General features: G+C 38.9%; 3 protein-coding genes across 9 annotated transcripts in view; 1 reads left to right on the forward strand and 2 right to left on the reverse strand.

Annotated features, from left to right (window-relative positions):
* pitpnc1a (phosphatidylinositol transfer protein cytoplasmic 1a) overlaps positions 1 to 9,533 on the reverse strand; it is a 124,745-nt gene extending 115,212 nt beyond the window's left edge. For both annotated transcript variants that reach the window (XM_079833328.1, XM_079833327.1), the window contains exon 1: positions 8,871 to 9,533. In XM_079833328.1, the coding sequence (XP_079689454.1) occupies positions 8,871 to 8,918 (48 nt within the window). In that variant the 5' untranslated portion in view covers positions 8,919 to 9,533. The remainder of the gene's footprint in view (positions 1 to 8,870) is intronic.
* Positions 9,534 to 14,894: 5,361 nt separating this feature from the next.
* Positions 14,895 to 100,743, forward strand: helz (helicase with zinc finger). 6 transcript variants are annotated; one of them, XM_079832799.1, is made up of 32 exons: positions 14,905 to 14,955; positions 24,635 to 24,698; positions 27,118 to 27,324; positions 29,635 to 29,671; positions 29,921 to 30,045; positions 33,777 to 33,833; positions 34,064 to 34,112; positions 34,235 to 34,310; positions 34,569 to 34,767; positions 37,553 to 37,660; positions 38,892 to 39,192; positions 41,077 to 41,344; positions 44,018 to 44,357; positions 46,111 to 46,241; positions 47,152 to 47,433; positions 48,249 to 48,350; positions 53,558 to 53,736; positions 55,250 to 55,368; positions 58,426 to 58,571; positions 62,522 to 62,669; positions 62,830 to 63,013; positions 67,230 to 67,458; positions 79,512 to 79,716; positions 81,679 to 81,730; positions 92,001 to 92,179; positions 92,381 to 92,588; positions 92,943 to 93,025; positions 93,243 to 93,705; positions 95,053 to 95,284; positions 95,660 to 96,170; positions 98,157 to 98,385; positions 100,223 to 100,743. In XM_079832799.1, the coding sequence occupies exons 2-32, from the start codon at positions 24,696 to 24,698 to the stop codon at positions 100,591 to 100,593; spliced, it is 5,823 nt and encodes a 1,940-aa protein (XP_079688925.1). In that variant the 5' UTR covers positions 14,905 to 14,955; positions 24,635 to 24,695; the 3' UTR covers positions 100,594 to 100,743. The 6 variants fall into 6 exon arrangements, with proteins under 6 accessions (XP_079688927.1, XP_079688928.1, XP_079688930.1 ...); XM_079832800.1 differs by having other exon boundaries at positions 47,155 to 47,433; XM_079832803.1 differs by having other exon boundaries at positions 47,254 to 47,433.
* A 4,423-nt stretch (positions 100,744 to 105,166) lies between these two features.
* cacng1b (calcium channel, voltage-dependent, gamma subunit 1b) lies at positions 105,167 to 113,636 on the reverse strand (the record flags this gene model as incomplete). The annotated part of the gene is made up of 4 exons (XM_079833444.1): positions 105,167 to 105,399; positions 106,464 to 106,601; positions 108,459 to 108,533; positions 113,396 to 113,636. The coding sequence occupies 4 exons, from the start codon at positions 113,634 to 113,636 to the stop codon at positions 105,167 to 105,169; spliced, it is 687 nt and encodes a 228-aa protein (XP_079689570.1).
* Between the last annotated feature and the right edge of the window lie 15,413 nt (positions 113,637 to 129,049).

Below are 129,049 nucleotides of genomic sequence, written 5' to 3' on the forward strand. Positions count from 1 at the left end.
TTTAAGGGTTAATTATCGCAGGTTTGCGTAATATTCTGAGTGTGCATTTGACTGTTTTTATTCATTTTGAGGAATACTGAATCTGTTAGGTATATGAAAAACAAAACAAAAAAACATAGCAGCTGGGATGAACATTTAACACTGGAATTTTAAAGGGAAGCTCAGGAGAATCACTTCACCTTCTGCAAGTCATTTTTCCAGCATCCCTCCACAAATGTTTATCTATAATTAATTAAGTCGGGGGGGGGGGGGGGGGGGGGGGGGGGTTTATCACTCAAGATTAAGAATGTGCAAACTCAAGGACCTCTGGGATAAATGTTCGCCCTTTGCATGCATACAGAGAGGGTATCAACATACAACAAAAGTTAGAGTTTCATGTGTTTCCAAGAAGCAAGAAAATGTCTATGATGGCAGTCAACATGAGCTTGATGTTACAGTCATTTTAAAGACATCTGGGATGCCATGACCTGTAATCATGCTATCAGCTCAGTAACCTCTCGAGAGACCTTTAATTGATCAAACAGATTTTAACTAACAGTCTCAGCCGTTGCCAGGTAAAGCAATCATCCATACCGTTTGCAGATGGCTTTTCCCTCTTATTAAAACACACACCCATGTAACAAACACACCATAAAATGCTAATTGTTTTTTTGTTTTGTTTTTTCGCTCAGGGAAATAATTTGGGGTTTAGCTTCCTCTGTTTACAGCATGCAAAAAGACCTCGATTTATTAAGCACTGATACTAATGATAATGCAGTTTAACATGCTGCTTCCTTGAACACAAAACACATCTGTGGTGTCAGTCAGCAGATGGGCTGCAAAAGCACAAAGCCACATGACGGGAAGACAGCAGCCAATCTGGTATTGCACATAAGAAGCGCAGATAGATCTGATAGTCTCTGCTCATACTCATTCCATCCAATTACAGAGTTACATTCAGGCAGTCCATTTGAGATGCAGATTTATGCGCATATGCATCTGCTACTATATTGGTGTCATAGTTAGTGGGAACAGAAATTGTCTTGATATTAGTTCTCAATGCTTGGACCACATTACAAGCATTGAGATGTTGCTTCTAATATTTTACCATAATGAAGACATTATGGTCAGCACACTTACCTAATACACACACACACACACACACACACACACACACACAGACTTTTCATTCTATACTGAGCTAATGATATTGTAAATTGACATTCATTGAAATGAAATGACTGGGGGAAATGAATATTTCAGGACATCTTTTATGTAAATTTAAAGGCCCACAGAAGTGCTTTGAAACACGCAGCGTTATTCAATGTGTTGACAATGAAACAGGAAGACAGGGCATAGAGCAGCTCCTCCCCTTTTTAAAATAGCCAATAGCGTTTAGTTTATATCACAGCTCAGCTAGAGTCGTTGAGCTCGGTTAAGCCGCAGTTTCCTCCTAATCTCTAACGGTTTCTCCTCCTAACCTTCATATCGCTTTAAAATACAGCATTCTGTGCAGAATTCAAATGGGTCTGATATGTTTTTTGGTCTGTCCGATTCGATCGTAGCAGACTGTGTTCGTGCTGCGGCAGTGCACGTGAAACTAACGTGAAACCAGACTTAATTCGCCCCAAAAGACTTCATTCGGCCCAATGGAAAGCATAATTTACACTGTCTGAATCGTTCCCCATCCCCAATATAGTGCACTATGTCCAGAAAATAGTAAATGTGTGAACAAGTGACCAATTTCAGCCGCAGCTTTAGATTCTAGAGCATTTGATTGGACAGAAATCTGATGAGAAGCTAAAGTGCAGTGATGTCATCAAAATCATTGATCCATATTGGTGGAAGTGAGAGTTTTGAACACTTGTATCTTCTAAATGTGATTTTTGTCATTGGTTTGGAGCACACTAGCTTATTAATAACCTTAAAGGGTTTGTTCACCCAAAAATGAAAATTCTGTCATTAATGACTTACCCTCATATCGTTCGACACCCGTCAGACCTCCGTTCATCTTCAGAACACAAATGAAGATATTTTAGTTGAAATCTGATGGCTCAGAAAGGCCTCCATTGGCACAATGCACTTTACACTCTCAAGACCCATAAAAGCTACTAAAGACGTCCATCTCACTACAGTGGTTCTATAAAAACTTTATGAAGCGACAAGAAAAAATTTTGTGCGCAAAAAAACCCCCAAATAACGACTTATATAGTGATGACCGATTTCAAAACAATGCATCATGAAGCTTCGAAGCGTTATGAATCAGTGAGTCGAATCATGATTCGGATCGCGTGTCAAACCGCCAAACTGCTGAAATCACGTGACTTTGGCGATCCAAACCGCTGAATCGACTCACTGATTCATAACGCTTCGAAGCTTCAAAGTCGTTATTTAGGTTTCTTTGCGCACAAAAACTTCTCTCGTCGCTTCATAAAGTTATTGTAGAACCCCTGTAGTGAGATGGACGTCTTTAGTACCTTTTATGGGTCTTGAGAGTGTAAAGTGCATTGTGCCAATGGAGGCCTTTCAGAGCCATTGGATTTCAACTAAAATATCTTCATTTGTGTCCCGAAGATGAACGGAGGTCTTACGGGTGTCGAACGACATGAGGGTAAGTAATTAAAGGTAGGGTAGGTAGGATTTGGTTAAAAAACTTTTTTTCCAAATTTGTTTAAACTTTCTTTATATATCAATACATAATTAAAATGTAAGTACTCTGAAAAAGAAAGTATGAAAATTGAGTGTCTGTAGACTTCTCACGACTGTTTTAAAGACAGCTCATTATTTCCATTCACTCCACCTTCTCCCTTCTGGGCTCTTTCCAAAGCCACGCCCCCAAAACACATGAACGCGCCATGCCGACCACGATCAGGGGGGCGTTTCAGTAAGGAGGTTCAACCAACTCTGAGTTTAAACCTGAACTCTGAGTTGACTTACTCTGAGATGGGAAACTCTGAGTTTTGGGTTTCAGAACAGCTGAATTGAGGTAGTTCAATCAACTCTGAGTAGACTGACTCTGAGTTAAGCTCATGCACTCCAACTATGAAAAGCCGCGATCAATGGAGCTCCGAAATTATGATTCACCATGGCAACAGCACCCAACAAAAAGATGTTTGCATACTTCCGGGTCAATATGTAAGTTTAATTCTTAATTATTTTAATTAAGTTTAATTTTCATGGTATCCAAAAGGCAAAAAAAGAATGTGGCAGCAGCTAAAAATGAAAAATAAAAACATAATTCAATCAGGTAAAGCTTTAAGCATAAAATGTTAATGGGTGTAGGTTTAATGACTTTACAAACATTTGACATATTAATTAAATATCATTCAGTGTCCAATGTGCAGCGGCTTTTCCCAAATATACCCTTTTCACAGTGATGACGTGTTTTAATGGTCATCAATATCGTAAATGCATGTACATTTATAACACTAATACTTTGTATTATATTACTTTTGCATCATATTACAAAAAACAAGTTTCCGCTGCTGTGAGAGTGTTTCTAATACAGTGTGTATGGGAGTGATGGTGAAAATTAACATCTTTCTCTCTTTCCACTTCCGTTATCAAACTCACTCTATTTTTTCCCTCTTTTTGAAAGTTGTTAAATCACTATTGTGGAGTTTTTCTTTTGCTATTTGAGCAAATGGGGACACAAAAAATATATATTACATTTATTCTTTCATTCACTGCTATTAAAGTTAACCCTATGACGACTTCCGCTCTGAGAAACCCAGAAATGTGAAAAGGGTCTATGCTATTTTCACATAATGAAATGTTCTCTCCCACTTGTTACATTTATTAATTAGGGTAATGACATTATTGACTTCTACTCAGGCCAGCCAAACACCAGCACCACTGACAGATGAAGAGGAGATGTAGGAAGAAAATTAACATCCATCAGGAGAAAAAATAAAGTATTTGTAGGAAATAAAGATGACCATAAAAATTGTAAATAAATGTATTTAACAGCTGTGGTGGTGGTTATGGCATATATCTCGTACTATCATCTGGCAGCATCCTTCCATCCCATACAGTAATCCGTTTTCCGAAAGTGTGATGATGGGAATATGAGTGTCATCAATGCGTCCAATCACTGGATATCCTAAAGGAAATTCTAATTATCAGGGTTACTTCTAGAGGTTTATCAAGTTAACGTCAGGATCCTTCCTGTATAAAAGGACATGCCATTTTTGTCAGTTTGACAGTGTCCTCATGATGAAAATATGAGCAATGAATGAATGGACCTCCACTGCAAAGAATGCTTTTCTCACTATGTATTTTTGTCAAGTGGCAGATAATTGAATTTGTTTTAAGTAAACTTCGCTTACTTTAGATTTAGATTAAATTTATAATTTGTTGATATTTGTACTTGAAATACAACCAAAATACTCAGTAAGAAAAGCATTTGTGGCGTTTGAATGAATGAATTAATATTTAAACACTGCTGGTGCTTTAAAAAGGGGAGGAGACTGAAAGAAACTCTGGGTTTACCAAAGAAAACCTGCTCCTGACCAGGTTAGGTTCACAGAGTAAGTTACCCTGGTAACTGACTCTGAGTATAAGTTACCTCTCTTTCAGAAACGGGCTTGACTTACCCTGCTTTCTCGGGTTTGACATACCTCACATTCTGAAACAGAAAACCCAGAGTTTCCCTTATTTCAGGGTTAACATACTCAGAGTTTTCACCTAACCTCCTTTCTGAAACGGGCCCCAGCTCAGCTGAAAGACGCATTCTTTACCTGAGGCGGGCGGAGAAGAAGGAGCCAAGTGCATGTAGTGACATCATGTCAGAATCACATGTAATAAAAAAATCTAACTTTATCATTATGAATATAAACAAATAAGATGTCTTTTAGTACTCACTCTCAAGCTAGAATAACGATACTGGTAAAGTTTAAAATATACACACAACACAGTGTCTACGATACACACAGATACAAGATGTAAACATTGGTAGAGTATATAAAAACAAACCAAGGGCCGAAATAAACGTGCAGGTAAAGTTCCCGGTGAACATGGTAGAAGAGTTTAGACAGAGGGTAGTAGCTAAAGCTAACTTAGTTCTAAGAAAAAGTTCCTGGATGCGGTGTACTAGCTTTTACACATGCATTTTATTATCTAAAGTTACATTTTGCGAAATTCAACACGACAGCGATCAACTTGAGCTAAGCATATTGAGTATTTATCATCTCTACTAATGGTTCGCTAAGTGTATAACATTGTAACTTTATGCTAAGTAATGTTATGTTAGCTATATTAGGCAGCTACGTGTGCTAGTGAGACATGCTTCATGAAAACATAAACCAAAAAAAATGTATAATCAAAATGAAAGATTATCTGTCCAGCAGAAATTTCTCAGAGACTTCAGTTAGGTAAAGAATCCTAAAAAATGACCCCCACTAGATAAGAATCACAAGCTGAAGTGTTGTAAAATACATGAAGCCTGCTTTTTTATAGGCTTTATAGGTTTTATAGGTTTTATAGGTTGAGAGTGACTCTTGAAGGACCAGCACCACATCCTCTAGTACCACTGTTTGAAGAATTCATCTTCCAGAATCTGGCAGTACGTTTTGGGAGTTCATTTTAGTCCATCCTGAAGTCCGTTTTGCAGAGATGGACTAAAAATGAACTCCCAAAACGTACTGCCAGATTCTGGAAGATGAATTCTTCAAACAGTGGTACTAGAGGATGTGGTGCTGGTCCTTCAAGAGTCACTCTCAACCTATCTGTCCATAAAACCTATAAAAAAACCTTCTTCATGTATTTTACAACACTTCAGCTTGTGATTCTTATCTAGTGGGGGTCATTTTTTAGGATTCTTTACCTAACTGAAGTCTCTGAGATCCTGACACCTTGCACTTCTGGAGACTCCAGGTAGGTTGCAGCTTTGGAAAATGTTGGCGCTGGAGACTAAAGGGTTCCTGATGGTTTCACCCTTAATTCTTCACCTTAATTCTTAATTCTTTTGCAGTTAACAGGTGTCTTTTCTTCACCACCTGTTTTTGTCTGACCCTGCTGACCCAACGAGCATTTCACTGTCCAATGGTCATGCCTTAACTGCAATGTCTAGTATTGCATTAGTATTGCATCCTTCTCATGGGCATTTAATACTTTTTGACTTTTCAGTCTGAGTTAAATCTCTTTTTTGGCTCAATTTATCTGTAAAAGAAAACATGCCTAATAATTCTGCACACCTGAATATAAGGTGATTTTCATTTCCAGCCTTCATGAACAATTATATATCACTTATACATTATTAAATACTAAATCAATAGTAGTTATTAGGATTACTGTGGTTTGGAATTGGTCAAATGTGCCTGGAAAAAAAATATGATCAGAAAATCAACGTGCCTAATAATTCTGCACTCCCTGTACACACAAAAATCCAATATATATCGTCATATCACCCTTCCCTAAGTTATTTGGATTTAAGTTGGTATTAAAATTTATAATAAGCAACTTACATTTCTCTAGGTTTTCTTTGAACATGTCGGTAGAAAGTCGTGCCAGACACATCAGTTGATTTGCAATCCGCAAAGTGCTTCTTTTTACTGGATTTCTTGCAAATAAATTCTCTATGATTTTCAAAAGCAAAACAAATTATTGCTGACTTTGAAGACATTGTCCTAGCCACGCATTGCGATCCGTGTGACGTGTGTATTGTTTGCAAGCATACGATGATGCTACTGCTGCCTGCCGGTGTGGTGCATTAAAATCACAGGCGGGGAGATTAATTTCTTATTTTAGTTTTATGCCGGTTTTGTTGTAACACATGACGCGGACTCGACTGCACTCAGGATATTTTCAGAGTCCAAAATGTTCAAGTCCGTGTCAAGTCCGAGTACAAATTCACCCGAGTGCGTGACAAGTCCGAGTTCATTCAAAATGGGACTTGAGTCCGGACTCGAGTCCGAGTCCAAGTCCGAGTACCCCAACTCTAGTAGCCCGACTTGGCAACAGTGGGGTGCGCGCATGTGGGCAGATCCTGGAGCAAAAGCGGCGGTAGCCATGGTAGCGAGAGAGAGTGACAGTCGCCCAAGCCAATCACTCGTTTCAGCCCGAACGAAAATAATGAGCAGTGTTTATTGCAGATTAAAAGAGATGCACACATTTTGATATTTAATCAAATAAACTGTCAAATCATATGGAAATATGGATATGCATTATTTCACTAGGATACTGTTTGGGCTTTTACACAAAATAGTATGCTAGATTTAAATGCATCATTGCTGAACACTGATGAGAATATTGCTTGAGAATATATTTACAGAAATATTATTAGAGATTATATTTACGACAAATTATTATTATTTATGAGTTATGCGTTGCTATTGATGACGGCCATTGTAGGGAAGGAAATCCCACTGAATAGAACCTAGCTTAAAAAAGTGCATAGAGCTGCTTTAGTTATTTGTTTGTTGATTTTCAAATATATAAAACTTGTTGAAATGTTTTAAGTGTGTGCATCTGTTCTTTTTGACACTTTCATCTCGTTTGAACAAAACCGTGATAATATTGATAACCGTGATAATTTGGGTCACTATAATAGTGATGTTAAATTTCCATACCGTTTCATCCCTAGTTTAAAAAAATTTGGACAAAAGTGTTTTAGATCATACTTACCTACCCCACCTTTAAATGACAGAATTTTCATTTTTGGGTGAACTAACCCAAAAATGTAACCCTTTAAAGGTGCAGTTAGTGTGTGAATTTTAGCGGCATCTAGTAGTGAGATTGTGAATTGCAATCACCCACCGCTCACCCCTCCCTTTCGAAGCATATAGAGAACCTAAGGTGGCCGACACAGGACAAAGATGTTGTTGTCCGAGACAGCAGAGAGTAGCTAGCGCTCTGTAGAGAAGTTTGTCCGTTTAGGGCTACTGTAGAAACATGACGGCACAAAATGGCGACTTAAGGGGACCCGAGGTGTATGAAGATAGAAATGACTCTAATGTAATAAAAACATAACGGTTCATTATGAAAGGTCTTTATACACCCCTGAAAACATAGCTATGTATATTAATATTGCATTTCTGTCAACAGTCCTCATAAATACAACACACTGCATCTTTAAGGCTAACACATTCATAATTAAATGTATATGTAAAACTTTAAGTTTACATATATCCTACTGAAGGAGGTTTAGACATACCAAGGCTTTTATATTGCCAATAAGTAAACTTTTAGGAGTGCACTAGCAAATGTATTATCTCGGTTTTAACAGACTAAAATAACAAAGCTCAGAGTTTGATTTGTTCTTTGTTCTGAATTTCCTATTTCCCAAAAATACACGTCATTTTTGGTTATGATGTGTTTGCATAAGGATACAGCTACCGTGGATCCCAGCAAACCAATTTAATGCAGTCCAAACTGAGCTAATCTTTCATTTACGTTATAAAATAAAAGATCATGTCAGTCTGTATCAGTGAACAAGATGGGGTTTTCAATTATGATACTGGTCTGACAGCACGGGTCCATTGTGTGTAATTGACTACCATCCAAATGCCTGTAATGAACAGTTTATCAAAGTAATAATCGTGTTTTCCAATTAAAAAGTACATTGAAACAATGTCAAAACCAATAACAACAACAACTCCAAAGAGTGATGGGAATGGAAAGTTCCACAGCACCACCAAGCGGATCTAACTATGGATTTCTGCACTGGATCTCCGGAAGAGAGGGGAAAGTTGCAAACTATAAAACTGGTGTAAATTGAATTCAGGAAAACGAAAATGCCATTTGGAGGCAAATGAATTACAATAAAAGTCAATCGGGGTGAATTTGCAAATGAGTTACTGGGTATATTGAAGTAACTGTTTTTCATATATTTCCCAACATCACCTGGCGAAAAAACAGTGATCAATCGCTAAATATAAACTTAGTGCACTTACCTCTTCCACAGTTAGTGGCATGCATATTCGGTATTCTTTCATCAACATTGTCCTCTCCTTATGATTCCCCCGCTAGAACGAGTGCCAGTGATCATCTAAATCAATTCAGCCATCTGGTGATGCATGCAATCACGAGTTGTCATGTAGAAAGATGGAAAATGTCCGTGCACTTCAGTAGAAACGCTCTTGCTGTTGTGTTCGCGGTGAACGTTCGCGCGCCCGCGCCGCGCGGCTTGTGATGTTGTGATGAATTCACTCTTGGAATTTGCCGATGCTCGTGCGTTTTTACGCGCAGGGAAACACGCCAGAAACGCACAAGAAATCCAGTGGAGAAAACGATTGTCGCAGCGTCCCGGTGTTTTTAAACTTTCAAATGAAGGGGCTCTGTGCTCTCGTCTTCTTTAATGAGCCCCTGCTTCCCGTGCACCTGTCCCGTCCCGCTCCACACAGATGATTTGAGTAAATCTCAGAGTAAACACGGCGCTCCTGGAGTCAGTGGCATGGTCTTCCTCTTCTAGTCAAATGACAGATATTGTGCAGCTGTCGTTTACTTATCGGATCTGACGCGGGATGGTAAGTTTTCAAGGAGAAAGACACTCACTGTGGCTATGTGTGTGTGTGTCGTGTGTGGCGCAAGGCATCACAATGTTTTCAAAGGCCAATAACGCCTTCAACCGATTAGCGGCGCTAGTGACTGTAACATCACACACCAGCCGCAGCAATAAACCCAGCGAAAAAGAGATTGCATTTACAGTTTTCCCATTCAGTCGCTCTGGCTCAATTCACAAATGACTTTTTTTCCCTTCAAAACAAGTTCAGATCTCTGAACAATTAGTTTCTTGTTCACATCAGATTTGAATTTCTTATTGATTTATGCGATTTGTTTTGGCACGTGTGCAAAAGAGTTAGTACCTAATTAGTTAGTTAATGACTAAATGCACATGGCTTGTTGATCAAAACTGATGAGTTGAATTTCAGTGAAACTGTCAAACTCTTCACAACTTATAAACATTCTTTGATCGTGTGAGTATGCAAAATGATACATTCAGTGATCAAAATCTGCCAGGCATGTTATATTCCATACATATTTATAAGCTAAGACATGCAAGATACTGTGACAAATATTAAATAATTAACATCATGACCCATGACTCTGTTGCCGGTTCACCACTGTTCCTTCCTTGGAGCACTTTAGATAGATTCTGACCACTGCAGACCGGGAACACCCCACAAGAGCTGCAGTTTTGGAGATGCTCTGACCCTCTGTCGTCTAGCCATCACAGTCTGGCCCTTGTCAAACTCGCTCAAATCCTTACGCTTGCCCATTTCTCTTGCTTCTGTGTGTGTATGTATGTATATAATATACATAGAGAGGGAGTTTGCTGACAGCACAATCACTACCATTTTTGAAGGAGGAAAATTACAACTCTGAACAGCAGCAGCTACATCAGTAGTGCAATACATTTGTATTTTAACAATACATTTATTTGGAAATGTATTTTTGAAATGTTACATACTGTACAACTGAAAACTATTGTCACAGAAGAGCAATAGGGATATGTAGAAAGACATAAAGTGTGTAAAAATGAACAAGCAACTGAGAATTTTTTCTGCAAACAATAAATGTACTGTATAAATATAAATGTTCATTTTATTTTTGTGTACTACATTATTGGCTTTGTTTACCTGCCAATGTTTACCTGCTGTCTTAATCTGTATTTAAATTGCTCAGTGTAGATAGATACACATATACACAATCTGACATCATTTTATAATACAGAAAGCAGTTAGTGTAATAAAAACCAGCAGAGAAAAAAAACATGAAATTTGTATATAACAAATATTTCCATGGTGAAAAAACATCTACAAATTTTGACCAATGTGGCTCACACAATGACAAAAACACAATTACACTTACAGTTTAGAGAATGTTAAAATATTTTAAGTTCGAAAAATGTGCCAAAGTGAGTGAAAAAAACTGTGGATGGTTAAGAAAAAAACTGAGCTGTGTCACTTCTTTTTATAATAATATATAAGACATGCAAGATAGTGTGACAAATATTCACAAATGAACATCAATAGATCATTAGATCACAAGACCTACCAATACAAGATGGAGAAATCTGGACAAAGCATTTTGAAAAAATATATAAAGAAATCCCACCAAAACTCATTGACAATTATAATCAGATCAAACAAAGACTACAAATTTATAAAGACACAGTTAAATAGAATCAAAATCCACTTGACTTCCCAATTACACATGAAGAACTGACAAACAAAGAAATCTTGTGGTCCTGACAGCATTCTAGATGTTAATGCAGAAACACAGCACACCTGAGCTTAAATTATTCAACATTATTCTTAGTTCAGGCTGTTTTGACATCTGGAGCTTATTACCCCAATTCATTAGAGTGGAAATAAATTGGACCCTAATCATTTCAGAGGCAATTGTGTGAGCAGTAATCTGGGGTTATTTAGTAGTATTTTAAACAATAGAATTGTAAGCTTCCTTAACAAACAAAATGTCCTGAGCTTGAGTCAGATCGGCTTCCTTCCAAATCACAGAACTACTGACCACATTTACACCCTATACACCCTAATCAATAAACACGTAAAACAGACCAAAAACAGAAACATATTTGCATTCTTTTTTCATCTGGCACAACGGATTATATTAAACAATTTTACAAAGTGGTGTAGGGGGTAAAAATGGTTAAAATGGTTCTTTGTGTTACAGTTGTTTACTTTTTTCCCGCCTTTTTCGGTTTCAAATCTGTAACTGTCAATACCACCTCATTACTAATTTTCGATAGAACTACAGGCAACACACTCGACAGGTAAAGGATTTCTTTCTTGAAATATCTATACATTTTAACTTTCAAATTGTAACTGGTTTCCTACCAATCATGTAATTTTCTCTTTTTAGTTTAACAGAACATGTAAGTGTGCAGCTCTGTTCAGTTAAGGATTGGCTACTTCTCCAGTAAGTAGAGATATTGAAATTATGATGCGTATTGTTAGATTTTTTTTTAATTATTACTTTATGCATAAACATACCCAGTCACAAAAAAACATTAAAGCTATTCCATGACTTGTAAAGGGCTCACATACGGTCCCTTTTTGTTAATTTTGGCCTTCATCAACATAATTGTTTTTACATAAATAAATGGAAGGGACACATTGTCACTTTAAACTCAATTGTGCATCCACTGTTCCCTTAACGCCGGGTTATTTGGGAAGCTGAACAAGGTTATCTTTCCCTCGCAGCCAGAAACACACTTCTTTAGTGACATTGTTGATTTCATGGTCTAAAAACAAAACGAATGAAGCTCGTTGATGGGCACGCTCTCGCTCTGGTTAATGTGCATGCGCTCATCCAGGAGAAGTGTCCATACAAGGAATTCCACCCTTTATGACCAAAAATAATTGTAAGTAACACTTTACAATAAGGTTCATTAGTTAACATTAGTTAACTACATTAGTTAACATGAACTTATAATGAACCGCACGTATAAAGCAATTATTTATCTTTGTTAATGTTAATTTCAACATTTACTAATGCATTATTAAAATCGTGTTAACATTAGTTAATGCACTGTGAACTAACATGAACAAACCATGAACAACTGGATTTTTATGAACTAACGTTAACAAAGATTAACTAATGCTGAACAGAGGTGTTGTTCATGGTTAGTTCATGTTAGCTAATGCATTAGCTAATGCATTAACTAATGTTAACTAATACAACCTTATTGTAAAGTGTTACCAATAAGTCAGAATGCATGCAGCGTGGTGTGTGGTGGGCGTTCTGGCGCAATATGGCTGCCGTCGCATTATCATCCAAGTGGATACTGCACATTGGTGGTGGATGAGGAGAATTCCCCCTGCATGTAAAACGCTTTGAGTACCCAGAAAAGCGCTATATAACAAATTGTTATTATTATTATTATTAATCATTATTACATTTAATCACAAATAGGAGAAGTTTACATTCAATACTAAATTGGACTAGCCAGTAGAGAGCTTGCAAAATGTGAGTGGCATGATCAAATTTACGAAATTTGGCCGCAGCATTTTGAACCATCTGAAGACGAGCGACTTGGGACTTGGCGCAGTACTGAGAGTTGCAATAATCCAAGCGGGAGGTAATAAAAGCATGGATAGCTGTCTCAAGAGATTTTTCGGGCAATAAATGTTTCATTTTGGAAAGAAGGTGGAGCTGAAAGAAACTAGAGGCGACAACAGAGGACACCTGTCTATCTCAAGTTAATCGACTATATAGCAGAACTTCAAGGTTCCGTACACAACTGGTATTAAAAACAGACAAATTACCTAGAGTGGAGTTATTGAACTCAGTTTTGTCAGATGAGGCAAAAACTATAACCTCAGTCTTAGAATCATTCAAAGGTGGCCATTTTCAGGCGTGTAGGGACAGAACCGGTTAATAAACATTTGCTTAGAAAAGATAGCAGGCCTGTGCCCGTAAACTCTATTAAAGGGTTAGTTCACCCAAAAATGAAAATTCTGTCATTAATTACTTCCCCTCATGTCGTTCGACACCCGAGACCTCCGTTCATCTTCGGAACACAAATGAAGATATTTTAGTTGAAATCTGATGGCTCTGAAAGGCCTCCATTGACACAATGCAGGGTTCACTCTCAAGACCCTTAAAAGGTACTAAAGACGTCGTTACAAAGTCCATCTCACTACAGTGGTTCTAAAATAACTTTATGGAGTGACGAGAATAGTTTTTGTGCGCAAAAAAAACCTAAATAACGACTTATATAGTGATGACGATTTCAAAACAAGGCATCATGAAGCTTCAAAGCGTTATGAATCAATGAGCCGAATGAGCAGTTTGGATCGCCAAATTTCAGCAGTTTGGCGGTTTGACACGCGATCCGAATCTTGATTCGACTCACTGATTCATAACGCTTCGAAGCTTTTCAGAGCCTTTCAGAGCCATCAGATTTCAACTAAAATATCTTCATTTGTGTTCTGAAGATGAATGGAGGTCTTACGGGTGTTGAACGACATGAGGGTAAGTAATTAATGACAGAATTTTCATTTTTGGGTGAACTAACCCTTTAACAGTAGTTAATTCAGTAGTTAAAGCCCATAGCGCTGTATGGAAGTGAGGTTTGGGGTCCGCTCAGTGATCAGAGCTACACCAGATGGGACAGGCATCCAGCAGAAGCCTTACACACACATAATTCTGCAAAATTACAAAGAAAAACACCCAATAATGCATGTAGGGCAGAATTAGGCTGATTCCCATTGATTATTAATTTGCAAAAAAGATCCCTCAAATTCAAAGTCCCACAGAATTGCTACAATTTAAAGTGTTACAAACCCAAGAACTGAACCCCGAAAAAAAAGTCCCCTCAGTCAGCTGGTTCTGAGACTGACTAACCCGACTAACTCACTAACCAGTCTCAGACCAGCACTGCTTCTCCCCCAAACATCAAAATAAACCAAATTATCAAACAATCTACAAAATAGATATCAGGGACATTGGGATCAGGAAAACTAAAACAAAAAAGTAAATTACCATTCTATCGAACTCTAAAGTCAAATTATGAATTGGACGAATTTCTCCTGAGACACAAAGCAGAGACGGATCCTGAACAAGCGCAGTCTAGCCATCAAGAGTTGGTTACAAGAGTTGGTTCTCCTGTCCTGATCAAGACAGAGATGCACTTCCTTCTTCACCTATTTTATGTTCATTTATTCTAAGTATCAAAATTGTAGGCTATTGTTTACATCTATGCCAATAAAGCAATAATAGGCTGCTGAAAAACTGCTTTAGAATCATATTTACAAATGTATATTTACAAATAGTTTGAACAATTTGAATTTTGATTGAACAAGAATAAATCAAAAATGTAGTATCCAAAAGTTAGAACCCCCCACGAGTGTCCTGCAGTGTGTATGTGTGTGTGTGTGTGTGTGTGTGTGTGTGTGTGTGTGTTGCACTGGTAGGAGTGAGCGGTGGCAGGAAGCGGTGCGCAGAAATATTTTACCCATAATGCACTGCGACAGCTGACAAGTGGATCCAAGATGGCGTAGAAAGTAAAGCTAGGTAAGTGCAGACTTCCTCCAACACCTTCCTGCCGTGCGCCGTTCACCCTCCTCGGCTCTGTCCGCCGTCGATCCCGCCATCAACACGCGGCTGTCGGCTCGTGTGTCACGCGCGTCAGAACGCGAGGAATCGCGGCGCTCGTTCGCACGATTAATGTGATGATGACAAGGCCTGGTCGCAGCTGCGCTACTCTGACTAGCAGCTAAAGATGTTCGCGTGTAACTGCGATGTTCACTTGATCATCACACTCACTCACACGCACACACACACGGACAGACGCATCAGTGCAGGGTGTATATGAGCGAGATTCAGGGCTGATTGTTTTGTAAATGTTGCAGGTTAATGTGAATGTGTGTTTGTGTGTCCGGGGGCGGCTGTAACTCAAGGCCATGAGAGCAGCGATCATCGCAGACCACACACACACGTATTGTAATCTTTCTCTCTTATTTAGAAGTGACCAATAATGATCATCAGCGTCATTTGATCGCACATCGTACGCTCTGGCTGATTGCGCGTATTTGCGTTGATGTGGCGGCACACACGCAGTTGTTGTTGTTCTTTCTGGACGGACACAGTGGCTGTGTTTCAAAACCTAGCGCGCTGCCTTCCTAGACATCACGTTTTGGAATCGGAAACGAGATTTGAACGTTCGATTCGCGCGTTCTAATCGAACTGGTCAAACATATGGAACGAACGACGGAACGGTACGTCCAGAACGCGTCTGCGATGGCTCAGTGTTGTTGTCTTGGTAGGCAGCTCGATAGCTTTTGAGACGCGGCCACACACTCGCACTCAGACGGGACATCTATTATTAACTGACCCGGAATCCAAATATAGAGTGTTTATATATTTTACTGAGGCGCTGTTGCCTTGTTTGGTGTGCTCCTGCTTAATTAGATGTTGGTTTGCATATTGTGTGTGTGATATCTGACATTCCCATCCAAAATGTGTGAGTGAGTGTGTGTAAGTGAGAGACTCTGGACAGGGTGTGTTATACATGAAAATGGGACATTATGCAAATATCAACAATGCAGTTGTGTATATCATGTTACAGGGTAACTTACTGTATTCATATTTTCTTCAGTTTTGCTTTAAGCAGCCATGCCACAAAGCTTTTGGAGACATTTATGCTACATTAAAAATATATCTATATGTAATTTAATGTATAACACATTAGTTGCCTAATTCATAACTTGATATATCAATATTATATCATGTTTTCAATATATAAAATTGTCATCCTTCAATGGTTAAAGGATTAGTTCACTTCGAAATGAAATTTCCTGGTATTTTACTCACCCCCATCTCATCCAAGATGTTCATGTCTGTCTTTCTTCAGTCGAAAAGAAATTAAGTTTGAGGAAAACATTCCAGGATTTTTCTCCACATAATGGACTTCAATGGCAACCGACGGTTGAAGGTCCAAATCAATGCAGTTTCAAAGGAAGGGCTTCAGAGGCTCTGCCGAGGAAATAGGGTCTTATCTAACCAAACCATCGCTCATTTTGTTATACCTAAATTGCTCATCTTGTGTTGCTCTGCGAGGTGCTAAGGATGACGTAATCCTGTCGTAAAGGTCACGCTAGACGTGGGCTGAAGTTCCGCCCCTGTGTTTACAAAGTGCACATGCGAAGACTAATACAAATGTCCTTTAGCAAAAAAATAAAAAATGTTAAAACAACATTGTCGGGCGATTTTGAAGTTGGAGATGGAGTGTTTTTTGGTAAAGGGCGTTTGTTTTAGTCCTCGCACGTTCGCTTGGGGTGGTTTTTCCGCCTATGCCTAGTGTGACCGTTCCTATGTGATTACGCAATCCGTGGTGTGTCGCAGAGCAGCGCAAGATGAGCAATTTAGGTTAAAACGTATATACATTTAATTTATTTTTTTAATGACCAAAGGTTTGGCTAGATAAGACCTCATTCCTCGTCTGGGATCAGAGCCTCTGAAGCCCTTCCTTTGAAACTGCATTGATTTGGACCTTCAACCATTGGTTGCCATTGAAGTCCATTATGTGGAGAAAAATCCTGGAATGTTTTCCTCAAACTTAATTTCTTTTCGACTGAAGAAAGAAAGACATGAACATCTTGGATGAGATGGGGGTGAATAAAATATCATATTAGACACATTTTTTGAGTGTGTTGAAAGTTATGTTATAATGCTACTCCGTGCATTCGCTCGGCAGCTACTATGAGACACTTGTTCACACAGTCTACTAAAACACAATATATTAAAGCGTCTTTGGTGTTTCCATGGTTTCTACAAAATAAAACCAGAAATCTTGGGTAACGTGGGTATGATGTCATTGATAGGCGACACACGGACATCATACCCGTATCCTGGTTAAAATAGCAAATTTCTCTGGATTTAAACATTCTTGGAAACATTTGGGATAATGTAAGTACACAAGTCAACAAAATGTATAACATTGTTCTAGTGGTTTTTTGATAATTTAATCCAAAAATCCTACATATTATGCCGTTTATAAATTTGCAGTTTATTAGCAGCTCAGTCCCCAGCATACATTATTAAAAAAGAAAAGTACAATTATACGGACGCTTTATACGTTCAATGGTGTAAAGCTAAAATATAATTTTAGGGCAGTACAATAAAATTGTGTGTAGTAGTTTCCATTATATGAAGAAAAGAGAATTTTTGGTTGAAGGAGATGCCATTTTCCTAAATATGGTTTTACAGTGGTAACAATAAATAGTAGATTTGCAAAGCAGCCAGTTGCATTTCTGCTTATTACACTCTTACAGTATATGATATATATACTGATGATAAATAATGTTTGTTATTAGGGATGTCCTGACTCCTGATCAAGTTTTTTTGTGCCTCCGATCCGAGTCTGAATGGATATAATCTGCCGATACCGAGTCCTGATCCGATACTTGTATTTCTGTAATGTTTAGTGCATGAAAGGGTTAGTTCACCTAAAAATGTAAATTCTGTCATTAATTCCTCACCCTCATGTCGTTTCAAACCCGTTAGACCTTCGTTCATCTTCAGAACACTAATGAAGATATTTCTGATGAAATCTGAGACCGCTCTGACCCATAGACTGCAATTTAATGAACACTTTCAAGGTCCAGAAAGGTAGTAAAGACATTGTTAAAGCTACACTGTGTAACTTTTTTAGTTTATTCTTAGCTAAAAACACTTAGTTCTTTCAAAAATATATGTGCTCATTAATGTATATTTACTTCTTTCAAGTAATAAAGTATTCTCGTAAGTTTATAATATGCCATTGAAAATACATACGGGTGAGGGGTTCGAATGCGGGTCGCCCTGTTGCCCCTCCATCTTGAAAGGCTTCGCCTTTCGCGTTTTAACACTCGATGGCACCGTGTCGAATATGGACGAGGTCGAACTGGAAGCCATGTTAATCTTGGACTAAATCGGCCACCGTAGGAGTTAAAACGAAATCGGAATTGAGAGGAACAGAAACTAATATTCACTGGATGGTCATATACATTTTCACCGCTAGATCATAGATGGGGGAAAATATCACACAGTGTAGCTTTAAAATAGTCCATGTGACTCAATCTTAAAGGGATAGTTCACCCTCAAATGAAAATAAAATAATCTTTTACTCATCCTGCTGTTGTTCTAATGCCCTGTGTCCTTCTATCTTTTTCGGACCTCAAAAGCAGAAATTTAAGAAAATGTCCTGCACGTGCTCCTCCATATAATGGCAGTGAATGGCGATCAGCTAAAACATTACAAAAATTATTTAAAAGTATCACACAATGATACAGGGAGACGCGCGCTATATATGGCAAGTGTTCAGGAGGCATACTATAAGGTTTTGCGAGAAAGAAACCATATTATTCAGTCAAAACACTGAGCTCGGCCGTTACTCCGTGTGCGTTCCTGTGAGTCCCTTCCATTACCGGTGACCAGTATCGCTCCGGAGACCATAAACTGGATCACAAATGGTTGGTACTGATTCCTCCTTGAGCTTTAACTTTTTAGCAAAACCTGCCTTGAATTGTCCCTCATTCAGGCAATGAACCTGCATGGCTTTCAAGACATTGTTGTCTCTGTAGCTGCTGAAGCGCGGAGAAAAAGGTGGACAGTGTACAACTGGCTGAGGGCGGATTTTCGTTGACAGCTAAATAAATACTTTTTTTTTTTTTAATAGTAATGCTCTGGAAAAAACATAAAACACTGGGATTAATCAATGCATGCTGATGAATAGTTGTCTTAATCTGCATACCCAAGTTTTGCACTGATGTAAAAAGACTGACAGTGACACGAGATCTCATGTTGGCAAAATGTTTTAATCTTAAAGTCCCAGTGAACCGGAAGTTGCAATTGATTTTATTTCAGTGCTGTGACGAATTTCTAAGTGAAACAAAATATTGAATAGAGGGCAGGGTTTTACTTCAGCGCCCCTCCTCTCCATCTCTCGCTCATAGCAGACTAACGGTTGGAGGGGAGTGGTTTAGGATATTCAAACCCCTGCCGTCATCGGAAAGGGAAGGTCATTCCAGATCAGAAGTTTCTTTTCAGATTTTGATTGATTAAAGATTACCATGGCTAACAATTTTTTTCTGTGTATTAACTAGGGGTGTGAACCTACACTGGTCTCACGGTTCAGTTTGATTACAATTATCATGCCATTGATTGATTTGGTTCAATTCGATATCACAATGCATCGACGATGCACCGCATCCTCATGTATACAATTTTGTCAGTCAGTTATATGAACTGAACCTTTAATTTTACCTGCTCAAAGAAAACAAGTCTCAAGTCTGGGCACAGAAGACAACAGGAGCATTTAGAACAAATACACAAAATACTAAAAGCCACTTCAGGAGGTAGTCTGTGCTCAATACAGTCAAAACTAAAGTCTAAATGCATCTGGTTGTTGAAACCACATTAGGGCTGTAATCAACCAAAGAAAATCTTGGTCGACTTAAGTCCAAGTCCAAAAATCGACTAAAAATGACGTTAGGAAAAAAAACGTTAAATGAATTAGCTGCGCACTGTGCGCAGTACTTGGTAGCCTTGTTGTCTGCCTAAATTAATTATAAATAAACATAAACTAGTAGGCTATTTGCAGTATATTATATTGTTTTTGACCTGATTATTTTGCACTGAAATGAGTCTGACACGAGTCTGTCGGCTCTGACAGCATTGCATCACGTGCACCTGCGCAATATCATAGCCTATGATTTCCGAAAATTGTCAACTAGTGATATTATCACACAAACTTTTGTATGTATATATAACATATGTATTATAGCCTAATAACTGACAGACACTATCATTTCGCGGCTGAGACACGAATAGACTATTAACTTAAAGCTTTTACTCTTAAACACAAAAGGCACGTCCACTTGAATAAAAAAGGAATATTTATTAAACAAGCCAGATCAAGAGCAGAAACAAAATAATGCATAACTTAAAAAAAAAAGGAATATGCTCAAAACGTATACAAACAGTGGATCAGCGCATTAGGCTCCAAATAAAAAATAAAATAAGTGCCCAAATCCAATAAATAATACTAGAAATAAATTTGCAGTTGGCACAATAATAAAAGGGATGGGGCAACTCAAAACAGACGGGGCAATCTAACGCAGACAAGTTAGCTTACCGTTTTTAGGTGATATGACATGTTTGTCGTCGAGCTGTGATAAGCAAACTGTTGCTTGCAAAATTTGCATTCGACTTTTTTCCCATTTTCTATTTAAAAAAAAATGCTGCCACACTGCCGATGTCTTTGTTGACATGGTAGAAGAGGACTGACTAGGAAAACGCTCTCACAATTAAATAAATAATATACAGCAACGTCTACTTCAATCTGTCTCTCTTCTCCAGTTGGTTGGGCTAATCCAAAATAAGTGAAAACAAGGGGGATGTTCTGAAGACAGACTGTTACCTGTGCTCTGAAAACACCCCCATTAGCAATTAGTGCTTTCCACCTGATGAAATGAACACGGCAAAAATCGACCAATCAGAATTTTGGACGAGCCAGAACCTATCGACTAATAATCGACTAATCGACTGGGAGATTACAGCCCTAAACCACATACGTAATTTTTAGCATTGTTACGAGGAGTAAAATTTACATGTGAGCATGTTATGGACTATATGACATGTAATAGCCAGATATGACAGCGCTACTGAAGCATGCATCGCCGCAGATGAGCATCTCTTCATCAAGCCAGCGCACAAACTACAGAAAGTAAAGTCGTAGGTGCTCAACATACAATCACATTCATTAAAAGTAAAGAAGCTGAATGATCTTACCAGTGCTGTTGCCACACTCTCTCCTATTGCGTTCTTTGATTTTGAAATTAGCTGATGATCAATAAAGCACAGCTCATATCTGTTGTTTTCGGTGACGTGAACTCCTTTAAATCTGCATATAGTGCGGGAATTGGAGATCGGATTTACATCCGTTTTGCGGAGATACATTTATGTGCCCAAGTGTAAATGAAATCGTTTTGATAAATCATATAGCTTTTATTTACACACCGCGCGTTCTCCAGTTGGTGCTTACGAGGTTGATCATAAAAGCCGAAATGTGCCCAGATGTCTGTTTTTAAAGTAGTTGTAGCATTTTTAATTACTCGCACTCGCGTCTCACCTCCCTCTGTCATTTGTATGCTACCGCGACAAATAAAAGAATAAAACAAGTTAATTTTGAGTTTATCTCTCAGTTCTGACTTTTTTTCCCTCGCAAATCCAAGTTTTTATCTCAATTACTAGAAGGATTAAACTGAATTGTGAGATACTCGTTATTCTGTCTTTTTTCCTCAGAATTGAGTTTATATCCTGCAATTCTGACTTTTTCCCCCTCAGAATTGTGATATAAACTCACAATTGTGGGTTATAAAGTCCGAACAGGGAGATATAAACATGCATATGCAAGAAAGAGTCAAGAATAGTCAAACCAAAATTTATTAGGACGCCTTTAACATTTCTCACATTATCACAGTTTAATAGCTATAGTTTAGAAAATGGTAATAAAATATGACAAGAACTCAGAGTTAAACTGTCAGAATGAAATCATCTTGATAATTTCAAATAACTTTGATAGAAAGGTATGTAATGGATTACAATCAACCAATCAGCTGTTAAATTTAAGTACACAATTAGATAATACCAATTTAGGTCAACCGATGACCAAGCAATGCTTAATTTTGTTCAGTCTGTAGTGTAAAAGGTTGCATTAGCAATTATCGGTCTTAAAGTGACATCACCTCTAAGAGAGGGGAATGGAATATGTTGCGCATGTTGCTTGTCAATAAATAAAGAGTTGTCAATTCATGATACTCTCTGATCTTTTTTTTTTTTTTAATACTTAAAAATAGATTGTTGTTAAGAGTAGTATTATTTCTTTCTGTGATCGGTATCGGTGATTATGTCGGCCAATACTGCTTCCAGTGATTGTGATCGGCCCCCAAATCCTGATCGGAGCACCCTTATCTGGCATCATTGTGTGGTGTCAGATGGTAATACCATGCAGAATGGTTATAAAATCATTTACACTGGTACACTTAATGGTAAAAAAAAATATCCGACTATTGTACAACTAAAAAAAAAATCACAATGTACTGCTACCATAGTATTTTTAAGCTTTATATTATTTACTGTTATTTTATTTGATAGTGTAATGAAAGTTTGAGCCATAACTAAAGTATTATGGTGGCCGAACTGTTGCTGGCGTCTATTCAAAGGATGGTCATGGGATCCAGGACGTATGCCGTTTCACGAGTTTAGTTGGGATTTTGGTTTAGTTGCTTAGAATAAAAATTTTTTAAGCGTTCGCACAAACCCCACCCCTTAAAATGTGGGAAAAGCGTTCCCAGCAGCCTCCGCTAACTCAGCCCAGATGGACTTTACAGCTGTGACCTAATTATTACAGAAAAGGAAAAATGACTCCACACTACAATAGCATTAGCACAAACCAGCGCAACCGGTGTGGAAATGTGTATTTGAATGCAATTTTGTGCGTCTCTGCACATTTCTCAAGTTTCAGTTCTTCAGATAAACACACTTGCATGTGTCTCAACTGTTTTTATAGTCGTTTCTGCCGTGAACAGTAATCATCATTTTTTATAATCACAACTGACCACTTAACTCCAAAACTTTGTGGTTGTCAAACGTTGGTTGATCCAGATGTTGATATGTGTTAATGCGATTTTCTGTCCACTAAAAATCATCAAAACAGCTGATTCAGAGACGATGAGCAAAAAAAATTACGTCCAATGAAGTGAAAATGTAGATCCAGAAATGTGTGTGTGTGTATATATATATATGTATATGTATATGTATATGTATATATGTATGTTTGTCTATTCTGAGAAAATGGAAGTGTTTCAGATATTTCCGTATCGATGTACATTACCAGTCAAAAGTTTGAAAACTGAACTATTTTGATTGTTTTTGAAAGAAGTCTCTTCTGCTCACCAAGGCTGCATTTATTTGATCCTAAATACAGCAAAACAGTAATATTGTGAAATATTTTTACAATTTAAAATAGCTTTCTTCTATATGAATATATTTTAAAACATAATTTATTCCTGTGATAAAAGCTGTATTTCCAGCATCATTACTCCAGTCTTCAGTGTCACGTGATCCTTCAGAAATCACTCTAATATGACGATTTGATGCTCAAGAAACATCTATGATTATTATCAATGTTGAAAACAGTTGTGTACATTTTTTTTTTTCAGGATTTTTTAATGAATAGAAAGTTCAAAAGAACAGCATTTATCTAAAATGTAAAGCTTTTGCAGCATTATAAATGTCTATACTGTCACTTGATCAATTTAATGCATCCTTGCTCAATAAATGTATTAATTTCTTTTAGCCCCCCCCCAAAACAAAAAATTCTTACCGACCCAAAACTTTTGAACGGTAGTACAATGTTACAAAAGCTTTCTATTTAAGAGAAATACTGTTCTTTTGAACTTTCTATTCATCAAAGAATCCTAAAAATTTTTTACACAACAGCACATTTTTTTACTTGAGCAGCAAATCATCATATGAGAATGATTTCTGAAGGATCATGTGACACTGAAGACTGGAGTAATGATGATGAGGAAATCAGCTTTGATCACAGGAATAAATTACATTTTAAAATATATTCAAATAGAAAACAGTTATTTTACATTTTAATAATATTTCACAATATTACAGCTTTTTTTTGTATTTTTAATAACAAACGCAGCCTTGGTGAGCAGAAGAGATTTCTTTCAAAAACAATCAAAATAGTACAGTTTCCAAACGTTTGACTGGTAGTGTATATTGAAAAAATTATATTTTTGACAACACTACATCGCACTTAGTTTATTATTTCAGATGCCTTTTTAAAAGACTACAATTGAAAAATGTATATATTATATAAAATGAGTGTTGGGAAGGTTTCTTTGGAAATGTAAGGTTACAGATTACAAGTTACCCTATTTAAAATGTAATAAGTCTATTTCAACTACTTTATGTAACTGATTACATTTGATTACTTTTCGAAATTTCTAACGAATATTTTCATTTTCAAACATTTAACCTCTAAAAAACAGAGATGGTTATGTTTAGTTTTAATATTTAAGAGAAAACACACACTTCTAGATCATTATACTGTAGTAAAAACATGTACCACTATGTGTGTGTGAAGGGAAACCATTATACCATATAAAGCCTAATATTGATTTCTCACTAACAGAAGCAAGAATAGACTCACTGGCAACCCAAACAGACGCCCCAGTGTAGCTGTCATAACATGCATGGTATTGTATTTTTTTATTTTTATATATAGTTATATTCCACCTAAAATATTGTTTAGACTCTATAACCAATTGCTGTGTAGTTAAATAGCTCTACTTTGGAAGTTAAAACGGGACAAACAGATAGATATTTGTCCACTAGGTGGCGCTTAAGGTTAACATTTATCATAGGAGATGCTTCCTCAGGTTCGACATTGAAACAGTCAACTGTTATATTTGTGCCCTTGAAATTATTTTAAAATTTCATGCCATGGCGACTCTCAGGCAAGTTGTAGCCTAATGCTGGGTTCACACCGAACGCGAATTGAGCGTCAAATTTGCTTCTATCGGGTCTAGTTGGACGCATAAACATTTTGAATCCACTTTCAAGGTGAGCGTTTGAAGCGAAATAGACGCGTCTTTTCATTGACGTAACATGGAAATCACTCGCTCCAGACGCTCAATTCGCGTTCGCTGTGAACGCAGCATAAAGCTTTCAGCGGCGATGTGGATTGATCAGAATAGCTTACTAAATGGCAGGAGACATCGTGCACATCAAAAACAGGCAAAGCAACAAATTAATATTATTCAACATATCCTAGATTTGTACAGAAAAGTAACTCATTTAATTACACATTTTTTCTCAGTAACTGTAACAGTTACATTAATTTTGTAATTCAATTACGTCACTTGGTTACATGTAACGAGTTACTCCACAACACTATAAAATTCAACCCGCCAAAGTGGCTACTAGTAGGAGTAACTGCATTACACGCCACTGCTGAAATACACCCGCATTTGGCTGGTTGGTGGGTGTAAATGTCAAGCCCCGATAGTAATTATTACTAAAAGATAATACTAGTAATTCTACTACTAACAGCAATATACAATAGGGTTGTGCCGATGGACGATGGCTGACCAACATCACGATGGAAGCAACCATCGTGATGCCACGCCCCCCGTTGCGAGTCTTGCGTGTGTGACACACACTAATCCTAGTCTCTTCTATAGTTAACCTAAAAACTTTGCAGGGATTGCTCTGTAAATTAAATTGAGAATATAACTGATGCATATATGCTATTTCAAATACTGTAGACTATGCCGGAGACGTGACGTGTGTTAGTCTGTGAAAATACCGTGTCAGGCAGGCTACACAAATATTGATCTTGACATTGTTAGCCTCTTGTCTTTTTTCAGTGTCTTACACAGTACATTTAACTTAAAATATTTAATTTTGTTCAAGAAAATAGTCCTTATTAATTAATTATTAGTAGCCTATTGTAGCGTCTCAGGAAATCTTGCTCATTGTCACACAGCTCTTCTGTGCCTCCTGCACTGAAGCGGCAGTTTTGTCTGGTTAATACTTTTAAAGACAATTTGCCTTGGCCATAATGTCAAATCAAATGAAAGAATGAAGGAGATTCTGATAACACACATTTATTAAAACACAGAAAATCAACAAATCAAGAACAAGAAAACGGGAAAAACACTTTACATTTCACTTATAATTAGCAGCACAATTAACTTTTTATCGTGCATAGCATAGGCTACAAAATAAATTATGTTATTGAAATATTGTAAGGTGGTCATATGAACTACACGAATGAAAGTTTAAAAAACAATATGCAAAATCAAAATTGAATTGCTCCGTAACAAGTGCGTGTAAACTATTGGAAAGACCGGATGAGTTATTTGTTGGGTTAGTAAAGTAACAAAATTATAGTTTTTAAGTTAAAAATAATATTTATGTAAACAGATAGGCCTACAGTAAAATATATCCTTCAAAACCCCCCGCCCCGCCGATATCATCGTCCATCGCGATGTTTTACTGTAAACATCGTTAACTGCCAATTTAGTGGACATTGCCCAACCCTAATATACAATGCACTAAAGATTGATTAGCTTGCTGGGTTCATGAAAAATAATCATGTTGTCAGCGTTCGCTCAAACTGATTTGCTGAAATCAAAACAGGGGCGGTAATAGATGAACCCCAGCCAATGAGATAGCCGTTTGCGCATTAGTTCCGCCCACTACTGAAGAAACCAGCATATCTTCTGCTTGTTCTTAATCTGAATAGTGAGTGATTTACTCGCATTGTAGAAGGTTGCATTTTTAAAGTCAGCATGAAACAGAAGTTGCGATAGTCTTTTCTTTCCTAAAGTGACATAAATCCGAGAGAAACGGCTTCTTGAGCAAGAATAAATGTAGGGCGATGCTTGATTTGGTCCATGTGGAATTGATCGGATGTTTGTGGTTTGCTATTGGTGGATCTCATGTGAGTGACAGGATTTTGATTTCATAGGGGTTTTTCAGTATGACTTGTGTGTCCAGATGCTCTATGGTGCCGCTGTGTAACTGCAAAATCAAATGTTTAGGCACAGAGGTTTGCTGCTCACATATGGCAATTTTGAGGCGTTTAACCCCTTGTTTTTCTCATGACAGAAACTCTGTCCCAGAGTCATGGAGGACAGGAGGCCACAGAAGTCATGTGACGAGGCCATTGGATCATTAGCGAGGCAGGAGTATGAGGCGGCAGTGGCCCACAGCACAGAGGCCCTGCTGGCCATGGGGCCCCGGACCCCGACCCCCAGCACAGCCCTCCTCCGAAAGCGTGCCCTGCTCTACCGCATAGCAGCACGACTCCAGCTGGTGAGACTTCACGACACACAAGCACATCCATGTTGTTTTCCAATGTTTGTGTCTTGAAGTGGATTTATGACAGTGGGCTTGGCTTTGTATGGAAATGTGGTATTTATTAACCTAACAGGGTTTTTCCTGGGTCAAAAATGGTCTTCGGTGGTGGCTGACAGACATGGTCATCCATACACACACACACACGCACAGTAAAAAAGTACCCTACCCACGTGATCTGCAAGCGCAATACTGACAATACATTTTAAATAAATTCAAAGAAAGTTTGTAATTTTTGCTTATCTTATTTTGATACCTTGATGTTTGTTTTTGTTCCTCATTTTTACACTATTTACAGATAATTGTTTTGGTATATAATCATATCAATATAAAAAAAATGAACAAATAGCCTAATTTTCTGCCATACAATTTCATAAAATTATCAGCTAGCTAATAACAACTTTGTTCTGGGTTTACCTCACTCCAGTATAAACTAAATGATTTATGGGCTATTTATTTTACTACACATTATGATCATAAATAAGCTGAAAGACTGTGGATAATTAAAACTAACTCTTACACCCACTCTTGCTAAATGGGGTAAACACACTTTTGTTCTCATTTCAGATGTGTTCTAAGGGAATTATTAAACTGATTTGTGAGTTCAGTGTTGGACAGATCAGTTGTTCTAACCAGTCTTTAAAATGATTCGGTTCAAAGGAGTCATTAGGTCAAGAATCGGACATTAGCAGACGCGTTGTGTGCGAATCCTGTCTGTTAGAACATCGCGAAAGATTTGTCAACACACAGAAAACACTTCATAACTGGATAGGATTTGTTTCCTGTTTATTGAAAGTATGGTTTATGTCAACTGGTCAGAGAAGAGACAATTTTTTGAGCGCATTTCACACCCAGCGGTAATTAAAGGAAAACATCGTCTGATAGCGCCACGTGCAACATGGATTCGGTCTTCCGACCTTTTGATTTTGATTAACGTAATATGTGAAATAATGGAAAGCTTAGAATGCTTATTTTGAAGACAGAGAGTGCGAGCGGGGGAGGAGCTCTGATCGTTCTCTCTGTCACTCAGTTAACGCAAGCGCTGCAGTCATCTACTACATCAATCATAAATCACAATAGCTGATCAGATAAGGCTTTGGCGGGACAAAAATTGAAAAAAAAATTCAATTTAGGAAAAACCCTGCTTAAAACATAAAAATCGAATTGTGCTGTTTTTGAGAGTAATACCGTAATGCTTTGGTTTGGATCCATACTAGCATACAGGTTTGTAACGTACATTACTCACGTGTTTGGGGAAATTTTTAATACTTTGTTTTGTTTCTAAGGGGAAAAAATCCTACTTTTTATGTTTTGAGGCATCTATGACTATTCTGAGTGTGTAAGTGACATGGCGGCACTGAAGATCGGGACATACCCATACCCCCAATCACACTTGCTCAATAACAAAACCTGACCACTTTAAAATAATATCCCTGTTTGACTGGTGATGTGTGTTAATTTCCTGTCCGGTATCTTTGACATTTAGTGTGTTCTAAAGGTCTACATTGTCAAATCGTCAAGAACATTGTCATTGTCCCATCACAGTTAGTTCACTGAGAAAATCTTCAATGTCTATTGATTTTATCAGTCAATTTCAAAACCTTTAAATATTTAAAGGGATAGTTCACCCAAAAATAAAAATGACCCCATGATTTACTCACCCTCAAGTCATCCTAGGTGTATATGGCATTCTTCTTTCAGACAAATACAATCAGAGTTATATTAAAAAATGTCCTGGCTCTTCCAAGCTTTATAATGGCTGTGAATGGCAGCCCAAAAATTGAAGACCAAAAAAGTGGATTCATCCATTATAACGGCCTTCTGAATTGAATTGATGTTTTTTTTTTGTAAGAAAAAGATCCATATTTAACACGTTATAAAGTAAAATATCTAGCTTCTGGCGGACCGCCTTCCGTATTCAACTTATGATAATGGATGGATTTTTTTGGGGGGTTCAAATGTTGGGCTGCCATTATAAAGCTTGGAATTGCCAGGACATTTTTTTAATATAACCCCAATTGTATTCGTCTGAAAGAAGATAGTCATATACACCTAGGATAGCTTGAGGGTGAGTAAATCATGGGGTAATTTTCATTTTTGGGTGAACTATCCTATTTTTGGGTGAACTATAAATGAATGTGGAACTTTCACAGTACCCATACTTTTCACTATAATTTCTTATTTTTATTATTATTAGTTTTGCACCCCTGAGCATGTTTTGATTTGGAAGGAGTCAAAACAATTTGCTTTTTTTTTTTTATTCAACAGAAGGATTACGATCAGGCTGATGAAGACTGCAAGCACAGTAAGATACCAAAAAAACAAAATTATTGAAATATATTGAGTTGTAGAAGTGTTAATAAATAACATTTAAAACAAAAAGAAAACGCTACAAAACTGTAAAATAGTATGTAGTATCAAAGTTGTGGTACCTGTGAAATTTGATAAAAGGCTCTTATGTAGAACCATTCCTCTCACAAGACAGATCAGGATTATGGGATGTCGGGTTTGTGTGTGGGCTGGTTTGATCACTCGAGTGTGTTTGTTCACGCAGTGTTTGCTGAGGAGCTGGGGAAGGGAGATGGCAGTTTCAGGGCAGGGCTTCAGAGTATGCTGCTGGATGGAAGCTTACAGGAAGTGTGCAGCGTTCTCTCTAAAGCACTCTATGGAGAACCACTGGTAAACCAACCCAGAATTCCTTTCCAAATGTATTGTTGCAAATTGACATCATGGAATGTATTTCACATGTAAATCAGGCTTATAAATGCTTTTATTGTCTTTTAATTTGTGTAAAGTCAATTTGAATATATGAAATTTTATATTTTTCTATAAAATTCACAATTTTGTCCTCAACTTTAGTAGGGATGGGCAGTACTCGAGTACTCGGGGGCGGGGCATGTGCAGGGGGCGGGGCATGTCCGTCATTGAGATAATGAAAACTGTTATGAAAATGGTTGTTGACAAATACAAACGTGACATGAAAACAGGTATATGAAAACATGAACATATAAAACAAAAAATAACTGCTAGATTATGATGCATAAATGTCTTTGAAAAAGAAACATCTTTATAAAATGACCGTCTCAAATAACCAAGTCAGTAATATCGAGCATTGCCTTTAAGCTGAAACTGTGAAATAACACCACCCTGCAGAGCTTGCTAGCTGGTTAATAAACTCAACCAAACGCACCCTATATCAATATTAATATGAAGATTATTATGAACCTATTACGACATAAATCAACACAAAAGGACATGAATGCGCACGTGAACTTCAGCGTGCTAGATTTGACAGGCGAAGGGTTTGAAACGGAACATTTTGAATGCGCTCTTCCCTTAACAACGCTGATACACGGACAACGAAAGCACACAGAAAAAACATTTTATTAAAATCCTGTTCTCATTATAATGCTTTGACAGATTGACTCTGCACATCATGCACTTAATCGTATTATTCATGATCGAAGCGTTTACAGACATCACTGCGCGTTTTCGAACTCATAACGAAAAACTACTTTAAATAAACTTGGTCTACTGTTAAAAAAATACGAGAACAGTATAGCACTGCTGCATTACTAATGTCAATGATTCTGAGAAAGAAATAGCCTATCTGAAAAGAATATGACTGTCTCTAAACCATGTCGAGCTCGAGCATTAATGCATTTGAGCTGAAACTGAAGAGAATGAACAGCCGGTATAACGGCAGCGCTTTTCTAGCTTATTAAGCTCAACCAAATGCATTTTATATTAGATTAATCAGATAGACAACATAAAGGTAATCTTCTGCATCTGCAGAAAAGAATGCGAATGCGCACATGAACTTCACGTGCTAGTCTGAGTGTTCTCGCTAGTTTCTCTGTGGATACACGGGGAACTGAGCACAGATCATTTACAGCATTTTCCACGGTGTTCTCATTATAATGCTATGACAGATTGGCGCTGCACATCTTGCACTAACCATTTCAGTGTTGTGCGTGAACGAGTTCAAAAGAACGCGTTCATTGAACACGCTCATTTTTTCGTGAACGTTGAACTGAACGCAACACATTTTTTAATAAAGAACTTGAACGTGAATTAGTTCACATTATGTGTCATGAACGGCAGACATCACTGTAAATGAACGTTGGAATTTGTTTTCCATTGAAAACTGAGTGACATCTGTTTTCTCTTTTGAAACGCAACGAGAGAAAGTTCCTCCCTCCTGTATTCTCGCTGGTGCCGCTTAAATCATGCATCACCAGACAGAAATGGTTTTGACATTGTGTGCGCAATGCATTGCGGGCAACGTAGTGTCCGGCTGAGAATAGTTGAATAGCATACTGGCTTCCGCACAACGTTACCCGTGATGAATTGCAGCAGAGCGGGGTAGGCATAGCAACGCCGCGTAGCAGGCAACGACGAGAGCGCGGAGGGCTAGAGGAGCGAGAGAGAGAGAGAGGCAGACCAAAGACGAGAGTGAGAGAAAGCGCTGCAATTAAAAAAAAAAAGGCTAGTGGAAGTTTTTTGTGCCTTTGAGTTTTGCCTTCATTACCTTCATTCAAGAGTTTTGCTCATTTCATACACACACATATGTATATATAATATCATATATATCAAATAATATATACATATTTCATATTATATATTCTTTTTTTAATTAAATGCTGGTAGATTTCATTGCACTAAGTATAGAACTGGTCTACCTTGTCTGTACTGCTGCAAGTTTCATCACCTGGTAAGAAACCCACAATTGCAGTGTCATGAGCAAATGTCTACAATGAGCAGCTTCAAGGAACGTATAGTGATTTCTAGCTCGTAGTGTGAAAAAAAGTATTTATTTGAATATCTCACGAAAAAAGTAAAATGAACTGAACTTTGAACTAGTTCAGAATTAAAATTGTGAACTTTGAACGTGAACTGTTCACTTTGAGCATGTATGAACTGAACTTGAACTAGTTCAGAAAAGCTGTGAACTGGCACAACACTGAACCATTTAATGATCAGTGATTCCAGACATCACTGCAGTGCACGCCTTAGTTTCATTTTATTTCGCCGGTCTGGAGGCGTGCTGTATAACGCCAACCAATCAGACCTCCGGTACCGCGCAAAACGACGCAATAACCAATAAAAAAAGAGACAAATATTTTTTTTTTCAGGGCGATCATCGTTCTCATGATGGATGATCGCTGTCACGTTCGAGTACTCGATTACTCGACCACTGTTGCCCATCCCTAAACTTTAGTTGTAAACTTAACAATTGCACTGTAAATTACAATTTAGCTCTCAACTTTACAGTTGTGAATTTTATAATTTCACTGTAAACTACAATTTTGCTCAACTTTAGGTGCTCTGTAAACTTTACAGGTTGGCTCTAAAATGTAGAGTTGCACTGTAAACTTCAAATTTGCTCTCAGATTTACAGTTGTAAACTTTACAATTGCACCGTAAACTACGATTTTGCTCATCTTTAGGTGCTCTGTAAGCTTTACAGGTCTGCTCTAAAATGTACAGTTGCACTGTAAACTTCAAATATGCTCTTAACTTTAGGTGTTCTATAAGCTTTGCAATTTGATAATTGTGCGTGCTTTGCAAGTGCACTATAAACTGCAATTTTGTTTTAAACTTTACAATATTGTTCTCAACTCTAGGCGTTCTCAGGCTTTACAGTTTTGCAATTGTACTGTAAAATTCACAGTTTTGCTCTCAACTTTTGGTGCTCTGTAAGCTGGACAGCTTTTCCCCAAATTGTACCGTTGTGCTGTAAACTTTACCTTTGCACTGTAAACTACGATTTTGCTCAACTTTAGGTGCTCTGTAAATTTTACAGGTTGGCTCTAAAATGTACAGTTACACTGTACACTTCAGATTTGATCTAAATTTTACATCTGTAAACTTTACAATTGCACTGTAAACTTCAAATGTGCTCTTTACTTTAGGTGTTCTATAAGCTTTACAATTTTATAATTGTGCATGCTTGGCAAGTGCACTATAAACTGAAATTTTGCTCTAAACTTTACAATATTGTTCTCAACTTTAGGCGTTCTCTGGCTTTACAGTTTTGCAATTGTACAAGCTTTAAAATTGTACTGTAAAATTCAGTTTTGCTCTCAACTTTAGGTGCTCTGTAAGCTTTACAGTTTTACAATTTCACATGCTTTACAATTGTCGTCAACTTTACAGTTGCTTTGTAAAGTTTACAGTCGCACTGTAAACTTCAGTTTTGCTCTCAACTTTAGGTGCTCTGTACCGTTTTGATCTTAACTTGCTTTGAAACTTCAATTTCCCTCTAAACTTTACAATTCTGTTCTCAAATTTAAGAGTTCTGTAAGCTTGTTCAGAGTTGTACAGTTGTGATGTAAACTTCTCATTTACATTCTAAACTTTTTGCTTTTAAATTTCTGAAATTTACTAAAGCATTTTGTTTGTCATAGAACGGGATCATGACGAAAGACATGACAAGATTGAAGAGGCTCCTCTCAGAAATAGAGGTCAGTTTGTCTTACTATGATCGTCTTAAATTTCCCTTTTTGAAGGAATTACTTGCAGTCAGTCAGTGTCACTTTCATTTCTCTGTAAAAAGCACATGGGTCACCCTTGACTTCAAATGACTTTCATAATCCATAGTACTAGTACCTCTTACATGTGCATGACTAAGAGACATGTTATGTGATGGTGTGTGTTTTTTGCGCATGAATCACAAGCTCTGTCTCAATTGCAGGCTGTGAGGAGTAAAATGGTGCCAGAGTTGACTGAGGACAATGACGAGGGTGAGTTCCTCTTCAGTTTCACAATACATTCAGGATCCATTTAATCTCTGATATTCTAGCTCTTCTGTGAGTTTGTAGTTTGCACTGCCCATGCTATATATTGTCTTTCTATCTTTGAACAGATGTTCAGGAAGGCTGGCAGTTTCGTCCTCCGCCTCGTGGGGTCACTAGTAGTGAGGAATACACGTTGTGTAAAAGGTACACTAGTCCTGTCTGCAAATAGTACTGGTTTTAGTGTGGCTGACACCAAAAATAACAGTAGAGATTTTGTAAATCATGATTTCTTTGGATTATTACTAACATATTAATCTAGAAACTTGTATAGTACCATCATTTGTGTGATTTTATTGTATGACACTGTCAAAAATTGATTTTCGGTACAGCTTTCCTTGTCCAGGTGATCAGATCATGTGTTGTTGATTTGATTTATGTGGTGTTTTGTTGGTATTTTATCAGGTTTTTAGAGCAGGGTCTGTGTCGGTACGGAGCTCAATGCACCTCGGCTCACTCTCAGGAGGAGCTGACAGAATGGCAACAGCGCTACGCCTCTCGACTCATCCGCCTCAAACAGCAGCAGGAGGGCAAGCACTTCACCGAGAACTACATGGAGGCGCTCATCGAGAAATGGATCAACTCCCTCACGCCGGAGAGAGTGGTACAGTTCTCTTGACAAAATATCTCGACAGTTCTCTAGAGAGGGTTTTTTTTTAGTTCCCTTTAGTAAACTCTAACAACTACTCTGAAGTAGTGATGCACCGAAATTTCGGCAAATGAAAATATTTGAATGAATTTTTGATTTATTGATTTGTTGTTTTTAAATAGATGAATCAAGATTTTTCGCTTTCAGTTGATGCCTGAACAAAACTTCAGTAAACATTATTCATAGTGCGCCTACTATCTAGGGTTTGCACAGACTAATTGACTAATCTGGTCATGGCCTATAGAGGGCGCTACAGGATAAGCCATTTCCTGACACGCACACTCCGTTTCCACAAGACATGTTTGATTATGCTATCTGGATGCTCAAAATTGATCGGGAGAATGCATGTTTTAAACTGCTTATTGTACACACAAGTTAATCGCCATTCTAAACTATTGTGCACACTGATTTTAAAAAAGCTGTTATGTATGCCATAGCTGTCCTGTGCACAAGAAAACCTGTGTTCGCGTCTCAGCTCAAGGTTCAGGCTTATTTGTTCATCAATGACGTCATCAGCGACTAGTCGACTCGACTCTCATCACACACACAAGTCGTTCAACCACTACTACTATCCAGTATTCATAATAAGTATGACTGAAATGTATTATATGTCTGTAATCACTCAATCAGTGTTTCAACTGCAGAAAAAAAACTGCTTGTAAAGAATGTCTTGTTATATTACCTTTCATTAAATGTCACATTTACCTCTGGAAAGCCATTTAATGTCCATAAACTCGATAGTCAGCTAGAAAAAACTAACTATAGAGAAGAGCATTTTGCTAAATATATGCACTATATTATATTACATATTCATTATATTTTTACTTAGCCCGTTGTCTACATTATTTCATGTACATTTGAATAAATCTGTAATTTTTATTACAGCCACCATTTAAAGGTCCCATGGCATGAAATTTTCATTTTATGATGTTTTTCAACATTAATATGAGTTCCCCTAGCCTGAATATTGTCCCCAAGTGGCTAGAAATGTTGATCGGTGTAAACCGAGTTCTGGGTGTCTTTCTCTGCCTTTGAGAAAATGACAGCTCAGGCGAGCTGATCTTGAATTTTCCTGTTATGACTGTTTCCCACAGATTAGAAACCAATTTGTGGTGGTGGGCAAGTGGGCGGGGGTATTGGTGATTGCCACAAAGCGTGAGCGTATCCGGGCTAGGCTAGCCAGCTATCCCCACAATAAACTAGATTACGTTCGAAACTCGCGCTGAAAGCGCTCTCACAACTCAGTAGTTAAAATATATAACTTTGTTAGCAATCGCTCCGTCTCTGATCCATTGATGTCCGTTTCGCGAACGAATCATTCTTTTGAACCGGTTCTTTTTAGTGAACCAGTTCACCAAATCGGACTGAATCGTTCTAAACGGTTCGCGTCTCGAGTCAGCGCTGATCCATAATTTACTAAAGTTACTAACTTTCTGACATGAGTGACAGTCCCTCCGACTAGAGATAAACTAATAACCTGAAGTATATGCTGTAACTACAACAGTTCACTGAACTGAGACGTGCTGAGAGAACTGATGTGAAGTGAACTCAGGTCCATCCGTCTCTCTGGCAGCAGCTCGTGCGTCGTAGACCTCGTTAAACCACACACCCTTCGCTCATTTCAAATGCAAAGATGTCAGCCAATCACAACAGTGGGCGTTTTTACTGAAGTCTCACAGCAGACACGCCTCTTGAAACAAGGCATTCAGCCACAGGGCAAACATCAGTATACAAAAAAATGCCTTTTATTTCTAAATTATGACATTTTATGATGTAAAAATCATACCTACAATATAAGTACACCTCAGAATACATTATAAAATAAAATAAAAAATCCATGCCATGGGACCTTTTTAAAGGTTTATATTTTAACAATAAATTAAAATATTAAGAAGTTGCTATGATTAATTAAACAAATGTCCTTTTGTTGCTCTTTAATTTTGCATGACAGCGAAGAGAACCGTTCATCTCTTCCTCTTTACTAGTTATAGCGTAAAATAAACTTGAATAAACATCAGGTGTTGAAAGAAACAGAGCAACTTACTGAAATATATCATGTCTCATGTAATCACTCAGTCAGTGACGTAAATAAAACAGCTTCTAAACAATGTCACATAACATTACATTTATCTAAAAAAAGCCATTCAATGTATGTGTGTGTAATATTTATGAGGATCTATTGACAGAATGCAATATATTTTACATAACTATGTTTTCCTTACATAATGAACCGTTATGCTTTTATTACCTCAGAATGAGGCATTTCTATCTCCACACACCGCAAGTCCCTTTACAGGGAAGCCGCCATGTTGAGCCGTCATGTTTCTACAGTAGCCCTAAACGGACAAACTGCTCTACAGAGCGCTAGCTTTAATCACCATGAATTCTTTATTACAGTCACTGTTTAAATGTTTATATTTCAACAACTAATTCAACTCATTAATAAGTTGATGTGATTGAATTAATTAATTATTAATAAACTTTTATTTTTGCTTTCGGCTCTTGGTAAACTTTTATTTCAGTTTTGGTGTTTTTGTAAAAAAAAAATATTTTGGTGCATCACTGCTCTAAAGTTACTGAATTCCCATATATATGTATATATATGTGTGTGTGTGTGTGTATATGTATGTATTTACATACTGTGGCCCTATAAAGTCAATATAGTCAGAAGAGGTTATATGTGAGCCATCCCAGATGTTCATGCTTGCCTATTGATTTGATGGTTTGTGGTGTTGTGCAGATGAATGACTGTGTGGATGGAGTTACGATGGAGCACAGCTCCGATCTCTCAATTACCGTCAACAGCAAGATATCATCTCACTCCTGGACATTCACGCTCTTCTGCAAGGTTTGGACATTCTAGCACTCTTTTTTGTTTTTTTCACAAGCCACAGAGTGTGGAGTCAAGGCAAAATCGATTTACACTATTTACTATAGAAAAATGCTTGTTAATGTAATAAAGGTTTCAGCAATAATACAGGTCTTAAATTTAGCTTTATCGAATTTAAGGGTCATAAAAATCTTAAATATCTTAACTCTTTCCCTGCCTTTGACGGAATCTTTCCGTGTTTCCACTGTTGTATGGTAGGGGGCACTATTACGCATCTTCTGAAAGAGTACAGAATCTCCTGATCAAAACACAGGAATAAAAGAAGCAACAGAAATGCAATATCATATGTAAGCAGATGCACATGTAAAATAACGCGATCCTCAACATTAAACAGCATATAAATCAAAAGTGCCTGATGTTACTGAATGAAATGTCAACACAGGATGAGCTACAGGACTGTGAAGCTTTGGGGGTGTTGATGGACATCTACTCCATTTGTGTTTTGATCATCATTCTGAATCAGATCCAGGCATAGTCTTAGACAAAAACACGATTTTCTCAGCTTTTTGCTACAATGTTGCTTTTTTAATGAAACTTACCCACATTCAAGTGTTGATCAAAAAGTTAAAAGCAGGGGTTCCGTTCTTTCTTTTGATATGTTGCATGGTCAGATATTCTTACAACACCATATTCTGGGGGCCATGACATTTTTGTAAAAATAATCAAAAATGCTGGAGGTGGCTGGCAACTTTTTTCAAAACCGCTGATGGGGAAAGAGTAAACTGTTATAATAATGGTCTTAATTATTTCAAGAGGTCTTTTTTTCTTTCAAAATTTGAGAATGGAAAACCAGGAATCGTGTTATGGATTTAATAATGTGATAATTAAACTTAAAATACATTAAATACATTTGAGTGCTGCATGTTTAAATCATTTTATGGTTTAGGATGTTATCATAAACATTGACTTGCATCCTCCCCAATGAGGTATTAATAAAAAATTTTGTAGGTATTTAAAAAGGTTTTAAAAAGCCTTACATTTTTAAACCCTGCAGATACCCTGATAATGCCAAATAATGATAATGTTATCCCATCTTTTTTTTTCTTTGTTGAATTTCCCGTTTCCTGCATATGTAATTAAATGGATGCTGTATCATAACTTTAAAGCCATGAAATGTGTTTGGTGTTCTTGAATAAGGATTTGAATCTCTTGGCCGATGCAAACAGGCTTTTTTTTGTGTCCCAAACAGCCGGTCCGCACGCTACACCGCATCGCTTTGCTTTACGATGCCAACCGGCCACATTTCTCCATCACGGCGGTATCGGCCGGGGACGCGTCTGCCCAGGTGCCTCAGGAGGTGTCTGAGGGCGGCTGCCAGGAGTGGAGCGTAGCCGGCCTGGTGCAGAACGGCATGGACCACTGCCTTTACACTGTAGTGGTGTCCTTTAGTACAGAGATCTTCGGAACCTTCCGACAGACCGTGGTTTTTGACTTTGGATCTGAACCCGTGCTCATGCAGCGAGTGATGGTGGACGCCGCCTCCATCGAAGGTAGGACAGCGGGAAAATGCTTCAAAATGATTTGTTAAAGGCACAATATGTAAGAATTTTGGATTAAAATATCTAAAAACCACTAGAACATTGTTATATATTTTGTTGACCTGTGTACTTGCATGATCCCAAATGGTTCCAAGAATGTTTAAATCCAGAGAAATAAGCTTGTTTAACCAGGACACGTTCTGTGCATCGCCTGTCAATGACTTCATATCCGCGTTACACTCAATTTCCTGTTTACTTCTGTAGAAACCATGGAAACACCAAAGACGCTTTAATATATGATGTGTTTTATTAGACAGGTGAGAAACTGTTTGGACACATTAATCGTCAGAAAACAAATCATTGTTCTACAGCTCAACACAGTTAGTCTTATTGTTTAAATCTGGTTTTCTTGATTTACCGCGAGTACCATGTTTGTGCCTCAGAGACGACACTATTCTGTCAAGTGGCAAGAGTGGTTGAGGTGAAGATAAAAAATCCCATGATTCCACACTCATTCATGGCGTCATCAATCTACGCTTTTGCTATTGCTTTCAATAAGTGACCTGTAGTGCCGAATCTTGCATACTGTGCCTTTAAAGAATTGGGAAGGGAATGGAGAGATGTAGTTCCAAGCATGTATGACTTTTTTCTTCTTCTGTTGAACACTAAAGAAAATTTTAGAGAGGTTGTCCATGCTGCATACAGTAAAAGTCAATGGTATTTAACCCTTCAAAAATAACCCAAAAAGCACCAGGAAGGGGTTTTCCTGCAGAAATCTTGCAGAAATGTTTTTCAGCAAAGGAAAGAACCCTGAAACAAAACAATCCTATGCTAACTAACCAACCACAATATTTTGATATTTTTTGTATAATATATATAATTTATTTATCTAAAAAGGTACTTTGTAATTTGTGGTTTTTACAAAATAAATATTTATTAACATTTTAGTATACTGTGCACATTTATCTTGTTTGTCTATCTCTTAGATATCTCCTTTGAAATTAGTTTATTTACTTATTTTTCTTTAATTTGACTGATCTTGCCATGAAAATAACCTTAGATGCTGACAGGGCACAAAACAAACAAATACATTTACTTTGCAATAATATCTAAATCTAGACTACCATTCAAAAGTTTGAGGTGTGTGTGTGTGTGTGTGTGTGTGTGTGTGTGTGTGTGTGTGTGTGTGTGTTTTTAAGGAAGTAATACTCAGCAAGAGTGCATTAAATTGATCAAAAGTGACATTAAAGACTTTTACATTACCAAAAAAATATTTAAAAACAATGCTTTTCTTTTGAACTTTCTGTTTCCACAAAAAATATTGATAGCATTGATAATAATAAATTGTATAAATGTTTGCGCATCAAATCAGCATATTAGCATGATATCTGAAGGGTTGTGTGAGTAGTGATGCAAAAATTTCAGCTTTGATCACAGGAATAAATTACAGTTTACAATATATTCACATAGAAAAGTTATTTTAAATTGCAATAATACTTCACAATATAACAGTTCTAACTGTATTTTTGATTTAAAAACATGCAGTCTTGGAGAGCACATTACAAATCTTACTGACCCCAGACTTTACAATTATATTATATTCAACTATAATGTAACTTAATTGACGCTATACAGAAAGTAAATTATTTTTGCTAATATTCTTTCTACTAATTATCTCCTCTCCTGGGATATTTAGACTTGAGGATGTGTAAATAATGACAGACTTTTGTTCTATCCCTCTAACAATATACATTATCATTCTAGAGTATTTTGCATCTTGGTTTTGAAATGGACATCGTCCTAAAGAAAATATCCTAACTGCATACATGTCAATATATATCTAACCCTAGCCCTAGATCAGTAATTTATCATTATCTACTACCCATAATCCCACAGATCTGGAGCACTTGATGCAGGCTCGACAGCAGCTCCTGATGACGGCTAAACGCTGGGATTCGTCATGCAAAACCATCGTGGAGTTTGTCCCCAATGAGAACATGGATCTAGAGCGCAGTCTACTGACCCGCTATCAGATCCCCCTCTCTGCCGACCAGCTCTTCACCCAGTCCGTGCTGGACAAAACCCTCACCAGAGACAATTACCAGCCCCGCCTGCACGACCTGCTCTACATCGAGGAGATCGCTCAGTACAAAGAAGTCAGCAAGTGAGTAGGCCATCAGGTCTGGTCCACAGGAACTGCCTGCTTAGACAGAAAGTGGCTCTCTGACTGACATCAACCAGTCATTGTTCGTTTTTATAATGTAAAAATGTTGGGGTGGGTAAAATGAAGTTGATAATAGCACAATAATAGACCTGCATGCATCTTTGTGGTTCGAAATGAATATGAAAGCATTCAAAAGTACCCGTTATTTAATGAAACTATGAAAAATGAGTGGTATATAGATGCCATAATGTTCCCAGAGAGTTCCTTTTAAGTTTTTTCTTTTTTTCTTTTTTTTTTTGGTTGGTTGGTTAGCCAGGAAAGTTTTCTTAACAGAAATAGAATGTTAGATTTTGGTTTGTAGAACATTATTCTTGTTTTTCCAATTTTTATTTTTGTAAAGCAATAAGAAACAGAACAGTGAACGACAATCTAGGTCTAATTCTATTTGGGAAATAATCATTTGGGACTATTTGCATTAATTTGCGTCAAATATCATTAGTCTCGAGATTCTTCCCGTTAGTGAATAAATACATAAATCCACTACTTTCACTTAAGTTCCTTAGTGGTCTGGTGGTAGAGTTTTTGTAAACTGAGTCGAAGGTTACAGGTTCTAATCCGCCCTCATATAGTTTTTTTTTCTTCATTAAAATCAAAGATGTTCAATGATTGTATATTAAGAGCAGGGATATGTTTGTGTGCATTTTGTTTTGTGATTTCACCGGAAAGAATCGAGTCCCTGCAACAGCATTAAGCGATAGATTGACGCGCTTGTCTGTGTGAATACTGTGCACGAGCCAAAAGAAACCGCAAACCCCGCCTACCTTGATTTGATTGGCCATCTCAATCATTTTGACATTGACGAGCGCCAATAGACCTGAGGCAAACCAGACTAAAAATTTAACTTTTAAACCTTTTTGTCATCCTAACAACAACGTACAGAGCGCTGCATAATGAAGTGCAGCAGAGCAGTGCAAGAATTTCAGTTTGGCCATTTCTAATTATTGGGGAGACTTGTCAACAATGGGTTGTCTCAGTTCATTTTTAACACTAACGATCGCAGAGATATTCAAGCAGTTTAGCACTATAGATTTTGTGTTCTAGTTTTTTGATCACCTTTCTTTGAAAAGAAGTCAGTTACCAATTGTTTCCCCTCATTTTGTTTTCTGTCCTTCTCCTGTCTTTCCTTTCTTTTTTGGTGGCCTGATTTGGCTTTATTTGAGAGACATTTCTACAGCAGAAGTTTGCACTCCACCAGATGCTCAACTAACTAGCATAAACAAAATGTGTGCAGATGGACTAAACCATTTGGCGCATTAGCAAGGGGTGGGACCGTGAAACCTTAGATAGTCTTTACTTTTTTGTAGTCTGTCAATCAACCAAGTTATTCAGCGCAATACACTTTACATTTCATCTGACATTCAGTATAAAATAAAAAAATAAAATATTTCCCAGACTTTTCAAGGGCCCTCTCTCCCCTTGGGTCCCTGGTAATCAGTACTGGTTTTACCCCCAGTCCTATGCCCCTGCATTCCTCTAATGTTATTCTAACCTTCCCATAACATTCTTTTTTTTAAGGTTTGTTTTTGGTTCCCAGTATGTTCTTTTTTTTAAGATTGGTTTTTGGTTAGCCAGGAAAGTTTTGTAACAGAAATTGAATGTTAGTTTTTGGTTTGTAGAACATTATTCTAATGTTATTTTAGTAGTCCCATAACGTTATTTTCATGTTATACTAACATTCCCCTAACATTATTCTAACGTTCCCAGAACCTCTTTTCTCCGATATCATTGTAATGTGAAATGTTGGGGTGGGTAAATATGAAATTGATAGACCTGCATGCATCTTTGTGGTTTGACATGGATACAAAAGCATCCAAAAATGATTTAACGAAACTCAGAAATAAATAGTGGTATATACATGAGATGCCATAATGTTAGTTTTTGGTTCCCAGAATGTTCTTGTTAAGGTTTGTTTTTGGTCAGCCAGGAAAGTTTTATTAACGTAATTAGAATGTTAGTTTTTGGTTTGTAGAACGTTATTCTAATGATCCCAGAACGTTCCCCGGACCTCTTTACTCCAATATCATTATCATTATAATGTGTATTGTTGGTGTGGCTAAATATGATATTGATAATGGCACAATAATAGACCAGCATTCATTAATGAAGCATTTAAAGAAAAGAAATTGTGGTATATCATTGTTCTGAAGGACATTTTTATTTTAAAGATTTCATGCAATAAACCTTTCAAGCTTTGTCAGATCTACAAGTGGGTAATTTGTGAATGCTTTGTTTCCTGAAGGGGTGATAAAAGCTTTGCACACTTGAAATTTGCATCAAATTGTTTATTTAGGGCAGAATTTCTGAAATGTTATTCAATAGTCTTTATGGTAATTCCAATGTGTTACCACTAGAGGTCATTGGTGGTCTTGTTTGTAAAAGCAAGTGAGCATTGTTTGTGGAAGTTAAATGGAAGATGGAACGTGTAGGGGGTTTTACATCAGATTTTGTTAAATATTGATTAATTATTGATGTATTATTCTTCCTTATAGCTCTTGACATGTAAGGTCAGTAGTTGGACTCTATAAGTGCTGCACAGTGATACACAGTAACTGACGAACGGTTATCCCAAGTTACGAAATGGTGCTTTCCTAAATGTGCTGCTTTTCTTCATAGGTTCAACATCAAGGTTAACCTGCAGCTGGTCACAAGCTTTATGTTGACTGGCATTTCTGGCGGCGCTAAGTATGCTCAGAACGGACAGCTGTTTGCACGCTTCAAGCTGACCGAGACGCTGTCTGAAGATACGCTAGCTGGGCGGCTAGTCATGACAAAGGTCAACTCTGTGCTGCTGCTGCCTGTCTTCAAGGAGCGGATGGGTCAGAACCAGACAGCTGGAGCCAAGGAGCGTGTCTACGAGGCCCTGATTGAAGAAAAAACGAAAGACTACATCTTCCTGCGGATCTGTAAAGACTGCTGTGATGAGCTGGGACTGGTGGCGGATCAGGAGCTACAGGTATATTATAGCATCATTCAATTAGGACCAGTAACTTATAGGAAAAGATGATTTTTGTCATTGCTGTGAACTGCCCAACACACAGAATATGAGGAATATCAAACTTTAGGAGTCAGCTGGCCACGGCAGTCCTAAACCTGCCAAGGTACCAGCACAATAAACACACAGCAAAATATCGCCTAATTGTCAGTATAGATACAATCCTAGAAAACATTGAGATATCCTTTTTTTGTCAATGTCGCTCACCCTAGTCTCAGTTATCATGTCATAGAGAGATGTGCCAGAGATGCATTATATTGTCAAAAGTTTTGGGACGCCTGCCTTTACATGCACATGAACTTTAATGACATCCCATTCTTAATTCGTAGGGTTTAATATGGAGTTGACCCATAGAGTTGATAACCGCTTCAACTCGTCTGGGAAGGCTTTCCACAAGGTTTAGGAGTGTGTTTATGGGGATTTTTGACCATTCTTCTAGAAGCACATTTGTAAGGTCAGGCACTGATGTTGGTCTCCGCTCTAATTCATCCCAAAGGTGTTTTATCGGGTTGAGGTCAGGACTCTGTTCAGGCCAGTCCCGCCACACCAAACTTGCTCATCCATGTCTAATGGACCTTGCTTTGTGCACTGGTGCGCAGTCATGTTGGAACAGGAAGGGGCCATCCCCAAACTGTTCCCACAACTTTGGGAGCATGAAATTGTCCAAAATGTCTTGGTATGCTGAAGCATTAAGAGTTCCTTTCACTGGAACTAAGGGGCCAAGCCCAACCCCTGAAAAACAACCCCACACCATAATCACCCCTACACCAAACTTTACACTTGGCACAATGCAGTCAGACAAGTACCGTTCTCATGGCAACCGCCTGACCCCGCTCTGTGATTTGACGTGGCCAACCACTTCGTGGCTGAGTTGCTGTTGTTCCCAATTGCTTCCACTTGGTTATAATACCTCTAACAGTTGCCTGTGGAATATTTAGTAGTGAGGAAATTTCACGGATGGACTTATTGCACAGGTGGCAACCTATCACAGTACCACACTTGAATTCACTGAGCTCCTGAGAGCGACCCATTCTTTCACAAATGTTTGTAGAAGCGTCTGCAAGCCTAGTGCTTGATTTTATACACCTGTGGCCATGGAAGTGATTGGAACACATGAATTCATTGATTTTCAGGGGTGTCCCCATACTATTGTCAATAAAGTGTATGTAAGGGAATAGTTTAAGCAGCGTTTATGCCATTCACTATTGTAAATTGAGTTGAGATGGCAGAAACCCCAGAGACGCTGTCACCAAGCAGCAGGCTGCCCTACAAAGAGCTGGATTTGGCCTAATTTACCCTTTTTACTCCATCTAACAGATCCCATTTATCACTGTTCCCTCCAGCATTACACACATTTAGTATTGAATCCTTTTGTCTCGTGGAATCCCTGTGTGGGCTGGGCTTTTGTTGCCATGTATGATCATTTGACACTGTTCCTTAAATGAGTGTAAAATTGTCCCAGAACGTTACATTGGTTTTGAAACAAGCCAAGTCAAGTGCAATGATAATTGATTATAATTATAATTGCTGTGTATGGCCAAAAAGTCCTATAAGGGTTCATTTCTGTAAAAGGCATTTTCAGTCGTCTGTTTGAGGTGTGTTGTCTGTAGCACATGGCAGGCGCTGCTAAAAAAAAAAAAGTGCAAATAAATACAGAACGTCTCGGCAGAGTCTGTTTGAACAGCAGGTGTGTTTGTGTGTGTTTGGATGCAAGGTGGAGCTGCAGTTTCAGTTGAACAGACTTCCTCTGTGTGAGATGCACTACGCTCTGGATCGCATCAGAGATAACAGTATCCTGTTTCCAGATGTCAGCCTCACTCCCACAATACCCTGGAGTCCCAACAGGTATGAGCACACGCAAAGACCCAAATGAGTGACTTTACACTCTCACACACACACACACACCCCCCTCCTAGTTCCTCATCCAACTAAAACTCCATTGCCTTTATAAGTGGAATGATTTACACACTTTTATATGGAAGTTTGTGTCTGCCACTGAATAAAAAAAATATATATATATGATATAACGCAATTCTGATGTTATATCTTGCAATTCTGACTTTTTTCTTATAGTTCATATCTCGCCATTCTGAATTTACATATCGCAATTCTGACTTTTTTTCACATAATTCAGAATTCTTGCAATTTTGAGTTTATATCTCGCAAGTCTGACTTCTTTCCCATAACCCTGCCCCCAATTCCTAAATTGGTATTGCTCCATTTATTTTAATATTATTTCTCCCGATTCTGATTCATATCTTGCATTTCTAACTTTTTTCCTCATAATTCTGAGTTTATTTCTTACAATTCTAACTTTTTTTTTCCTTCATTTTCTTTTTGGTTATTGCCAACGTTTTTTTCTTGCAAGTCTGAGGTTCTCACAATTTTATCCTTTTTTTCATAATTCTGAGTTTTTCTTCCAATGCCGAGTTCATTTCTTGCAATTCCAAGTTAATTTCTTGTAATTCTTAGTATTTCTTGCAATTCTGAGTTTAGCCTATTTAGCACAATTCTGAGTTTATTTTTCACAATAGCAAGTTAACATCTTGTAATTCTTAGTTAATTTCTCACTATAGCGAGTTAACAATTTGTAATTCAGATTTTTTTTTTCTTGCAATAGAGAGTACACTGAATTTTATTTCTTGCAACAGTTAACATTTATATCATGCAATTGTCAGAATTTGCTTGAGTTGTGAGATAAAAAGTCTTTTGTTCCTAAAATGACACAGGACATGAATAATATCTGCTTGTCCAGCAGCTCTAGTTCACTCACAGACATCTCTGTGAGTGGCAGCTGCATTGGCAGGGCGCATTCGTGCGTTTGTAGCCCGTGTAAGTTCTTCCTCCGGTGCCACAGGCAGTGGGATGAGCAGCTGGATCCCCGTCTGAATGCCAAGCAGAAGGAGGCTATTCTGGCAATCACCACCCCCCTCTCCATCAACCTTCCGCCGGTGCTCATCATCGGACCCTACGGCACGGGCAAGACCTTCACGCTGGCCCAGGCTGTCAAACACATCCTCAAGCAGCCTGATTCACGGTGAGCAGGAAAACGCATTTTGCTGGGTCAGCCTTACACAAATTTACCTCAGGGAATCATTTCCACTTATCCCAGGGTAAAAACAAAGCAAGAAACAATGGAAATCTATACAAATAAATAATGCTCAACTGAGACATTAACATTGTTAGAAAAAAAAAAACAGTTGGAAGGTAATGTTATTTGCAGTCCAGTGATCCTGTTTCTCTCTTCTCTCCTCGTCATCTCACTAACACGCCAGTAGGCGGGGCCAAAGTTGCAATGATGAATTAGTCGTTGATTTTCTTCTGCAGGGGCGGTCTTTCACCAATCTATTATAGGCACATTCCACAACAAGTCATTCGCTGGGCTTGGTTACAATAAATGCTGTTTTTGGACTAACAATGAAGTTTACACTTGCAGGATATTCTTATAGTATGATTACCTCTTGTATGTTAAAAGCTCAAGGAAAATTTGTTTTCTCAGTTCATGTCCCCTTTAATACTTGTTAACACGAGACTAGTGTGATAGAATTGCTTACTCACTTTGTCTGTGGACATTTTTTACTTCCTCCAGAATGTCTTGCCCCATAGACTTCCATTGTAAGTGGAAACCATTTTTGTGTTTGTTTATAGAGTGACGACTCGAAATTTCCTGTGGTGAAAACAGCACTGCACAGATGTTGTCAATAAAGCTTAACTTGTATCGATCCTGAAACATTCCTTGCTAATCATGAGAAAAGAGTCTGGAAGAACAGAGACATTTAGCTGGGTTTTGTACTGATTAAAGCAGCTTTGTCTCAAAGAGTGCTAATGATGGTTGTTTTCTCTTTCTTCCAGGGTTCTGATCTGTACACATTCAAACAGCGCCGCAGATCTGTACATTAAAGATTACCTTCATCCATACGTGGAGGCTGGCAATCCACACGCACGACCTCTCAGGTAACACTCACCACTCATCTGGAGTGGTGTAAGATTATCACAATACCAACTTTTCATTATAAATATCACACCTGCAAACTTGTCGCTTTTCGGCGACAATCGCCGTTTTCTTGGTCAATTGGGTCATTTACGTGAATCGCGTAGAACCGGAGAGTTTTTGTTTTGGGGGGGGGGGGGGGGGTAGGTTCAGTGCACGCGTATAACGTTACCGAATGGTCCGGTACCGAATCTTTAACAGTTCACAGTCGGCTTGTTTGAAGCGCGGAACACACTTCAATCCAAGTTCCCACACGAACATATTAAGTATTCAGTCCATTTTATCACGAGATTCAAACGATAAATGCCGTTTTGACGCTCTATATATGGCGTGACTGGTCACTTCATGATCACAGTTCAAGCAGCCGCGCGTGAATGCGATCATCTGTGAAGGCGATCGATCATCTCTTACTAAAGAATAAACATGAATGAAGGTATGCTGAGGATACATTACAACTTACTGTCATGTATATATGTGGTGTAATCGCCAAATCAGTGTTTCAATGACGTCAATATAACTGCTTGTAAACTAAACCATAACGTTAGCATCACATAATTACCTCAGGCAGTCATTCAGTGTGCACAGAATTTTATACACTAGAGAAATCAACTCTTTCACTAAATCCAAGCTCTATATTAGCCTATATATTCATTACATTTTACTTAACCTGTTAGTGATGTCTTGATTATTTCATGCATGTTAAATAAACCTGTCATGAAAATGACAGACACTGTGTATAAATTATTATACTTTAACAACAAATTGGAGAAGAAAACTATTTTATAATTAGATTTAGAAGTTAATGCAAAAACTGCCTTATGTGAAGTTTACATGTTTGCATACAATGTGTTATTTGAGTGTTGATTATTATACCTAAAAATAAATAGCAACTGAATAGTTTGGGCTCTATTTTGTTAACCTTTAATATTAATGTGCAAGTAAGGGCTCCCTATATAGTTTACAGCAATATCTTCAATACACTTTTAGATATAATTTAATTAATTCAAGGACAGACACTTTTTTTCTTCTTCAGTAAACAACTGTTAAATCTAAAAAGCAATTTTGTAAAACTGCTGTACCGAACTCCATGATTTCAAAACTGAGGTACGTACCGAACCGTCAGTTTTGTGTAACACCTCTGCTGTCAGTCTTTTATTTTTTGTCATGCGTCACAACACTTCCTTGAGTTCCAGGTGTTTCCGTGTTGTAAATAAAATCATTTTTTAAATATTAAATGTGTCACTCTCTTTAAAGCTACACTGTGTGATATTTTCCCCCATCTAGTGGTGAAAAGGTATATGACCATCCAGTGAATTTTAGTTTCTGTTCCTCTCAATTCCGATTTCGTTTCAACTCCTACGGTGGCCGATTTAGTCCAAGATTAACATGGCTTCCAGTTCGACCTCGTCCACATTCGACACGGTGCCTGTGGGATATTCTGTGCGCAGTGGGATGGTTGGAACTCATCTGGCCTAATTATTCGGCTAGAAAGAACTGCAGCTAATCCAGAGTGAACTTTGATGATAGTAATGTTTATTCAGTCATCCAATTGCAAGGCATAAACAGGTTTGCGTGGGTATGTACATAAATGTGGTTTCTGTGAGAGAACAAATAAGGATGGTAAATATACATACACAGTTAAGAACTGAATAACTATACTTATACGTTACATTTGTATAATGTAACCGTAAACCAGAGCTTATTGTACCATATATAGGCGCTAAATGCAGCTGCATTAAAAGGAGCTGAGCTGCCGCTGCTGCTAACAAGCGGTGTCCGGTTACAAAAGTGTGTGCGCCGCTTTAACGTTAGCACTGCAGTGCGCTCTGTATAACAATTGTTAATATGCCGATCAGACCTGATACATATTTCCATCAACATACATTACAAGCAAATATTTTCTAAAAACGAATAAACATTGTTGATAACAAAATAACTGAATGATTATTCAAATAGGTGAGCGTTATGCTATTGTATGTTGACACAAAAATACTTCTGAGGTGACATCAACTGAATTGATGACACACTCTGAAACACATCTACAATGACAATAACTATTATTACTTACGGAATTATTAACGCACAGAAATACCACACAAGGAAAAACAGACTTTTGAGGAATAAACAAGCCAGGAAAACTCCGTATAACTCTGTTACTGGACGCTGCTGAGATGAAAACTCTCTGCACATGCACCAGACAAGTCTGAACAAGTTGACGCGCACATGCGCGAGGCAGAGAATTTTGTACAGTGCCATAAAACCAGTTAAAACGCGAAAAGCGAAGCTTGAATTTACGGGTATGTCCCTCTTTGGCTAATGTACTTTCAAGATGGAGGGGCAACATGGCGACCACCGTTAGATCCCATTACCTTATGTATTTTCAATGGCATATTATAAACTTACGAGAATACTTTATTACTTGAAAGAAGTAAATATACATTAATGAGCACATATATTTTTGAAAGAACTTAAGTGTTTTTAGCTAAGAATAGACTAAAAAAGTTACACAGTGTAGCTTTAAGTCACGCTCAGAAATGTGTCATTTGCATACATCCCCCCCTTAACCCCCCCCCCCCCCCCCCCCCCCCCGGGCTCGCGACACTGTCACCTTTTTTATTTTGAGGAGTTTGCAGGTCTGAAATATAGTATACATTTCAAGTTAAATATTTAAAGTTTAAATCTGTGAAAAAACACTGTCTTTCTGAACAGTGTCTTGTAATTTTCACAATAGCCACACACCAATATTTCAGGCACAGTTAGTTTGACTGTGGAACGCACTGTAGAAAAGCCAGTGTTCTTGTTAATGGGGACCTTTTATGCAAAATTGACTTTTATAAGGTTACAGTGTGTGTAAACAACCAGCCTATAATGGTAAAAATCCACCCACTCCTTTTTTTTATAATCACCATAAATCATAAACCGTCTCCAAAAGAGCGGTTCCAGGTTTACCTTTACACTTGCATACGAGGAGGGGGAAGCCCATATTTGCCTCGCTCCCGCCCTGAGTGAGCCGCAACAGTCCGTCATTTCTGTTTCCTGTACCAACAAACATAAGAGTCTCCATTGACTCCCGGCATCTGAGCCACTGAGGACACACTGATTGAATTTCATTTATGAAGGAAATGTGCCGAAGAAATTTGTTAAAGTGTTATATAGTTGCGCATATCATTTTACACCAGACTGCTTCATGGTCAGTTCTACGCTGGATTTGCACAAAAGTTGTTTCTGAAAGATTTTTAGATTACCGTGACATGCTAGTTCAACTTAACTCTACAACAACTACATAAATTCATCCACTAACCATTCAGAAATGTCCAGTTGCATTCTAAAAGATGTAACCTCCATCAGCGTCCGAATATGGTTCCAACATGTAAGGTCGATCACCGCTACTGACAATTTCTGACATTCTGGCTGCGTGACATTCTCCAGATTCTGTTGTTGCTGGAGTATCCGAAGCACGAGCTGGAAAGGGGGCGGGGAGCAGGAACTCATTTGCATAAATTCAGAACTTGTCATTTCACAAGTTGGGGACCCCAGATACTTAAATTACATCTTGTGAAAAGGGTCATAATAGGACCCCTTTAACTAAAACTAAAAGTATTACATTAATTAATTGAAATAAAGCTGAAATAATTATTTTTTTTTTACTAAAATTACTACAATGGAAATAAAAATAAAGAAAAGTGAAAATATATAAAAAAGACAAAAGCACAACAAAAATACCTTTTAAACAAAAATGAAAACTGAAGATATAAAAATAAAAATGAATATTAATGAATACTCTAGTCGTATAAATAATACTAAAATAACAATGAGGATATTACATTGGTATTGATACATTATTTATTTATTTATTTATTTATTTATTAAAAATCTTATTGACTTGGCACTGAATAATGTGTGACTAGCTAAAGAATGAGGTACAGGGATGACTTTCTAAATGGTGATTGGACGCAATACTTGGCATCTAGGTTTCACTTGAAAAATTTGAAAACTGCATGTCATGGAAGGAAATGTGTTATGCAATTTTGATGACGTTAGTCATCCAGATTATTTTAAAATCTTGTTTTTCTCAAAGTTCAAGGTTCCTTTGGCACACCACCCACACGAGTCTGTTACGCCGTTGTCTCTGATTTGGGATCTTGCATTTTGGCCTGTATAGACAAAATGATATGAATTTGTCGATGAATCACCCTGGCATTATTGTGCACAGTTTATCAGTGCATGCTGTTTTAATAAAAATGTTTGGTTTCTTTATCTTTCATCAAAATGTAATAACTTTCTTCGCCTCGGAAACAACTTTTTTGCTGAGGTAACCAGGGCTGCATGGATGGGAAATATATTAACTGCTAGATGTTTGCTTTTTATAAAGATCATACAAGTTGTGCTTTCTGTACAAACTTGCCGCTGTGGTGGTGTGGGTGGTTGCCAGGGCATTGCTATGCAGTTGCTATGGCGTTTTGGGTTGTTGCCAGTTTCACTTCAAGTATGTTTGAGCTTCCGTTTACCATATTTGATGTGCTCTATGTGTGAGTGTCGTTCATCGTTTATATGTCAAATTTGTTAAAATAAATTCATCATATAAAGCGATCAAGTCTCTTCAGAAGATTGAAGATTCAAATGGATTCCTTTTTACAATAAGTTTTGGTAGAATGGACTTTCAATGTATGGACCGAAATCTCTCTATGGACCGAATGTTCATTTTGGGGGGAGCTATCCCTTTAAAGAGAACCTATTCTACTTTTTTACATGTTCGACTGTCTTTAGTGTGTAATGTTGATGTTTGAGCATAAAAAAGGTCTGCAAAGTGACAAAGGGAGTTGTTCTTTGTGTCAGTGTCAATATTTCTGAACTCCTTAAAACACATTTTAGTCTTGTTTTCTTCCGGGAACAAACACGTCACAATATTCCTCATTTAAATAAATGAGCGTGACCAGGTTGAGTTAGTTAGTTAGTAGTGTGTTGAAACTCGCGTTAGAGGCGGGACATTTTCCAAGCACACTCAAAGTGCTTGATCAAAGCGTTACTGACAGACTAGGAAAAGTGCTGCAGCAAGGACAAATATGGGAAAGTAGTGTGTTTTTTGCAAGACAACCTATTCTAGTAGAGCCCAGAATCAGAATCAAGAAATAATGGGTCGTCTTTAATGTTGGACTTTGTGTTTGTTCAGGATTTACTTCAGGAACCGCTGGGTGAAGACGGTCCACCCAGTGGTGCAGCAGTACTGCCTGATCTCCGGAGCATACTTCACCTTCCAGATGCCCACGCGACAGGATGTTGAGCGCCACCGTGTGGTTGTGGTCACACTCAGCACATCCCAGTACCTCTGTCAGCTTGACCTGGAGCCAGGTGAGAACACACACACATTCTCTCACACACAATGCAAAACTTCAGTTTCTTGCTTTCGTCCCTCATACTCTCGGCATGCTAAAGATATCGCTTGCAGCTAGTTTTCAGATCTGTACACATTCGATTAAAACAGAAAGACATAACAGAAGCGCGTCACAGCTGGATATGGCTGCATTAAACCCCTCCTGCAGGAGCGATGCAGCGGGGTCCGCAACAGTTTATTAGGAAAGGCTAATTTCCTCCTATATGTCTGCGGCGCACAGGATCATCTGTTGCTAAGAGACCCGGCTCGCCTGTCTGACACACTCAGCATCATTAACACCCAATGCTGTAGTCTTTTTTTTCTGTTTTTTTTTCCCGTTCGTCTCCCCTCTTTTCTTATCTGTTCATTTGAAGTCATTACTGCTGATTTCTGGCATTGTGCTTATGTGTTTTGAGAGTTGGAAGCTTATTCCCTCCAGTGACACAAACATTTTGTGTTTTGTATCTTATAGTCCAAATAAGCCTATTGAGGGAGGTTGATTTCAGAGGAGAACCATCATTTCAGCCAAACAGCCTTTGGGGCCAATTAGATTGTCTTATACATCAACTAATTTTCCACAATTTGTCGTTAAATTAACTCTCTGAACTATATTTAATCTCCATTATATAGTAAAACGTATAAATATTTACCAATATATTTTCTTTTGCTTCTCTGATATCTGCAGGGCAAATATAATGCTGATATTTACACTACAATCCAAAAGTTTGGGTTCAGTAAGAATGTTTTGGAAAGAAATTAGTAGTTTTCTTCAGCAAGCAAACATTAGATGAAAAAGTGACAGTAAATACGTTTATAATATCACAGATGATTTCCATTTCAAATAAATACTGTTTGTTTTTCTTTCTACTCATCAAAGAAACTTGAAAATATTGCTGAAAAACATATGAATCAATTCATCATATCAGAATGATTTCTGAAGGATCATGTGACACTGGGGACTGGAGTAGTCATGCTGAAAATACAGCTTTGATCACAGGAACAAACTGCATTTTAAAATATATTCACATAGATATTTTATATTGTTTTAATATCTCACAATATTACTGTTTGTACTCTATTTCTGATCAAATAAATGCATCTTTGGTGAGCTTAAAGACTTTGTCTTTATGGCCGAATAAGTTGCATTAATATCAATATATTAGTGTAAACATAAAGTTGTTTAGTTTTGTATCATGGAAATTAACAGAGAATATAATGTAAAGGTTTGATGCATCAGCCTGACAGATCTGAGAGTTATCCATCAATCACACACACGCGCATGTCTGCACTAAAAAAACTATACATCTGTTCCCATGAGTTAATGGCTGCGTGTGTGTGTGTGTGTGTGTGTGTGTGTGTGTGTGTGTGTGTGTGTGTGTGTGTGTGTGTGTGTGTGTGTGTGTGTGTGTGTGTGTGTTATCTATTATTAATGCCTTCTCCTGTGAAGCTCCATGTAATTAATATTTCATTCCCAAATGCGTGTTTCCAAAGGGATCTTCACACACATCCTGTTGGACGAGGCAGCCCAAGCCATGGAGTGCGAGACCATCATGCCATTGGCGTTGGCCGCTAATAGCACCCGAGTCGTACTGGCAGGAGACCATATGCAGGTATCTGAGTGATGACATCAGCACTGAGAATGACAACATTGCAAAGGCTCTTTATGTGACTTAAAAACAGGAAACCAGAGAATTAGTTTTGCTAAAGTCTATGTTAAATTAAAAGTGACTCTGTTTGCTCCAGTAATACATCACTTGCAAACAACTCTCCTTTTTCTTTTCTTTTTTTCAAAAACGCTGGTGGAAAAGGAGTTTAATAAAAATTTGGGGAAAAAATGACAAATTTCATAAGGGCCTTAAAAATAAAATTTTTGTCAAAATTATAAGTTGTTGTTAAATCGGGTACATTTTATAATTTAAATTAATTTGACTTTTTGATTACTAAAAAAAAAATTTGCGCTTTAAATCATAATCCAGAAAAAAAAATTAAATGGGGGAAAAAAATCCACAAAAATTTAAGTGGAAAGAACATAATCCAGAAATATATCATCAGTAAGAAAAGAATTTGGAAACAAATAAAAAAATTCTAAGGGCCCTACAATTGCCAAACAGACTGTAAGAATTTTGACTAAACTAACTACAACACCACAACTTAAAATATTAAAATATTTCTGCTTATTAACGCTGAGCCGAAGTCCCTTTACATTAAGTGATTTCACTTGGCGGCCATCTTTTGGCAGCTATTTCAGTCATGCAAGTGCAGCTCCTATCACTTTGAATGGGAAAACATCAAATTCTCCAAAGCTGTTCGCCCAAGTTTAAGATTACATTTCATATTTGAAATCATCTTACAACAACTATCTCCATTAATATTTTTTTAACACTCAAATCATGACAAAAAAATGAATTTTTCAGGTTGGACCAGCCAATGTGCAGTCATAAGCACGTGTGCGTGTCAGACAGACTGTATAAAACAATGGGCGTAGCGTCCGTGACGACACCCGTGGGATTCTGAAGAGCATTTTTGAAGCCCAAAGTAGGCCAAGCTGGCCATCGCCATCATGGCAGTGCGTCACTCCCGGATAACCGAAAATAGGCATTATAGACAAACGGCTAGTAGTGACAGCAACGGCAATCCACCTGTCACTCAAGTGGCCACTCCCTTAATTACGTAGAACTTCAAGGCTTAATGTATTTTAAACGGGTGACTTGTAAAAAAAAAAAAAAAAAAAACCCTTACAGTTGTCATGAAGGGCAAAATTAGCTGTGTAGACCAAAACCACTTTTTGTACCAGGCTGTAAAGTTGGGCATTTTAACATGGATTTAACACCCTTTTGGAGCCTGTCTCTAGCGGCCAGTCAATGAATTGCAGTTTAAGTCACTTCCGTGTTGTCTTCAAGAGAGAGAAAGGAAGGTTGCCGCTTGGTCTGACTGTTTCTAGCTGCAGTCATGTGATGACTTTACCAATTGGTGATTTGCTCTTTTATTAAGAAGTGGGAAATTATTCCGCCACTTTTTATTAATTGCACTTTCTCCCCTTCATAAATAATAGCAGTGCACCGTCTTGGTGTATAAAAAGGCTTTGACTGAGCTCAAAGCAGAGATCAGGTCAGCAGGCTCTCAGTGCTGCTGTCACATCCTGTCTCTCCTCGCTGCTCTCATTCTGCAGACAGTGTCACGTCAGTATCTGACTCCGGCGCGGCCGGTGCCCATGAAGAACCGCCTCAGCCTGAGTGGAACCAATGGGCCTCTAATTAAATGCCACTTACATAGAAACCTCATCAGCCACCCTCACTTCCTGCTGCATTAAAAATTAATCTCATACCCCACCTGTACCTCCTCTCATATGGCCTCAAATCTTTTGGTTAGCAATGGTTATAGTCATGGACAGTCATTTCTCTAGTAGTTGTTAACCAGTAAGGGTTGCTGATATCTGTGATCGATAGCAGAATAGATGAACACAAAACAGAATAAGTTAATTTTTTGCTAAATATTTCCTAAAACCAAAAATATTTTATCTAAAGTATTGTTGTGGTTCGCTAAAACTATTAAAAATATAGCTGGAAAAAATATGTAATACAATTAAAAACATTTTTTAAACATGATAAAAAAATACTACTACTAATAATAATAATAATAATAATAATACATAGAATATAACAAAATAAAATAAAGGAAAATGTACTTGAAAAAAATGAAAATTAGAAATGTTTAAAAAAGTTTAAGTACTAAAATTGCTAAATCTAAAACGGAAATAAAAATTAATCAAAGCCATATAGCAATATTTTAAACAAGAAAAACAAATTAAAAGGACAACCCTAGCCCGAAGCACATAAAATTACTAAAACAACATAAAATTAGGGCTGTCAAAATTAACGTGTTAGCGTATTACTTAAGCTAACGTTACATTATATGATCACGCTCTTATTCATCCAAATGCATTTAAATAATTGAAGTGCAACAAGACACCGGCGCACAAATGTGAATCTCCGGAGTCCTGTGACACACACAGGAAGCCGCTGCAGACGTACGCCAGCACCGCATTCTTTAGCACTTCAACAGACAAAAACCTATATAAAAAAAACCCAATAATGCCAAAAGTTAAGTGCCCTCGTATGCACAGTCTTAAATTAGTTAAATAAAGTCTTAAATAAATGTAATGAGTTGTGAGAAAATAGGATGCGTGTCAGATCCGGGTCGTGTGCGTCAGCTTTTAAAGTGACAGCAGCCTAATAAACCTGCTGCCGTCTGTCATTAATGTTATTCAAAGAATAAAAGACAAAGAGGAAATCACTCACTGCTCTTAACTGGATAACTTTTGTAGCTTTAATAAAAATGCATCTATATTTAATTTATAAATTATGCAGTAAAGACTATGAAGTGTTTGATTCAATTTCTGGATATTTCCTACCTGCAAATATTACAAATTTGTACACATCAAGATCGCAAGAAAAGCCTTTTTTATCAGTTGATGCCAACCATGTCAAAATGCTAAATACTCGCCAATACATCAGTCAACGACTAGATTCAAGAAATCGTTAATCCAGAAATGAAAACATTTACATCTGGCTTGAGGTTAGTGAACCCAAAGGCCGCTGATCTTGTGTGTGTGTGTGTGTAGTGTAACGCATGTAAGCGTGACTCTGAGGTGTCCTGTCCCCTTGCAGCTCAGTCCGTTTGTGTACAGCGAGTTTGCGCGGGAGAGGAATCTGCACGTGTCTCTGCTGGACCGGCTGTACGAGCATTACCCATCCGAGTACCCCTGCAGGATCATGCTGTGCGAAAACTACCGCTCCCATGAGGCAATCATCAAGTAGGTGTGAACTTTTTCACACCACTCTTCCTGAGGAGAGGCAGACATGCAAACACACAAAACATTAGGGCTGTGTTGTTGCCGAGATAATTACATATCGGTCAACAAATTCTCTCTCTCGCACAGTCTCTCACTGTTACATTTGTTTCTCTCCAGTTCTGCTTCTGTCTTTCTCCATTTAACGTTTGGTTGGTTTCTATTTAGATATATACACTGATCAGGTATAACATTATGACCACTGACAGGTGAACTGAATAACACTGATTATTATATTAGGCAGCAAGTGAACATTTTGTCCTCAAAGTTGATTAGAAGCAGGAAAGAGGGCAAGCGTAAGGATTTGATCGAGTTTGACAAGGGCCAAATTGTGATGGCTAGATGACTGGGACAGAGCATCTCCAAAACTGCAGCTCTTGTGGGGTGTTCCCAGTCTGCAGTGGTCAGTATCTATCAAAAGTGCTCCAAGGAAGGAACAGTGGTGAACTGGCGACAGGGTCATTGGAGGCCAAGACTCATTGTCTTGGCTGACCCGAAGGCTGAAGGCTGGCCCATGTGGTCCGATCAAACAGATGAACTACTGTAGCTCAAATTGCTCAAGAAGTTAATGCTGGTTCTGATAGAAAGGTGTGAGAATTCACAGTGCATCGCAGTTTGTTGCGTATGGGGCTGCATAGCAGCAGACAAGTCAGGGTGCCCATGCTGACCCCTGTCCACCTCCCAAAGCAAACCTAAGCATTGTTGCAAACGCTTGGAAACGGTATTCACTGGTGCCTGTGGCCTCTTCCAGTAGGATAATTTTTGCCACAAAGCAAAAAATGGTTAGAGGAGCACAACGAGTTTGAGGTGTTGACTTGGCCTCCAAATTCCCCAGATCTCAATCCAGTCGAGCATCTGTGGGATGTGCTGAACAGACAAGTCCGATCCATGGAGGCCCCAACTCACAACTTACAGGACTTAAAGGATCTGCTGCTAACATATTGGTGCCAGATACCACAGCACACCTTCAGGAGTCTAGTGGAGTCCATGCTTCAACGTGTCAGGGCTGTTTTGACAAAAGGGGGACAAACAAAAACACAATGTTATGCCTGATTGGTGTATTATATGTATGATATGAATCAGAGGTTCTAATCTACTAGGACGTAAGCTCATGTCAATTCTCATAAGGTCAGAGACTGCAGGTATAAAGAAATGCTAAATTTAGATGTTAAAAAGCAACCAACCAAATAGTGGCGCATGGTTGGGAGAGCAAAATATATAGACTCATCTACTTTTAAAATGGAGAAAATATTTTTCCCATGTTTCTTGATGTCCAAGGCCGTACATTTGAATTTGTCATCATTTAATGTGTTGAATCTAGACCAAGAATACATTAGATTAGCAAATTTGGTAATACCAAAATTTCATCATACCAAAATAACACCAGAAATACTAAATTGCCCTTTTAAATATATATTCCACCCTGTCTCACAGGTTGAAGTATAGTGGAAATTTAAGGCTAAATTAGCTGGATTTTCTTGGTGATGTTATCAGGGGCTTTTGCACCGGGTAGTTATAAGAACTTACTTATAGGAACTAGCCACCAGGGCAGTTCCCCGAAATCTAAAAGTTCCCCTTGGGCCATTTTCTTGAGCCACGTTTCCACCCCAGGAACTAGGGACTTTGGTGTTTTTTTACCGCAGGGACCAGGGTCTAAATGAAGTTCTGGGTAAACATTTCCCCCTCAAAAAGTCCCTTCTCGCTAGGTAGTACTTTTTCAAAGTTCAAGAACGTTTGGGGGTGGGACTTGGGTGCTGAACATGACTGATTGACCGACGAGGTTCAGGCTTCATTAACCTTTAATGCAGAGGACAAGATTTGTCCTTAGACAAATTGTTCCCAGGTAATTTCGGTGGAACGGGGCTCTGGTTGCATTTTCACCAGTAGGAAATCAAAAGTGATGTAAGCCACGCTTGTAGTTGTGACTTTTATTTTGACGTGGCAGCGGACATTTATTTTGAATGCTCTGAGAACGCCAGAGCACACAGTGCTCACATTCTCCGTCTTCATTAGTTTATCTGTTTACTAGTCTTACCCTATACGATAGAACTGTTATGCAAAGGAAGGAGACAGTATATGAAAAAATATTAGCGTTTGCTGTGTTTTTTTTTTGTCCAATGTCGCTAGCTAGCTTAGCAGAAATACATAATCATGTTTAGCTTGGTCCCCTCAAAGTCGCGTAGGATTTTCTCCTTGGCGTAAAGGTAGTAGAGTTAGTTTCTGGAGTAAATATATAGGCTATATATGATCTGTGTACACACAGCTTTTTAAAAATGGCGGGTGCTGGTGTTTCGTGTGCGTTGAGCCAATGAGTGTACACTTACATCACTGGTAGTTCCTATTGTGCAATAGACTGCTCTGAAGTAGAAGCTAATTTAATTCCCCCAAAAGGAGTTCCTAGAACTAAAATCGTTCCTAGTTCCTGCGGTGCGAACACGCCAAAATCCGGGTACTTCCACCATTAGTTCTAGGAACTATGAAAAGGTTCCTCAGGTGCGACAGCCCCTATTGTCAATAGCAAATCTGTATTTTAGTAGTTTTTAAAATTGGTTGACCATGAAAATTCACCAAAAAGGGCTGAATAATGTTGCCCATATGATATGATGATAAAACATCATAAACTTGACAAATCTAAAAGATTTCCCAGTTTAATTTCCCTTGTTAAAATGAGTACTTTTGACATTTATGACTGAATATTCATTAAAGCAACAAATATCTGGGGACATGGGAAAAACACACACCTTCTCTTATAGCAAAGCAATTAAAATGCCTTAAAATACAAAAGTAAAATGCAATGGAATCTAGTCCACTAGTTAAATTGCTTCTATTTATGCATTTTTTTCTCCCTTTTTTTGAAAATCACAAATTACATCAACATAATAATAGTGAAGTGTTTAATGAATTTTAGTTTTCTTTTTTTTATGACAGCAGTACTCAAGCTTCATGAACTATGAAAATTTGCAAACAAGAACATCCATTATCATGTCAACAATGTGCTTATTTAAATAATGCACTAGAAATAGTGCAGAATCATATTTCTTATTCATTTCACGTAACTTTTATTGGTTTTACTTTTTCTTTTGAAGTGCTAAGCTGTATTTCCATGTTTAAAATATATATTGAAATACAGATTTTCAGTGTGGACTTTGAATCCCACTGCTATATTCTTTTATGTAAATGTATCCAAACATAAAACACAACCGTCCTTGGGATAAGTTTCAATCCATGTTTTAAATATAATATGAGACAATTTTTCTCATGGACAGACAAGGCATTGCATGCATAAATTGAGGTCTATAGCCACATACACACAATCAGACGGTGCAGTCAATGGCAAAAGTAACACGCGTGCTGTTAAGTCACAGCTGTGTGTTTTGAGATTGAAATCTGACAAAACAGAAAAAGATGGTAGGCAAAGATGGAACACCATGCGGGAGCCATTTTGGCACCAGCGCTGAGGCTTTGTAAATTGAGTGCCTGTCTGTTGTGGATGTGTTCAGCCATTCGCCGATCGCTTGTTCCCGATGCCTCCCAGTGCTCTTCACTTTTGAGAAGTCAGAAATAATGACTAAAACGTCCTTGATTGGAGAGCTTTGGTGTCAGATTGTTCATTTAAAATGGATACGAGTGTCTTCAAATTTGCATGATTTTATCGAATCATTTTGCATATAATCTGCATATATATTGTGCTGTTGAACGTTTGAGTGAGTAATATCCAATTCAACCAATGCGTAATTGTGGCATATATACAGAGTGTTAATAAACCCATTGCAATGATAAATACATTTATCAGCATTTGAAATCATCTAGTGTTTTTGCTTCACATTTGGAGTTTGAGGTCTTTATAGTTTAATGTGGAGCTGGTGGCTTTTTTAGCGTAGTCTGTGCTGACTGTGTATTCTGGCTGACTGCAGCTATACGTCTGAGCTCTTCTACGAGGGCAAACTGATGGCCAGCGGGAAGCAGCCGCCCCATAAGGACTTCTACCCTTTGACCTTCTTCACTGCCCGTGGCGAAGACGTTCAAGAGAAGAACAGCACGGCTTACTACAACAACGCTGAGGTAACCCCGACATTACCTTTGACGAGTTGTTGTTGTTTTATCTGTTACATATAGTTTTGACTGTGCCAGATTTGGTGCGAACAGGCCTAATATCAGATTGACTAGATGTATGGGTGTATTGGACCATTATCATTGAGAATGCTCTGTCGTCCCTGTGCAGGTGTTTGAGATAGTTGAGCGGGTGGAGGAGATGAGGAAGAAGTGGCCGGTGGCCTGGGGGAAGCTGGACGAGGGGAGTATCGGTGTGGTCTCGCCCTACGCCGACCAGGTCTTCCGAATCAGAGCTGAACTCCGCAAAAAGAGGATGCCAGAGGTCAGCGTGGAGAGAGTGCTCAATGTCCAGGGTGAGTGAAAGATGCTCATACCAGATCTAAAGTGTATTTTAATGTTCAAATGGCCCAAATTACATTGTTTCTTGCAGAAAATCATGGTAGCATGCAAGATTTGCGACCAAAACGAGCTACTTTTCATGCTATTGCAGGCTTTAATAGTTTACATGGTGATAGGGCATTAAGAGGATTGGTAAAACCTTAAAGTTCACCTAATATGCTTTTTTGATTGCACCTTTCCTTTGGTGTATAATGTAGCTATTTGTGCATGTAAGCAATCTGCAAAGTTACAAAGCACAAAGTTCACGCCAAATGGATTCGAGTGTGAACCTACACTGGTCTCACGGTTCGGTTTGAATACGATTATCATGCCATCGATTTGGTTCAATTCAATATCACGATGCATTGACGATGCACTGCATCCTCATGTATACAATTTTGTCTGTCAGTTATATGAACGGAACCTTTCATTTTACCTGCTCAAAGAAAACACGCTTCTTGAATGTATGAAACAACACTTTCCTGAAACGCCTGGTTTGTAGTCCTGTAATTATATCCATGAAAAGCTGCTTTGGCTCAACCTCAAACAAAGGTAGTTGTAAGGCCAGGAAGAGTTTCACTATGTTGAAGGGCAAAACAATGCAAGGGCAAAACATGATTACACAGACTTGAACTGCTACGGCAAAATGGACACCAAAGTGTAGTTACAGTAGTATTTAAAGTGCCTCCAAAAAGCCTTTAATTAGGGTAAGGGCTGTTACATTTCTGACACGCTCCAAGCCGTTGACAATCACAACGGGTGGGGGAAGGCTGTTAAATCAGAACAGACAGTCCTTTTTGGAAGACCCAAAGAAACTCAGGGGCCATTTACATGGCACCATTTTTAACTAAAAACGGAAATCTTTTTGTGTTTTGGCCCTTTATTTACACAATAATGCCGTTTTGGGGGCCACAATTTTGAAAACAATGCCGTTATCTCGGTTTGTCTCCATGTAAACAACAAAAATGCGAAACCGTGATAACCGTGACATCATGCGCATGCATATTTAAGCCGCGGTCATACTAGACTTTGAGTAATTTTGGCCGTGATATGACGTCATGCTCTGCGGTCTTTTTTGTTGTAATAGTGTCTCAATTGTAATACACTCAAAATGGCTGACGTATCGATTGGCCGACATATCGGTTATCACATCGGTTATCACACATCTTCACATGATGCGAATTTGCAGCTCAAAGTTCACCAAACTTGAACTTTGAACTCAGCGATGAGCATTGTAGGTGATCACAGACATGTTGAGCGCATGAATGCAGTGATCTTGTCATTGCAACTCAATTTCTGCACACTAACGAATGCTTTCATCATAACTAACAGTGCCAACACAATATAAATAAGAGATTTGTTGAGCCCAGAACTCAGTCACTGATAAACTTGTGCTTTTTGATTGATAGCTCCAGCGATTGCAAAGAGAGCGTTCTTTGATCGCTTTCTATGTTTAATTTAATCACAGTTTAAATAACAGATTATTTTCATCCTACTAAGAGAAACGATGTGAAGTTGACCATTTGGTCACTGGTTTGATTTACTGACACATGGACAAAGAACATCTGACTGGACATGAATCATTACTTATCAGAAATCACTGGTCACTGATCAGGCATTAGAAATAACACGGTTACTTGCACGTTGTGGCATTACTGTCGAGTTAATATAATAAAAGTCTGTTAGCAAAGCCTGCACGGAAATTGCGACTAATTGTGAATTACCAAAGAATCCACAGTGACATTCACATTTTTGAAAATAAATAACCACAATCTTAGCATTAGGAGCATAGGATGTTATTTTTTAGTCCAGTGATCCTGTTTTGCTCTTCTCTCTTCGTCATCTCACTAACACGCCAGTGGGCGGGGACAAAGTCGCACTGATAAAGTAGATGTTGATTTTCTTTCACGTCATAGATGGGCACATTCCACAACAAGTCGTTAGCTGGGCTTGGTTACAATAAAAAAAGCTGCAATAAAAGTGGTTTATTCAGCAACCACAATTGCAAACAATGTAGTCGAGATTCTTGTTTTGATTTATTACAGTTCGTCACTAGAAGGTTTACTTGCAGATTTGGTCACAATACAAGCACAAGCGGCCTCGTGAAGGAACATAGACTGACTGAATTACTCTTTCATATGAGCAGAATATTGCAGTGGAGATTGTTAAACTCCAGCATACATTTTGGGAAGATTAAGTAAAACACTGGGCAGAAAATGTACTATTTTAAGAGAAAAGCTTGGGGGATTTAAACTCTTGGCAACCACAATCATTCAAAGCTGTTGCCAATGCAAGATAATGAAAATGTCAAATGGAGAAAAAAAAAACATTTTCAGGATAAATAAACAGCAGATGATTATGCTTAATTAATCGAGAGAAGCTGAAATCATGATTAAAAATACGATTAGTCATGGGGCCCTGATAGTTCACCATCTTGGATTTATGTTTTCACAGACCAGTGAAAAAGATTGCTTTCCTAGGGAAGGAAATAGTTGATGCTACCTCACAAATGGTGAAAAGTGAGGTGTTTTCAGCATAATTAAAGTACCCAACTATTGGAACATCTTTTGCCTGTGCTGCTTTCAAATGCTGCCCCCGGAAGAAGATCACTAGGTTTTAAACCAGACCCCATGTGTCAGCCCAGAAGGGTGGTAGAGAGAGAGAACGTTTTCAAGACAGCAATTTAGCCTGCCAAATGTGTGTTTGGTGTCTGGGAAAAGAGCTGGTGTCCTGCAGGTTTCATTTGAAAATCCAGATTGGTTTGTGCATAATTGATGCCGTTTGATTCAGCCTGTTGCGTTGAAATCACCTTTTAAATGGATGAAGAAATTCCTGCAACTCCGGTGCTTGTTTGGTACAGAGATTCATCTTAAGTTATCATTAGCCGATTCATGTTCTGCCTGGCTGCCAATCTGAGCTAGGCACCAAAAAGGAGAAGTCAAGTTCTGCATTTGTCATAATTCATAGGTTGCTATAAGAGATCTTCTGTTATTATAGTGACATTCATTTCCTCTGAATGCCTCTATTGTGGCAGTTTTCGAGTTTTCCAGGGTCAACATGAAATCTAATTTAAACCTATTTTCTTAAAGCACCTTCGTTCCAAGTCTTACTGTTGTAAGTTGTTCATTGGTGTACAACAGGGTTTCCCAAATGGTGGTTTGTGAGGGAGCTACAGTGGCTGACTCTCACTGGATTAGCGACTTTCTGGATTGCTGGTTAACGTGTACATGTAGATTTAGTCATATATCATATAGTCATTATATCATACTCATAAAATTTTTTAACAGAAAATATGGAAACTGAGAACAGCTGTATTGGGTATTCTGCTATATATTATATTAAAATACAGTATACAAGCACGGATTAGGAGAGAAAACGGATGTAAAGTGCCAACAGTTGCCGCATCTACCAACATTTAGGCTTTGTTTACACCTGGTGTTAAGTTTTGGTTGAGCGGATAACAAGTTGACGACGCTAAATACAGGTGTAAACAGGGTCTAATGCGTTTTGAGCTTGTCCACTTTCGACCACTTCCAGAGGTAGTCAAAAACACATTAGACCGGATTGCTTTCGTAGTGTAGGCGCTCATGTTGTCAAATGCTTTCGAACAGCCACAAAAGACCGCCTACTCTACACCTACTGACCTAATGTGTGAACAATATGGGAAGCGCGCTAACCAGACGGGATTTAAACTTTGTCGGCTGAAGACCCAAGTTTAGTTTGAAGATGAAAAACGTACCAAGCACAATGTTTTCTCACCATTCCTGATTTCTAACACGCACTCGCAGCATTCGCCTGGTCTTGTGGCCGTCAGAACAGAAACTAAAGCTGATGCTCTTGGTGTGTTTTTCTGTGGTCTTCGGTCCGTTCATATGTAAATTGCGTGAGCTTATTTTGTCCATTAGATTGAAAGATCTGAAATAACCCATGCGTTTACTCTCCCCCTCGAAGAAATCCGGACACAAGTGGTTGAAAGTGGACAAAAGAGATGGATTAAAACACCAGGTGTAAACGAGGATGTCTCCCTCGTCTACTTGTGATCTGATCGACCAAAGCGTCCGATTGACCAAAATGGCTGTATTCCGTTCAATCAGCTTGGTTTCATGTTGACTTGTGATTGAATGTCTTAAGCTAGCTTGATTAGCAACAGTATTGTTAAAGTATGCTATATGTATCTCCTCCTCTCCATAGGTAAGCAGTTCCGGGTGCTGTTCCTGAGCACCGTCCGCACCCGCCACACCTGTAAACACAAGCAGACGGCCATCAAGAGGAAGGAGCAGCTGGTGGAGGACTCGACTGAAGACCTGGACTACGGCTTCCTGTCCAACTACAAGCTGCTGAACACCGCCATCACTCGAGCGCAGTCCCTGGTGGCCGTGGTGGGAGACCCCATCGCGCTCTGCTCAGTGGGACGCTGCAGGTAATCGGACGCTTTTTAAATGGCGTAATCACTTAACCACTAGCCTGTTTGTTTATATATTTATTCTATTTACATTCCTGGGGTCCGTTCTTCGTACCTCGCTTAATACATCTGTCAAAAGATGATTTGACAGATCCCTTTTAAACGTGATAACTGATCTCTGGCTAATTTGGTTCTTCAAATTAATTTGTGGATTGGATTAAAATATCTGGATGAAGTTGTCTTAGATCACTGCGCATTCTTGTGTTCCCTGAAGAGGGCAGATGTATCGATACTCGAAACCACAATCAGAAATGTAGCGATTGGCTGGCTGCAAGACAGCAAAGTAATGACATCATATAATTAAAAAAGCCACCTGGCAAAAAAAACACAAAAAAAAATTATGAATTTCTGAACCTTTTATAGGGAAAAAGCCAAGCAACCTAAACAACATAAAAGTTATAATAGATCAATGAAATGTGCATAGTTTTTTTTTTTTACAAGATTCCCAATTATTTATATTCACGATTTTATAGTATTTGTACACCCTTTACATTTTTATTTCAATGTTGTAATTAGCAATTTGTTTAATTTTTATTTCAATTTGAAGCAGATTTGTTACGTGACAGCATTAATTCAAGTTTCTTAAGGGTCAAGATCAAGATCTCCTGCTCTGCATCAAGCCATCCCATAATATCTGTCACCACTCAAATTAATGCACGGCTCAGAGTAACTGTACAGCATGTGTGTAAGACTACAATAACATTATAAAGTAATTATTCTATCACAAATAAATCTCTCAATCAAGTGGCTGTCTCCATATTATTGTACACAACAGTATAATATATTATTTTCAAATACATTTTTATATCATTATTATTATTTAAAATTATTAGTATTGCCCCTGGTTCAGTAATGAACTCTTGTAATAAAGTAGCAGTGGCTGGGACAGATTTGAAGTATCGCCTCAAGATGCAATCTAATCCTGTTTATATGAAATAAGCTGCTCGCGAGCAGGTTTAATCTTACGGACCTGTTGCTATGACAGCAAGTCCAGGATGAGCGTCGAAGAACCAAACAATCCAAGATCATGCCAAAATCGTCAACAATCAAATCCAGCTAACTGAGTTAGCCACGTACGAAGAACAGACCCCAGGTCAAAAGTTTGGAATCATTTTGAAAAATTGTTGTGTTTGTATGTTTTTGAAAGAAGTCTTATGATGATCACTAGTCTGACTTCAGTCTTCAGTGTCACATGATCCTTCAGAAATCCAAATATTTATAATGGTTCTTGTTACAAGAGTTTTAGTTTTTGCTGCTTAATATTTTTGTGGAAATATTTTTTTTCTTGCTTTGCTGTACTGAAAGTTCAAAATAGAAATACAATTTTTTATAACATAAATGTCTCTACTGTCACTTTTTTGCATTTTTGCACCATTTAATGCATCCTCTTCTCTCTGTATAAAAGTATGAATTTTTTAGTGTTAATGTTTGCTCAAAAATATAAGCTACACGACTGTTTTCAACATTGATAATAATCAGAAATGTTTCTTTGAGCATTAAATCATCGTATCAGAATGATTTCTGAAGGATCATGTGACACTGAAGACTGGAGTAATGATGCTGTAAATTCAGCTTTTGTTTTCTATTTTGATACATTTTAAAATGCAATTTATTCTTGTGATCAGTTATTTTGTCTTGGTGCGCATAAGAGACTTACATATCTTATTAATTCCAAACTTTTGACCAATAGTGCAATTTGTGAATGGTCGATAGGGTTTGTTTCTACAATAATAGAATTGTCCCATCCTCTGGGGGGAAATAAAAAAGATGAATTGCACAATCATCTGAATGTTTTGGGACTTTGTGATGTGAATGGGGCGTTGTGTTTTGTGGGTAAGCCTGTTTGGATGTGTAAGCAGGGCAGACAGTGGCTCACTGCTGTCTGGTTATGGTGAGTACCTGTGTAGTCAGAGTCCTCAAAGGAGGAGCTGTCCCTCTGCCTTCCCATCATGCTCTTCACTGTTGTCAGCTTGACGCTCTGTACGCACGGACGCTTCAGACAGTGCATCTACAGAAGGGATATCAAATCACTTGACACCTCTTTTCTGGGTTCTGTTAGGAGGACAGTGTGAAGCCGTGTTTGCCGTCCCAGCTTCAGTGCACTGTTGTTTGAGTGTATGCGTGTAGAGCTGCAACAGCTAATCGATAATGATAATCAACAACGAATTTGACTATCAATTATTCATATTTGCGTTCTGTGTACAGAAATGATCTACCAGTCTCGGCACTTTACAGTAGTGGATAACGCATTTCAGTGGACAAAAGGTCACAGAGCCCAATCCAAATTATGATTATGGCCCTATGATTTCTGTGTGACGGAATCGCAGAATCCAGTCATAATACTCTGATTGGTCAGATGGTCTAGTTTGTTGTGATTGGTCTACTCTGCTGTGATTGGACAGATAGTCCAGTCTGTTGTGATTGTTGGCGGCAGTGGCTCAGTGGTTCATGTAGGTTGTCTACAAACTGGAAGGTTGGTGGTTCGATCCCCGGTTCCACCTGACCAAGTGTCGAGGTGTCCATGAGCAAGACACCTAACCCCAGCTGATCCCGACGAGCTGGATGGCGCCTTGCACTGCTGACACCGCCATCGGTGTATGAATGGGTGAATGTGAGGCAATGTGTAAAGCGCTTTGGATGGCCATGGGTCTGTTAAAAGCGCTATATAAATGCAGTCCATTTACCATTTACCATTGGTCTACTCTGCTCTGATTGGTCAGATGGCCCAGTCTGTTGTGATTTGGTGTACTCTGCTCTGATTGGTCAGATCATCAGAATAATTTGTATTTTTTTATTTTTATTTATTTAAATCTAGCCCTAATAGCAAAGGAACAGCTAGTGGGAAAGTAACAATCCCCTGTGCCTGTGACCTTTTGACCTCTTGTGTTTTGGCTCTTGTGACATGAATATGACTGTGTATTGCTATCAGTCAGGGTTAGGCTGTGTGTGTGTGTGTGTGTGTGTGTGTGTGTGTGTGTGTGTGTGTGTGTGTGTGTGTGTGTGTGTGTGTGTGTGTGTGTGTGTGTGTGTGTGTGTGTGTGTGTGTGTGTGTGTGTGTGTGTGTGTGTGTGTGTGTGTGTGTGTGTGTGTGTGTGTGTGTGTGTGTGTGTGTGTGTGTGTGTGTGTGTGTGTGTGTGTGTGTGTGTGTGTGTGTGTGTTTTCGTGAAATATCAGGACACAAATGTGTATAATGACATGGGTATGACATAGGTATTACAAAAAGAGGGTGAAATATGAGGACGTTCCCCATGTCCTCACTTTTCAAAATGCTTATAAATCACATAGAACAAGTTTTTTTTCACAGAAAGTGAACTGCACAGTCTCCTGTGAGGGCTAGGTTTAGGGGCAGGGGCAGTGTAAGGGGATAGAAAATACGGTTTGTACGGTATAAAAACCATTACGCCTATGGAATGTCCTCACATTTCACAAAAACAAACAATGTGTGTGTGTGTGTGTGTGTGTGTGTGTGTGTGTGTGTGTTTATATGGGTGTGTTGACACTCCCTCAGAGATCTGTCACTTCGCTGGCAAACCTCGGCTCCTCTGGCTCTATCCTCCCTAGTTGCAGCTCCACTGTCGCTATGGAGACAGGCTCACATGAACCAATCGGTAGAGACCGGCCACAGTAAATGTCAAGCCGAAAGGCCTGGCAATTAAATCTGTGTCTGTGGTGAAGACTCTGTGCTGTCCATTCAGCAAGCTCAGAGCAGAGTTTAACAGACTGACTTCAATAATCGAAGCTTTAACCTCGTGACATGACCTGTGATGACCAATCCAGCTAAAGTGCTATGATAGTTTCAAAGAATCTTTATTTTTCCCATCTGAAATGGATCAGTATATGGATCTATTGGCAGAAATGCAATATAATATACATAACTATGTTTTCAGTGGTGTATAAAAACTTTACATAATGAACCGTTATGTTTTTATTACCTTAGAATGAGCCATTTCTATCTCCACATGCCGCGCGTCCCCTTACAGTGAAGTCGCCATTTTGCGCCGCCATGTTTCTACAGTAGCTCTAAACGGACAAACTGCTCTACAGAGCGCTAGCTACTCTCTGCTTTCTCAGACAACGACATCTTTGTCCTATGTCAGCCACTGTAGCTTCTCTGTGTGCTTCGTAAGGGAGGGGTGAGCGGTGGGCGGTTGCAATTTGCAACATCGCCACTAGATGCCGCTAAAATTCACAGTGCACCTTTGGAAAACAAAACGGTAGCACTTGACAATAACAATTGATTTAAAGAATGTATTAAATGTCCAAAATAACATTTAACAAAGATAATTAATTGCTGTAGAAGTATTGTTCAGTTAGTTCACCTTAACTAATGTTGTTCATGCTGACAAATGAAACCTTAATGTAAAGTGATCCCAAAAACGCAAAAATTCATCACAGGAATGAAAACTGCAAAAAAAAAAAAATCATTATGATAATGAGAATTTGGTGGTCAAATGTACTTAATTCTCGTGAAAATGTCACAATAGGAAAATCTTTATAGTTGAAAAATATATATGCTTAATTTTATTTAGCAAAATATTGTTTCTTCTTCGATTTATTTATTTTCTGTCCCAAACAGTTTCTTGACATGTGAGATTCCCTTATACACCTATGACAGATAAATATTTGTTTGCTGCAGTTCTAGCTGGCTGTTGTATAACAAATCCACTGTCTACAAGCTGTTTTGCATCTAATTCAGTCTGTCACTGTACGTTCAACTTGTCAACTCCTCATCAAGCTCCTGATTAGTTCAATCAGTTCCGCTTCCTCAAGGCCTCATCATATTATCTGAAATGAGTTCTGCTGTCGGTGCGGGAGGGGGCACAAACTATTGCTTGCGGAGTTGCCTTGTATTGCAAACACTAATTTAACTTGAAGTCTCAAACTGTCTGGTGCTGATATTGCCTGTGTTGTTGTGTGTGACATTGGAAGATGTGAAAATGTGTAGCACTGCTGAGATCAAGAGCGGTTTCCCATCAGGGGTGGTGAAGTATTTTCTGATTATTACATCTCTGTTTGGATTGTTGGCTTCATTTCACTTCAAAATTCCAAAAATGTTTTCCAAAATCCATCTTTTGGTTAAATTGATGAAATATCATGAAAGGTGCATATCATAGACTGTCCTTAAAGGAACTGTATGTAAGAAATGTATTTCAATTAATCATAAAATGGCCCTGATATGTCACTAGACATTAAGAAATCATGTTAATTTCAAATATTTATATCACTGACAACGGTTGTCCGGCCAAGATATTGTCATTTTAAAAGTGAAGTTGCAGCCCTCAACTGATGTTGATGTTGTCATGTTGTGTCATGCCTGAAGCGTCACCCTCCACCTGTCGACCAATCACGAAGTCAGTAGTGTTTCTGCATTCGGGTTGCCAGCTCTGCTCTAGTTACCACAGCTGCAGCTACAAACTTTTTGGATAAACAATGTCTAACTTTACGAAACCTAAACGACCTCGTTATGAATCAGAAAAACGTCGTGACAGTGTCCGAAATAAAAAAAGGATTTGTATAGGAGATGCCTTTGAAAGATAGAGACGGCTGAAAACTGAGAATAATTTGAAGACTGATGCCAACGTTGCTAATTTTCTCCTGGACAGGTAACGTTAAGGTTCATCTATGTTTGGCTAACTTGTACTTAATGTAAATGGACATTTCAAATATTCATGACAGTCGAACAAAGATATGCATGTTTGTGCAAAGTAACGTTAGGTTAGCGCAGATGGAGGAGGTGGGTCATTGAATTGAAAAGGTAACGTTAAGGAATTGTTTGGTAAATAAAAACGGCGAGTCGTCATTGCTAACATTAGTAATGCATTATCAGAGCCCGTTTCTCTGTCATTATGCTGGGACGCTGAGGAAAACAACATTAGCACGCCTATTATGGCAATGTGAAAACGTATTTGAGACTGTAGCCTAACGTTACCTCGGTAAAAATTATTCCTCATTCGTTCTTCGCATATATAGTGGACAAAACATGCTGCAAGTTGACCTGTTTGACCATTGCTAATGTTATTTAGCTTTGCTGTAATTTTACTATAGTATTTTTTCATGTGGGAATGTACTGTCACATACGAGCGTTCATATTTACGATTATATTTGGCTAATCGCCATTAGCATATTTTTGCGATTCATAATTACTTCACAAAACATCGCTCTTGAAGCATAAACATAATTAACAGAAAGAAAAAAATCTTACTGTGTACGACTCGTCACTTGCCATTGAAAGCTCCTTGTAGCAGCCTACGTTCCTGCTGGATCCTGCAGCCTATCTGGCAGCCTCGAGTCAGGGGAGGGGGAGAGGGGATACACCGCTCTACAGTCATTTGAAAGTGATTGCAGTACCAGTTTTGGCCACAGTCCTACATACGGCTCCTTTAAATTGTTTTATTTATATTATGCGCCATTGTTATATTGGCTCCAGCTAAATCTGATGGTGTTTAGATAGGCATGGACAAAGTGACCATTCAGGTCATTTTTGTTTCTGTCTTAAACTTGACAGCTTGAGGTCTTGAATCCACATTTCAGACATGTTGAATCATATTCACAGGCAATACATTTTTCCTCCTCACGGCTCCCTCTTAAAAAAAAAAACACTAGAATTTCCACGACCTTACATTCAAATCGGTTGACCACTATCTGTCTTTGCCGTGACACAAGCAGCCCAACCTGTGCTTTATCTCTAAGCATCTTTTCAACCTTAAACTGACCAAATTCTTACAGCTTAAAATATATCAAGATCTCACATCTGCCGCTTTCAGAGGCAGGAGTGACCAGCCGCAAAATGACACGGTGACGCATCGAATTTCTCCAGCTCTGAGTCACAGTGGAGGTCTGAGATTGCTTGACATTATTGTCGCTGGAGACAGGATTGTGAATTCCCCTGTCTGAGTTGAAATATGGCTATTAGAGAGAGAATCAGTCATATTTCCACCTTTATGTGCCAGTGTGGCTTTACCAGTCACCCGTAAGATCAGATTTGGTTCTTACATTGTGCATTACCCTGCTTGTGTGATTTTGATTCATTTGTAACTAGGGTTGGGAACCGAGAACCGGTTCTTATACAGAACCGAAACTGATTTTTGAAAAATACCAGAACCGCGCGAAATTCCTAAGTCTCGGTTCCGAAAACGGTTCTGGTGCAATGTGTGTGCGAAGCGCTGGAAGCGTATCCTTTCATAGCGAGTGACAGCCAGTGTTGCCAAGTCCGTGGTTTTCCCGCTTTCCCGTTTTCCACTGTTGCCGCGGGCTGTGTTTCATGTCCGCGGGTAGAAACGATTGTGCAATTGTGCGGGTTTTGTTGTGAAAACCTGGCAACCCTGGCTCACCTCATCATGAATATTAATTACGTTGCCTGCCGCTTCCAGGAGGGCAACGCAGTTCAGCAAAGCCCTCGCGCTACACATTTACGGTTTTGCGTCAGATATTTTCTCGTTGACCACCAGCATGGCGAAGAGAAAGTCACAAGTATGGATTCATTTCCAAAGAATGAATGATAATGAAGCAAAATGTAACACGTGAAAAGATAATAACATGCAAAGGAGGCTGCACTAGCAATTTGACAAAACATTTGCTACAGCACAGAGAGTGCCTCAGGGCTTATACCAGATTTATAGTGAAAGACCTATATATATATATATATATATATATATATATATTTGTCAACCGTTGAGTCACCATGGTTTAGGTAAGCGTTTAGGCACAATTACCTTTGTAATGCTGAATTGCAATTTATTATTTACAAGTTCACTGAATAACTGAATTACTATTAAATTAATATATAACTAATTAATAAATATAACTAATAAATATAATTTATAACTTGGTTTTATTCAGAGACAGAGAGATAAAATGTAATAAGACAATTTCAGAGGTGTTCATTTGAAAAAAAATGTGTTGCAAGAATGGCTTAATTAATACTGTAATATATGTACAGTACAGGACTTTTTTGACATTGCCAACCTGTAAATACATTTTAGAGCAAGTAATAAACACAAAATGGATTGTTTGAGTTGCGTATTGTGCCTTTTTCCTTTACCACTATTTGTTTAATAATTTTAATGGAACCGGAATCGGAACCGGAATCGTTAGGCGGAACCGGAACCGGAACCGGAACCGGAAAATTTCTCACGATTCCCAACCCTATTTGTAACTCAATAAGTTGATGTGCAGTGGTGCACAAACTCTATTGTTTTCACTCTTGGTCGAGTCACTAACTCCAGTCTGAATATGAGCACGGTCTCATTTTGTTTTCCAAGAGTTCCAGTCGTGTGCCTTGTTTTACATACTGGATTACTAATGAATCTTTTCACCCCTTGGGGACTCTCAGATTGGAGGGAAATCTGTACTGGAGAGTAACTAGTAGAGATGATTTTCTTGATCCTTTGGTACTGTACGCGTGTCGGTCAAAAATGAAAGGAATTCTATTTTTATTTCAATGAAAAAATGACTGTTCTAGGTTTTAGTTTGATAATATTTACTATTTAATATTTTGTATTTTTAGGAGATTTATGGTACTATTATTCTTCTGTCCATCATATTAACTTATGGAATGGCTTCAGATTACTTTGAATATGTTGGTTCTTGTCTATTTCTTTTGGTCTATGACCGAATAAAAGCGACCAGACGGTTATTTAATTATCGCGACAGACCTAGTCTTAAAACGGAGTGAGCTTAAGAAATAATCAAATTCTCTTTCTCGTTCTCTTTCTCTTTATTTCTGTGAAATTGGAAAATCCAATTCATTCTAGTGATTGAGTTTTCAGACAATTGATGTAAATGAACCCATTAAAAAAAAAAGATTTTCAGCATAGCCATCCCTGCGTGGGGTCATAATTGTTTTTGTTTTTTTAATTAGTGACATTTATTAAAAACTGCTTATTGTTACTATTTCTTAGACTCATAATAAATAAAATATTAAGTATATAGTGCAAGTTAGCTGTTCAAATGTCCTTATTGAGATGTTCATCCATTGCTAGAACACAAAATGTGGCTCTGATTGTTTAATATATTATCATAAGATATTGCCTCCTAATATAGCTTCAATGTATTAAACTACATTTGCTTGTAGTATGGATAACTACTTTGTAACTGCAGTTTAACTACTTTAAATGATGAGTAACTTGTAGTATCTCAAACACTTGGGTAATGCTGTAATTAAAACCCACTGAAAATCTCCCCGTTTCCCCTCATGCTCTTCATCCCACTTCATATAATCATTCTCCACTGACAGCCATTGGGCATAACTAATGTAGTTATGGGCGGCTGTGTTGGTGTTAGAAAGTGTTGTATGTTTATGAGTGTTTCTGATTCACTGTATTTGTCACAGGCAGTATTGTTTTTGGATTGTTATTTTGAAGCTTGAATGGGGTTTAATTTAGATTTTGTTTGTTCTATACTAAATAGTCACGAATAATGTGAAAAGGTTATGGCTATGCAGAAGCAGAGATTTGTCATGACACTCAGAATGTCTTCAATGTAGATGGATGTGCACTAGGGCTGCACAATATTGGAAACAAACTGACATTGCGATATTTAGTTTTTCTGTGATGTATATTGCAATGTGAAAACAATTTCAACAGGTGATTTGAATAGCTCTATTTGTAAAGAATTAATCATTCTATTATGATTGGGGTGATTTTGTAGGGCAGTGCATCTGCACAGAAAATAATAAACAAATTAAAAGCATAGGTAAATGCAATAGAACAAAGATACAAATGAAATGAACAGTGTTTTATGTATATCAGGTACAGAAATTGAATAATCAGATGTAAAATAGCACTGCATATTCTTCACTATATAAATTAAATATAATTAATCTTTGTTAAAGCAACAAAAGTGATTTTCTATTTGTATTTTGTTGTTTGATTAACATTGAGGACAAAAACTTTAAGAAAATATAATGATACACATCCATTTTCTTTCTCAATTGTTTACGTTCACGTAAGCCATAAGTGACTATGTTTACGAGGATACTCACCGAGAATAATTTTGTGTGTATGTGTCCGTTCAAGCACAAATAGATGCAGAAGAGAACTGAATTCAGTGTCCGTGTGCTGTCTGCGTGCACAAAAAACTGTGTGCGAGGTCCGAATTGATTGATTGACAGATTGATCAGGACCCCGATGTGAAGTGGAGGCACGAAATATTGTCTCGAGTTTAGCAAACCTTCCGCGAAGAAAACATTTTTTCAAACTGCTTTAAGCCTTTATCTATTGCTGAAAAGATTTGTTTTTACCATATATGTTGAAATTGATGCTGAAAGGGATAGTTCACCCAAAAATTAAAAGTAGCCCATGATTTACTCACCCTCAAGTCATCCTAGGTGTATATGACATTCTTCTTTCAGACGAATAAAATCTCAGTTATATTTAAAAAAAGTCCTGACTAATCCAAGCTTTATAATAGCAGTAGTTGTAGCTCTGTTTTTGAAGTCCATAAAAAATGCAGCTGTCCGTCAAATAACGTGCTCCACATGGCTCTGAGGGGTTAATAAAGGCCTTCTGAAGCGAATCGATGCGTTTGTGTAAGAAAATATCCATATTTAAAATTTTATAACGTAAGTAACGTTCCGGCAGATCACAATGCGATACAGTCTTTCTTTAGTAAATGCTGTTTTTGATTAAATATGTGCAAGGGGAACCAATCACAATTCAGTGTGTAAATAATATAATGGCCTCGTCAGCGGGATTTTGTGTAAACCTTCTAGTAATGAATGTCAATAGGGAAATTATCATTTTAAATGTATTGAATTAATTTCACCTTTGAACCATTGTTTATCTACAGAGATTCCTACATTTCACAGGAATTGATTTTGAAATTGAATTTAAATAATGTTGCAGTTTAAATACGTTTAACACATGCAATTTATTCTGGGAAATTAAATGTTCTTCCACCCTGGTCAACAAGATACTTTATTTTATATAAAGAAAAATATATAAACCATGTATAAATTCTGTAGGTGCCATTTTATGTTTTTTGTTTTTTTTTTATGGTCCACTTTAGACATTTTACTAACTTCAACTAGCTATTATTAGACTGTCTTAGGCTGGCTTAAAGGTGCTATATATATTTTTAAACTGTACTAAAGCATAAAAATACCATAATATGTTTGCAGAAATTTAGGAAACATGCCAAGTTCACATACTCGTTTCTCAGAAAAACAATGCTACAGCCCGTTATTCTACTTTGAAATATGCATTCCGTGTCGGTATGTCTGTTTTTCTATTAATTTGTGTGATCCTTCCCACTGCCAGTTTACCCTATAGTATTTCGACAACCTGGGTTGCCAGTTGGTGGAAAACACAGCATATTGCAGCTACAGAAGTCAGCAAACAAACTGGGTTAGAGATCACAGATTCTACCCGTCCTTAAAAGCCTCGGCATCCATCTAACAATCTTTATGAATGGGAGTATATTAAAACGTAGATAAATCAACTCACGAGTCTCCTCGTCTTCCATTGTCAATTGCACGTGCTCCTGTTTCGTGTCCTCAATCTGGCAACCTGTGTGAGTGTCGAGTCTGTGGTGTGGGGCGTGGGAAACTACTCTCCAATCTTTTGAATTTGGACTGCAGTACCAATTTCAAACACTAGCTGTCAATATTACATACAGCACCTTTAAGATCTGCTAACACTTTATTTTGATGCTCCCCAACAGACATTCTACTGACTATTAGTGACTTTGTAACTACATGTCAACGTATTCTTCTAACTCTAACACCTAACCCAGCAGTCTACTAATAGAAGTTAGTTGACATGTCAATGCATTAGTACTTCAATGTCAGTACTTCAAGTATCATTTTATTCATATTTTAACCTTAAAAAATATGTTGTTCTTGAGGTGGTTCCTAGCAGAAAGTTTGGGAACTTCTGCTGTAGCTTGAACCATCTTGTTTTGTCTTTTGTGTTGTTGGTGCATGTACAGCGAGGGACATCAGATCTCAGTCCTGTTTAATGATGTATGGCTGACTTCACTCTAAATCTCTGCATCTGTTTGGTCCTTCACAGAAAGTTCTGGGAGACCTTCATCTCCATCTGTCATGAGAACCACAGTCTCCACGGCATCAGCTTCGAACAGATTAAGATCCAGCTGGAGGCCCTGGAGCTGAAAAAGACCTATGTGCTCAACCCGCTGGCCCCAGAGTTCATCCCTCGTGCCCTGCGCTCGCAACATCCCCAGGGTCCCGGCAAGCACCAGCACTCCCCACCCAAGGTACAGGACAATCCAGACTCTCATCAGGAAAAAAAAAGATGCAGACATTTTAAACAGTAGTTGTTTTGCCTTTTATTTGATTTCGCTCCTCTTCCATTTCACACAATGGATGCCACAATTGGACTTTTGAAAGCTATTTCAGGCCTCCTCACAATACAATAAATTCTTGCCAAATGGGCCAATTTTATAACTCCGTTCATCTCTCGTGAATAGAAAGAAGGACGTGACAGTCACAACGTCTGCTCTGATACGGTCAGTGGCGTCCACGGCGGAGCGTTTGATATGACGTGCTGTGATGTGGAGTCATTCACAATATCCCCCGCTGACATTAATAAAAGGGTTTGGTTCTGCCGAGCATCCGTCTAAATGCAAGTGAGCTCTCGCACCCTCAAAATGAATAATATGCCAATCAATCCCCAGCTCTAAGGGGAGGAAGGTAAACATGCCAGAATAGATGTTTGAGGAGACTTCCTCTTCCCCCTTTTTTCCTGTAGCCCAAATTTGTGTCTGTTTCTCCTCACCTCCTTCGTTTTTCATTTGCTCCATCATTCCGACTAGTTAAAGAGTTTTTGTTCTGCGCGACTTACTGGCTTCAGATTGGGAGCGTCCTATTGGTGAATCTCATGAAACCTGTCCAATCAACACATATATATATATGTGTGTGTGTGTGTGTGTGTAATGGCTACGTTTGAAGTTTTAAGCGTCAATGGAGAGAAACAGTGAGCTAAAGGGTTCGTCTTGACCAACCAATTTCTGACCACCAGAATTGTCTGATCGATGGCGAATGTGGGAGTGTTCAACCACCACTGCCGCTATTACTATTACTTACTCACAAAATATACAATCTTGTTGTTTTTGCTTACTAATTTCCTAGTTTCCCAGCCTGTATCCTTATCACAGTAATAACGATGTCACCAGATCATAGTCAAGACCAATTGGTCATATTTACAGAAAGCACAGATGATCATGGAGTTCTTACTAGCAGAGCATTGAAGTTGTTTGATGATCAGCCCCACTTTGCCATGGTGACGGCCTGTTTTGAACTAAAAAGCTTGAATGGAAAAGGTGGGTAAGAGAAACCAATATAAATCTCAGTTCAGAATAAGCCCATGCGTGGGACCGGGAACCCCATTTTTAACCAAATATCCACCATGTTGTGGTCATCTCTGATGTATCTTGATTGGAGTGTGGAAATTATAGACATCACCATTGATTTCGTCCATCTCTTGACAGGTGCGTCCCCATTTCGGTGCTGTAATTTCACAGGCTTTGTACGGAGAGCATCTCATCACATGCTATTGAAATGGCTAGCGTGATTTGGTGGTTCCTGCAAACGTGATGAACCCAGAACTAGGGCCAGCACAACGTTTGAATCGCCCATTGATGCTGTCAGTACGCCATTCTGTATGCACTCAACGACATTGATCTGTTTTGAAAAGGCATGCTTTCCCAACGAATCACACCAATGGACTCATTGGCAGCACAATTACAAGCGAGGGTTTTTTTCTTGAACATTGCGGTGCTGTAACTCAGGCTCCAAGAACAAGAGTTTGTTCCACTCAATTCGCTGATTATCTTTCCAGTTAGTGCTCTGTTTTTCTTGGAAATCATCTGTGTGTGCTCCAATCCGCCCCCTCAAACCGCCCTCTGCCCTCATTTTACTGAAACTCCACCCACGTGGAACCAACTCCCCACGACTCTTGTATCAAGAACATCTCAGACGAGATTTGCCTGACCATGTGGAAGTAAAACGGTGTAAGCGTTTTGACAAATCAGTGCCGCCTCACGGCAATGCTCGGGTGCAGGGTGACAGTCGGCACAGAAAGGGGAAGCACGGCCCCTTGACCCTGTGACTATTGTAAGCACACGGGATAAGACCCCTTCCCCCTCACTTTCCCCACACATCCTCCTTCATCCTCTAGCACTGAATCACTCAAACCCTCCTCTTCCTCTTCTCCACAGGCGAAAGGACAGCTGGCCAATCACACTGAACCCTTCCCCCCTGAAGGCTTTGGTAAGTCTCTCTCTTTGGCCTCTTGTTCTTGAAGGTTTGAACATTTTCACACATTTTCAAGGCACCAATTAATTGGGTGAATGTGTTCTCATTACATGATCTCTAGCTCTGGAGTGCTACAGCGTACGGTTGTCACAGTGCCATATCAATCATATCAATGCACGTCAATTTGTGTGCAATTCTATATTTTTTGCAAACACATTTATTGTTGGTAACAAAAAAACCACACTCAAAGGGACAAAGCAAGCATTGTTCTCCATTATTACATAAATACAACCAAGATTCAATACATCTTGTTATAATTATATTAAAGATAGTTCACATAATAGTTGTAGTGAGAATTTGAATAAATACATATTTTAAATTGTGTGTGTGTATTCTAGGGGTGTCCCCAACTAAGAATTTACATAGTCGAATCAGAATTGTCAAGTCTTGCCTATAGTCGAATCGTGTGTGTGTGGGGGGGGGATAAACATTCGTAAAACGATTCCTCATAACATTTAAAAGCCACGATTTACAGAACATCACACAATCAATAAACCTAAAAAATAATAAATAAATAACTGTTATTGCCTACAGGCTATATTGCCTGTGCGAGCACACTCTAAGTACAGCGCAACATCGACAAAAACAATCAAACATTAATGTACAGAATAAATTCGATCAGAATATAGCTTTCTAATAAATATAAATAAAACACAAAAAATGAAATAAGTCAGAATCAAGTCACGAGGTGCAGGACAAATGTGTGCAAAATGCTTAAAGTGCAGGGGAGCGTATATTCATAACACAAGCCACAAATAGTTACATTAGATAACCCTCAGTGATCAATAAATAAAGAAATTATTAAAATAACGAAAGTATATCCAGAATTGTCAACTTTGTCTTTTTAACTGCAGAACTGCAACAATAAATGCTAAACTGAAGTGGAAGTCTTTTTGCTTAACATTTCCACAGCATCCAAAAATCACATTAGAACCGGCTGAGTTTTTTTAAATCACTTGTACCCTTCCTAATCTGAAAAAAAAAACAGTCTTTCCCTCTGCCTGTGTCCGTTTGAGTCTTTTACAATTGTGTGCGAGGAAAACCTGTAGTTCTATGCGAAATCAGACATCAGCCCATTTCACACAACAATCCCAGGAAATTTCTAGAATGACTTTACCGGTAAATACACAAATGTGCTGTTCACACAAGCAATGGACCTTTTTACCGGTAAGAGACCGTTCACACATCAGCACCAAAATAAATGCTGTGATGTCAGTCATCTTTAAACTCTGCGCGCTGTCTTCATTCGCCCGCATGAGAAGTGCGTTAATTTCACCATCTGTTCAATTTGACAGCATATGTTGACGTCTGAGTGAAAGGCATCAAACAGAACACGTTTTTGCTCTTAAAAACACGAGACGCGTGTAATAGTATCAACTGCAGAGCCGCTGCGCTGATAAATGGAAAAGAAGGCTCGGCCTCGAGCGGGACACGCTGAAAAAGCTGCGATATGTGCCGCAACAGTGAAAAATGTTCATTTAGTGCATATTTAAATAGAAAAACTATTAAAAAGCTTTCTGTAATAATATCTTCATAAGAACTTATGATTGGCCCAAAGCAGCCTTCTTACGTCAGCGTGTTCTGACTTCGTACGCGCTCATACCAGTAATCTTCACACAGCTCACATTACCGTAATGTTATAACTTTACCGTACTGGTAAATTGCTGGAACTGATTTACCGGTGTTTTTGTTCACACATGATCTCTTACCGGTAATTTACCAGTAAAGACTGAATGTGTTAAAGGGGCTATTGAGCATATAGCCAAAATATAGCATGATCCTCGTTTCATAACACCTCTGTGAAGATTCAACTGTGAGATTGGTAGTCAAATCAGGCTCCTCCTATAATTTTTTTATGTTTGGCAACAGTTCTTTTAACCCTAATTGATGGAGTGTGTAGCTTATCATTTCTTAAACGACCATGTAGGAAGACACATCATGGCCATATTCCAGAATGACAATGTCAAGATTCATCAGCTCAAACTGTGAAAAAAATGACGAATCATTTCCACACATGAATTGGCACTAGGGCTGGGCGATATGACGATATTATGGTATATCGACGATGTCTCGCAAATATGTCGATATCGATAACAGTCAGTGTTATCAGACGATAATCGACAGTATCGTAAAAATGACGCCTGATAAACTCACAGGACATTGCGTTGCCAAATACATTATAAATAGCTTAGTAGTTACCATACACTTACCTTTTTAGTGTTTTTGATGCATAGCTACAGTAGCTTTTATGTGTTAAAGCAAAACATTGAAGTATATGGATAAGACGTTGGTTGTGTCTGTTCTTATTATACATGCGCAAAGAGAAGCACGTTACAAATTAACGAGACATAGGTTGGCTTGGCTAAATGTTTTAAACAGCTCTAAAAATATTATTGGCTATTAAATTATAAATAGAATCGCCTATTAATAATACAAATATTAATCAAACATGTAAACCTGGAAAACATTTAAAATACTAACGCTAAGAATAAAACGAGAGAGAAACCTTTGAAAAAAAAAATATTTTGTTCAGGACACAATGCGAACGATATTCAATAATTTAGACAAATTGCTTTTATCAGTAACATATTCAAACCGTTTTTTTTTTTTTTTTAATCAAAATATGGGTAAACAAACATCAATAACTTTATGCAGGTGATCTGTAAAACACCGTAAATGTGGTTTACCCAGCATGTTGCATGTCTTAACAGTTGCGTATGAAAATCATAAATGCATTTTTTAAAATCATCAGTAAAATCTTCAAAAAACTAAATCATCATTCAAAATTAAAACAATTGATTTTATTTTTTTTAATTAGACACCTTAAAAATAAAATATAATCCAAACACCTCGTTATTTAATTGAACCTATAAAACGTAGGCTAACTGTGGTTTGCATGCATGTCTTAGCAGTTGCCATGCATTTTTTTTTAAATCATTAAAATCATCAAAAATCTAAATTATCATTCAAAATTAAAACAAATATAATTTCATTTTTTAAAAATACATTAGGCTAGTTCTCAGAAATAAAACATAATCTAAACACCACGTTATTTAATTGAACCTATGCATTTATAAAACATTGACGCAACAATCTAACGCAGGTTTCTAGACACAAAATTTTGCATGATTTTGCTTATAAAGCATTTCTTTAATGTGAATTTCGTTTTGTATAAATTGTATCTTAATTTTAATCAACGTTTAATCAGATAATTGCCTGGATTTAATAAATAAGAAGCAAATTGTCTATAGCAGACAATAATTGCGGGAGCGATCACATGCTTTGCACATGAACTTGAGCGTGTCTCAAATAAACCCAAACTCAGCAGCTACTCGTCTCACAAACATGAGAAATATGTGTATATAAAGCTTGAAATGTCCACTTTTAAACGTAACGAAAAGAAAATAGTCCAGCAATGCGCACCTTTCAATAGTGGCAACGATATGCGCCCGTTCATTCATTCTTGTCAAAGACGCTGACGCTTACAAACCAATCAATGTCCAGATGCCGCACACATAGATGAAGACGAGTGGACGTAAGTGTGTCATGTAAAGTTTTTTAGTCCGCTCGCATGATGGCTATGTGAAACCAAACCAAAACTAACCGAATGTATAAAATGTATCAAAACATGAACTTCGGTTCGGACCTTGGTGCGGACTTACAGGTGTGAAAACACCCTACACTCTCCAAGAGACTATCTGCCAAATAATCTGCTGTGTGGCTCTCAGGCACATAAATCATTCCGAGGCAGTTTGATTGTAGTACCCAGTTTTTGTCTATGTAATGAGCAGTAATTGACATGTAAGGTGTCATCGTATTGCTGCTCGACCACATATCCGTCGTAAGAGCGACGTAATCCGCGCTACTGATGTTAGTCATAACCTCAGTTTTCTCTGTATTATACAGCTCTGGAATAGCTGTTCTTGAGAAATAATTCCGACTGGGTACTTCATACTGCCGGTCAAAAGTTTGAAGCATGGACCGGAATTCTGCCTGGTCCACAAGACTAAGAGGCATCATCTCTTTAACCAGAAAACGGGTCACAGCTAGAGTGCACTGTCTCCATTTTAAACTGGATTTATCGTACTTCTTTCCACAAGCGAACGCAGAAGCAATCTGAGTTAAACAAGAACTTTTCCTGCTTTGAGAAGCGGCTGCAGAGCGGGGCTCAAATGAGGCCGCTACACTGGATGGTGTAGCCTATGTGGATATGGCAGCGGAGATTAGTGGGCTGCGCATCTTTAACCTTTACTTTTTTTTTTGCACAGCCTGCAGATAGCCTCTGTTGGATCCGCTGGTTCACCATTTGCATTTGGTTTTAAATCCATAATACTGCCAAATTACCGGTGTGCATCTTTTCTTGGATATTAAGCCGTTGTCCTCCATTTTATGTCTGGAAAATGTTGACACAGACATGAGCAATGGCGCGAGTGGGCGTGGTCAGTGCGGAGTAGACGATATTATCAGATATCGCGATATTTTTGAAGGCGATTATCCCTCCCAAAAAATTCACATATCGCCCAGCCCTAATTGGCACCTCTGAGTCCAGAGCTTAAATTCATTGATAGTCTTTGGGATGTGCTGGAGGAGACTTTACAGAGGGCTGGACTCTTGCATTGTCAATACAAGATCTTGACCAAAAATGTATACGCCTCTTGATGGAATTGATGTTATTTCTAGGGCTGGTCCGAATACCATTTTTTGAGCTTCGAAGCTTTGGTAGTAATCAACATCGAATATTCGAAGCTTCGGAGGGAAGGAGCTGAGCATATCCTTCTCTCTAATAAAGGCTGGAATCTGGAGAAGCGGCGCGTCTCACACGGGCAGGGCTTTTATTCTCCGCGAACGGGCAATGAACTAGTGATACAAAACACACAGATCTGTTACGTCCCAGTTTTGATATATTATAGTAGCTAGTAAAAATAATTCTGTTCAGTTATAGAACAGACTAAGAGCCCCTATTTCTGCCCCTGGGGCCGGGCTTCGGGCCAATTTTCACGTCATACCTCAAACGCAGGCTTTTTCCTTCATTTTATATTTTAGACATTCATTAATTAAAAGAAACAATGAGGTGTGCAGCGCTGGTGGAAACAACATGAGACTATGACAACACGACTGTCAAGACGGCTCGCAGTGTTTAGAGTATCGCCGCAAATGAGTAAAGCCAGCCAACACGCAAACTGCCGAACCTCTTAGATGCTCAAAAACACAATCATCTTCATTAATGAGACTCAATGCTCTTACAGTGCTTAGGTCACTCGTTCTGATATTACGGTCTTTGATCTTGAAATGAGCTGATGAATAGCCTATAATGCAGCTCATATCTGTTGCTTTCGTTGACATGAACTCCGTTAAATGTGCATATAGCGCAAGAATTGAAGATCGGATTTATATTAATTTTGCGGAGAGGTGTAAGTTAAGACAACCTGCCTAATTTTTATTTATTTCTTTTTGAACACGTTTCCTCAAAAAAAAAAAAAAGTATTATAAGCAAGACAAGTTAAGTGTTGATTTAAGAGGATAAATGGATCATGTGTTGTTAACTCACTCAGTTCGCTTGGTTGTTACTTAAAAAAAAGAAAACTTTAATTTAACAATCAAAAAAATGCTTTAAACATTTTTCTAAATTAACTTAATAAAGAAACAAAACGAAATATAACTACTTTGACATTAAAAACAAAACTGAAATATTTTAATGGCTGCAACAATGTGTAATAGGGAGGAATGTTTAATAAAAAAAAAGGTTCTATATGGCACTAAAATAAAAAAACAAATTAAATAAAAAATTAATTAATTAATTAAAAAAACACGTCACGTCACTTCATTTTATTTGTTTCATTTGCGCCGTTGCGAGCAGCATCAGCCTCAGCTTGTCAAAAATGCCTTTTTACTGTGGTGGTGGTGGTGATAGTAGGCTTAATGTTTAAACCAACATTGTGATGCTTGAAGTGTTTTATATCTATGGATTTCATTACAAGTAAGACAAGTCCAGTGTTGATTTGAGAGGCTAAATTGATCCAACATGCGGTTAACTCACTGTCAGCTGCTGGCCGCTTGGTCATTACTTTAAAACAACTAAAACTTTAATTTAACAAACAAAAAAATGCTTTAAACATTTTTCTAAATTAACTTAATAAAGAAACTATACGAAATATAACTACTTTGACATTAAAAACAAAACTGAACTATTTTAATGGCTGCAACGATGTGTAGGCCTAAAGGCCAATTTATACTTCTGCGTCGAGTGCACGCAGAGGGTACGGCGTACCCTACGCATAGACGCGTTGGATACGCCGTACCCTACGCCGTAGCCTGACGCGCACCTCTCCAAAAATGTAACAACGCGTCAATTCTACGCGGACCGCAAGCGCTGTGATTGGTCTGCCAGAACCCTTCCCTCAGGTCAATAAATAAATAAAAAATCTGCGATAGGAGTGTGTGTGTGTCCAGAAATTGGATGATAGTTCCTTACGTCTGCTATAACACACTATTTTGCAGTCCAGCGATTCTTTATGGTAGTAAATAAATACATAGATCCGCTGAATATAGTTTATTTATTTTCTCATTAAAACCAAAGATGTTAATCAGTAATTGTATATCAAGAACAGGGACACATTAGGGTATATTTCGTGAATGAAGTCTCCGCAACAACAATCGCTTGCTGAGCCACCGCTGCTGAAAACAGCGGCCACGAGCTCCGCATGGTTTCACAAATGCATTCCAGCGCCAGATCGCCTTATTTAACTTTACTAATCAACTAGAGGTGCTTAATTTGTATTAGATACAACAACTCAAGCTGCAAGAAAAGCCGCTCTCTCACTGCTGCTGATATTCCGACATGAATGTACAGATTCTACACATCAAGCTGCTTCTTCTTCGGCCGTTCTCTTGATTACACCAACATGCCCGAGGACACTGCCTTCTAGTGTCTGCATGTGGAATTGCACATTGACGCAGACAACAGCGCAGAAGTATAAATGCTCACGACGGCGTCGGCTACGCGCGTAGCCTACGGCGTACACTACGGCGTACACTCGACGCAGAAGTATAAATGGGCCTTAATAGGGAGGATAAAAAAAAAATAAAAAAATAAAAAAAAAATTCACGGGACTCGGGCCGATAGTTTTGGTAAGCTGTAGGACACGGCCAGGCTCGGGTCTAAGACTAACTACAATTAAACAACTGAACGTGCCACTCGAGCCAAACTAACGGCCGTCTCAGCACATCAGCAGCAGCAGCAGCAGTCAGATAATATTCTACACAAGAGCGAGGAGCTAAATTACAAGATGATCGCGGAATATTTGGTTGTAAAGCGTAATGTAAAAGCGCCTACTTAAGGGAGTTTGTCATTGTACTGTTTTGTTGCTATGTTTTTCATTATAGAATAATAGCTAATGAACCCACAATTCAAGCAACCCGCCCCTGAATTGGCAAACCGAAAGTAAACGCGGCGCAGGGCTGCATGCGTTCAGCCGCTCAGCGCACAAGCACAGCATTGAGGGAAACGCTGAGGGAACATTTTTTCACCGTCACATCCCTAACGTATAAAAAGGATAATACATTTTGATTATATTATTCTATTTTCCACAATGTCAAACGAACGCAGTTTAACCCAAAATGCAAGCTCAGACATGGCTTCTGCCACATAAGCTTGTGCAGTTGTGCGCTCTGGTGCACTGAACACTAAGAAGAAGCAAATATATTTATTAAGTATAACGAGGCTATTAAAATGGCTTGGCTATAAGATAATTGAAAAAAAGTATTGTATTTTATAGTGATTTTATAGTGTAAACATATGCAAGCGCGAATGAGAGCCGTTTTGAGCGGGATGCCAGGTGTTCACGAAAAAACAACAACAACGAATATTCGAATCAGAAATTTGAAAATCGAATACCAACCCATCGAACGAATATTCGAATATTCGAATATTCTGGTCCAGCCCTAGTTATTTCCATCAAGAGGTGCATACATTTTTGGTCAAGATCTTGACCAAAAGAGTAGAGCACTATTCTTAACGAAACCTGAGAGATTTCTGTCTCTCCATTGAAAGTTAATTTCAACTTTCAAGCTTTAAAAATGTCATAAAAAGATCTCTGAAGAAATCTGTATGAATTAAGCAGCTTTTTACAAATATGGTAAACTGAAGCTGGAAAGTGAGTTGCCGTTTATGATATTTGATGTGCTCCGTGTATGTGCGTTCATACATGTGAATAAAAACCTAAATTAAATCTGTTCATCATATAAAGTTATCATGTCTCTTCAGAGAAGTTGGATTAAACTGCTCGATTCATTCAATGTCTTTCAACGTACTATAGTGGTGTTAAACCTGTGTTTCGGTACTCACTTCAGTTTACCCCTTTAAAATTCACATTGAGTAGTTACCTGGAGAATGTGACGGAGAGGTCAGGAGCTTTCAGCCCCTCATGAAGGAGATATTTCCACGGTTTTTGACCTCTGGTTGGAGAGTTTGAGGATATTATTTGTGTGATATGACAGTGCTGTCAGTACGAATCAAGGCCATTAGTTTGTAGAGTGCCGCTTTAGTGAGTGTCGAGGCAGAGAGAGAGAGAGTGAGCAAGAATGAGAACAGAGGAGTCAGAGAGACGAGATCAGTGAAGTGGATCCAGCTTCCTTCCAGCCTCACTTCTTGCCCAATCAAAACACAGATAATGTGTGGCGGCAGGGCCAATTCTCTCTGAATTACTCCCTTGGATTGCCGTGTGTGTCTGGGCAAATGACTTGAGCCAGGTCGCTCATGAGGACATTTCGGGGTGGTTGTAGCGTAATGATTCTGGAGCTTTTAACACACTGGTTCTATCTGAAGCAGGCATGACCCTGAAATTGGGACAGATTAGGGTGTATCAGGGCGTAAAGTTTCACACTAGAGATTTTAGATCACACCACAAATCATTATTGGGTAAATCTCACAAAAACATGTCAAGAACATTCATCCATCCATCCATTTTTCAAACCGATTGTCCGATGTAGGGTTGCAGTGATCCTGGAGCCTTTTAAAAAAGGAGCCTTTTTCTCTCTCTCACACTCTTTTTTTTCTGATATTGGGGATGCAATTTGACCTGGGCATTTTCTTTTTTTTGATTTAGTGAGATTCTACCAATTAAAATTTATTTAAACTTCATTTACAAACTTTCCATCTGGAAATGCACAAAATGTATGTTTTATGGGAATGCTGTACATTCATCTCTTATCAAAAATGAGTGCTAAAAGATTGCTGTGAACGATAGATATAGCGATTTTGAATAAAAATCACTGAACTAATGAGACTTGGAGCAGTGTTTACTAGAATTATTAAATAGTGCTGTCACACATTTGCAAGTATTTTTTGCCAAGACAATTGGTTTTGACAACATAAACAACCATAGCCATTTTCTGTTATTACAATTTTCTTTTAGTGTAGGGGACAGTAAAATATGGGTTTAGGGTCTAGCAAATGTGTGAATTGGAGGGAAAATATTTAGGTATTTTATTTCCTCATTAGTGTTCTCCAGGTTGCTAAGTTGCAATTCCTGCTCTACTAAGGTTGGGTGTAACAAACTACATCATGATACAATAGAATTCACACTACACATACTTTGCTCAATAATCAAAAACATTTTTGAGCAAAAGAGCAGTTAGAAGTGTTGTCAGAGATGAGTCAGGCTCCAGTTCTTTGCCATTCTAGCCTGACAAGCCAGACCCACATCAAGGGTCTGGGAGCACCATTGGCAGGGCTCAATCCGAGGGGTGGGATAATCGGTTGTCTTTCAGATTCCCTCTGCGCGCAATAGGATAGCGCTACAACCAACCAGAGTGCTATCAGTGGTGAGACAATGCGGTCCCATGCGTTTTTCCACCAGCGAAGCTAGTTTATAGATAAAACTTTTGCTATCTGGTCGGCAAAACTCAGAACACATCATTATTTTTTAAGAATGACTTCAGTGCCGTTCTTTCACGCGGAACCGTCACAATTCTGCCATCATTATGTTAACCCCGCCCACCAACTCTATACACGATGTGATTTGCCAGACTAGAGTTTGGTTTTTCAAGCTTGCAAGCCAACAGAGAATTGCTAGACGACCCTGGCTGCAAATTACATTTGCTGCCGCTAGGGTGCGTCTAGATTTCTAGGCTATTGCCATCCAAGAGTGTTAATGTAATATTGTAAAGTATGATATAGCATTTGATTTCTTTAAGTCTCAGTTTTGGTTGATTTTTGTATCTTTAGTTCAGCCCAGTGCCGCTGTGTTGATGGGGAACCCGATTCAGGCCTTTACTCCACCAGGAGCAGGAGCTCCAGCCTCCGGGAAATCACCAAGCCCTGTTCAAAGAATCGACCCCGCAGCCAGCATCCTTTATGTGCCCGCTGTCTATGGGGGCAATATGGTGATGCCTATGCCTCTTCCGGTACGTACTGGGCGTACTTTACTTACTCTTCAACATGGGTCATAATCTGTCTTAATCATGATTTGAGGCCAGACATTTCCGCCTATTCTCATGTTCTTTTTACTGTTGGTTGAAATTACTGTTGGTTCACATCCATCCACCATAAATGTGTTTCCTTGAACATCCTGTACACTTGTATCAACCTCACCTTCTCTTCACCAGTTGCCCTGGCCCGGCTATCAGAGTCGTTTCGCTATGGATCCTCGCATCATGAGTCATCAGGCTGCCATGGCTGCATACAACCTCAACCTGCGGCCAGCAGCCAGTCGTGCCTCACCTGTGCTGTATGGGTTCAGTCACCCATCTCCTTTGGGCCTGAACCAGCAGCCCACCTCTGAGAAAGATCTCCTTCAAGAGCCCAGTGGGAATGGTATAACTCACAACACTAGTCTCTTTCATTTTAACAGGACTGGTAGCTCAACTGCTGCATGCCAATAGCAACACCAAGGTCATGGGTTAGAAATGCACTTGCACTGTGGGTGGGAATCAAATCAGAATATTCCTTTAAAATGATATATTTCATGTCAGATGTCTTTGCTTTGGCTGACAGTTCACATTGTACCTTTACACTTGCCTTGACACACTACATTGAGAAAGTTTTTTTTAGCTTGGTAAACTCTCAGGTTTGAACTTGGTAAACTCTCAGGTTTGAACTATCTTATATGGCTGTTGGTGAGTCTCTGCTTTTTGGGTTGTATTGTGCTGATTTGTTGCTATTCTTTAGGGAAAGTCGACATTAATGGAAAAACAGAGCATTGTAGGCTGCTGACACCCGAGAGGAAAGGCCCCGAGCTGAAGGAAAAACAGGTACCATCCATCCGCCCGTTTCCTTTTCGTATATATCAAACCCAGTTTAATCTGAAATAAATCAAAGGAGCCACCCACTATGCCTTCCCACAAGAACACTTGTAAAATGGACCATCTATCTTCACTCGTCCCCTGCATGCTCAAAACACTTCAGTTCTCCTACTCTTTTACACCCTCCATTAGAGTCGCATTTTGGTAATGATTGTACTTTCTACAGGGGGAGCCAGAATCGGTGCATGACAAGAGTCCAGAGCCCCAGTCCAACTTGGGTTTCCCCAGCAGCCGCCTCATACGCAAAGACCCACAGGCCCAGAGGGCCCTCAACTTCCATATGGGCCCCCCGCATCCCGGCTTCCCCCCTCACCACGGAAATAGCCAGTTTCCACAGCAGTATGGGCTCTCCCGACCTCCCCTCCGAATGCAGGCCCCCATCCACCCTCAGGCCTCCTCCTTCCCCCCGTCGTTCTTTAGTGGGCCTCCAATGGCACACCGTGGACTGCAGTCTCCAGTCATGGAGGGCCTGGAGGGTGGGGATGGCTCGATGGGAGCAGTTCCAGGTGGGGTGGCTGAGGATATGAAGGGTGTGGCGAGAGGCCTGCCCCCACAGATGCACCAGCAGCCCCTGCGCCTCAACAGCTTTGGAGAAGAGAGTTTGGACTCTCTGTTGGGCGATACTCTGGGTAAGACTGCTTCAAAAAGATGTATTATTTTCTTTGATTTATTGTGCTCTACTGTCTGTTCCCACTGCTTTCTGTGTCACAGTTTTGAGTTTTCTCTGCCAACAACTTTGACAGTTTAAGTTTGGTCCATGTTCCAATCTTTCAGGCCTCTCATGAATTCCACAGTATTGTGCCCAAAACATTTTTTTATGAAAAACTTTAAGAGAAATCTGAGCTCCTTTACACAGCCAACCAGAACAGAAAAGCAACACACTCAAAACTACTCGGAACACATTATAAACCGCATAGTCTACATTTACATGCAACCAAATAATCCGTTACTAATCAGATTGACAGCTCAATCGGACTGAAAAGCCTTCATGTAAACACCTTAATCGAGCCGATTAAGCTCGGTCCGAATTAAATTTCGATCGGATTGGAAGGGGTGGTGTAGAACTTTCCTAATCCGATTGAAAGGACATGTATACACTTGATCGGATTGAAAACCGAATCTAGAAAGTACAGCACGTGCAATGACGTAGAAATGGCATAATGGCTTTTTTAACAAGCTGTCGTTATGAATGAAGTGTCATAAATGACTGTCTTGATATTTATGTGCCCATCGTCTCCTAATTAGGACCCAAATTGGAGTTAAGTATTAAGTCTGCTCTTTAAAACAAAGACGGGATGCGATGGTTGGAGAATAGTATGAGTAAACAGCGGGAAACTCTGTATATTCATGCAGTGTGAGCATGTCAACAAACCAGTTCCGATTTGAAGCTTGTGACATAAACGTGCACATCAACCCGATCACTTTATTTAGTGTTCACGTAAGCACTATTATCTGATTCGTAAGTCAGAATGAATTAATTCTGATTGAAACAAGGTGACCATGTGATCGTAGCCATAGTAATGTCCATAGAAAGTTTCCAGAACATCATAGTGGCCACGCCCTTGGAATTACCTTGAACACCTTAGCCACTGCACACCAGCGTACTAAAAAACACTCAACACTTTAGCAACCGCATAGCAACACCCTGGCAAACATCTAGCAACAACCTGGAAAGGTTGTAGTACATCTAAGAGTGACGGACCTTGAACATCCATAGCAGCTAAACACCAACATACTAAAGACATCTCAAAACACTGCACAGCAACACCCTGTCAACCATACAAAACATCCTTGCATTAGATAATTATTGGCATAGTGAACAGTTTTGTGTTGTTTAGACTTGGCGTCATCAGAATCCCTGGTTAACCTCCTCTTGTATGCGTCAATCTGCTGAAATGGTCATGGTGGGGTTTGGTAAACAGACCTTTTGTGTTATCGCAGCATGTCACAGGGCTTTCTCTGTTGTGTTGTCACAGATGGTCAGGCTTCCTCAGGGTTGGATGCTCTGAGCCAGCAGCAGCAGCAGGCTCGTGTGGGACAGTGGGGTGAACATGCTCCCTTCCTGCAGACTGGTGTGGCCCCCTTCCCCCTGGCGCAGCAGTTGGCCCATCTCAGCCAACCGGGTCTGCGGCTCCCCCAGCAGCTGCTCCGAGCAGGCTGGGGCCTAGGCCCCGCAGCAGAAGAGGAGCCGAGACCTGCCGTGCCCAGGTTAGAAGACTCTTCATTCTGCTTTGTCCATAAAATTTCATATGAGAATTTGAGATGGGAAGAAAACGGTATCAATGTTGATCCCCTGTGTTCCCCTGAAAAAGGCGCTTGCTCGCAAAGCAAGGTTTTTCAGGGGGACGCTGAAGTTTTGCGAGCAAACACAAACGTTCCTCTGGAATACAAAAGTTTAGCTAGTGAATGCAATTGTTGTTATATATGTATATGTGTGTATGTATGCGTGTGTGTGTGTTAAAAAAAAAAAGTACTTGAACTTGAGTACAGAATTTTGTATATTCTACCCACCTCTGACTATGCTGTAAATAGTAAGCTAGTATTCCATTCTGACCATGTGAGTTTTATCTTCCCTCTTTCCAGATATCCCGGTCTGTTGCGCGAAATGCTCCCTCAAGAGCAGTATGAGCAGCGGGAGCCGGCTGAAATGCCCCCTCCTCAATCTCGCCTCCTTCAGTACCGTCAAGTCCAGCCCCGAAGCCCCGGAGACCTGCCATCTCTCTCTTCCTCTGCTCAAAATCACACCTCCGGACCCAGTCCCTTCCCAGCTCCGGCTCCACCCTCCTACCCCGACACCAGCCGAGAGCTGCCCATGGGCGCCCAGCCCTTCCAACAGCACCAAGCCTTCAATCAGGCCTCCTTCTCCCTGCCGCCCGAGCACACAGCGGGGCCTCTTCCGGTCAAGTACCTCCTTCAGGAGGCCCACTGGCCCCACCCTGGCCTACCCCAGAGCCACGTGCTGGGCCACGGCATGCCCTTTGGCCTGCAGGCGATGGCGCACAGGCAAGAGCAGGGCCCCCTCACGCAGCTGCAGCACCAGCAGCAGAAACAGCAGCTCCAGGCCCCACAGAACACCCTGCACAGCGTAGAAGAGGTGAGGGCTGTCTTTGGTCTGTTAAATTGTCCTCACACTTCACTCACTGCTTTGCTGTCTGCGGGATGCTGTTTAACTTCCTTGGGAAGTTGGTGCACATTTGCATGAAGTTGAACTCAAATTCTCTTTGTAAATGAACAAATATCCAAAAACCACTAGAACAATGTTATATATTTTGTTGACTTGCGTATTTACATTATCATAAATGTTTCCAAGAATGTTTAAATCCAGATTAATAAGCAATTTTAACCAAGGCACAGACCGTGTCCGTGCGTCACCTATCAATGACGTCATACCAGCATGACCCTCGAATTCTGGTTTTATTTTGTAGAAACCATGGAAACACCAAAGACGCTTTAATATATGATGTGTTTTATTAGACAGTGTGAGAAACTGTTAGGACACATTCATCAACAGAAAACGAGTCATTGTTCTATAGCTCAACACAGTCAGTCTTATTGTTTAAATCTGTTTTTCTTGATTTACTACGAGTACCATGTGTTACCATGCCTAATATCCATCTAGCTACTGCAGTGCAACAAGTGTCTCATAGTAGCCGCTGAACGAATGTACAGAGTAACATTATAACAACTTTAAACACTAAAATGTGTCTAATATGATAAAACAGCGCTGTGTTACCCCACATACACATGAGCGTAAGAAGCGGAAGCATCATCTGTGGCTTAATAAAAGCTCTGAGAAATCAAGGTGTCTGTCATTAACCTATGCCTTTGTTTTGAATAAGTGACCTCTAGCAGTGAAAAATGACATACTGTGGCTTTAAGTCAGAGTTTTTTTAATGGGTATTTGGTTAAATGTCTGAAATAAGGTCTGTGGTGAACACTAGCTCAATATATTTTCATATATTACTATACAACATAAAATACATCAGTAAATGCCCTCATGTGATCGTTACTTGTCTTTGTAAAAGGCGGTTTACATCAAGTATAAGTGAAATTTAAATTCAAGACACTAAAATCAGATCAGACTGACTAGAGTTGATTGGAAATGTATATTGTGAGCGTTATTTGTGATTGTAAGTGAATTTGCTCGTATGTACTTGATCTTATGACACTTATTAACTTAATCGTTAAAAGATTGCGATCTTGATTCAAACTCCCACACAATCTTATTCCTAAATGACAAAAATGTACCTGTGTTTATTAAACCTTTGACAAGTACAATCACTGCAAACATTAAATGACTGAACATTAAAACTGCTCTCTCTGGATCAGAAAGCAGATCATTTGAATATATGAAACCGCTTCACAAACAGTCTTTCCAACCACACAGTATCATCATTTCTGGGTTGCGAATATTCAAATTACCACAGAAGTACTGGGATAAATGTTTATATTTCGGATAAAACACTGATGCCTACAGCAGCGATCAAAATACAGTAAAATCACCTTTTGAAAGTAACTTGGCACTTCAAATAAAGACTACACCAGTAGGTGGCGACAAGTGACTGTTAAAAAATGTATTTTTAATTGAATCATTCATTCAAGAGATTCATTCAGAAACGCTGATTCGTCCAGTCATGAAACTAGTGAGTCATTGGATTATTCAAACTGTTTTGTTTTTTTAAATGTCCAATTTGAATGAATAATTTTAAATAGACCACAGCGATTAACGTTTTATCAGAAATGTTTACTCTAAAATCGTAATTTTCTCTAGTAAATTACTGTGTACATCATGTAGAAAAAAGCTTAGAATATTGCTTTAAAATGACAATAGTTACACTTCTGTTATTTTTGGGACTTCTGCTGGTACTTGTGTGATTTGACATATAGAAAAATAGGCTGAAAATCGACAACAAATAATAAAAACCATGCCTGAATTGGACTGCATATTTCTGGCATTCAAATGAACTCATACTGTTTTTGATGTTTCAATCAAATGTTTTGACGCAAATGCACCAAAAATTACTATCTCTTTGATTGCATTAGTTTCTGCCTATTCCCACGCTCATTTTCTGTCTCTTAGTATGAACCACGGGGCCCTGGGCGGCCTCTGTACCAGAGGAGGATCTCCTCCAGCTCCCCCCAGCCGTATCCAGACAGCCTGGATCCTCAGGACCACCCCACACCCTCCTACAGATACCCCTCAGCAGACCTATGGCTAGGCAGCAGCGGGCCTGGCCCGAGCCCAGCTCCTCTCCACAACATTCCATGTAACGGAGCGAGCCACCTCGTCCCTCACAGGGAGGTTTTAGGTGCGTTTCAGTGACCTCTGCATGTGTATAGGATACATAGTTGTGTGATGTGTGTAATGTAAAATTTGTGTGGTTTGTGTAAGTGCAGTTACTCGTTTAACCAATAATATTGGATAATGAGGAAATTCTCATCATCCAACCCACCTTATTTTTAACGCAAGAGACATTTGTAACTTAGGCTGTGTTCACAATTGGCATGTTTGATTCGATAATGAACAAAGAAACCCTGGTGCGATTGCTAGTGTTAGTGCGGTTCATTTGAATAAGTGTGAACGCATCCGAACGCTGGTGCGCATCAAACAAGAGAAAAGATGGGTCCCGGCCTGCTTCCAGACGAACTCTAGTGTGGTTCGACCAAAATATGAACGCAACCCAGAGCAAAGACATGTAAACTAACCAAAAACAGGACATGATGTCACAAGATGTGACCCTAAAAAGAGAGAATGCTCATACACACCTCTTTTTTCTCATCATAGTCGCGAGTTTGCCTATCACAGTTCGGTATAGATCTCCTCACAGCAGATCTTGGTTTGTGTGTGACGGAGGGATTCCTGACACTGTTTGACTCCTTTACACATTTTATAAGCTCTTCATTCTCAGCTGGTCAGAATACCATCATATGTTGCTAGGCACATACAACTAGCGCATTTAGCCCAGAATGGAAGTTTGGTAAGTTCAGATGCTAAATATGTCATAAAAGCCGAACAATCAGGAGAACACTAGGGCTAGTCCGAATACCATTTTTTGAGCTTCGAAGCTTTGGTAGTAATCAACATCGAATATTCGAAGCTTCGTAGGGAAGGAGCTGAACATATCCTTCTCTCTAATAAAGGCTGGAATCTGGAGAAGCGAAACAAAATATAACTACTTTGACATTAAAAACAAAACTGAACTATTTTAATGGCTGATTTTATTGTGTAAACATATGCAAGCGCGAAAGAGCCGTTTAGCTGGATGCCAGGTGTTCGTGAAAAAAAACAACAACGAATATTCGAATCACAAATTTGAAAATCGAATACCAACCCATCGAACGAATATTCGAATATTCTGGTCCAGCCCTAGTGAACACATCCCTATGCCTTTATGCTTGGTGTTAAAATGCCAATGTGAACGCTAAGCAGACCAGGACTAAATGTATTTTTTGGTCTGGACCAAAGGAACCAAGTGAACTACAAGTGTGAACACACCCTTAAATGTACGAGGCTTCTAGTGTTCGCTTCCAGTTATTTTAGGTGTTCAAAAACAGTCCATTATGTTGCAAAAGGGTATTCGTTATCATGATATTTTCTTACCAAAATCATAAACTGGTTTGTGGCACAAAAGTTTTATCGTTTACTGCACTTTTTTTATCCTTCATCATTTACCTATATTTTAAATAAATGTATAGTTTTGTTAAAAAATATTAATAAATGCTATAATATTATATAACTAGCACTAAAATAACACTGGTTGTGCTGATATATTCATATACAGTATGTAGCAAAATATTGTTCATTCTTTTTCTTACAACATTGCAAACTAGTTTCAAATTATGCCTTATGTCTTATTTTACCGAGCTTCCTAAAGATCGGCGTGTCATTCACACAACCCACCATTGAGTTTATGATGTAGTTTTGCATATTCCATAGAATCCACCTTAAAAACAGCATTTAGCCACTTGAGAAATGTCTGTACCAAGCCAAATGCAAGAAAACTCGTTTAATAATGAGCAGTAATGTTATATGTCTGTATCTGTGATCCCATTAACCCCTGTACTCATCATATGAAATGAATGTTATAATCCACACTTGACATTGTGGTGTTGAAGTAATAACGTTGTGCACTAAATGTTCCTCAGTTTCAAAGGCGATGAGTGTCGTGGATGAGCACGCCAAGGCCGAGTGTCTCCAGCAGTCTCCTCACCCCGCGAGCGCCGCGTCTCTCCAGCACCACGGACAGTTCCCACCCCTCATGCCCAGCAAGCAAACCCCACCGGACCCGGGAGGAGGAGGAGGAGGAGGAGGGGGCAACACCAGCCCAGGGGGTCCCCAGGGGCCCGGCAACTCCAAGCCCCCAACCATGTCCTACGCCAGCGCCCTCCGAGCCCCTCCAAAGCCCCGCCCGCTGCCTGAGCAGGTCAAGAAGAACAGTGACCCCATCTCTCTGTTACAGGAACTTAGCATAGGCAGTTCAAACAGTAGCAATGGCTATTACACGTATTTTAAGTAAGTCAATATATATATGAACTATATACACCTGTTAAAAAGGAAAACGGTTTAAAAAAAATAGAATAACAATCTTAAAAAAACTATAAAAATGTCTTTTGATTTTGTGGAATAGTTAGACATTTTGCGTTTTATTATTTTTTACTTGCTTTAGTACTAGTTGGTTCTTTTACAGTTTGGCATCTGTGATTTTACAAACCGAATCAGCATATATATATATATATATATATATATATATATATATATATATATATATATATATATATATATATATATATATATATCATGATATATATCATGAAACACCAAAACATTTGGGGGAAAAACGTTTAAAAAAATCAATAACAAAAAAAAAAAAGAAAAAAAGATTTATGGAAAAAAAGATTTTTAAAAACACCATGAATTGGCTGACCACTCAGCTGCCTGTCTTTCCTGTAATTATGTCCGCTCTCTTCGCATCCACTCCCAGAAGTAAAACTTGTTAAAGTGATTTTTTTCCCCAGCTGGCATTTTTTTATGATGTTCAGTTTCTTGGTGTTTTCTTGTGCTTGCAGCTGAGTGGTGAACCGACTCGGATAAAAAAATATTATAAAAAGTTGTATAGATGTAGACAGACTTTTCTCAAACCTGTACATATGAATAAATGAATACATGAGATGACGATTGTGTGCTGCTTTATTCTACTACCACCACTTTCACATGTAGAATGTAAAAGGCAAATATCAAACCTTTTTATTATCGATGAAATGGGGCATCAGAACATTTTTTATTATTGTTGTTTGCAAATACATGGAAAGATGCCAAATGAGCGAATTTTCAAGGAGTCTGCTTGTTATTTGATGATGCGGTGGAAATCAAAATGCAATTTTATTAAAGGTGCTGTCGTTAAAATTCTTACACATCTAGCGGTGAGGTTGTGAATTGCATCACCCACCGCTCACCCCTCCCTTACGAAGCACATAGAGAAGAGCATTGTAGAGCAGTTTGTCCGTTTAGGGCTACTGTAGAAACATGATGGTGCAAAATGGCGACATCACTGTGTAAGGGGACCCGCGGTGTGTGGAGATAGAAATGGCTCATTCTAAGGTAATAAAAACATAATGTAAGGTATTTATACACCACTGAAAACATAGATATGTATATTATATTGCATTTCTGTCAATAAATCCTCATAAATAGCCTACTACACACTGCACCTTTAAGCAACACCTGATCTGCATACTTTAAAAAATAATCATTATGCAAGCTTTTTAATGTTATTGGTACTGGAACAATGTAGAAAGCAAACAAACGGGTAATTTTATTGAAGCTATCAACAGTGAAGCATACTAATTTATTTGTATTATGGAAGTAAATTAGCAGTAAACATACAGAAAATCAACATTTATTATTCTGTTCATTATTTGGCCACAGCACAAAGGCCTTCTGATTATTTTTTAAAAAGCTCTTTGTTTTGACTACTGCAGCCTCAAATTGTAAGTTGTAGTTCCCCAATTTGGCTTTTTGAAATTTCACCTTACATGCAGAGTGTATTACGGCTGTTTGTGAATGTAAAATGTCTGCGAAGGTAAGATCAAAGTGTACAACAAATAATTATTTCGATTCTGTAAACGATATATGCAACGTTTTTAGGAACTTCCGTGATAATTTAAACCCACAGGAAAACGTCTGGAAATGCCACTTGGTGTGCCTGTATCTTCAATTTTCTGAGGTAGCTGTAATAGTGTAATACTTCGTTTATAATCAGAAAATAGTCTGGCCTAGCATTAGTTTAGTTATTCAAAGATAAAACGAGATGAAATTGACATTTTAAATTTGAGCGTCGTGAAAAGAACAGCTGAGTTTTCACACTTTCCCTCTCCGATTACCGACAACGAAAGCAATGAATCGTCTGTTTATGTTAAGGTATGTTTTTTTTTCTTTTTTTTCTGTTTAAAAGGTGTGACTCTCCACTATAAAATGTGATTGCCTATCTTCCAAATATTCTTTCTTTATTAATAATTAATGATTAATAATAATTTATTAATGCTGGTTCTCTTTGCCCAACGTGATACAGCAACCGCTTTAATACGTAAAGTTTAATAAAACATTGAACAAGTAAAGTTCAGCCTTTTTAACACTGATTGTAATTACACGAGACATGCTCTACATATTTCATACCTTTCTGATGTTCATTCATATTTAATGCTGTAACTAGTAGTAAAAAGGAAGATAATTGTTTGGTGTGTATATTTTTACTTTAGTAATACATTGACAGATTGTTTAAGCTGAGCCTTTTTCATATCAAAAGTACGGAGCTCCTTAAGGGACATCGTGGTGGAAGTAAATGAGAAACTTTGCCTTCGATAGCACGTTTTACAATACCTCAAGAAACTTTGCGTTCACACTCAAAGCATTCCGTTTTGCATTCGGATAACTTGAAAAACTTTGCGTTCACTTGCAAAACATTTGCGTTCCCTCGAGAAACTCTTTGCTTGCAAACCTATGTAACTGTTTGCATAATGCCAGCCTATAGTCTTCATTGGCTGCCTGCAAGCGATGTCTACAGGCCTGGAAGAGTTTGGTTTGTGTCGTTGACATGCTGCGTAGATGCTGTTTTCTCAAAAAAAAATCCACTTTGATGCACTTCCAAAGGATGAGTGCTTGAATTGATATGATAAAACCGATGCCATTGTTACTGTTTGTATCACTGTGTATTAAGCACTGAGGAAGATGAAAACCGAAATGCAGGTGGCAGTGTTATTTTAAACTGTGGTTCACAGTATTTCTACAAATTCAATATACTCAAGTACAACACTAAATCACAAAGATGTATAACAAAAAACGCTCACTGAGTACCCATGTATATGAATTTATGTATGAACATTTTGTGGATTTCAGTCCATCTATTAGTCCTTGATAACATAAAGCAGATACATACACATTTCAAATCCTCCCTCATCTTGGAAAATGGACCAAACATACAATCAAATGAGATTGAAAATGTCTCACCCTTTAAATTATGCCTCAAACTAGCAATAGCAAGTAGTAAATCATGGTTTGAAAGGCTATTGGCTATTTTAAAAAAGGACAAACTCCAGCATGTCCTGCCCCGACTTCCTGTTTCAATAAAACATCAACAGATAAAAATGTTAGTGGGGGTTTAACAGTCTTTCTTGAGGCAGATCATTGAGATTCAATCACTCAAGAGCAGGAGGTTCAAGTGTGACACAAGTAAAGGAATATATCACAGCTCAAATTAACCTGTACTAGTGACATAATTGGATTACCTCACTTTAAAGTGCAATCTCTATTGCTGAAACTGATCATACATCACTGGATATCATTGCTGATCCAATATCAGCACATTTAATGTCACCGTTTCAGGAATGACAGATTGAAAACTTGTAAAAGTCCCTAAATATACATTCTAAGCTGTCTCATCTATTGCATATAAGCATTAATGCAGCACATAAATATTTTCAGATTACTGAATACAATAAAACATACAAAAATCATGTTAGATATTTCATATAGAACTTAAAGGTATTGTTCACCCAAAAATGAAAACTAGCCCATGATTTACTCACCCTCAAGTCGTATATGACATTCTTCTTTCAGACGAATACAATCAGAGTTATATTTAAAATTTCCTGGCTCTTCCAAGCTTTATATTGGCAGTGACTTTTTGGGTCGTTTTTGAAGTCCATAAAAGAGCATCTATCCATTATAAAAGTAATCCACACGGCTCCGGGGGGGTTAATAAAGGCCTTCTGAAGCGAATCCATGGGTTAAAAGAGCGATGTATAGGAGCATGGCATGCTTTGACGCCTCTCATGGACTGGGCAACAAACTCAAGCCCTTTTTGTCTTAAATCATAATCCTTCGCCATTTCGCCTTAAAAATTCTTGTTTTAGACTCTAATTCATGACCAGTGTTTTGTTTTGCTCTATCCTCTGTGCTTCTGCGTTCTTCAGTATGCATGCGTTAAGGGTCAAGGGTTACTCTTTTAGTGCAAGTCGACTTGTGTACCGCTGGCCACCGGAAGCTAGTTATTTTAGTCTATAAAGTTTCAGATATGGATATTTTTCTTACACAAACGCGCCACTTCGCTTCAGAAGGCCTTTATATACTCCCATTATAAAGCTTGGAAGAGCCAGGACATTAATATAACTCTGATTGTGTTCGTCTGAAAGAAGAATGTCATATACACCTAGGATGACTTGAGAGTAAATCATGGTCTAATTTTCATTTTTGGGTGAACTAACTTTTAATGGGATAGTTCACCCAAAAATTTCAATTCCAAAATCATTTACTCACCTACCTTCAAGTCTTTTCAAACTTGTATAATTTTTTCTGCGGAACACAAAAGGGGAAATTTTGAAGAATCTTTACAAACGTTCGTGTTCCACAACATTTTTGGATAACCTATCCCTTTAAATAATTAGACGTCTGCGTCAATGCTTAGTTCAAAATATCAATGCATCACTATCATCATCTATAAATGCAATGCATCAGTGCATCTCATTGTCATTCACGCGGCTAATATGTCTCCTGTGTCAGTTGAGTTGCGCTCTAACTCTGCAGCGGACGCTATACTAGTCTATGGAGTCTGGGTCGGCATCCATGCAGGTCTCCCAGGGGTTTCTGGGCATTTGTGGCATGGAGATGATGAGGAGGCTGAGGCCACTGAGGAAGAGGAGGGTGAAGGCGGCGCAGGCGCAAGCGAAGGACCACGAATAGTGGTACTCGATCCATATGGTCTCGTCGCTGTCAATCATGCGTTTTACCGACTGCCTCATGACCTCCACAGAGATGACGATACACAGGCCTGTGAGGGTGAGCAAGGTCACAGAGGTTAAACGGGGAATAGAGATGGTGGTTTTGTGCATGGTGTCTGTGGTTTCTAGACTATTGATTCACCAGCATTAACTTACTCCGCCCTGCTAGTCCTTTAATACGAAAAAATGCTCTCAACTGTGTTGACCTGCAGGACACTTGACTTGACCAGTTGGCATAAATGTATGAAATTCACCCTTGTGAAAAAGAATTGTGCTTAATTGTATTGAATGTGGACTTGTAGTGTACTTAAGATCTTAAAAGTTTATTTTCAGAAAAACTGTGCTTTCATATAATATATTACTGAAATAAAAGGCCGCTTAAGTTCACTTAAAGACTTTAACACTTAAGTAGACTTTTAAAAAGAGCACTTAATGTCAGTTAAGTACATTTAATTAGGGTTTAGTAATCTTGTGTTGTGCTTTACTGAAGTACACTTATTTTGATCTGTTGATAATCAAGTACTTGATTATAATTTCAAAATATATAATTATAAACATTCTATATTATATTTATAGTTAATATATTTTAAAATGTTGCAACTTCATTACAAATGTTTAATTGCAAATATATTCAAATGCATGACATACAAGTTTCAATAAAAATTACATTAAAGTATATTTTAGTTTAACATAAATGCTTGTCAGTTCTTTCTGCAGTAACTTTAACCATAACTCTTAACTCTTAGTTCAGCTATCCGCATTTAATATGCATTTAAATTATAATACATTTTAATTATAAATAACATGCATTCAAGTGTCTGAAAACATTACATTCAGTTCACAGCTCTCAATTCTTTTAAACTATATGCTAATTCTGTAATAAATACTCTTTTTTTTTTAAAGTATACTAAAGTGTATTTCTTTTTCACAAGGTCAATGAAAACAAAAAGTACTTTTGTATTGGTATTGTTTGAACTATAATGCATAAAAATTGGACAAAAGACAATTATGGTATTACCATCAGATACCATTACTGTCCCGTGGTACTAGAAGTCATACGAAACCATAAAAAAAAATGAAAGAAAGTATAAACTCTGTTTAACATTGTGCTTACCTGCAAAAGCAAAGAACATGCCAGCTGGTCTCAGTAGGTAATCTCTGCCCTTCCCAAAAGCCCCCAGGAGGCAGAGACTGCCCAGGGTCATGAAGGCCAAACTGAAGATGGCGATAGCAGCAGCTGAGATGTTGTACTCTGACAGAAGAAAATCACTGTGAGTCTGAGTGTGGGTCAAAGCAAGAGACCAAGCCGCCTTATGGGATCTAATTGAATCATTATTATTAAATCATTCTTTTAGAACATATCTTCAATTATTCATTCAGGCATAACAGAGAATCCTGTCTCTTTCAGAACCCTCTAATCTGCAGACTTCTCACGAGACTCTCCTCATAACCCCCAGGGCCGTAACCACCATAGACAGTCCCCCCGAATAATTCGAAATGGCCAAATTACCACCCCAACTCGCAACCAAATCATGGACGGATGACTTCATCTACTCGGCTAATTCAGATTATCTGGCTAATCAGTCTGACCTCTAGAGTCTAGACTAATGTTGTCTTTAACATCATTAATTAGTAATACAGACAGATCAATAGTGTGAATGACTATTGACATTTTAGGACGTGGCTCAGGATGCGCGTCGCATTCGTGCTTTGCTTCACGTCTCCCTGCATTCAGCACATTATCAAATTCAGATAAGGCTTTATTCCTCTTTAACTCAATGACCGAGCTAGAGCGTGAAATAGCCAAGATACGCTTTGCTCAAGTAGGTGGAAAATGTAATGCCAATGGCCATATTTGGTTGCCAGATTTCACTGCCTGTGATCGGTGGAAATTATGTCTAACTGAGAGCGACACATTTCTAGTCTTAACGCGATGCTTGATATATATATCTTATCTTATACTAGATTATCTTGGAAGAGGTACTTGCTTATGCAAAACGGTTTTAGTGTTCCCAGCTAACAAAAACATTGTGCTAACATTCTCTTTAAGTTATGAAAATGTTACTTCTGAATGTTCTTTTTAATGTCTAAACATTTATTTAAATGTATTTTCTTGGTTACTTGAAAGTTAAAGGAACATTCCATTTTGAAACATTATGCAAACGTTACTTTTGGTTGTTCTCTGAATCCTGAAACAAGAAGTGTAACATTTTTTAAAAATTAGACGCATGTCCAACTAAACCGTTTCAGAATAAAGTTCCATGAACGTTGCATAAATAATGATTTTGTGAAATGAAATCAAAATTTAAGTATTTTGTCTTTTAAATGTATAGTCTTATTGTTATCTATAAGCTAATGTGCTCCAAAACAATGAAAAAAATTGTATTTAGAAGATTTAAGCTTTCGAAACTTACAGTCCCTCACTTCCACCAATATGGATCAATGATTTTGATGACATCTCTGCACTTCAGCTTCTCATCAGATTTTCATTCCAATCAAATGCTCTCTAGAATCTGAAGCCCCGCCGCCTACATTATAAATAGAAGCTGCAGCTGAAATCGGTCACTTGTTCACATATTTGGCTATTTTCTACATGGTGAATGGCACAGCGCACTATGTAGGGTACAGGGAACGATTCAGAAAGTGTAAATATGCTTTCCATTTGGGGCAAATGCGCGAGTTGGCGCAGACCACAAAACGTATCAACCCATTGAATTCTACACAGAATGCTGTATTTCAAAGCGATATGGAGGAGAAACGGTTCGAGATTAGGAGGAAACTGCTACTTTGCCGAGCTTAATGGCTCTGGCCGATCTGTGATAAACTAAATGCTTACTAGCCTCAATTAAAAAATAAGCTTGTCCCCAAATCTCTTTCATATTCTGCTCTCTAGATATGGTTTGGGTCACTCCTTCAATGCAAGTTCACACGATTTGTTTGACATGTATCGAGCAAAAATTCCTGTCTGTTGTGTAAACTGCAGTACACAACCAATTTTATTTGGGTTCATTCGAATTCCAAATTCAGTTCTTATCCACTCATCTCTGCTTGGTTTTAAGTGGAAACCTTTGCAATACCCTCACGGGATTTCAAAGGCGGAAAACCTTACCTTTCTGGGTTTTTACTTCAAAAACTTCAGCCTCTTCCCCTGATGTGAAGTGTTTGAAGTACGAGCAGTTCTTGACTGCAAAACAAGATGAAAACAGTTATTGTAGCTGAGGGTTGCAGGTGCTGCCGTAGCCTGTCATTACGATGCATCCAAACTACCAATGAGCCTGCTTGACATTTTCTCCAGAGACCATAGCCGGGTGCTCAAAAACAAGCCAGGCATTCGTGTGTGTCCATATAATGGATCATGCATTCTGAGTAATGTGCAGAGGGCATGTGATTTCTATGCGCAAGCTTTCTTGCTGGTATTCATGTATGCGTTTGTTTTGGACAGGGAGGCAAATTAGCTGATGAAATGTCACAAGCTTTGTTGGCCACCATTATTTCGCCCTCCCTAACTTGACAAAACAACACTTCCCTAATATTTGCCCTTTAGAAATAAGCTTCTCGCCCATGTGTTCATCAGGTTACAAGTCCGCAAAATGAGTCCTTTGTCTCGTATATCCCAGGGCAATGGGGAACGTCACATTAAATAAGACTTCATACGGTAGGAAGGAACCTCTTCTTTAGATTAAACTCGTAAAGCAACCTCAGCGTCCCCTGAGCCGGGAGAAAGACATGAGATTGGGAACTGACAGAGGAGCTGTTTGTTACGCTGGACCAAGAATCTCCACCACAAGTGGGGGGTTGGGGGAGGCCTATGTATAGGTTACCTAGCAACAGGCTGGTCTTAGCTTTATTAGTAAAAGCAGACTGACTGAGGAGAGGGAATGGGATGCATCGTGCCATTCTGCTTTAGACCATGATTTACTCAGCTTATTTGACTATTTCCATCCCAGGCCCTTAGTGCAAGCTGTTGTGGATGAGTTCATCTCACAATGGGCCTCTGAGAGCCTTTCGGCCATAATGTTTGCTGCTATGTGTGGGCTAATACACGTGTTGGGTCGTGGTCAGTTGTCTGGGCAAAAATAACTCTGTGTTAGCATTTCAATACCCTCATCCCACGATGTGAGACTTGATTTAATTGCGTTTCAAGCCCTTTGCGGCAATAGAGGGTTTGAGTGTGTTTCGCTGACGTGCCTCTATGTTTTCCAAGCCACTGAATGTCTTTTCATGTCCTCTTCACCTAGCGGCGTTCATATATTTGACAGAGATTTACAAGGACAGAGCGATCACGAATCGGTTTCCAGATAAAAATCCCCCCCGCAACTTATCGAATGTGAGACCTGTGCCATGCACCTTGCTCTGCATGTTGGCAGATCTGTTTTTCAGCATGATTGTAACTAAAAGAACAGAATGAGTCTTTTCACTTCAGCGGCACCGCCGTGCAAAATGAGGAGCCGAAAATAGCGATTTGGGGCGTATCATTGACCTCGCAAGGTTTGTTAATGGAAGCACTTATTTCAGGGAGGAGGTCGATTGCTGGGTTGCAGTGGTTGTCATTTAGTTTTTTTAAATCTTGATTAAAGCTCGCTCTATTTCGTGGCTCATGCAAACAGACCATTGGGCTTGACAAGTTGCCTTTAGTGTGGCTGTGCTGTTTTTATCCCAGTAAATATGGAGCAGTAGCTCAAGAAAACAGAGATGTCCTCTTTTGTCCACTTGTAGAGTGACCGTTAGATTCTGGGTCAATGTGAGAGGAGGAGGACACATTTAAAGCAGATAACCTGCTAAGGGTGCACATATCTGGGTCGCACAAGGGAAGTGGCTTCCTCCGGGGCTGCCGTGCCTTTGCAGAAGTTTGGCTGACCAACAGAGAAAAAAGCCCCTGCTACACAAAGGTACTAAAAGAATAGTCAATCCAAAAATAAAAATTGTGTCATTACCCTCATATTGTTCAGAATGACCTTCTCTCTTCATTGGAGAACAAAAGAAGATTCATACTGGATCTTCACTCAGCTCTTTTTCATTCACTGAACACATACAGTGACTTGGGATCATCAAACTCCACAAATCACAAAAGAACAACATTTAAGTTTCATAATGGTTGTTCATTTGCCACATGTGCTGTATTCCAAGTCTTTTGAAGCCATACAATAACTTTGCTTGAGGCAAAAACGGACGTTCATATTCTTATTCATTGAAAATCTGCTTTTGGTAACAAGACATGAGAGAATGTTGTCCGGTGTCCTCCCAGACAGCAACATCGTGTCGGCCCAGATCCGGTCCACATCTGGTACGCATTGAATCCACATGTACCAGATGTGGCCCGGATCTGGGCCGACACTATTGTTCATACACGTTTTGAACAACAGGGGTGGGTAAGTAAACAATGACAGAATTAAAAATTTTGGGTGAACTATCCTTTTCTTTAACAATTAAATCCTATAATACTGTTTTGGAATCCACTGTGGTTCCATTTTAAAATTGTTAAATTGGCTTAAAATGGTTATTTTAACATAATCAACTCCACTGGAAGGATTGAGAGACATTTTAACAGTGTGAAATGCTAGATTCCCTTGAAGAACTTGATGAGTCTCGCCAACACTCATAGCTCTTCTTATCCCTGTGTGAGAAGCAGGCCTGGGAGTAAAGCCAAGAATCATTGAGCAAGCAGTAATATAACTGCTTAAATGCTATGTTTTGGCTCATAGCTTCTTCTGTGCATTTCAAGAGACTATCTAAATCTAAGCACTCCTAATGCAGGCAATGGTTTTTGCAGGGCAAGTATGAACTGGGCCACAGCTTGTCTCACGGGACGTCACTTTAAACGGCTGTGCTCTGGGAGGTGCCTGTGGAGCCTCAGGGTTAGGTGCTTTCTAACCCTTTCCAGGACAAATTCTCCCACTGGGCCAGGAATATCAGTAGGTGTCTCCCAAGACTGCAAGCCACCACCTGATTGAACTGCTTATCTCCTAATGGTCTAAAGTGAGAGCTGTGGGGGTTGGTAAGAGCAAGGTTATGCTGCACACTGGTAAACAGTCCTGGTACTGTGCAGTCCCCAACTGAAAAATCCAGCATTGCTGGTCACCAGTATAAGGTATGTTTTGCATGCTGTGACTAGACAGGAAAGGTGGTTGCTGGTTTGCTGGTCCCGAGTTTGGGTGGACCAGCTACTCCAGTTAAGCTTTGCTTGATAACAGCATGACTATGCTGGTCCACCAGCTAGACTAACACTACACCAGCTCTAACCAGCATAAACCAGCTTGGACAAACATGGAAATCATGCTGGTTTATGCTGGATTTTACAACAGGGAGTGTCATACAGGAAATGTTTGATGAACCACAGATTTTGTTCATTTTGACTGATGTTGACTTTGACTAGTAATCTGAGCTCAGAAATTAGATCTATGATGGAATAATGGCTAATCCATATGTTATTGATAGTCTTGCATAGGCAGATTATTGACTATTGGCATAAAGTCTAGTACACACTGCAGCTTATTCCAGTCAGGAACCACCCAGTCTTGGCTTATTATTGTTTTTACATGACGTTTAGGGGTGGCTTCAATTAAAATACCCCTGAAAGTAAAGCGCAATGCATAGCTGTACTTAAGGATATCTTATTTACTTGCTACCAAGTCTTGACCTTTCAAAGATCACAGCTCAAAGCAACTAGCTAAGCAAGCAAACCTTTGACTCCTCCTCCTCAGAAGTTCTCACTCTAGCACCTTGGAATAGTTCTGTAAAAATTGGATTCCCGGAAGTTGCGTAAAGCCATACAATCAGATTGGAGCTTGCTGCCTTAAGAAATGTCTTGCCATTTTGTGTGAAATACACATCAGATGATTGATAATCAGGTCCATAAATGGTCCAATGCCTGATGCTACATGCTGGATGACGAGATCTAGTGCTCTGTAATAGCCAGTTGTCAACACTTCTATGATAAGTAGCTTCGATGGATGATTAGGGTTTAAATCAATTGAAACTGCCGGCCGCTGTCCTTCTGCCATCAACATCCATAGTCGATGTGAAATCTTGGGGCTTTGCTTGAGGATGAGATTCTCCCCAGACATTCGAAAGAGCACATGCTGGGAGTGATCTCTCTGTTTATCCCCACAGGTCTTCCTGAAGTGTGACAAAAAGAGGATGCTGGTTTCACTGCCCCCTCCATCAAATAGGTGACAGCCTGTATCCAATGACCTATTCATTCCACTTGTTTTTGTTGTTTCAGTGCCCTCTCTTCAATCTATCCTCTCAATACTTTGACCATCCATAATACTATCATATGTTGTTATATTTGTATATCTATAACCTACCATCTGTATTTCTCAAGACTTAAATGTTGACATAAGTATGTTTGCAGAGTGCAGTTGACGGTTAATTGCTAGGAACAGAAGGTTTCATGGCAGTTATTCAATGTTCTGTCAATGAATGCACACAGTCTTTACTGCTAGAATTGCATTTACTTTTTCATACTCGTTTCTTCTTCTCCTCAATTTATTTGACCTCATGAGCTTGGGGCGCAGGAATGAAATGAGGCTGATCCATCCCTATAGAGTAGCGTAAAGAACAGTCGAGTTATTTCCCATCTCCCACAGGTAGATACAGCTCATCTGCCTTCCATTAATCCACATATCTGCTGATAAATCATCTTAACCTATGTATTATAGCCTTAAACAACCCAACGACATCATAAACAGCAACTCAGCACCTGTTCAGTTCATTAGCAGCCTGGTCACTGACCTCACTCAGCAATTCAAAACAGCGCAATTAAAATAATGTACCCTTAATTTGAAGAACAGACTCCCACCCATAGCGTGGGTTAATGTATAACTGCAGAGCTCTTAGAGAGAGAGAGAGAGACTTTTCACCTTGAACATTCTTGCACTGCGTGTAGGCTTGGCTTCTTCTTTCATTTACAAAACTTAAGATGAATGAGGTGCTCTTCCAAAAACTTCACGTGGAAGACAGATCCATGCCTTTGGGCTACATCGATTGGACATGTGCTAATGGCGTTCATGGGAAATAACTTACAGTAGACATGAACTTCCTTACCTCCTGGCAGGCTGATAGGGCCACAGCCTTTGCCCTGAGGGTCTTCCTCCACAATGAAGATACTCTTTTTACACAGTCTCCAGAGTCCAAAGTGGGCCGCTTCGCAGGTGGTGTTGAGCTGCTCCACTCTGGGACTCAGAACCGCCCAGTGGTCCGTCACCACTGCCGCTAACATGGACGAGATGCCAACCAAGATAACCAGGAAGGTGATCTTCACCTTGGTCTTCTTGTCCTCCAGCATGGTAACCGTTGAAGATAAGTGAGCTTTGAGTTTGTGCCGTAGTTTGAAAGTGCCTCTGCCCTTGAATTGATGCTTTGGTTTCGTTTACTTCTCAGACAACGTAAAAGTCGCACGGCAACTCGCTATCTCTTCACTCCAGCCCGCTGTCCACAAATCTCTGCTTCTGCTTGGGAAAAGAGGCCAAATAATAGTGCCCTAGTTTTCTCTCTCTCTCTCTCTCTCTCTCTCTCTCTCTCTCTCTCTCTCTCTCTCTCTCTCTCTCCCCCTTCCTGTAAGACAGTCATTTCGTACGGTGAGCCATGCCTTTAGACCTGCCTTCATGATGTAGGCAGAGAAAAAGTTTATTAGCTAATATTGTAAAACCCATAGCATTTAACAAAACTGTTTTGAGAAGCCATAGAGGACATGTCTGAATTTGTATATTGGCTAACACAGGACATGTGATCACTTACATAATAATCAATGGAACTGTCTACACCAGAAGAACCAGATGATGGACGCCATGTCTATTTTAGAGTTTCCCCATCTGTATGAAATTATTTAGTAATATCATATATGTGATTGTTTTGTGATGGACTGGCCATCCATCCAGGATATTTCCCTGCCTTTGGCTCAAGACGCTGGAATAGGCTCCAGGAAACCCATAGTTTATGCTGTTTGGAAAATTTATGGATGGATGGAATTCTGTGATTTTTTTTTCCCCTTTTGCTTTTAATTGTATTCAGTATGTATTTAACCCTCTGGTGCTCTTTGTGCGACGGTCAAAATTTAGCTTTTTTTTTGTTGTTTCAATGAAATTATTTCACTATATTTTAGTTATATATAGTTTTAGTGTGTATATATATATATATATATATATATATATATATATATATATATATATATATATATATATATATATATATATATATATATATATATATATATATATATATATATATATATATATATATATTATTTATTTATTTATTTATTTATTTATTTATTTTTATTTATTTTTTATTTTTTTTTAATTTTTTTTATATTTAGTATTTTTAGGGGATTTTATGTTACTATATTACAGTGCATCCGGAAAGTATTCACAGCGCTTCACTTTTTCCACATTTTGTTATGTTACAGCCTTATTCAAAAATGGATTAAATTCATTATTTTTTTCATAAATTCTACAAACAATACCCCATAATGACAACGTGAAAAAAGTTTGTTGGAAATCTTTGCAAATTTATTTAAAAAATCACATGTAAATAATACCGCGTTCCAGGCAGCCCGTGCTTTTCCAACCGAAAGTGCACTGGAACAGCAGTCAAACCCGTGACTTCCCACCCGTTAATTCGTACCAGATCGATGTACTCCCAGTTACACGCTCTGACGTCACATAGCCCGCGAAACAACAATGGCAGCCCCTACGGATGCTGTGTTTATGAAAGTCGTACATTAAAATCCAAATAGTTTATTAAAATAAGGTATTGCTCTAACGTTATTTATCCGCAAATGTTATGCATTATCAGCAGCTTTTCTAGCTGTAGCTAGTTTTCAGTCCATTGAGTGCAAGAATAAATTAATACCAAATACATTTCCAAATATACAAATAACGTAAAATAAAAGGTATAACAGCTTCTCTTGCCTTATGCGCCATTTTTTTCTCCTCCGTTTCCCTCAAATAAGCTAGAAATAAGCACCTTTGACGATAGAAAAGATTGAGCATAAGCCCTGTACGATCTGCCATTCTTTGTTTACATCTAGCTACTGCTCAGGCAGTTTGGCGTGACTTTGCCTGGAATGCTACAAAGTCAGGAAAATGGTTTGAAGTCGTAACTCACAAGCTCAAAAACCTGCCTGGAACAAGTTTTTGAACCTGGAACCTGCTTATTCACTGCCTGTGAATAAGTATTCACAGTCTTTGCCATGACACTCAAAATTGAGCTCAGGTGCATCCGGTTTCAACTGATCATCCTTGAGATGTTTCTACAACGTGATTGGATTCCACCTGTGCTAAATTCAGTTGATTGGACATGATTTGGAAAGGAACACACATAAGGTCCCACAGTGCATGTCAGAGAACAAACCAAGCCATGAAGTTCAAGGAATTGTCTGTAGACCTCCGAGACAGGATTGTATCGAGTGGCCAGATGGAAGCCATTCCTCACTAAAAGGCATATGATAGCCCACCTGGAGTTTGCCAAAAGGCACCTGAATTATTCTCAGACCATGAGAAACAAAATTCTCTGGTCTGATGAAACAAAGATTGAACTCTTTGGCCTGAATGGCAAGTGTCATGTCTGGAGGAAACCAGGCATGCTCATCACCTGGCTAACACCATCCCTACAGTGAAGCATGGTGGTGGCAGCATCATGCTGTGGGGAGGATTTTCAGCGGCAGGAACTGGGAGACTAGTCAGGATAGAGGAAAAGATGAATGCAGCAATGTACAGAGACATCCTTGATGAAAACCTGCTCCAGAGCGCTCTGGACCTCAGACGAAGGTTCATCTTCCAACAGGACAACGACCCTAAGCACACAGCCAAGATAACAGTGGCTACAGGACAGCTCTGTGAATGTCCTTGAGTGGCCCAGCCAGAGCCAAGACTTGAACCCAATTGAACATCTCTGGAGAGATCTGAAAATGGCTGTGCACCAACGTTCCCAATCAAACCTGATGGAGCTTGAGAGGTCCTGCAAAGAAGAATGGGAGAAACTGCCCAAAAATAGGTGTGCCAAGCTTGTAGCATCATACTCAAAAAGACTTGAGGCTGCAATTGGTGCCAAAGGTGCTTCAACAACGTATTGAGCAAAGGAATGTGAATACCTGTGTACATGTGATTTTTTTTTTTCTTCTTTTCTTTCTTTTTAAAACATTTACAAAGACTTCAAGCAAACTTCTTTCCCGTTGTCATTATGGGGTATTGTTTGTAGAATTGAGGAAAAAATATATGAATTTAATCCATTTTGGAATAAGGCTGTAACATAATAAATTGTGGAAAAAGTGAAGCGCTGTGAATACTTTCCGGATGCATTGTATATGCAGTAGTTTTAATCCATTTATTCACTTTTTGAGCATAGAGCTGGAAATGAAATTTCCAACTTAAAATTCATAAATCTTTGAAAAATGCTTTGGAGCTTTTTGGACTTGAGTTTGGACTCTTTTTAAAGAGGACACTTGCCAGATTATTAAAACGTTATAGAATTTCAATTTTGGTATGAAAAATGTACAAAAATACTATATATTTTTTTAATATAAGATGTATATTTTCCAAAACATGTTTTACTTTAAAACTGCGAGAAAATCAAAGCCATAAATCTAAACAAGTTGTGTTCGAAATTTGAGGTTGATATCTCAAAAAAATTTGCCGCAGTACCAAATGTTTCCTCTAGATTAAATTTATTTAATTTCGGTCATTTTTGACAAATATTTTTTTCAGGACCATTTAATGTTTTCGAATCATGTCCATGATTTGTGTTTGTGTGTGTGTTTACATAGCATGCCAAAACCTTTACCAAGTTTTGTACGATGAAAAAATGACCGAAGCAACACGTTCTCACTACCAAATCCTCACATATTGACGCCTGGTCATAACCCCTCTGCGTAACTTTTTAACTCACAGGGTACCCCTTTAGTGAAATTTTTCGATGCCCAGGGTACTCCATATCAATGAGAAACCTTTGCCATCATACACAAATGCATTGGGCATGGGAATGTTATCGCACAGATGAAATTATATATTGGGTCATAATTTTGCCATTATGACATGTTGGAGTGTGATTTTAAATTTAATCAGCAAGCATAATTTTATCTACATTCATTTATTTTATTTACATTTATTCATTTATTTTATTTACGTTATTTAGACATGTTTGAACACGTAACCCAACTCCACACCTAAACCTACTAGTTTGTGTATTATATGATATAAAACATAGGATATAACAGGCAGATATTATTTTACAGGCAATTTATTCAAAAGTACAAATATCCCAAGTGTTCCGAGGCCAAATGACTTATTTGTGTGAAGAAAAGACCCAAAAGCTATCACCGTCTCCATCAGCTTTGGCTCTCATGTGTTTCATGACGGATTGCGTCATGCTAAAGAGTCGGGTGTATCTTTTGAATGAGATATGACTGAGTGTGTTCACGGAGCGGGATTATTTTCAGCGATTAAAACATTAAGATCCACTCTGTTCTTCAAATAACTACAGTGTATGGCTTCAGAAGACTTGGAATGCAACATGAGTTATTTATTTGTAATACTTTTATAATGGTTTTGGTCAGTTTTTGCAATAAACACCAGTGACTATGCTTTTATTTGCCTGTTACATGTTTTATATTGTTGAGAAGTGGGTAGGTTTGGTTAGGTAGGAGTGTTTTTTTTGCTCAAACATAAAACTAGTATTTATAAAGAATTTATAAAATCATTTCAAATGCAAAGAATTAAATGCATCTTGATCTGCTGCATAAGGCAAACAACTCAAAGCGATGGAACTCCAGAGGTTTAAAAAAAAAATACCATTACATCAAAGTCAACTTGTGATGTAGCCATTAAATCATCTTTATTTTTAAACTTACACAATATGCAGTAGTATGTGAATATGTTTGCACTATTCTAAAACAACCCATGCAAAGGCAATTTGTGTACCTACAAAGAGTGACATCTTGTAACTGGGGCAGTACCCTTAAAAGGACATTTTTGTACCTTTTTTTTACCACAATATGTTCATAGTAGTACCTTAAGGTACGTATTTGTATTCTGAGGTACTAATATGTACCTTTTAGGAGTAAAAAAATGTACAAAGATGTCCTTTTATGGATTCCCCCCCTGTGTATGGATTTCAGTTGAAAATAAAACAGGTACAAAATAGATTTTTACTGTGATTTTACTGTTGCTGAAGCTCAAGACTGATTGATCTATTATAGTAAACATTCACAAATGACAAAGACAGACTCAAATAAATTGTTATGGTTCAATGCATTGGGCAAGACATTTAACATTTTACATGTCTTGAATTTCATTTTGATCTTGCAAGACTGGATGTTGATGGCTTGTTGTGTTAATTTGTCTTATGCCTTGCTTTTCCAAGGCAATTTAATTATTTCCTGTGCTACTGTTGCTTGATCGCTGGATCCAAGAGGCTCATGGGAAATTAATTTTTATTAGTAGATGATCTACTTTCCCCCATCAGTGAGTGTGTGAGGCTGTAACTATACCTTGATATCAAAATGGATTTCAGTTTTAGGAGGAGACTCCAGTCTCTTATTGTTAGCTTTTATTTAAAAATTTGCATTTAAATGTTACTATTATGTAGGTTTCTTACATAATATTAAGAGCTATTAGTGTCACTTGCAATGTAAAGCATTACTAGATTCCATCCAGATATTTTTATCAGGGTTTCCGCAGGTCTTAAAAAGTCTTAATTTGACCTTACACAATTTAAGCCTTAAAAATGTCTTAAATTGGTGCAGAAAGTCTTAAATTCAATATCATGGCATCCAATTAGGGCCCTGTGATTTCTGTGATGCAGAAAACATGGATGAAATTGCAGAATCCATTCATAAAAATGGAATTCATTGTATAATGAGGAATGTCACAGAATTTGTCATATTTTGGATGAATAAATCAAAAGTATGTCAGTACACTTAAAGGGATAGTTCACCCAAAAATTAATTCAAAATGTCATCATTTACTCACCGTAATGTCATTCCAAACTTGTCATTCCTCAAATTAAGTGATTGTGTCTCTTCAAAAAATTTGGAATAAACCGTTTGATTCATATGGATTAGTTTTACGATCTCTTTATAAACGTTTTGAAGCATCAAAGTGGTAGTTGCGTAGACTATCAATGGAGGGACAGGAATCTTTCCCATTTCGTTAAAAAATATCTTCATAAAGCAGAGTCCAGAAAATTTAAATTTAATTGCAAAATTAAATTGCATGTACTGCAAAAAATGCTGTTCTTCTCAGGATTTTTGTTTTCCAGTACAAATTCAAAACATCCTTGTGTCAAGATAACTTGACAAGATTTACTTGACATGCAAAATGAAGAAATGAAGTCTTGTTTTCTGAGAAATTGACCAAAATTAAGTGAGTTTATGCTTAAAACAAGAACAAATATCTGTCATTGGGTATGAAAATTACTTATATTTTAATTAAGTTGATTTTTATGAACCCATTGGCAGATATTTGTTCTTGTTTTAATCAAAAAATCACTTTCACAAGATTTACCAAGATTTCTTATCTCAAACTTTAAGCTATTTTTTGTAATATTAATTCAAAAGTGATCTGTTGGAAATTGTATTTTCAAACTTTAAAGTGTCACTAATAAAACTCATTGTGTGCTTAGACATTTACATTTAGAGAACGTATTGATGTGTTATATTCCTTTGAATTTATTCCTTAAATGTTATTTAATTGGTCTTAAAAAGGTCTGAAATTTACCATTAGAAAACCTGTTTATGCGCATTTTGGGATATTGCGTAAAAAATGCAGGATGGAAAAGAAGCGCATAAATTCTAAAAATGTGCATTAAAACGTTTGTACTCAATTCAGGCAGATACATTTTTTACCTGAAAAGACATGCACATAAACTACAATGACAATATACAACAAAAAACTATTAAAAGTGGATGTGATTGGATAACTGGACTAACCAGCAGACTAATCGCATCACAGCATCTCAAATGTTGGTTTGGTGGTTCTGAAATGCCACAGAATGGTTGGGTTTAATCCCAGAAGCGTCTCACACACTCATACTTTATGTAACCTTTGGTTAAATATAAAAATACCCGACTACGCCACCTAGGTTCCTTCTCTACCCAGGAAAGTATAAAGTAATACAAATAACCCAAAAAGAAAGTTAAACCAAAAAGAATTACAACAAGAGAAAGGACCCTGCTGGTTCGGATTGCACTGAAGACGGAGACATGACTTTCCAAAAATATACCAAATTTATTTATCACAGGGGTAAAAAATCATTCACTTAAAACATCAAAATAGGTCTCAAATACAGCTTACCAATTAATACCGACAGAAACAAGAGACCACAATTTGACCACTTTAACAGCAGGGGAAAACACAGCAAATCCGTGAGTAAACAAAACGTAAAGCAAGTGTCACACCAAATAAAAATAATATCAAAAGAAAGCAAATACACTCCCCCTTCTGTTAAGCTCCAATATCACAGTTCCAGCTACCGGCAGATATAACTGGCAAGTAGATTTAATACAAGACTAACAGAAAAGAAAATAATTACACCAGTCACAATAACATCATATTTCACTTCTCAATTAAAGCTAATATTAATATTGTTTGCACTGCTTTAAATGGACCAGGCTACCAGCATATCAATTTACTATAACTTAATAGCCCATCGAACATACATTAGGCTACGTCAGTATTTCAACACATTTCTTACGAGCAGCTCGTTAAAGAGCTCGATCGTTAGCGGTTCAACACCTCAATATCCGCTGCCGTCAGTTGTAGGCTACTAGGACCATGAAACAGTGACAATAAATATAATAAAAACAAAACACACACAAAAAAAAAAAACAGCAGCTAGCACTCTTGGGCCGCACCTGCAATAAAAACACTAATAATAAATACATTGGTTAATGTCCCCGCTGCCAAAATAAGACACCAATTATAACACTTCTTACCTCGTAGGGGAATTTAAGCTATAGTAACCTTTAGGTTCCCTGCGCTCGCCACTTCACGCACACACACATTCCTGATGGCAAACATAGGCTATATTTAGGTCATGATCTGCGATTGAGACGGGAACATACGGAGAACAACTCACCAGAGAGGCAAAGCAACTAGAAATGGGTAGCCGGTTACTTCACACCGCACAGAGAAGAATAACAATCAACCAACTTATACAGGGTTTTTAATCACCCCCTAGACACAAACACACCCTCATGATTGCACCGCACAGGTGTACTCAATATCAACTGCGGCTCAACGCCGGTGGGCGTGTCTAGTCATTTGCAATATGCAACCATTACAAGTTCCCCAATTCCAATGAGCAAAACTGAACGTTAGATTATCAACCTGTCACAATCTACCCCCTAGTTTTAAATCCGGCGACCCGACGATATCAACGCCAAGGCCTAAAGAGTGTAGCATCATTGCGAATGACAGTTACTTGCGAATTCACAATACCTCCTCTGCCCCCCATTGTCGCTGGCAAGTGATGGGCATTGGAATGGTAGCCTGCGGTTTTTCGGGTGGTCCGTCGTAGTGGTGCTGCTTCAGTAATGGTGGCACCCTCTGATGCCACTGAGAGATCACTAGGGAAATGATCATGGACCAGCGGAGGCTCAGGAACTCTACTAGATGGAATGGAGGCACACTCAAGGGTTTGGGGCAGAAGTGGCACACAACGTGTAGGTGAAGGGACCGCAATTGGTACGGTCATTGGGGGAGGAACTTCTTGCTCTGGCGGCACCACTAGCCACGCATCCAGTATATCCTCCTCTCCAGAGTCCACCGATACTTGATCCGAGTCTGAAGAGAGAGGGTTAACAGGTTCTGCCAGATTCCGGCCAGCCGGTTGGACTCTTAACAAAGTACGATGCACATGTCTAACCTTCTCCAAATCTTCAACGGGGGCAATAGTATACACTGACCCACCAGATGTCGGGGCTCGCAGCACTTTATAAAGAACAGAACTCCAGCGATCTTGGATCTTTGCTCGGCCTCGCACACAAAGGTCCCGCAGGTACACCAGTTGACCTTGGCTCAAAGGCTCATCCTGTACTCTCCGGTCATGTCGCTCTTTCCTACGGTCCGCTGCAGCCTTCATACGACTTCTAGCTCCATCAAAGGCCACTTGAAGTCTTGCTTGATGGTCATAAATCCAGTCATGGACAAGGCCCCGAGTAGGAGTATCAATTCTGCCCAAAAGAAAATCAACCGGCAATTGTGGGTCTTGCCCAAGCATTAAGAAATATGGGGATTCACCTGTAGACTGGTGTGGAGTAGTGTTATAAGAAAATACCACTTGAGGGAGATATGCTGCCCAGTTCTTCTTCTTGCACGAGGGCAGAGTACGCAGCAGATTGTGCAGTGTGCGATTAAAACGCTCGCATTGACCATTTCCAGTAGGATGGGCGGGGGTGGTCCGACTCCGTTCAATGCCATACAATGTACACAGCTGTTGAATAAGGGTGCTTTCGAAATTCCTCCCCTGGTCCGAGTGGATGCGACTGGGCACACCAAACTTGTAGAACCACTCATTAACTAACACCTTTGCCACCGTAGAAGCTCTCTGGTCACGAGTAGGCACGGCCTGGGTGTATTTGGAAAACACATCTGTTAAAACAAGAACATTCTCCATTCCATTCTGTGATGGCTCGATCAAAGTGAAGTCGATAGCCAGAATTTGATTAGGCCTTGAAGCCAACAAATGACCCATATATGTCTGCACTCGAGGGAAGACATCCTTAGCAACAGTACAACGTTCACATTGTTGGCACCAACGTTTCACATCCTCACCCATACCTGGCCAGAAACATCTTTGTCTCACCAGCTCTGTCGTACGCTCCACTCCTTGATGGCCATGCTCATCATGAAGCTGCTGCATCACCATAGTCTTTAAAGATGTTGGGAGCAACAGCTGAAGAGAGGCCTCGCCGCCCTGGGGATGGTAGCACTGACGGTACATTACACCATCCTTCACCTGTAATCGTTTCCACTGTTTCAGGAGTTTACCTACATCTGGACACAACCCTTGCCTCTCTTCATGAGAAGGGTACGTCCCTCTTCTCCATAACTTCAGGAATACTCCCAACACTGCATCTGCTTCCTGTAGCCCATGTAAATCTGCAGAGGAATAGCCAGGGAAAACAGTAATGGACGCTTGTACCCCGCTCGTGGGTCTAGTAGAAGCGACTTGTTGGAGGGGCTCTGGCAGAGAACTTCCTGGAATCATAGCCTCCAGAACAGGTCCAGCCGGGTGCTGTCGTGAGAGTGCATCAGCATTACGGTTACTACGTCCAGAACGATACTTAATACTGAAGTCAAAAGCGGCAAGTTGGGCAGCCCATCTCTGTTCTAAAGCACCGAGCTTAGCGGTGTTGAGGTAGCTCAGAGGGTTATTGTCCGTATATACCACACACTTGTGTCCAAGTAAATACTCACGGAATTTCTCGGCCATTGCCCATTTAAGGGCAAGAAACTCAAGTTTCATGGAACTATAATTGGACATGTTCCTCTCCGTAGGCCTTAAACCACGACTGGCATAGGCTACTGGTCGAACTCGGCCCTCCTGTTCCTGTGACAGGACTGCTCCCAATCCGCTATAACTGGCATCCACTTCTAAGATGAATGGCAAAGAGAAGTCAGCATACGCCAGCAATGGAGCACTCACCAACCGTTGCTTCAGGGCGTCAAAACTCTGCTGACACTCCTCTGTCCAGGCCTCCCTGCAGGACCGGGCAGGGGTCTTCCTTTTAGCTCCAGTCAGGTCAGCTACCAGGCGATGAAGTGGAGCAGCCATTTTAGCAAAAGACTCCACGAACCTCCTGTAATAGCTTGCGAAGCCCAAAAATGACCGAAGTTCTGAAACCTGCTGGGGAGGCTGCCAGTTAGCAACTGCCTCAATTTTCTTTGGATCGGTAGCCACCCCTTGGGCAGTAATCAAATGCCCCAAGTAGTTCACCTCAGACTGAAAGAACGAACATTTCTCCAATTTGGCCTTCAAGCCTTCTTGTTGTAACCGCTTCAGGACCACCTCCAGCCGTTGCAAATGCTCAGACACTGTGGAAGAGAAGACAATAACATCGTCCAGATAAAGCAACAATGATTGAAAATGTTGCGAGCCAAACATACGCTCCATCAGTCTCTGAAATGTGCTAGGTGCATTGCACAGGCCGAAGGCCATCCTATTCCACTCATATAACCCAAAAGGTGTGCAGAAGGCAGTCTTCATCCTGTCCTTTTCAGCCACAGGGACTTGATTGTAGCCACTAGCAAGATCCATTGTAGTGAACCACCTGGCACCTGCAAGAGCATCCAAGGATTCCTCAATTCGTGGTAATGGGAATGAATCTTTTCTGGTCTTACTGTTAAGTTGACGATAGTCAACACACATTCGCAGGCTACCATCCTTTTTCTTAACCAGGACAATGGGAGAAGCATAAGGGCTACTACTTTCTCTTATAATTTGAGTTTCCAGCAACTGGTTAATATGAGCCTTAACGGCTTCATATTCTGAGGGAGGAATGCGTCTATAACGCTGCCTAACAGGAACCTCATCAAGCAAAGGAATGTCATGTGATATCAAAGTAGTACAGCCCAGATCGCCATCATGTGCTGAAAACACAGAAGAATACTTGGATAGTAAAGCCCTGACTTGACACTGTTCTTCAGGGGTCATCGGAGACAGATCAACAGAATCTATCTTGTCTTGTAGAGAACCTACAGTCATCTGGGAAGAAACAGTGGCCTGCACACTTAATGGGACATCCTCTACACCAGGGGGTAAACTCACCACAGTTACTGGACTAGTAGTACCAAGAACAGTTCGTGCATAAAGGTTAACATCCACTACTCCCACATTAATGACTGGAACATAAACCAGGCCACGAACTACCTTAACAATGGCAGGGGAGGTCAAAAGACCAGCTGCTAACCCACCACTCGAAGGCTCAAATACTACAGTCAACCCAGTATGTTGCTGAGAACAAGTAGCAGGAATAAACTTCATGGTGCCACCTGGTACACAGATACACCTGCCTCCTCGAACCCGAACACGGGCTGAAGAATCTAAAGGGGCATTAACTTGGGCTTGATGGCACTTCTGTAATGCTTGTTGCCAAGAATTAGGGGCATGCTGCACTAAAGCGGTTTCAAAAAGAGTTGGTCCATACTGTCCAAACAAATCGTGATAACATTCTCGAATAACATTCATACCCAAAATACCGAAGGCCTGAGTAGAAGTACCTGGGGAATCTTTAACTATGAGCACCCCACGTTTGGGGATCACTTTGCCAAAGACTTCCACATCCAGCTCTAGATAGCCTATGTATGGAATATCTAAGCCATTGGCAGCCTTAAGCTGCAACCAATTACAGGAGTGGAGTTTTTCTACACCCCACGGCTCAAAGTTCTGCAAATAAAAACTTTCTGTCACTGTCGACACCATTGAACCGGTGTCTAACAAACAGGAAACTAACACCCCACCCATACTAATAGTCACATGAGGGCATGGTGATAATAATGGGGCCATATGCTCTATATCAGGGAAAACGGCATCGGAGCCAAACACATACCCTTCTGAACTGTGGCTCGGGAGCACAGAAGGTTCTAGTTTTCCTGAAAGGTAACAGCGGGCTGGGACCTTGGAACGACTGGCTGAGAGTGATGTGAGGGAGAGGGATTAACCCTCGGTGACAACCTTTGAGAACTACATTCGCGGGCAAAATGACCAGGCTGTTGGCACTTCCTACAGATAACTGAACCCCTATTAACGGGACTTGCAGTAAAAGGAAGACTTCTTGGGGCATTTTGAAGCGAAGTCACACTACGGGTTAACTGATCAAGCTGTTCTTGCTGCTTTTTGAGCATCTCTTTTAGCTCTGATAACTCAGGGTTTGTAGGAGCTGGTGCAGACCCATAAACCCCATACTGCAGCCCATAAGTGGAAGAGGTTGACAAACTACGACCCCCAGTAGCCCTCGACATACCCTCCCGTTCCCATCTAATGGCTTCCCCTCTAACATCCAGTAAAGTAGCCCTAGAGTGCTGGCGTACAAACTGCTTTAATTCCCTGCGAAGGGCAGAATCTAGCACATACTCCACAAACTGGTCACGCAACAGGACATCAGAATTGGGCATACCATTTGGAGCATTTTTTATTACTTTGGACATCAAGTCAAGAAGGGCATGTGAAAATTCCTGGAGCGTCTCCCCCTCTAGTTGTCGTCTAGAGAAGAAATTCTCCTGCAAAACAATATATGAATCCGGGCAGCCATACAGCTCAGTAAGTATTTGAATAACTTTATCTGAATCTTCCCGGTCTTCACTAGGCCTAAATTTTATTTCTTCCCTAGCTTCCCCCTCCAAGTGGTCATACAGAAAGTGCGCCTTATCAAAAATAGATAAGTGGCGAGCACGCATACTGGCCTTTACTTCCTCTAGCCAATCAGCCAAAGAAATTCCGGTGCGGCCCCTAAAAACAGGACATTTCCTCTCCCTAGGAACATAAATCAACCTTTCCGTCACTACTGAATTACCGTTGGAGGAAGATCTCGGGCCCGTGTCCAACCCCGCCCCCCTTTGATTAAACTCAGAGGGCGCAACACTCGGACTTGCCTGAACCTCCAAACGTTCTTGCCGCAGGTGTTCATTATCAGCCTTAAGTTGGGCTACCAAGTCTCGCAATTGCTGCACCTCATCCTCCATAGTGACAATCTAAGTGACAAACAAAAACACGGGAGAGGAAAGTACAACACAGTATTCTAATGCGCTAGCTGCTGTTAAAAAAACAAAAAAAACCAAATTGATAACACAAAGAATAATAAAGTCACGTCTCCGCTTCACACACAAAATACCCTGCCGACTATACGCCAAAATTGTAACCTTTGGTTAAATATAAAAATACCCGACTACGCCACCTAGGTTCCTTCTCTACCCAGGAAAGTATAAAGTAATACAAATAACCCAAAAAGAAAGTTAAACCAAAAAGAATTACAACAAGAGAAAGGACCCTGCTGGTTCGGATTGCACTGAAGACGGAGACATGACTTTCCAAAAATATACCAAATTTATTTATCACAGGGGTAAAAAATCATTCACTTAAAACATCAAAATAGGTCTCAAATACAGCTTACCAATTAATACCGACAGAAACAAGAGACCACAATTTGACCACTTTAACAGCAGGGGAAAACACAGCAAATCCGTGAGTAAACAAAACGTAAAGCAAGTGTCACACCAAATAAAAATAATATCAAAAGAAAGCAAATACACTCCCCCTTCTGTTAAGCTCCAATATCACAGTTCCAGCTACCGGCAGATATAACTGGCAAGTAGATTTAATACAAGACTAACAGAAAAGAAAATAATTACACCAGTCACAATAACATCATATTTCACTTCTCAATTAAAGCTAATATTAATATTGTTTGCACTGCTTTAAATGGACCAGGCTACCAGCATATCAATTTACTATAACTTAATAGCCCATCGAACATACATTAGGCTACGTCAGTATTTCAACACATTTCTTACGAGCAGCTCGTTAAAGAGCTCGATCGTTAGCGGTTCAACACCTCAATATCCGCTGCCGTCAGTTGTAGGCTACTAGGACCATGAAACAGTGACAATAAATATAATAAAAACAAAACACACACACAAAAAAAAAACAGCAGCTAGCACTCTTGGGCCGCACCTGCAATAAAAACACTAATAATAAATACATTGGTTAATGTCCCCGCTGCCAAAATAAGACACCAATTATAACACTTCTTACCTCGTAGGGGAATTTAAGCTATAGTAACCTTTAGGTTCCCTGCGCTCGCCACTTCACGCACACACACATTCCTGATGGCAAACATAGGCTATATTTAGGTCATGATCTGCGATTGAGACGGGAACATACGGAGAACAACTCACCAGAGAGGCAAAGCAACTAGAAATGGGTAGCCGGTTACTTCACACCGCACAGAGAAGAATAACAATCAACCAACTTATACAGGGTTTTTAATCACCCCCTAGACACAAACACACCCTCATGATTGCACCGCACAGGTGTACTCAATATCAACTGCGGCTCAACGCCGGTGGGCGTGTCTAGTCATTTGCAATATGCAACCATTACAAGTTCCCCAATTCCAATGAGCAAAACTGAACGTTAGATTATCAACCTGTCACATTTACATATCTTGCTATGTTAACTGAGTTGAATATTATTATTTTGATGGTACTACAATATATATATATAGCAGATGTTCAAAATGTTAAAGGTGCATGTTAAAGATGACCAGGTTCTTTTCTACCAGGATTACATTAGCGGTGTTGCTAATGTAAAAATATTATATTTCAGATATGGCTTGATATTAGAATAGTCAACAGAAAGTAAATTCTTCTGTCTATGATTATACATGATGGTACTTTATACCGTAGTTCTGAAAGATTAACCGTAAAGAATAATGTTCAAGGTATATAAAACCATAGTAGGAATGCTTTAGTTGCAGATGGTTATTCCCACAGACGTCGGTGTAGATAAACATAGTTGAAAGTTCCCCATGATAATTGTTTGTTTTCACACCGCTGCCCATTTGTTGAATCATTTTCTTTTGCCATTCACTGTAGAAGATGGAACAGAGAATGTAAACATGCTGTAGTAGCCTATCTCTCGCATTTGACCTCCCCTTACATGTTAATAATGTAGCGTAGCTTAAACCGACATCTAAGTCTGAGC

Source organism: Gobio gobio (genome assembly GCF_949357685.1).
Source record: "Gobio gobio genome assembly, chromosome: 1".
NCBI lineage: Eukaryota > Metazoa > Chordata > Actinopteri > Cypriniformes > Gobionidae > Gobio > Gobio gobio.

Bases quoted from the DNA above. Each gene is read 5' to 3' on its own strand.
- helz (XM_079832799.1), top strand. The intron at 63,014-67,229 runs GTGAGTGAAAGA...TCCTCTCCATAG, and splicing joins GAGAGTGCTCAATGTCCAGG to GTAAGCAGTTCCGGGTGCTG. The intron at 67,459-79,511 runs GTAATCGGACGC...GGTCCTTCACAG, and splicing joins TGCTCAGTGGGACGCTGCAG to AAAGTTCTGGGAGACCTTCA.